This window comes from Tiliqua scincoides, chromosome 4 (assembly GCF_035046505.1).
Source record: "Tiliqua scincoides isolate rTilSci1 chromosome 4, rTilSci1.hap2, whole genome shotgun sequence".
Lineage (NCBI taxonomy): Eukaryota > Metazoa > Chordata > Lepidosauria > Squamata > Scincidae > Tiliqua > Tiliqua scincoides.
The window spans coordinates 124,638,909-124,755,488 of NC_089824.1; the positions used below are offsets into that span (position 1 = coordinate 124,638,909).

At 43.6% G+C, this 116,580-nt stretch overlaps 2 protein-coding genes and 2 pseudogenes across 2 annotated transcripts; all 4 read right to left on the reverse strand.

Annotated features, from left to right (window-relative positions):
• Positions 1 to 43,812: 43,812 nt before the first annotated feature.
• Positions 43,813 to 43,932, reverse strand: LOC136650120 (5S ribosomal RNA; annotated as a pseudogene).
• Positions 43,933 to 54,018: 10,086 nt separating this feature from the next.
• LOC136650696 (5S ribosomal RNA) lies at positions 54,019 to 54,138 on the reverse strand (annotated as a pseudogene).
• Positions 54,139 to 63,561: 9,423 nt separating this feature from the next.
• Positions 63,562 to 77,705, reverse strand: LOC136648439 (coagulation factor XIII B chain-like). Its single transcript, XM_066624550.1, has 11 exons — positions 77,639 to 77,705; positions 74,261 to 74,461; positions 72,995 to 73,186; positions 71,556 to 71,732; positions 71,290 to 71,466; positions 70,273 to 70,464; positions 69,252 to 69,476; positions 67,713 to 67,925; positions 65,956 to 66,138; positions 64,092 to 64,296; positions 63,562 to 63,565 (listed from the first exon to the last, which is right to left on the reverse strand). Exons 1-11 carry the CDS (start codon positions 77,703 to 77,705, stop codon positions 63,562 to 63,564), a joined length of 1,836 nt encoding a protein of 611 aa, XP_066480647.1.
• Positions 77,706 to 81,911: 4,206 nt separating this feature from the next.
• On the reverse strand, positions 81,912 to 105,890 carry ASPM (assembly factor for spindle microtubules). The gene is given in 22 exon segments (XM_066623377.1): positions 81,912 to 82,094; positions 82,180 to 82,349; positions 83,328 to 83,504; positions 85,329 to 85,483; positions 85,753 to 85,945; positions 86,638 to 86,808; positions 89,841 to 93,836; positions 94,049 to 94,237; positions 94,297 to 94,419; positions 94,507 to 94,646; positions 94,752 to 94,956; positions 95,497 to 95,691; positions 96,776 to 96,855; positions 96,949 to 97,100; positions 97,188 to 97,363; positions 98,184 to 98,314; positions 98,394 to 98,535; positions 100,815 to 100,882; positions 101,193 to 101,438; positions 102,562 to 102,708; positions 105,121 to 105,219; positions 105,844 to 105,890. Coding segments are annotated over 22 exon segments (7,062 nt in total). The 5' UTR covers positions 105,848 to 105,890; the 3' UTR covers positions 81,912 to 81,991.
• Positions 105,891 to 116,580: the final 10,690 nt, after the last annotated feature.

A 116,580-nucleotide genomic window follows, 5' to 3' on the forward strand; every position in this document is an offset into this window, starting at 1 on the left:
ATAGGATTGCTGAACACATTGGGCGTACTTCTGAGTAAAATAATTAAAACCGTTTGGTGTTTCCAAACACCTCAGGCCACAATCCTAACCAACTTTCCAGCACTGACATAGCCTTGCTGTTGTGATGTGCACTGCATCCTGCAGTGGGGATGCAGTCAAGGGGGCCACCTCAAGGTAAGGGCATGTTTGTTAGGTCAGTACTGGAAAGCTGGTTAGGATTGCGCCCTTAGTTGTTAACAGATCCTGATTGCACACACTTGTTCTGCAAATTTGAAACACCTCAATGGGCTTGTAATGTCCATGGCGGGCAGAGACCCCGCCCCTTGGTGTGCGACCAAGCACGGGGAGCTTACCCTGTCGAGGCAAGTCGGTCGTCAGCAGAAAGAAGGACGGGAGGCAGACACAGCTGTTTTGCACAGATGGTTTACTCGCGTCAAACTCTTGACATTCATGGGGCCTGTCACGTCACAGGCCCCGTTGCCTTACACAGACTCATGGCGTCGGCGCACGATATGCTCTTTCCCTGCTCCTTCCCGACCCCTTGAGGTTTCAGGCAGAGCTCTCTGGCTGGTGCCTGTCAGCCAAGGGTATGGATTCCCGAGGGCTGCAGTGCTGTTGTCTGAGGTCAGCTTAGCAGTCCTCAGGAGGGCCCCCGGTACCTCCAGGCTTGCCTCCCGATCAGCTGGCCTCCAATGGAGGTAGTTGGTACCAGGTTGTTGGTTCTGCAACCTCACCTCTCCTGCTATCACCCCCGGGGCCCGGGCAGGCCTAGGATCAGGGAGTTCCCAGTCCCCAGCCCCTCTTTCCAGGGCTGAGGTAAGCCAAGTCCCCTTTGGGTCCTGGGTTGTCAACATAAGGCTGGGGTGGCTACCCCCTCTGGCCTTCCCTTTGACCCCCCCTCCCAACTGGAGAGGAGTGACCTCTCACTAGGCTGTCCAGCCTCCTTATGAAGCCAGCCTTGGGCTGGACCAGCCCCACCCCTTCTGCCCACGTGTCTGCTGGCTGCTCCCAGGAGGCACTAGGTCCTACTCCCAGGAAGGTGTCTTGCCTGGGACCCCAGTCCTGACAGTGTTTAGGTCTTGCTCCCGAGGAGGCCCCTATCCTTGAGGAGATCCCTGCTCCTGAGGAATTCCAGGCCACCTGGGCTGGGCCTAGGTGACAGGGCTATGAAGATTCTAGGATTTTTTTTAAGTAGCCCATGCCACCCCAAGGGATTTTTTTTTTTTTTTTGCCACTCCCCAGAGCTCACCGCTCAATGCAAGCAACAACAGTTGCCTCATCCTTGGGTCACCCCTGCATTTACTTCCCCTACTCCTCTTCCTCCCATTTTCTAGTTTGAAAAGAGTGGAACAGAGACTCTCTTACCCTATTCTCCTTTCCTTCCTCTTCTGCTCTATCACCTTCAGCAGCCCCAGTGAGTGAGAGGAGTCAAGGCTAGTACATCACCAGGTAAGGGGGCAGTATTTGTGATGCCACCTCAGGTGCCAGAAGGTCTTGGGCTTGTCCCACCTCACTCCCAGGAATTGGATCCTACATCTCAGTAGTTGATACCAGTTTATCCTCCTCCAAGTTCAAGTCCTGGTCATTTGGGGCCAGGGACTTGGTATAATCAATGTTAAAAGTACATTTACCGTCAATACATGTAGGCAACTCCATTAACCATGTGACCATTAACACATTTTCTGACTGAAGGAGGTACGAGCAAAGAGCCTTCCCTGCATGTGAATGTCAATTCAGAGTTATTTTCAATCAACAGTGCAAGTCTTCGGCCACCAGGTAAAAGCAGCTTTTTGGCATCCAGCTGCTGCCTTGTGATAATACAGGGTGCTAAATTGAAGACAAAGGGGGAAAGCAAGGCAGTGATTATTACTGGAGTTCATTTCACCATGTCCAGTACTCAGTTGAGTTTGATTTGGTACGGGTTCTGGTTTCAATCAATCAATGGGACTTAAATGTGGCTAGACTGTGCCTTGTGCCCAACGTCTTGTTCACCCACAGAGTAGCCCTGTGAATTAGTTCATTATTCTTCATGGTTTCCACCTAAATTTAAAATTGTCTAAGTTGTACCCTCTGACTCCATCCCTGAAGTGAGATCTAGAAGCCACAAGCATGGGAAATAAAGAAAAAATGTTCAACTCTCAAAAAACAAGTGACTTCTAGCTTTCTGTAAATTCTTTTTTGTAATTCTGTAAATTTCATGCATTTTCACTTCTCAGACAATGTGCCTAAAAGCAAAAAGTATCATGGTGTATTTTGCAAGTGGTCCCATATCCACACTAAATTTACATTATTTAAACAAATAGCTCCTTAAGGGCCCAATCCTAACCACGTGTTGCCTGTGAAACGCATGTGTTCAGCACAGTGCACTCTGCAACTGGAGAGCACAGCTTGGCTGCTGCCAGATGTGGCGAGTGGCCGGGTCCATGCAGTGGCGGACCTCCCCTTGAGGCGCCCGGGGGCACAGGTCTGTGAAGCCGCCGCCCCCCCCATGTGAAGCTGCCCTTCCTCACTCACCTGGAGTGATACAGAGCCTCGCATGGCTCCAGGACCGACCAGAGACGCCATCTGAGGCTTCCCCACAGTCTTAAACTGTGCTTCTGTCAAACCAGAAGCACAGTTTTTGAACATGTTGGGAGCCTCATTAAGGCTTCCCACATAGTCCTAGAGCCATGTGAGTTTTGCACTTGGGGCATTTGCCCCGTTCAGTGAATGGGAAGTCTGCTACCAGGTCCATGCAGTAACAGACACGGGACATCTGTCGCCTTAGGTCAACCTGCTCAGGGGTTGGAAGGGGGTGGGGAGAAGGAGAATGGGGTTGAGGCAGGGGCAGAGAGAAGGGCAGATTGGGCCTGGGAAGAGGTGGGTTCAGCGTCAGCTGCACCCACCAGATCCTGACCCCCTTCCCAGGCCTGATCTACGTTCATGGATCAACGTGGACTTGTGCCAGTGATATAACTGTGCTGCATCCCTGCATAGAGAGAGTTGTGGTGGATTGGGCTGTTAGACAGCAATCCTAAGTGTATTTTCCTGGGAGTAACACCCACTGAACTCAGTGGGACATACTTCCAAGTAAACCTGTTGCCAAGTAAAAATTGCTGTTCTGCAGGTTAGGAAATCCCAGGACAAAACTGTCTGCATACCATATACAGATTTTATATTTATAAGCATATACAAAACATCTTTGGATGCCGAAAAATTATCAGAATTCATGCTGCATACTGCCCATTCTCAGTTTAAACTTGCAATAAGGAGAGAGAGCATGCCATCTTACCCAAACACTTTGGTGGAGGAGTCCACTCTTGTCCATTGCAGGTTATCCATTCAGGACCTTCCAAGGACTGGAACTTGTATTGTACTCTATCATTGTTCCGATACTCGACTTTAACATCACTTACAAGATTTCCAAAATCAATATCAGGTGGTTCTTCACAGACTGCAATTATATTAACACCAAAATCCATATTCTATCTAGGGCTGGAGAATCTGAGTATTTATACAGCAAGGGACTTGCGCTGACCCAAGAACATTCCTGGATTGCTCTCTGAGGCATGTAGATTCTCAAGACTGAGGTGTTCTGCCCTTATAAGCATAGATAGTAATAATCTCACATCTGGCAAGTGACCTGTGGAGTCCAGCTCTGATGGTAACCCTCAAGGATTCTGCTGCTACAGAATTGTCAGAAAGCTGCAACTTTATGAAGATTCCTTTCTCTAGTTCTGATTCTCAAATCCTATGGAAACTAGCCGTTCCTAGAACAGATATTGCCACAACCATATCGCATGCTAAAATATGGACTGCAAAAATCTACTTGCCATTTTGGGAAGCACAGCATGATGATAGAAGAAAGGCAGCAATACCGACCAGCCAGCTCTTCATTGCTCCGTCTACAGGCAGTCAATGTTAGTTCTGTGCCGCAGAAGCTTCACTTCAGACTCCAAAAACTCCAAAAAAGTTGCTCCAAAAACTCATGCCCTAAAAGTTATTCTCCTTTTTTTTGTATCACCGGTTATTCCCATTAACCTTATACCTCTGTTTATTTTTTTTGCCCTTTTTTAATGTGTTTGTTTGAAACAGCGGTCTGGACTAAGGAAGAATTACTGGAATTGATCATAATTCCACGAATCTAACCAGGACTGTTTGTAAAAGGTCTGAGAGACTCATGTTGCAATTCTGGCAGAGATCATGACAACAAAAGTACAAGCTATGAATCAGAGCAGGACAAAATCCTTGAATGGCCTGCCCATGTGCCTTTAAAAAAGTTTGATGTGCAGAAGAATAAGCAAGTGAAGCTTTGATCAGCACAAAGATAAGCATAGCAAGCTGCTAAAAGAAACAGCTGCAGTGCCTGACTACACAGGGGGAGGGGGGAAGCATGGCCAAACCCAAACAAAGCTGAAAATGTCTGAATACAGTTTAATTCATAGGTTCCTCCTTCCAGGTTCAATCTCCATTACTGTACATTGTTCAATATTACTGATGAGCAATATCTAATATGCCCCTTAGTTCCTATTTCTCAGCAAGCGCATTCAGCAATGTGTATTGGGGGGGGAGGGGGTAAGATCCTGATTCTTTTTATAATAGGAGCATTCCATTTCCACTAGCCAATGCAAGTTCCTACTTTCACCTTTGAATGGCTAGAAGGTGTGCTATATTGTCAGTGTGGGGAGTAAGCCTTTCAAAAGATATGCCCCACCCTTCCTCAAGTGTATTCTGCCCCCACTTGCAGATGTACCCCAGATGGGACACACAACCCATATACACCAGTTGTTACTAATTACTAACTGACCTATGAGAATCAGGCTTTAAACTGTGTCAGAGACCTCTGCTTCAGTGAATGACACGCAACACATTTTAACTTCTTTACTAAACATGCTGTGACTTTCAGGACATATTAATGATACACCAGTCACTTGGATATTACAAGTCGTGCCTCCTTATCCACTGGGGTTCCATTCCAGAACCCTCAGTGGATTTTTTAAAAAAATCAATGGATACCAAATCAGTGGAAAATAGCTTTAAAGACCCACATGGGTTTCTTGCTCCTCCTCTGTTGTTGCCCCAGAATAGATGCTACACCGTATTCAGAGCCCAATCCTGTGGTCCGCACTGCGCCTCCACAGCGCAGACCACAGTCGCAAACATGCCATAAGGCGCCCGCGTTCCGCAACTCAGTGGTGCCTGCCACCGCCAGGCTGTGGAATGGGGAATGAGGCGGGGACGGCGGCGTTCTGGGGGGTGGGGAGGCCAGCGTGACGCGGGGAGGGGGGGAGGCCGGCGTGATGTGGGGAGGGGGTGTGTGTCAGAGGCGTGCCCAGGGGCGGACTGGAGGAGGATCCCTCCTGCTGCCTGTGCAGCCAGGTTCTCACTGCAGGGAGAATGGGAGGGTATTGTGCTGGGGGCGGGGTTAGCTGGCATGTCTCTCCCCATGCATTCATTTGAATATCTGAAGCAGACTTGTGTGTTCCTTGAAACATCTGCCATGTGTGTGAATGTATATGCAAACCATACATGTGTATGCCATATGTATGTGTACATGCAAACCACTCACTACAATATGTGTCTGGGCTTTACATTTCCTCCTGGGGATCAAGCCTGAATATCTCTCTTCTTCTAAAGAGATTATTTTCTTCTTCTAAAGAGAATTCATGTAATTATATTCCTTTCACTTGTGTCAGTATCAGAATCTAGCAAAAGAGCTATTTTAAGTCAGCCTGCTATCTATTTTCTTATCAAAACCATTAAAAAATTAAGTAAAAGTTAAGCAAAACATTAAGCGCTCTATTTAAATTTGGAGGGATCTACCCTTAGTAGTCTATTCTTAAAATTTGTTTTAGAAAATAATGCTTTATTCACAAAAATAATAATTGTAATCAAAGGAAATTACACAGAGATACATGTGAGGGCTTGCAAATACAGTATGTACAAGGTTTGATCTTCAGGCACTGGTGAAGTTTACCTATTGAGCTGCATCTTTCTCGATGCAGCTCTAAGTGCATGGGGAAAAAATACAACATACGTTTTCTTTCTATATTGTAAGTGTGTACTATTTACAAAAAGGACTGGAATGACTTCATTAGAACCATGGTTTTGATCACAAACATTATCAGTTGTGATGGGAAGTCAGGTCATCTGTAGTTGAACTGTTTGTGAGCCTTGACATCACTTGCAACAAATTGTTGTCCCAAGAAACATACTCTTGGATATTTTCCAGGGTTTGCACATGAAAGAAGGGTAGTGGCAACATTCTTCACATGCCAGTGTCAAGCTTATTGTATCTGGAATAGATGGGACAGCAATGAAATAAATTTAACAGACACTCTAGGGAAAGTTTTGCTCACAGTATAAATCTTTAGAGAATGAATGACTGGCAGCACAATCTGATCCATGGCTACTAAGACATATGTCTCATTGTGTTCAATAGGGTTTACTCCCAGAAAATCCTATATAGGATTGCAGCCTAAATTAGCATATTTCTTCTCAGCTATTCAGGAAACCGCATCTAATTCCCCATCTTAGCTGTCATAGTGCAAGACCTACAGCTTTGGATCCTTTTGGAAGGCAGGAGGGTACAAAGGGCTGTGCCCTATTTTTATTTAACTGTCTTCAACTCCCTTATGACAATTATTTGCTAGTGCAGTGCTATGGTGGCAATAAGGGAATCGAGCCCCAGATACACCCCAAATAGATAATGTAAGCACTTACTTAAGAAGACAGAAAGAGGGAGACTGCAGGTGAGGAACTCAGACAGTAGGACATAAAGGAAGTTGACTTACAGAAGAACAATTTGGAGTGGGTGTCCAGCCCTTGTTTGTACAAGTGGCTTTGGGTGGCTCAAACTCAGGATGAAATCCTTCATCACAAGAAAATAAGATATCATCCCCCTCTATGAAGGTATTCCGAGGGCTCTCATTTACATGACCATGTAATAAATGCTTAGGAAGAAGGCATTGTTCTAAAGATAAAATGAGTAAACATGTATGAATGGAAAGAGAGGTTGAGATGGCAAAATAAACTGTTTGCAAAGTAGAAATTTATCAGAAATATTTTGCAAAGCACATTCTCAGCCTGGGGTCACAGGATGCCTGGGAAAATGTTTCCACATAGGAATTATTTTTACAGATCTGGATAGTACAGATTCAAAAAAGCGGTAGTGGCAGAGGCAATTCTGCATTTGGCACTAAGAGGTGCACTGCTAGATGCAGGGCTGATACTGTGAGCTTTGACCATACTGAAAACATATTTAGAGGGTTAAGGCACCCTCATCTCCTTGTACATGGTATCCAAAGAAGCAGCACCCATCATTTGTTTCACAAGAAGATGTTCATGGGCAATAGTAGGTGCAGAGCCAATTACTGCATCTGATGATCTCTAGACTCATGCCATCACTCAGAGCAGAAGCAGTAGTGATAGCAGCAGGAGCACCTGATGGACTAGGGAAACAATAGAAAACAGCTCTCTCTGCCCACCAGCTTCAGCAAGAGTGCTACAGGGAGGATTTCTTTATCATTATCCTTCCACTGCCTCCAGTAGAAGCATCACTAATGGCAGCAGAAACACCTGTTGGACTGGGGGTAGGACCAGTGGCATCACTCAAGTTGGTACCAACCAGTACAGGGCAGGGTGTACAGTACAGTACAACCAGTACAGGGTGGTACAGGATGAGGGTGGCAATGGGGTTTAGTGGAATGGGCCTGGGAAGCAGACGAAACAGGGCAGGGCAGTGATAGCTGGAAAATCTCCAGAGCCCAGATCGACTGGCCTTCCCAATTCAAAACCCAGATCTAGCTACCGGGTAGACCTGGCCACCCAGTCGGCCTAGGCAGGAAATTTCCAGTTCCCCTCCTTTGGCATCGCTCCCCATTGCGTCACCAGGTGTTGTCCACACCCTCTGCACTTCCTAGTGACAGCACTAGGTAGGACTCTGGGAAAACACCTGTCCCACAAAAAACTCCTTTGCTGTTGGCATCATTTAGGGAAACAACCAGGAATTGCATCATATCATCACTGACCCTAGTACTTGACACTTGACCCGACCTAGTACTCTGAATGTATCATTGCCTGCACAGTAATATCTGCTTAGCAATATTGTAATTTTAGCAATATTAAAATATTAGCAATGTTAATTGCCAATATTAATTGCTTAGCAATATTGTTGATTTTTTCATTGTGAACTGTCTGAAAATCCATTATGGTTGAAAAGAGGTAAACAGATAAATAGATCAATAGATACTTTTACAGTTGGAAACTGCAGCTACATTGGGAAATACTGTGGTACAATTGATGGCATGTTTTTTTTTAAAGACTTTTGCTCACACATGTGCCCAAAAACCACTGTTGTCGCCTCCTCCTTCTTACCTGCCTGGCTGCAGAAGCTGCAGATATGACATGGTGTGGAGAGCTCCCCCACTCCCCGCTTCCTCTTACCTTCAGGTTGGTTGCCACCTGTTGTTTCAAACAGAACCACGGAGGAAGCAGGAAATAGCAATGATGGACCTGCAGATAAGGAGGGAGTGTAGTGGTTTCCCTTCCTTGCCTGTCTGGCCTTCTTGATGGGTGAGCAAGAAGGAGGCAGCAGCGGAGCCAAGGGACCCTGTTCTGATTGCTCATTAAAGTGCAGAGATCAAAATAAGTTCATTGTGCTACTGCTTGCATTTGGGACACTGGAGGAAGAGGTGAGTTTCTACTGCCCAAATTCTTGTTCCTATCTCTCTTTCAGAAAGTAGGAAGAAAGTCAGAGAGCTAACTGAAATGTCTGAATGGGGCAGTGAGCAGACATGGGGTGAGGGGCACCCCTTGCCACAATTCACTACTCCCCCCCCCCCGACTTACCTCTTGAAGCAGCTGCTTCAGTCAGCCTAAGTGTAAGACAGCTTCATATGCTCAAAGGAGCATAAAGAATGCTCACAAATTTTGTCTACAAACCAGTTGAAACTCAAGACAAGGGAAACAGAGGAAGATGATAATATCAATTAGTGTGCCACTGCTGGAGCTTTCATAGCTTGATAAAAATGGAAGTTGTCAGACAACAGGGAAAACATCTACTTACTAAAACACTGTGGCTCTGGATCCCAACCAGATTTGCTGCATTCAACCCTGTGCCACACCTTTCGGTTTATTGCCAAAAAGCCAGGATTACATCTGAAGTCAATCCGTTTTCCCTCCTTTCTTGGAAAATATTTGTCACTGTAGTAGATATAGGACCAAGATAGTCTTCCGTTTTCTATATGGGGATAGTCACAGAGCTTTGCTTTGGAAGAAACAAGAGGGAAAGAGATTCCACCAAATGATCAGGACATTCCACTCATCCATTGTTTTTCTTAATTTTACTGGAGACTTTTCATTTCTGTGTTTTTGCCTTGCTAGCATAAGGGACAAATTAAATGTAACTTTGATTGCATGTGTTTAGCCTGTGCTTTTTTTGGGGGGGGGGGGAGAAGGTTAACAGTTGCATAGGGGACTGTGCAAGAAATCACAAAACCCTTGGTGCGCTTTTAAGAGTTTTCTTAAGGCTTCAATAGCACTATCATTAAAAAACAACAGCAAGAAAACATAAGCCAAATATTTGCATTTAAAGTCCTGTCTAGTTTGGTCGTAACATCCTAGTCATACGTTCTCCAGTTGTAAATACATTTCAATACATTTCAATGGGACTAAATGCCACATTACAAAGGCTGTCTTAAATGCATAGTTTATCTTTTTATCCCCCCCCCCCCGTGTGTGTGTGTGTGTGTGTGTGTGTGTGTGTGTGTGTGTGTTTTAATAGCAGCTTCAGGGGAGATCAGGATGAAAGCAATGTGGGAAGGACATTTCCTCCCATTCCACAGCCCCAATGAAAATCATTTGCTCACTTGTCCGAAAATGGAGGATCAATAGGGAGGCAATACTGGCATTTTCCATAGAACTATGTGACAGGTATATTCAGAATATCTGATTCTTGAGATTTACTGAACTCACACTGGGTCACAATTTGTACTTTATTTGTTTCTTTTGGTGTCCAACCTACTCACATATGAAACACTAACTGACTAATACGGGGGAAGTGTTGACCAAGCAGGTACAGGACTGACATCCCATTGACACAAGAACTGAAACTGTCATTCACAAAATAGCATCAACATGATAATTTTTGATGGCAGAGCCGCACTATATCTGCGTGAATGTGTTGAAGACTGTCACAGGATTTGTTTTTCATTTTTGTAAATATGTATCTTTATGTTCAGCAACATAAGTTTGGTGACACCCTATAGCATGTCGCCACATTTTGTCTGCTCCCCCAGCATATTCCAGGCAGAGGTGTGAAAATGGGCAAAGCCCATTGGTTGGGACTCTCATTGGGAGTGTGACAGCTTAGCACCTAGTAGGGAACACACTCCTGGTCACTCAGTCCATTGGAGTCATTGCGCTGGGCAGTCATGGAGCTCGTTACTCTGGAGAAGTGTTGGGCCTACCTTTTCGGGTCTCGTTGGCCCTCATGTTGGTGACTTCTGGGAGGATCGCTGGGGAGCGGCGTGAGCGGCTGCAACCTGCGGAGAACCGGCATGCAGCTGCTGTCGGCTTCTATACGGGCTTCAGCAGTTGGAGCGTGTCAGCAAGCAGATGGGGGATAATCATGGCATTTCCACGCCTCTACAGCGATGCAGAGGGACAGCGTGGAGCAACCTGGCCTGTGGGGAGAACTGCTCTCTCCCTAGACTGCCTGAGTTGGGCTGCATCCTTGTGGTTGAACAAAGAGCACTCATTTTGGGGAGGATTGGAGGGAACTTTACCTAGGGGCTTTTCATACTCTTTTAACCTACCTGCTGCTCGTAGTATTAATAGTGAGTTACTGTCCCTCAACCTTCAAGGCTTTGTGTTTATCTGGGTCTTTGTGTAAGTCCCTTTTTGTGCCCTGTGGTCCCAGGTTTTACTATGGCCAAGAGATGCCAAAAAAACAGGAGGGATGGCAGCCAAGTGCCTCTCACCACACCCTGCGCCAATCTCTTCTTTACTGGATGAGGAGGAGGAGGAACCTGACAAATATAAGGCTCTTCTAGCCCATATTGAGGCTTTGGAAAAAAAGAGAAGGCTATGTGGGAGGCCAGCTTGGGGGGGGGCGGTGGTGAGTCTTCCAGTGTACCCATGCCTGTGAGGTATTCATCATGCAAGGGCCACAGTGTAAGATGCTTTATTCCTCTAAGATGCTTCATTCCTATGGATACTGGCCATATTCTTCAAAGGGATATGGCCAGTACCCCATCATAGGCTGCAACATCTATTCCTCAGGATCTCCATCCTGATTTTGGGAGAGTGGGGATGGTGACTCCAGCACTGCCTGTTCCTGTGGTCAACCTAGACCAGGGGTCGGCAACCTGCGGCTCTAGAGCCGCATGTGGCTCTTTCAGCTGTCTGCTGTGGCTCCTCCAGGTAAAAGTGGCAAAGAGTGTGACAGGAGGCACCTGTGTTGGGAGGGAAGGCTGCTTCCCTCCGCCCCCTGAGCTCACTGCCCTCCTCTCCCTTCACCCCCACCTGCCCCACATTGGTTTCCCTTTTCAATTTTGCCCGCTCTGCAGGCTTAAGCTCCCTGTTTTACCCTTCCCCAACTTTCCAGCAGGCTCAGCCAATCAGCATCCAGCAGGCTCCTGGCTTTTTCTGTTGGAATGGCTCAGGGCCCTTCACTGGCTGACCATCAGCCAATCCTGAGCCGCCCTCCTCCTCAGCCATTGCAAGCCCTTGCAGCCCACCTTTCCCTGAGCAGGTCCCCACTCAGTGCAAGGAGAGGCTTTTCCTCCACAGCAGAGGAGACATCCTGTGTGTCTACTCAGTTGTAAGCCCCATTACAGCAGATGAAGCTTACTCCCAGGAAAGGGCGCCTGGGATGGCAGCCTTGGCACCTGCTCCTATGCGTGTCTACTCAGTTGTAAGCCCCATTACAGAGGATGAAACTTACTCCCAGGAAAGGGTGCCTGGGATGGCAGCCTTGAAGCCTGCTCAAGGCCAAGCACAAGGATGGGTGAGTGGGAGCCCGCGCAGGTCTGTTCCAGAGTAAGCCCCGATGTAGTCCCTGGGCTACTCCCAGGAAGGTGTGGAGGGCTGAAGCCTCAGCCCCCTCCTATGCAGGTCTACTCACAAGTAGTCAGGGAGGCTTCCTCCCAGGAAAGTGTGGAGAGGACTGCAGCCTGAGAGCTCCAACCAACTTGTCTGCTCAGAAGTCCTATTGTGGCCAATGGGGCTTCCTCCCAGGATAGTGTGGAGAGGGTTGCAGACTGAGTGAGGGAGGGTGGGCGAGCGGGCAGGGCAGGGCAGGGCAGAAGCTGGCCTGTGGTTGCCCCCCCACCTTCCCCCCAGCTCTGGCTTCTTCTCTTCCCCACCTCTGGAGTCTGTGTCCTTTTTTCCTTCCAACAGGGTGCTTCTGGAAGGTAGGGGGAGTTCTTTAGTATCCATGTAAGATAAGCAGATGTCATAACCGACATATGTATTGGAATCCTGGAAGATCTGGTGAGGAGGTAGATGTGGTGTCAGCATTGGCCCCTTTAAGGGTAAGGCCTGGGCATCCAGCAGAGTGTGCTGCACAGCTGCAGCCACTTGAAGGCAATAGGGCCCTCAGGCATATAAGGAGTACCTGAGGAAGGGGGTGTGGGTTATAGAAGGAGTGCAGGTTAGAGGGGAGAGAAGACTGGCTTGGCTGACTGACTTTGACTTGGATACTCTGACTGATTTGACTGACTTACTTTGGAATCTGATCTTGGACTGTGACTTGGCATTGACTTTGGACTCTGCCCTGGATGCTCTGACTGACTTTGTGACTAATGGACTGCTGGAGACACTAGAGTTTGGTGTGTGGCTGCTGTGCCCAAGACCTGCTGAGGACCCAGGGTCTGCTGTAGTGGTGGGAGGCTGCTGGTAGGAGAAAGGACCTCTGCAGGTTGAACAGGTGAGCTACCCTGGAGGTGGGGTCTAGCAGGACTGCAGGGCAGAACCAGGGTCATTTGTTGGGGGAAAGAAGGGGAGCTAATTTGCTTAAAGTGGGCCTAATTCTCCAGGCAGAGAATGGCCTTGGAATCAGGCAAAACACCATAGAGGACCAGGCGTCTGAAAACACAGGACAAGAATGTATGACAAAACTAACTAAAAGCTACAAGAGGGGGCTACATTATAAAAATGGGACCTATAAGAGCATAAAGGTGAAAAAAAACCTATATATGCAGTATTATCTTCATTTTAGATGTCAAAAGGGTTTTGTGGCTCCTGAGGTTTTTTTTCTCCAGAAAATGGGTCCAAATGGCTCTTTGAGTGTTTAAGGTTGCCGACCACTGACCTAGATGCTGACCACAGGGCCACGTAGTTGTGCTCTTCGGGGGGGATGTGTGCGTACTGTGCTTTATGTGGCTATGCCTACTGACAGCCACAGGCATAAAAACATATATGCCACCTAAAAGCCACACGGCTCCAAAACTCTCCAGGTAAGCTACTCCTCCCCCTAACTCTGAGAGCCTTCTGGGGGCGAAAGCAATGTGGAGGAAACACCTCCACATTGTTTCCCTCCTCAGAATTGCCCCAAGAGCAAGGGGGAGGGGCAGCTTGCACAGCTAGTTTCGGAGCTATGCAACACTTACAGCTCCGCCTTCCCGCCGGCTCTGCTTCTGCCTGCAGTGGAAACTGTGCGCACAGATCATGGTCACTTCTAGGGCTGTACTTAGTGATCAGGCTGACAGCAGGCATATTATTGTCCGTAACACACCCAGCCAGGGGTGTGTGAGCTCGGGTGAACAGTGGGTTCAGTCTTCCCGCATCTGTTATGAGTTCAATGCCTCCAGGAAATGCACTAGGCAAGGGTGTACCTATGCACATGCAGGCTCTGTGGAGCCCATCAGGTGATCTCAGTCTGCTCCCAGATGGTTGGCCCAAGAAGAGCAACAAAAGTCAATTCAGATCTGGAAAGGGGGGGGGAACCACTCATTCCTGCTCTGAAGGAAAGGGGCTCAACCCCACTTAAGTTAACCCCATTGTTGGAGCTCCTCTGGTGGTAACCAGATAAAGGGGATGCACGGTACATTGGTGAGGAATTTGTTCATGTGTTCAGGATCCCATCCTTGGTCCCTCTTCCACCCCTTATGGGTGAATAATTTACATTTGGTGGTGAGGCTTGAGGAAGTGGTGCAGTGCAAATTGGCAAAGGTACAGGCTAGCCAAGTCACCTGCCCTTTCCCTTCTCCACCCTTCGCATCTTGTCATTGGGTGTGGTGTCCAAAAGGAATTTCTTTTAATTCACCACTTGTCTTTTCCAGGGCTCCTTGATCAAAAACGAGATCCCAGCCCATCTATGCTTAATTAAGTACATGTCACTAGGTGAGGCTGTGGTAACAAAGCAGACCCACTTTGACCCTCCAGGGACGTGTGAACCTGGAAGTCTAATGAAAAATCCTGCCACTCAGCTGCCTTGGAACAAAAGGTCAAGGTATTCAGGAAGATAGAAATGGAACGAACCACCATACCCAAATCCCAAAGGTGGCATGTGAAGCACATCAGGTGCTCCAGGGGGGATGGGCTACACGTTGGGAAGTGGAAAGGCATGCCTGAATGACTAGAAAGTATGCACCTTGTGAAGATAGCTGGACCAGGTAGCTGGTGCTAATGCTGAGGCAGTTTGCTTTGCTGGCTCTGGCAATCAAAAATTGCCAAAGCTATTCTGGGATGGGATCAGGCTCTGGATGTGCCAAGAGTGTCAATTCCTGAAAACACTCCTCCTGAGAACAAGAGATAGCGTAAGAACATAAGACGAGCCTAGCTGGATCAGGCCAAGGGCCCATCTAGTCCACCTTCCTGTATCTCACAGTGGCCCACCAAATGCCCCAGGGAGCACACAAGACAACAGACTACACCATTCTGCAGGCCCGGAACATGCTTAGCTATAAGCAGAACATTGCTTTTCAAGCACTGTAGCACAAATGCGCTTGACCAATGCGCATGACAAATACGCATGACTCCCTTTGATCTGGATATTTACTGGTTGACAACAAAGACAATTGCTTGGTTGTCACACCAGAAACAAACCATGATGTTAGCAAACTTTGGCTCCCAAAGATGAACTGCTACCAGGACGGGGAACAAATCTAAAAATGTTACATCCTTCATCACTCTCGCAGAGACCCATTTCTCAGACCAGGGAGCTGTATACCAGCGTCCCTTAAAAAAATACACCAAATCTAAACCCACCCACCCCCAATGGCATCCAAATGAACTTCCAACTCAGCTTCCACAAGCTTAGCAGCACGCCAAAAGGAAACGCCATGTCCATCCATTTCTGATTGGGGCTGACATTTTTCTGGTTCTACTGCACTTTTTTGGCAGTACGTGGGGCAGTGAGAGTACATGGGGCAGTGGGCGCTAGTCTAACCCCACCGTGTGAAATGTAGCATGCAGGCCGAATAGGGAGGGTGTGATTAGAATACATACTGAGGTCAGCAAGGTCAAGGGGTGAGCCAGGACTGCTCAGACCATACCCGCCTGGGTCGGTGAGGCTGGTTGGCAAGCCTCTTGGCTGTGACAAGCAAAGATCACCATAAGGCTTGGCCTGTGAGAAACAGCTACCTTGACCCTTCGGGGTTGGTGGTGAAAAACTTGTTGAGTTCATGAACAAAGTTTGTTCAGTCCATGTTTGGTAGCTTGGAGACCACATGTGATACCCAGATATCCCCGGGGGAGATAGATGGCTAGCACTGTTTCCCCCAAATCAGAGGTCCACACACTGGGTGGGGGCATTAAATTAGGTTGTTTCCTGCTGCAAGTGTTTTGAAGTTATATTTAATAAAATGGCCCTTAACCCAAGCCTGTGTCTGGCAAGGTTATTTGAGGGATTCACGGGTAAGAACAATGTGTGCTTACATTTCCAAAAAGTAACATCTTGTATCAGAACCCTTTTCTCTTACCATTTTTTAGGTATACACTGTTCCTTCCTCTTTGTAATCACAGACTCCTTCCCTCAAACAATGCTCAAATTACAGAGAGGTGGCAGAGAGGCCCAGAGAAGTCCAATCTACCTTTTGAAACAGCCCCCCTTTAACCAGTGTTTCTAGGAAGCTATGAAGGGGGCTATGATCTGTCTAAAACTGGAGCGAATTGGGGGTGAAGATTATAAATTTCATATAGTACTTCCTATCTTTCCTCCATAAGAGCTAGATTATCAAACTAAGTGAGCTTTGTTGGACCATTATTTGTGCATATTCCAAATGCAAAATTGGAGTGTGTGCTGTATTTCTCCAGGGACAGCTCCTAGGTGGAAATGTCTTTATAAAGAGCTTACCCTTTAAACCACAGACCTGCTCAAAAATAGATGGATCTGCAGGAAGGAAACAACCTGAAAAAGAGCCTTAATCTACAGACTGTAACTTTCATCTGCAGCTACACAGCTAATGGGAGAATATTCTCCCCATGATGATTCTCCCCATGATAAAGTATTCTAAAAAACTTGGTGAAAAGAATGCCAAAAATACAAAACTGAGTACATTCATCAATTATCCAGGTTTGACACTATGGACACCCCTCCCCCCCCAAAAAAAACCTTCAGTATGAAAACTACTGGTACTTACACATACAAGTTGCATTTGGTGACCAGCCATATTTTGTGCATTTAGAAAAATTTGCATGATTTTTCAGCATATATCCTGTATTACAGATAATGTGGATCTTGTCATTAAGTTTGTACTGACTCCGTACAGGAGAGAAGGAGCCATTGCGGATATCTGGGGTACTGCATATGACTTGGAACAAGAAAGAGAAAAGGAAATTTGGTCACCAGCAGGAAGTGTCTTTCTTGATACTTATCAGTAGTTACAGTATTAACTATATTAAGGTCTCAACAATATAGAATGATTCTTAGGACACCCCCCACAAGTTTCATACTGCTTCTCATGCGTCTACAGGGGGCAAGTACAGGGGGCTGCCAATTTGTTTAAGCCAGCAGTACTGTGGAAGCATGTGCTTAATTTCTCTTTCCCCCCCCCCCACCGCCATCATGCTTCTATCCAAATCCTAACAAAGGATACTAAGACACAGTCATTCAGACTAAATCTTTGTTGTACAACATGCTACAAGGAAAATTGCAGTTGTGCAGACCCTTATTGTGCCTCAATTACTGCATGCCTGTTGGACCAGAGCTGACTATGAGACCAGAGAAATGTGTGGCTGCACGTGTGCACACAACAACTGCTTTTTTGCTTGTTATGACTTTCAGTTCTCAAAGACAGCTGCTTGTCTCCAGCCTAATATGCAGCACTGCCCATAGCATCATTCTGGTACCTGGTGTGGAGAGTTTCCATGATAGTACCAGCTGCCTCCCAGAAGTGGTAACAGAAACATCGAATTGGGAACTCTCTGAGCCAGGCACTGGAATGACACAATGGAAAGACACATATCAGCAGTAGAGGTAAGATAACTGGCAAAGGACCTTTTGTTTCCACATGATCTTGGCAAGGTGTACCAAATGTCTATGGTCTATAAAGCACCAACTTGCCCATGATCTTATCTAAAGGCTTACATTTTCTCTGGTACTTTCAAAAAGAAAGGATGTACAAGGAAGTTAAAACATCAGCTTCAGAACTCAGGTGAACCAACACTGTATACAGGATGCACAACCGACCTTCCATTGCAGTGGAGCATAATAGCAGATCTGGAGGGGTTTGATGGAAGCACATATTCTGATACACAACAAAGCATTTATGCTTTAAGGAGAGGTTTTGAAATGTTCTCATTTGCAGAGATACATGAACTGTTCTCTATGAGGACCGACCACTTTTATCATCCTCATCGCTATCACAGCCCACTAGATGTTTGAACAGGGATTTCTGGATGCTCACTAGTTCGAACTCTACCCAAGCGTTTATTATCATCATCATTGGTGTCACAGCCCACCAGATGTTTGGACTAGGATTTTTGGATGCTCACTAGTTTAAATTCTATCCAAGTATTTATTGTTATCTACCCAAGGGAGATGATGATGATGATGATGAATATTTATATACCACTTTTAAACGGGAGTAGTTCACAAAGTGGTTTGCATAGCAAAACAAATCAACAAAGTAAGCTATGTGAATAAATTAGAAAAGACCTTGGAAACATTGGCTTTAAAACTCGAAGGCAAAATAGTTCTATACTTTACACAGTGTTTTATTATAAAACTGCTTTTATTATTAAGCAGTGCCTTAAACGAAAAGTTCACTTTGCCTTGCGCCTGCCAAAAGTGAAGCCATAATTTGAAGGCAGCAGCTGGCCAGACCAGACACAGAAGAAAACAAACTACCTTCTTTTTCAGCTAAGTCAGTCAAGGGAAATGTATTGACATCACATTTACCAGAAGCGATACATGAAGGAAAATCCATGATCCCATTCACACACTTTATGACTGACGGCGATATGATGACGTATCCTTTCCTGCACATGAATTCTGCGATTTCACCATTTTTAACCAGTTCAGAACGTCTCTGTCCATTAGATAAGAGCAAGTTTCTGGCATCCAGCTGTTGTTTTGTTACTCTGCATGGCGCTGAAAAAGAAGGAAAAACACTCACACAAAGACTATGCAATTAATTTTTTTCTCCAGGATCCATACTCTGCTAGGTATGGTTTCAGGATGGTTGGTTTCTACCCTACAGTCTCTCCCAAGACATTTCTGCTCAACAGGTTGAACATTTTAACTTAGATTCACACATCGAGAACCTTTATTGGCATTGAAACAGAATTTTTAAACAGGACACATACAACAGGGTTCTAATCACAACATAAAATTCAAGTTGGTGGGACAGATGAAGACATTTTCCTTATAACAGCTAACAAATAGTCAGCAACCAAATCAGTGATAACCACAGAAGTATCTTCCAGAAGGGAATGCAGGGTGTCATCCGGTGAAGAGGGCGGGCAGAATTGGTTCTAAAAAGGTAACACGAAGTGTTCGGAGAGCCAGGCAATGGCACAGAATATGAGCCACCGTATCTTAGATTCACCCTGTAGCCCGGCTTGCAAGTTATCCTGCACACATCTCTGTAAATGCTTGTGGGGAGAGAAAGGAATGTGACAGCAAGCCCTCCCCAACTTGTGGCATGGTCACAAAGCCCTCCTTTTAAGGAGTTCCTTTCTTCTCCTAATTCTTATTGGCTTTGACACAGGATCCTTGCACACAATTGCTTCCTCCCTTGTGTGCACATGTTAAACGTATTTTTTAAAAAGCACTGCTGGTGCTAATTTCAGAGCAATCCTCTGAAGTAAGCTATAAATCAGATAATTAAACAAAGAATCCTTCCTGTTTTTCAGATGAGGAACTGAGGCCTCTCAAAAGCATATGACTGAGACAAATCTGGACACAGATCCAATCCAACTAAACCAGGATAATTCTGACCTTGATGTAATCCTGATTTTGCAGAATTAATTAACAAAATGTTGTAATTATCTAGTTCTCACTGTGTGTTCTACAGGTAGTTTTTCTCCATTTTTACATCGCCTTTACAGAAAAAGATCCACTTACCCAAGCATTTTGGTGTGGGTACCCACTCTTTTTCCGTGCATGCTATCCAATCTGACCCTTCCAACTGATATCCAGAATGGCACTTGAATTGTACTCTGTCCTGTTCCACATACTCCAGTTTTTGGCCACTTACAACTTCTCCAAATTCAATGACAGGTACTTTGCACACTGAAATTATATATTGTATCATTAGAAATCAGCAATTATATTTTATTTTTAATATGATACACTGTTTCACTTTTCATTCCAAGTCTTCTTAACAAATCTCACTGATATTCCATGATACCAAGGATGGGCAAGTCCTGCACAGTTTGACTTGAGCTAAGTCATGAGTCACAAGTTGAAAACGAGTCATAACAGGGGCACTTTCTGAGTTGCTGAGTCACCGTTTTGCGACTCTAAAAGATTTGAGTTGAGTAACCCCCTTTAAAAAGACTGCTGCAGCTCCACGTAAAAAAGTGCTGCTGCCAGGTTGTGTGTGTCAGAGTTCTCTTTAAACACTCCCCTGCTGCCCTGTCCCATCTGTAAAAAGGGCAGGTGGGGGTGGGACAGATTGTGTGAGAGTGGGGACAGAGGCAGTAAGAGGAAGGAGGGTCATATGCAGGGTCATAAGCCTCCTGGTAAGGAGGCTTACCAGGATGACCAAATCCTTGGCAGCTCTACTCAGAAGTAGTCCCACTGCAGCTGATCATTCAATGATGCTTGCTCCCCCCAAGTAACAACAAAAGTCATGAGGTTGGAAGGTGTGATTGCTATGAACTGCCTCCCTCCCACTTCCCCACTTCCTGTCTCCCCCTCCAGCCAATCGTAAAGTAAGAACCCCCTTGGGCTCCTCCTTTTGCCCTCTCCCAGCCAAAGAAAATATCAGAACACCCATCCTTTGTCCAATGATCATCGGTTCCTTCCTTCCTATCAGAAAAGGGTAAGAGAGTCCAGTCCCGCCTCCCCCCTCCTGCTCAGATGCAAAAGAAAACATTAACCCTTCCCTGTCTCCTGACTGGAACTTCCCTACTGCTCACCCAGTCTGAATGATGGCCCCTTACGATCTTTCACACCATGAAAACAGTAAGTAAGAACACCCAGATACAGACAGACTCGAGTCTGCATGCATGGGGACAAATGCTGCATGAGGGGGCCCTTGACTCAAGTGTTTTTCCTAGTCTTCTGCGCCCGCGACTTGAGAGTCAACGAATCAGCAAAAACTTGCATTTTCGTGACTCCAAGTCGAGTCACCTGACTCGAGTTTACATCCCTGCTTGATGAATTTATGAATGAATTTCAATTTTTTCAGCACAATCCTAAATGTGTTTCCTCAAAAAAAAGTACGTCTGATTTCGATGAGACTTACTATCTAGAAGTGGGTTTAGGATTGCAGCCTAAGATTAACAGAACTAACCTGCTTTGACTGGAGAGTAGAATGCAATTTACTTTTAGTGTAAAGTGTCAGAACTTCTCCCTTCAAACGGTATTGCAGTTAAGAGTACAGGAAGTGCCCACAGGCAATATGGCAAATACAACTGCATGTATCCAGTGAGTAACATTAAATTCTTAAGGTTAACTTAACTACCAGACACATTAATGTCTCTGTGCAGTCACAGTTAGATGCTGAGCATTCCTTAGTTATAAGAATGTAATTTGACACCTTTCCAACTGTATATTCCCATACCTGCTCTTGTTGTTTTTTTTATCAACATCCTGAGTTGCTTTGAGGAACCTGGTCAAAAAGTGGGATCCACAAATCAACAACTAAAGAATCCCTAAAGAATCCGCTACTGGATTAGAAGAAGCATCAGAACTCCACAACTATCACAGAGAAAAATGCACCAAGGTGGGCCTCAGGAGCTGTGGTGCCTCATGGAATAAGTTGTCTCAGGGTACCTCTGCTTACCCAGACAAGCAGCAGGTGAACCTGGGGCCAATGGTGCTTGCAATGAAGTGCATAACTCGGTGTCAGTGACATGATGATATAACTGCCACCTTCTTCCAGGGGATTTTTGCCAAACAGGGGTGGGCGGGCATGAACATCCAGCGGCCATTCTCTGCTCACTGCATTGGCCATGCAAGTGCCAGCTGACAAGTGTGGTAACAGCTGCAGCAGCAGGCGATCTGCTCACCACCCTAACACAGGGCCCTCATGCGCGGAGCCTGATGGACCAAAATCAAAGAAATCCCGGCCCTGAAATGCACACCTTAACACTTTCCTAACACTATTTTTAGTTCTGTTGAAACAAATTATCTCTATAACAAATGGTGCAATTTCAACTTAAGTTTCAACTAAATCATTTACCGGTTTGAGAAGTAGTATAATGAATCCAGAAGAGTAATGAAACTATACAGACCAGCTTGCTCTTCATAGTACATCCAGCAGCTTAAAAATCTTTTTGTACTATAAAGTCTTCACTTTGGGTTACTTTTTTCCAAGGCTTGACATTATAAAGGTCTGTTCGCTGTCTTTTCTTGCATCAGTTGTTTCTTCCAAGCTATGTTTCTTTTTTGCCACCACGTCCTGTGTTTGATGTAGCATCTAGGAAGAGAATGACCAACACTTTCTTTTGTTCTTGTTATGAGTCACATTGGGTTACCCTCTCATAAAAAATGTTTTGAAATAAATAAAGCCCAACTAGGTCTTTCTTTTTCAAGACTGCTGTGAGTTTTGAAATTCTGGCAGCAAAATTTCCAGTGAAATGAAGGGGAAATGGAATTTTTGGATCATCAAGTCTACATGAAACCATTTATCAAAGGAGCTGAAGAAAAACATGCACTTCTATTTTAGCAAGAGAACATAACAGACATGAAAAAGGATTGTTTACATGTGCCTGGAGGAGAGGTTGTCATGGCACATGATATAACTCTTGTCAAACTGGCACAATTGTAGGGTAACTTTATGTGTGACAAATCCAGCTAGGTTCACCAATTTAAACGTGACCAAGTCAAAGAGTTCATGTTGTGGGCAACTCAAAAATATAGCTAACTGCAGTTGGTTATAGAAAACTTAAAACTTTAGAACCAAAAGAGAACTAAGAATAAGAATCACTTTGTACTTTAACATTGTATTGGCTTTTCTAGATGCAAAATCCCAGCTGCTTTAGAAGTATTCAGAAGCTCGCAGGGATAGCTACTGCATCTGCATGGTAAAGGAGCAGTGTCGTACAACAGAGAAATAATGAAGATCCTGAACCAGAGCTGATTACAGAGATGCAATATATGTAGATACCCATGCATAAGTCTTTGCCTCCTCTCTGTTTCATTTTATTGTTTATTCCAGTCTGTTTGCCTTTCAATAAAAATATTCAAGGTAGTGAGCGTACAAATGTTAAGACAATGCAGCAAAAAACAAAAATCACTCTAATGGCACAAAAAATCAAGACACATCCAAAGCAGCTGCAATAATGCCAATCATGACCTGCCAAGGATCAGGGTTTGTCTAGCCAGCCTGGGAACACTAGAACCTTCCCATCCCCACTGCGGGGGATTGGTAGGGAGCCGGAGCAGAGCAGGGCCTGAGGGCTCTTAAGGGGACCCGAGCCGGGCACACTTCGTCTTTGCACATGGATGTGAAAAAATTACTGACCATCCAAACAGGGCCTCTGAGACGAATTTTATCAGGGGGTACAACGTTTCTTTTGGGCCCCTTTGCAAAGGAGGAGGAGTGAAACAGAGCAGGGGAGGGTGGTGATGGGTGAGCAGAATGGGGGCAGGGAAGGGGTGAAATAGGGTGGGGGAGGGTGGAGATAACTGGAAAAGTCTTCGGAGCCCAGATCTACCTACCCATGTGGCATCAGCAGCTAGATACAGTAATACCAAACCCACTCCTAAGTCGCTCTAAAATCTTTCAAATATAGAAAAACATGCAGAAAATTAGCATCATCATATTTAGGCTCACACTAGAATGGAAAGTGTCCTGTGTGCACCAAAACTTGCTTCTGCAGCTGCTGTAGTCTTGCAGCTGTGTCCCTGAGGTCCTATATACTCCTTCATGGTGAGCAGATCAAGGGAGGGCACCAGGATGAGGTCTCTTGTTATCTGGTGTGCTCCCTGGGGCATTTGGTGGGCCGCTGTGAGATACAGGAAGCTGGACTAGATGGGCCTATGGCCTGATCCAGTGGGGCTGTTCTTATGTTCTTATGTAGCAGTTCAATTTCCTCCCAGATTTTGACATTTTGTTAAGGAGTGTCATGTATGCATTTCTTAGCCCAGCACATATGGCTTGCCAGGAGCTGCAGCAGCTGCAGCCACATGCTCATGGTATTATCCCCAGCATCTTGTGACGGCAACAAGTCTGAGTAGATAGGAAAATGTCAGATCCCAGGAAATTTCTGTGCCCCCTCCTTTGGCTCCTGGGCCCCCTTTTTGACCCTGGGCCTGGGTACAAATTAACCCCCTCTCTCCTAGGCCCTGCATCCAAAGACCATCAAGAACCATCCAAAGCAGCAGCAATAAAAATCTGTTTTATAGAGCAAGACCACAAACTGGTAACAAATGAACTAGAAACTCTTGGGGATCAGGAGACTGGAAAAATCACTGGTGGTCCCAATGCATTTTAAGCTGCTGGCTCTTCATCAGAGGATAGGACAGAAGTAGGTTGAGAATGTCACTCTTGAAAGAGTTAAAAGCCTCCTGCAAGACTCTCTCTTACTGAGAAAAAATTTCTCAAATTCTACTGTTCTCTATGAGTCAGATGAGAGACATGGAGAGGGAGAACAGATCAGATCATTGTGAAACATTATATAATCCAAGAGTGGAAAAATGCTGTTGACAGCAGCTGTGACTCTCATTCAAATGAACCACCCTTTTGCTCAGAGATATGACCTCACTATTCTTGCCACTATAAAAAGGAGCTCCTCAGAGTCAGGAAACAACCTGAGCTCTCATTAAGGCATATGAAATAACAGCCCAATCCTCAGCTGCCTGGCCCCCGGAGGAGAAGCAGCACCAAAATGGCTGTTGCTGCATCACCGGGCAGCTGCTGGTGGCCCCTTGGGAGAAGGGGACGTTTGTCCCCTGGCCATGGCTAAGGGAGCAGGACCTGCAATGGGCCTTCTGAAGTCTGTGCCGGCTATCTAGGCAACGCAGAGTTGAAATGCCCCGTGTCGGACCAGGAGGCTCGACACAGGGTTCTGGGTCCGGCAGAGCAGAGCTCCACCAGTCCCGCCCCCTCACTCTCCACCCTGGTCCCTCTCCCTGCCTCAGAACACCTCCCCCCTCACCTCTCCACCTCCAGGAACAAGGGATGAGCACATGGCAATGGGCCTCCAGCTGGTGCTGGCTCAGTGCAGGCAACACATTTTACAGCACCAGCAGAGGGCCAGTGCTGGCTCTTCTGGATCAGGCCCTAAGACAACAGGAACTGTCAACTGCAAAACCAAGAGGCTTGAGAGCACCCACCAATGAAGAATGTCCATGATGCCATGAAAGTGAATCAGCTGAAATGCTTCAGCAAAACATGGAATAGCCCTTTGGTGACTAAAGGGATGGCAACATTCTGAAAGAAGACAGAGCACTCTTGGGTCACATCATTATGATGGCACCAGAACATTCCAATGTTGGGCGCTCCGGGGCCTGTTGTTTCATTGCAAAGGTATACTTGGGGCATGGTTCCTTACCTCGGGGGGATGTTACATACTATTTAAACTTCGTTTGAACTTTGGGGGTGTTTATATGCTATTAGTGAAAACCACGGGAGTTGGTATCATCAAGTTTCTGTCACAGAAACCTTTCAGTGTCCAAAGAGTAACCTAACCCATTCTCACACACCTGTTCCCTAGCTTGCAAATAGTGCATTCTGTTCTTTCTGTATTTTTTGACGCTTGCACTACTGGTTGGAATTCATTGGGGGAAAGGGAAATGTGAGGAATACATCAATATTCCATTGCCATTGGTAGTGCTTTTCCCTATTCAAGACATAGCTTTTTAGTACTGAGGTGATTCAGAAGTTACCATAGTGTGGAATATAGTACAGGTGCCATGGGCAAAGAGAGGTACCTATCAAAGTGGTGCCTTTTTATATTTAGCAGGGGAATAGCAACAGTCCCTTTTCACCCCAGCATGGCATCTTTTCCAGCAGACGGTGCTGGTGTCTCTTCTATATTTTAAGATTGTGAGCCTTTGAGGGCCAGGGAACTGTGTATTGATTTACTTTACTATAAATCAATACACAGTAGTTGTGAACTACTTTTGGTGAAAAGCAGTATACAAATATTACTAATATTCGTGTATTAATTAATTTATTAATAATAAACTATATTAATATTAATAATTCAGGATGCCAAGGTTGGTGATGGTAGATAGCTTCTGTTAGTGCTTGGAACTGCTGTACAAAACACTATGAGGGCGCAATCCTAACCAACTTTCCAGCACTGGCATAGCTGTTGCAGTGGGGCATGTGCTGCATCCTACAGTTGGGGGGCACTCCCGGAGGCCTCCTCAAGGTAAGGGAATGTTTGTTCACTTACCTTGGAGCTGCACAGCCCTTATGTTGGTGCTGTAAAGTGGGTTAGGATTGCACCCTGTGTTCTAGTTGCTGGACTCCTGGGAGTACCTGCTGTTTAATTGGTGCCTGTTTTTAAAACTTTTGTCACTTTTGCACATCTTAATAATTTCAAATATTAGTAATCTTGTAATTTTTCCCCACCACCACCCCCCAAAAAAACCTGGACCATGCTATCAGTAAATGGAGTTCAGGAATGAAACCAAGGAAAGAGAAAGGCTATTGGAAAGTCATTCACCTGACAGTCATTAGCAGATGAATACACAGCAGAGGACAATAGTAAACTGCATGATATGAGCAGTTCAGGATATATAGTTCTGTGGCTTTTATGGATATGATGCACTTCCCAGAATTGTAAGAAAAATTCTACTGGAGCCAAAATGACTGTCATACTATCTGTTACAGAACCACATAATTTAGGTCCCACTAAGGGCTTATTTGCACAATATTTTGTCTACTGCCCATTGTCCATTGGCCACTTTGTACGAGTGTGCAGCTTTACCCACTATTTGACTAGATAGGCCATTTTTGCTTAATTATATGGGCTTGCAATAATCTGAACCATAGCTGTGAATATAGGATTGGTTCAGGTGAGTTGCACCTAAGGTAATTATGCAAACAAATCACAGAATGTTGGTAAGTGGTGAAAAATGCACACTAATCCCACAAGTGTTCAAATAAGGGCAGTGAATGAACTGGTCCTTGGGCTTTGTGAGTAGAAGGGGGTTCTGCTTTGTCTCGTTCCATTAAGCACTTTTCATATCAACAGACTTTAATGGAAACCAACTCATATTCTTCACTACCAGTGATATTAATTATTTATTATTATTATTATTATTATTTACCCCTGCTAATTGGGTAAGAGGCACTTTTTCAAGTGGGTGCTCTTCTTTTTAGCAGGGGGAGAGTAACTGGCCCATCTCACTCCAGCACTGTCTTTTCTAGTGGCTGTCTGCTGATGTTCTTTCTGCATCTTTTTAAATTGTGAGCCCTTTTGGGACAGGGAGCCATTAGTTATTTGATTTTTCTCTGTAAACCGCTTTGTGAACTTTTAGTTGAAAAGCGGTATATAAATACTGTTAATAATAATAAATAATAATAACTTTATTTTTACCCCACCTTTCTCCCCGAAGGGACTCAAGGCAGCTTAAAACAGGTTAAAACGGATTAAAAACATAATTTAAAACTAATAAAAACATATTAACATCTACCCCACGGGTTCAGTCTCATCCCTTGGGAACTAACTCTTCAGGCTTGCTGTATGATTCTCACATGCTCATCATAGTGTGACTTAGCCAATTGGAGTCAGAGCTATCAGACTTATCTGCCTTCAAGAACTTCAGATTGGACTTGTGTGGGCTGGGGGGGAGGAGGCAGATATTAACTCCCTGCTGTGTGCCAAAGTGCAGTTTCATTGAATGTCTGAACCATGTTCTTGTCATCCAATCATCACATCCAGACACAATCTAGCAAAGTGGTTGCTATAATGTATGGTAACATTTTAAAAAAGAAATAAAACACTTTATTTTCTTAAGTTTTTTTTTTAATTATTTTTTAATTATTCTTTTTAGGCATTTGACATTTCTTCACAGAGAAAAGCATGGTGGACAACGGAATGAAAATAGGAACCAGAGAGAAGGATGGGTGGCAGATGCACTTGAGAGAGAATCAAAGAAAGAACAGATCATGAACTGCAGAAATTGGGTCTAATGAAAAAGGAGGCAGTGGTGTGTGGGTGAGAGGCTCATTTAGTATCTAGAGATAGGAAAGGCTATATATTTTGGGGTAATAAATCGGAATGCAGTGAGACTGATTCAAAGAAAGCTAAAAATTAGAGCTGCTGGTCAAAGTGGAAGCCATTATGCAGAGCAGAATCTGAAGGAACAACTGGTGCTGGAAGTTTGGAATCATGAAAATGGAGGGCCGAGGAGTGACTTAAGGACTGTTTGGGATTAGGGGCACAGTGTGCTGCAGGGAGCAGGGCAAGGAAGTTCCAGAGACCTGGGTAACAGTAGGGCACAAAAGCCAAGACTGCAGCAAGGTACTGGACAGAGGATGGGTTTCCCATGTAGGTTGGATCAAATCATCCAGATTCTTGCCTTCTGTCTCTAATAAGCAAAATTCAATGGCTTTGATCTTCAAGCACTGGTTATGTTTATCATTCAACCTTAATTTCATTCATTTGCTGGCTGGAAATTAAACAAAAAAAGTAGATGACTAAAAATTACAGCACAAACCAGTGTCAAATTTGTGGTTCTACAAATCACTATCATAAGCATCAGAAACTGTCTTATACCAGCTCAAACTATTGTTCTATCTAGCTCAACATTGGCTCAACAGTGATTGGCAGTTCACCTCCAAGGTCTCAGACAGTATTTTTTCTCTGCCCTGTCAGGAAACGCTGGGGATTGAAACTGGGACCTCAGGTACTTGTCCCCTGAGCTATGAAACCTGCCTAAAGTGGAAGAGAATGGGACTATTAATAAATAGTCCCATTCTACAGATAGTCTACAGATGTACTTGCACACACTCTTCTCTCATTAACTCAGAACAGTGAACAATCATATGTAAAAATTTGCAGAGCCATAAAAAATATTTTAAAATAATATAATATGAACCAACCAAATAAGCCAATTAAGAAACATCAGCATTAAGTCAGCCTGCCTATACAATTTTGTCAAAATTTGCAAATTTTGCAAGTTTTTTCTTTCAAAAGTCTTTATTTTGTATCAGAAACAGAAACCAAATGTTTCAAGGCAGGCAATCCTGTTGATACTTTTTGTTCTGTATGGGCCACAGATCAGTGGTAGAGCCCATACCTAACGTGCAGAAGGCCCGGCCTCAATCTTGGCCATCTCCACATAAGGCTGGGAAAGACCCCCATCTGAACTTAGTTATCTGCTGCTAGCATGTGTTCAGAATACTGAGGAATATGGTCAGTTTATCTCAATAGACCAGCTGAGTCCCTGCGGAAAAGTTGTATGTTTCACACTTTTAAGGGCAATAAAGCATTCCTTCCCACCCTGGTCCTAGTCATAACCTTGAATGAAAACAAAGATGTACCCTTTAACACAGAACTTGCAAAACACTTTGTAGCTGACATAGGTTGGCAACCTTCAGTCTCGAAAGACTATGGTATAAGCCTACAGCACCTGGTATTCCCAGGCAGTCTCCCATCCAAGTACTAACCAAGGCTGACCCTGCTTAGCTTCTGAGATCAGACAAGATCAGGCATGTGCAGGGTAACAGCTGCATTTCAATTGACATCTACCAGAATGTGCCCAGGATCTCATCGGGCTTATGCCAGCAAAGTGGCTGGCTCCGTTGTGGTCTCTGCTTTTTACATAAGACACCTCATGTGTCTTTTTAAAAAATAAAATGCAGCTACAGGGGGCTGCCAATTTGTTAGGGCCAACAGTGCTGTGGAAACATGTGCTTAATCCCCCCCCCCATCATGCTTCTACCCAAAGCCTATCAAGGATGCTAAGACACAGTCATTCAGACTAAATTTTTGTTGCACAATATTCCTCAGGGAAAATTGCAGTTGTGCAGACCCTTATTGTGCCTCAGTTACTGCATGCCTGTTGGACCAGAGCTGACTATGAGACCAGAGAAATGTGTGCCTGCACATGTGCGCACAATAACTACTTTATTGCTAGTTATGACTTTCAGTTCTCAAAAATGACTGCTTGTCTGCAGCCTAATATGCAGCACTGCCCATAGCATCATTCTGGTACCTGGTGTGGAGAGTTTCCATGATAGTACCAGCTGCCTCCCAGAAGTGGTAACCGAATCATCGAATTGGGAACTCTCTGAGCCAGGCACTGGAATGACACAATGGAATGACACATATCAGCAGCAGAGGTAAGATAACTGGCAAAGGCCCTTTCGTTTCCACATGATGTTGGCAACGTGTACCAAATGCCTATGGTCCATAAAACACCAACTTGCCCGTGATCTTATCTAAAGGCTTACATTCTCTCAAAAAGAGTGCTTTCAAAAAGAATGCAAAGGAAGTGTGAGGAAGTTAAAACATTGACTCCAGCCCTTAGGCTAACCAACATTGCTTTCAGGGCACACAATTGACCTTCCATTGCAGTGGAGCACATTTGGAGGAGTTTGATGGAAGCACAAATCCCGATATACGATGAAGTGCCAAATCCAACTTTCAAGTACCGATGCAGCTGCAGTACAGCCCCTTACCCTCAGGAGAACAAACATTCCCTTAGGCTGAGGAGGCCTCTGTGACTGTCCCTCCATTGCTGGATGCAGCACACACCCTGCTGACATGGCTGCATCATTGCTGGAAAGTGGGCTAGACTTGGGGCCAAGGTCTTTAAACGTTTTGAAATGTAACAGGTTTTGAAATGTTCTCATTTGAGGAACTATATGAACTGTTCTCTATGGGATCAACTGCTTTCATCATCATCATCATCATCATCAGTGCCACAGTCCACCAGATGTTTGAACTGGGATTTTTAGAGGCTCACTAGTTCAAACTCTATCTGAGAATTTCTTATTATCAACAGAAGAAAAATGATGATGATTAATGAGAATATTATGCCACTTTTCAACAGGAGTGGTTCACTGAGTGGTTTACATAAATAAATCAATACAGATTAAGACGGTTCAAGGCTATCTGAGTAAATAAGAAAAGATCTTGGAAAAGCTGACTTTAAAACTGGAAGGCAAAATAGTCATGAACCTCGTACAGAGCTTCATTATTAAGCAGTGGCTGACAGGTAAGGCTCATTTTGCCTTGCTCCTAACTAAAGTGGATCCATAATTTGAAGGCAGCAGCTGACCAGAGCAGACACAGAAGAAAGAAAACAAGCCACCTTCTCTTTCAGAGAAATAATTCAAGGGAAATGTATTATCACATTTACCAGAAGGGATACATGAAGGAAAATCCATGACCCCATTTGTGCACTTTACGACTGAAGCTGAGATGATGATATATCCTTTCCTGCACTTGAATCCTGCTAGTTCACCATTTTTAACCAGTTCCGAACGTCTCTTCCCATCAGATAACAGTAAGTTTCTGGCATCTAGCTGTTGTATTGTGACTCTGCATGGTGCTAAAAAAAAAGAAGGAAAAACACTCTCACAAAGATGACGGAATTACATTTCCCCCCAAGATTCATACTCTGCTAGGTCTGCTTTCAAGATGGTTGGTTTCTACCCTACAGACGACAGTCTTTCCCAAGACATTTCTGCTCAACAGAAATGCTGAAAAATTTTAACAGATTCACACAAGTTATCCTGCATGCATTTCTTCCCCTGCATGCATGTGGGGAAAGTGTGAGTGTGACAGCAAGTCTTGCCCTTCTTTTGCATGGTGACAAAGTCCTCCTTTTAAGGAGTTCCTCTCTCCCCCTCCTAATTGCTTTCTTTAGAGCTCCATTGAGTATGTATGTTAGCGGTAGAATTCTCCAACCCATATAGTTTCAGAAATGAGGGTGCTAGCAGAGTGAGTCCTAGTTCAAATCCCCCGTTTTAGTTCTTGAACATTTTTAGCAAATCTTGGTACATCTTAACTTTTGTCTCAGTCATCAGTCACCATCAAATTACATAGTCATGCTATTAGCTTTGGTGGGCCACTATGAGATACAGAAAGCTGGACTAGATGGGCTTTTGGCATGATTCAGCAGGGCTCCTTATTATGTTCTTAGGACGCATGATCCTTGCACACAATTGCTTCCCCCCCTTGTGTGCACATGTAAAACATTAAAAAAAAAAAAATAGCACTGCTGGTGTCATCAACAGTCCTGTGAAATAAGCCATAAACAAATAACTAGACAAAGAACCCTTCCCATTTTCCAGATGAAAAATTGAGGCCACCAAAAAGCATGTGGCAGAGATAAATCTGAACACAGATCAGGTCTAACTCAACCAGGGTGATTCTAACCTTTATGTAGTGCATAAAATCCTGATTTTGCAGAATTAGTAAACCAAATGTGGTTATCTAGCTCTCGCTGTGTGTTCAGTAGGAGCTCTTTTCCATGTATATATTGCCTCGACAGAAAAAGATCGACTTACCCAAACATTTTGGTGTGGGTACCCACTCTTTTTCCTTGCATACTACCCAGTCAGACCCTTCCAACTCATATCCACGATGGCACTTGAATTGTACTCTGTCTTGTTCCAGATACTCAATTTTTTGGCCACTTACAACTTCTCCGAAATCAATGGAAGGTACCCTGCACCCTGAAATTATATTTAGCATCATTAGAAATAAGTATTTTTTTTTCTTTCCTTTTCAGAGCAACACAATAAATAAGCAAAACTAAGTTCCTCAAGAAAATACTTAAGTCTAATGTTGTCCGGTATTTTTATTTATATGATACACAGCTTCACTTTCCATTCCAAGCCTTCTCAACTGAGACTCTTTGATACCTATTTATGAGTGGATTTCTTTTATTTACAGCAAAATTCTAAGGGAACAATCCTAAGCAAGTCTACTCAGAAGTAAGTCCTATTATGTTCAATGGGACTTACTTTCAGGAAAGTGAGGACAGGATTGCAGCCGAAGTGTGTTTACTCAACAGAATGTGTATCTTATTTCAATGATACCTACTATCTAGCAACTGCCACCTGTTTCCTGGGGGGGCCTATTTTGGGCCGAACAGTCACGGGGTGGGCGGGCAAGCAACATTCCACTCACTGCACCAGCCTCACAAGTGTCAGCCGTGACTGCACGTCAGCACAAGTGAGGTGCTGGCTGCATCAGCAAGTGATCTGATCACTGCTGATCTGATCAGGTGAAATCTGAGACATTACCCTATGGCTGGCCCCAGAATGCACACCTTAACACCTTCCTAACACTACCTTTAGTTCTACAGAAACAAATTACATCTATAACTAATAGTGCAATTTCAACTTAAATTTCACGTAAATAATTTACCACTTTTAGAAGTAGTACAATGAGTCCAGAAGAGTAGTGAAACTATAGTGAACAGCCAGCTCTTCATAGTACATCCAGCAGCTTAAAAGTCTTTTTGTACTATAAACACTTTGGGTTACTTTTTTCCAAGGCTTGACATTGTAAAGGTCTGTTCACTGTCTTTTCTTGCATCAGTTATTTCTTCCAAGCTATGTTTCTTTTTTGCCACCAAGTCCTGTGTTTGTTGTAGCATCTAGGAAGAGAATGACCAACACTTTCTTTTGTTATAAGACACTTTGGGTTACCTTCTCATAATAAATGTTTTGAAATAAATAAAGCCCAACTTGGTCTTTCTTTTTTCAAAATTGCTGTGAGTGTTGAAATTCTGGCAGCAAGATTTCCAGTAAAATCCTGCCTTGAAGGGAAAATGGAATCTTTGGATCCTACATGAAACCATTTGTCAAAGGAGCTGAAGAAAAATGAACACTCCTATTGCAGACATGAAAAAGGATTATTTACATGTGCTAGGACCAGAAGTTGTCCTGGCACAGGATATTTAGCTCATCCCAAACTGGCACAATTGTAGGGTGATGTTATGTGCACCAAAACCAACTAGGTTCAGCAGTTTAAAACTAACCCATTCAGAGGGTTTATGCCACTGATCACTTACAAAATATAGTTAACCAGTTAGGGCACAGTCCTAACCAGGTCTACTCAGAAGTAAGTCCTATTTTGTTCAATGGGGCTTACTCTCAGGAAAGTGTGGTTAGGATTGCAGCCTTAGTTATGGAATACTTGTAACTCTAGAACTAAAAGAGAAATAAGAGTTAGAATCACTTTGTACTTTAATATTGTATTGACTTTTCTAGATGCAAAATCTCAGCTCCTTTAGAAACATTCAGAAGTTCACAAGGATAGCTACTCCATTTGCATGGTAGAGGAGCAATGTTATATGGTAGAGAAATAATGAAGATCCTGAACCAGGGCTACTTAAAGGATATGAGCCATCATTATCATTTTTTTACTAAGTGTGACTCCTCATGATGCAACATAGGTGGATAGCCATGCATAACTCTTGCCTCCTCTCTCCTGTGGCCAAGTTTTCTTAAGACAGGAATGGGTCCTGATGGCTCACTAGTCAACACCATACGAGTCAACTGAGTCAACACCATATGAGTTATGGTCATCTGGATACCCAAGGACAAAAGTGTGTCCAACAGAACTCCCAAGCTGTGGATCCAATCCTTCAAGGACAGTGCAACTCCATCAGAGAACAGAACAATTTACAGCAGGTGCCCTAACCAGGAAAATCTCCATCTTGTTCACATTTAATGTCAGCTGGTTTGCCCTCGTCCTGTCCACTTCTAGACTTTGATTCAGAATATTCACATTAGTCTGGGAGTGGGGGTTCAGGGAGGACTTGCCCTTTGTCTTGCTGCAGCTGCTGAGATATCACTGCATAACAATATCAGAAGGCATTTGGCATGCCATAGTCAATGTCAGACATGAGACAAAAGAATCTTCCTTTGGTCTACTGTGGAAGATTTAAGTGTAAATGCCTGCCCCTGTTGAGAAACTAGAAAACTCTATTCAAACACATTTTTATGAGTCACCTGGAAGACCTAAATGATTGAAAAGGTGGATGCATAATATATTACAGCAAAACCAAGAGTTCCTTCTTGAGTCAGATGAGAGACATGGAGCAGGAAAATGATCAGATTTTCGGGAAACATCACATAAACCAAGAGTGGGGGAAAAAATAAGAATGCCATGTCTTCAAATCAGGGACCACCCTTTTGCTCAGGTTCAAGACCTCCTTATTCTCCCCCCTGTTAAAAGCAGCTCCTCCGAGTCAGGGAACAACCTGAGATCTCATGAAGGCATATGAAATAAGACAGCAGGGATTGTCAGCTTCAAAACCATAAGAGCAACCCACCAATGAAGAATGTCCATGATTTCATGAAAGTGAATCAGCTGAAACTCTTCTGCAAAACATGGAAGGGTGAACAAAGGGATGGCAACATTCTGGAAGAAGGCAGAGCACTCTTGGGTCACATCATTATGATGCCACAAGACCAGAACATTCCAATGTCAGGCACTCCAGGGCCTTTCGTTTCATTGCAAAAGTATGCTTGGGGTATGGTTCTTGGGGATATTGCATACTTTTTTTTTTTATATCCAAGTAAGGCTATTACATCAAACTTAAAGTTTGTTTGAACTTCAGGAATGTTTATATGCTCTTAGTGAGAAGAACTATAGGACTAAATACCTTCAGGTTTCTGTAATGGAAGTCTTTCGGTTTCCAAAGGTTAGCATTACCCATTCTCACACACCCTTCCCCTAGCTAGCAAATAGCATTCTGTTCTTTCTGCATTTTTTGACACTTGCACTACTAATTGGAATGCAGTGGAGGGAAGTGGTGGATGTTAATGCATATATACTGATATGTTGCCATTGGTAGATCAGTGGTTTTTCCCTATTCAAGACATAACTTTTTATTACTGAGGTGGTTCAGTACTGTGGAGTATGGCACAGATGCCACGGGCTGAATTAAGGACCCCAAGATGGGTGATGAGACTTGAGGGCCTTATATTTGACAATTCTAAAATTAGGTGTCTCATTCTATGAGTGTTGGGAATTGCTGCATGAAAAGAGCATAGGACTATGTTCCAGTTGCTAAATTCTTTTTTGGGTTGGGAGTACCTGCATTTTAATGCTGTTGTTACATTGGTGTCTTTTCAAAAAACATTTATCACTCTTAAATGTTTTAAATGTATTACAGCCCAATCCTGAGCAGCCCGGAGCTGTGGGACCCAGCAGCTCCACAAAGGGCTCCTGCAGGATCCAGAGCCTCCTGCGCTACTGCGGGAGGCTCCTCAGGAGAAGGGGATGTTCGTCCCCTTCCCCCGAATAAGGGAAGCAGTCCCGCAATGGAACTACTCACTTCAGCAGCGACTGTTTGGTCGCCGCTAAAGTGAGGGCGCTCGTGTAGGGCGAGCAGCCCTACCCGAGCACCCTGGATCCTGCAGAGCTTGGCTCCACAGACCCGCCTCTCCCCCGCCCCCAGGAACGCCCCCAACCATGCCTCCCCCCTCCCTGGAATGCCTCCCCCATGCCCCCAGGAACGCCCCATGTTTGCGACTGGTCCGTAGCGCGGAGCTTGGCATGGACCACAGGATTGGGCTCTTAGTTACCTTGTAACTTAGTAACTAACAGTTACTTAATAACTAAAGAAGGTAAGTTACCTTTAAAGGTAAGGTAAACTTAAGTTACCTTATAACTTTGGGGTTTTTCCATCCCAAAAAGACAACCTGGATCATTCTTTGCTATTGATAAATAGGAATCCAGGAGTGAAGCCAGGGAAAGAGAAAGACTATTGGAAAGCCATTCGTTCACCTGGCAGTCTTCAGCAGATGAATACACAGCAGAGGACAATGGGAAATTGCATGACATGAGCTGAAGGATATATAGTTTCTGTGGCTTTTATGGACGAGGCACTTCTGCGGAATGCAAAATGACTGTCATGCTATCTGTTATAGATCCAAGTAATTTCAGCCCTACTAAGGACTCATTTGCACAATATATTGTCCCCTGGCTGCTCTTTGTGCGTTTGTGAGTGTGCACACTTCACCCACTTTTTGACAAGATAGGCCATTTTTTGCTTAATTGCATTGGGCCACAGACATCTGAGCCACTCTTAGCAGTGAATATAGGATTGGTTCAGATGACTTGCCCCTCCGGCAAATATGCAAACAAGCCTCAGGGTGTTGGTAAGTGGTGAAACATGCATGTTGATCCCACAAGTGTTCAGATAAGGGCAGTGGATGAACTGGCCCTTGGGCTTCATGAGAGGAAGGGGGTCCAGGTTTGTCTCTTGGTTCCATTAAGCACTTTTCAAATCAACAGACTTTAATGGAAATCCTAATCCTTCATTACCAAGGAATTCAAATTGGGGTTCCGTAGGCTGTGGGTGGGAGCCGGTCTTAACCCCTTGCATTGTGCCCAAGTGCTGTTTCATTGAAGCTCTGAGCCATGTTCATGTCACCCAGTCATCACATCCACACATAACCTAGTATGGTGGATGTTATCATATAAGCTAGCAAGGTGGGTGTTATACTCTAGCAAGGTGGATGTTATCATATAAGCTAGCAAGGTGGATGGTAACAAGACAAACAAACAAAAACACTTAAGTTTCATAAGATTTTTTTTTTTTTAGGCATTTAGAATCATTTCACATTTCATCACAGAACAAAGTATGGTGGGCAATTGAATGAAAATACGTAGGAGCCAGAGAGAAGGACGGGTGGCAGATGCAAGCACTTGAGAGAGAATCAAAGAAAAAAAAGATCATGAACTGCAGAAATTGGGTCTAATTAAAAAAAGGAGGCAGTGGAGTGGGGAGAGGAAGCTTTATTTAGTCTAGAGATGGGAAAGTCTAGAGATGGGAAAGGCTGTATATGATGGGGAAGAAAAAGGAGTGCTGAGTGTATAGAGAAACTGATTCAAAGGAAGCAAAAAATTAGGGCTGCTGGTCAAAGTGGAAGCCATTATTCAGTGACCTAATAGGGCAGAACCTGCAGGAGCAACTAGTATTGGAAGACTGGAATTGTGAAAATGGAGGTTCAAGCAAAGGAGTGGCATAAGGACTGTGGCAGAGTTTGGGATCAGGGGGCAAAGTGTGCTGGGGGGGAGAGAGCAAGGAAGTTCCAGAGACCTGGATAACAGTAGGCACAAAACAAAGTCAGCAGTGAAGTCAGGAAGACATCAGATAGAGGACAGATGTCACATAGAACAAATCATTCAGATTCTTCCCTTCTGTCTCTAGTAAATACATTTAAATGGCTTTGGTCTTCAAGCACTGGTTACATTTGTCTGGTCAACCTTCATTTTATCCAAGTTCCACCTGCTGAAAATCAAACAAAACACTGTATATGACTAAAAATACAGCACATGTATGGTTCTAAGAATTGCTATAATAAGCAAGGAAACTGCCTTATACTGACTTAAACTTTTGGTCTATCTAGCTCAGTGTTGTCAGCCCTGACTGGCAGTGTCTCTCTAAAGTTTCAGACAGGAATTTTTCTCTGCCCTCTCTGGAAATGCTGAGGATTGAAACTGGAACCTTAGGTCAACTTGACTTGAGCTATAACCTCTCCCTAAAGAGGAAGAGAATTGAACTACTGTATTTAGCCCACAGATGCACTTGCACACACCCTCTTCCATTAACTCAGCACAGTGAACAATCATATGTAAAAATCTGCAAAGCCATAAAAAAATAAATATTTAAAAATAATATAATATGAAATGAATCAGCTATATAAGCCGATTAAGAAGCACTCGCATTAAGTCAACCTGCCTATACAATCTCATCCAAAGTTGGCCAATTTTTTCTTTCAAAAGTTTCATTTTGTATTAGAAACAGAAACCAAATGTTGCCAGATAGGCAATCCTGTTCATATTTGTGTTCCATATAGGCCAGAGATCAGTGGTAGAGCCTTGTAGAAGGCCCGGGTTCAATATTGGACATCTCCACATACGGTAGGGGGTGGGGGAGGGGTGGATCCTGGTGGCAGCAACTTGCACCAAGATCTTATCCTCAAAACACCTCCTGCCCCTCCTCAGACTTATGCCAGCAAAAAGGATGGTGTAGGTTCGAGGAGATCCATAGGGAATTGGTCAGCTTACCAGGAGTAATTAAAAGTTTGTTTCCTCCTGCTGGCTGTCCTATCCTCCCCCACCACCAAAGCATGCAGTGGACGCCTTGTTGGTGCTACTGCATGCTATAGCATGGCGGAGGATAGAATTGGGCTGTGATTTGTTATCTGAAAGTTCTACTGAGACACTGGAGCAGAGAAAGGCCTCCTTAACCCAGAACTTTCAAAGCAAGTTGACATATCTGGTTCTGGGAAAGGACTTTTCACAAGAATTCACGTCCCAGCCAGAGAGCCCTGGCCTCTGTCCCCTTGAAGGGCAAAAAGAGGATGAGGCAGCAACACGGTTGCCAGAATCATGACACTGTTGAGGGGCGCAGGGACTCACCACAGCCTGCAGGAGCTTCCTGGGGGTGCAGGGAACCCTGTGTCAGCTTCCACAGGGCTCCCCAACATGTCAAAGTGCAGGTAATGATCATGACCCGCTTCTGATTTGCAATCGAAAAACAGGAAGTGGGTCATGATTGTTATTCTGACTGTCCCCACATGTTGGGGAGCCCTGCGGTGGCTGATGTGGGGCTTCCTGCATCCCCAGGTGGTTGCTGCAGGCTGCGGTGAGTCCAGGCAAGCCCCTGCGCCCCTTGACAGCAACGCAATTCTGGCGATCATGTCAGAGCCTCCCCCCTCCTCCGCAAGAACTTACAGCAGGGCTCAAATTCTCTGCGAGTTTGAGAACTGCTGGCTTACATCATAAATTGCAACAGATGATAGAGAGATTCCTGTTGGGATTTGGTCTTTGGATCAAAATGCTAAGCAGACACAGACTTCTTTAAAAGCATATAGAAAAATTTATTTACATGCTATTTACAGATTAAGAATAGATTAGGATGGATACAGGTTCTAAGTTACCCCATGATGGATCTTTGATTCCTCTCTGAACCACACTTAAAACTCCTGTACTTGTACTCTATGAAAAACAAGTGACCCATGTGATATTCATGTCACTTCCCTCTCCTTATTTGGCATACTGGTGCATGGTTCTAGCCCTCACTGGGAAGTCCGTTATCCATATATGGAGAAGTTCTGGCTTGCACTTTGATTTCACAAGACCCTGGAATGTTCCTTTTGGGAAAGCTATGACACACATGTTTTTCTCTCTCTGCAGGTCATCTTGACATTTTCTACCTCGTTTTTAACAGAAAAACACTAGTCATGCTTTTCTTAATGTTCCTCCTCTGAGAGAAGTTAGGTTAACCCCTAAAATCTCTATCACAGATGAGACATAACTGTGGCGAACAAAAATATTAAACCAATAACAGGTATTGCAAGACTGCCTCAGACATAATGCTGAAAAAATTGAGATTGGAAAAAAGAATTTAAATACCAAAGCATATCCTTCAAATATGACATATACGGCAGGTAGAAAGAGAGGGCAATGGTTTTATGGTGCATCGGCACAGTGCCATCACTGGGGTTTGCATCACTCTGAGCAGGAGGCCAGCACATCACTCCCATAATGGACCTTTCCCCATGCAGTGGGCAGGGCAATGCCCCCAGGATCGGGTGTGATGATGCACCATCACCCCACCCTCTTGGCTTTTTGGCTATAACTTTTGATAGTATAGAGACATTTCAACGTGGTTTGTTTCATTGCATTTTGCATGAAATTATACATCGATTGATATATAACATGATGGTATTATTCAAAAATACCGAGATTTAAAAAATTTTGGCCAGCAGTGGTGTCAACACCCTGTGTGTCATGCGGTGAGGCCCACACCCCCCTAGAAATGCCACTGCATCAGTATCTCAACCACATTTCTTCATCCACTAGAAAGCGTACCTCTGAGCAGCTGTCTCTAAATTTCAGACATGTAAAAAAAATTGAGTTTCCTCTAGATGTCAGCTAAAGGACCTGTTCTACATGCCCAAAAGCAAAAGTCAAGTGAACATCCTTGTACCATAAAAATGAGGCAAAAAAGCTGTGGTTCTTCAGACTTGCCATATAAACAAGGAGATTTCTAAATGACTACAAACACTCCAACATACATGGGATGTGGTGCCCTGGGTCCTGGTGGGGAGAAAGGTGGGGTATAAATGAAGTAAATAAATAAAATTCTCTGCTATTGCAGTTGGAAATACTTACTCCTTTATATACATCTTGGATACAGCCATGGGCCTGTTACACATTGTTTTCTAAAAGGAGACGATGATGGATCCTTGCGAAATCCCCTTTTACACTCAAACTCCATCCAATAGTCAGATGATGTCATAGATGTTGACTTGGTTATCGACCTCAGCTGTATGTTGTTCTGCTCCATTTCCCATTCCTCTGCTCTACAGGTCTCTGAAGAAACACACAAACAATGCACCATTCAGCCTCTGGAGAGCAAAGGTTTAGGGCCCAATCCTAACCAGTGCCATAAGGCACGTTTGCAGGCATTAGCACTGGCAGAGCACTGGAGCTCCACCACTTGGCAGTTGAGTGGACTGTCACGCAGCAGAGAGGTAGGTGGGGGCCTGGGAGAGGCAGGTAGGAGGTGTTTCCAGGGCAGGGGGAGGCAGAGGGAAAGTGGGGAGAGGGTGGGGAGGATGCATGCCTGGGAGGGAGCAGAGCGGGAGGTAGGCAAGACTGGTGGAGTTCTGCTTCACTGGACCCTGAGCCTCTGTGTCAGGCTATCCGCCCGACACGGAGGCTCTGAATTCTACACTGACCCTCAGGTCATCGCAGAATTTAGTAACCCCATTGCACGGCTACTCAGTTTACCCAGGAGAAAAGGATGAAAGTCCCCTTCTCCTGAGCAGGTGGTGGCAGCTGTCTGGGGTGCGCTGGATGCAGTGGCAGCCATTTTCGTCACTACTGCAGCCCCACATGCCGGGCAGCTCAGGTTTGGGCTGTTAGTATGTTATTAACGCTAGCCTTGTGAATCCTTCACTTAGAAGCCACCAGCTTCTAACAGGTTTGGTTAATCACCGCAATATACTGTCATTGAGGTCCCTTTTGGCCACAATTGCTCTAGATCTGCTGGAATTTAAGACTATTAAAGAGAAATGCTTGATGCTCTGAGCAAAACCAGATGCAGCACTGGTTACATATTAGCTTTCCTGTCATATTCCTTTGTGTTTTGTTTTTTTTAACTGCATTGTTTGTTTGAATTTCCTTTCATCAGATGGGCATGTTGTGATCACATGGCATTCAGTACTGGGTTGTCTGTTGGCTCTCCAATGTCCAGTAGGCTATCATCTGTCAGTCAAATTAACACAAAACCAAGGAGCCTATCGAAACACATATCGAGTTTCGCAGAGATGCAAGGAGGCGAAGCAGTGAAGATAGAATTTGTTCTTTCAAATGGGAGGGGACAGAGTAAAAGAACCAGATGGTTATTCACTGAGGCAGGACCCAGTAAGTATATAAGCAATTAATGCCTGGTCTGTCTGGTCTCTGCTGAGTTGTCTTTACAGTCACAATGCAACGATAATTGCATCTTAGCTAAAAATCTGAATTGTCCCATTTAGGGATCAAATTGTGGTGTTTTGACTTAGGTGACCTCTTGAAAAGCTGGCATTGGCACTTTTGGATAAACACATTTACCATTTCACTGGTGATCCCATTGTGAAAGTGCTCTCGCTACCTCTCTGATCCATATACAGTGAGGAGAGATTGGAGGGCAGGGCACCTGTGTTTTTGTTTAGATCCAGTTTTGCTCAGTACTGACTGGCCAAGCCTTGTGTCAAGATGAAGGTAACTTACAAGAACCAATTTCAACATTTAAGCAAACTGTGGAGGAAAACAAGTTAAAAATAATAATAATGCTTTGGACAATAATGCGGCATGGAGGAGGGCCCTTGCTTTGGTCCATGGGCTGTGCACGTGTCTGTTGAGGAGCAAAGTGGGAGAAGCAGAGCTTGCCCCATATTGGGAAGATCTACTCCTGCTCCTCTCTGAAAAGACAACTGTCTTGATGTTAAAAAGGCTGTACAGGGATCACAAGACAATTGAGTTCAAAGCTTGTGATATTAAGCTGTCTGCCATTTTAAAGTTTTTAATTAAAGGGTATCAGAAGCTATGACTGGCAGATGGATTTTTCCCCCTTTTGTTCCTTTCATAGATAGCACCATACAAATTGAGATCTTCAAGGGGAAAAAAATCACAGTTAAGGGGAAAGGGAAATTGGTCTCAGAAACCATGTTTCTTTGGACCCTAGTTTTCTGTTACCCTGCACATGCCTGATCTTGTCTGATCTCAGAAGCTAAGCAGGCTCAGGCCTGGTTAGTACTTGGATGGGAGACCGCCTGGGAATACTGGGTGCTGTAGGCTTATACCATAGTCTTTCAAGACTGAAGGTTGCCAGAGTTTTCCCCTGCCCAATGGTCCTTCAGACTACAAAGAGGCATCTCCCCTTGTTGTTTAGAAGATCCTGGAAAGAGCACCTCAACCACATGCATCCAGCCAGTTCCTCCACCATCACTGCATGGTCCTTTAGGCTGTCAAAAGACATACCTCTCTTTTGGTCCCCCAGCCTAACCCTAACCCTAACCCTAACCCTAAGAACATACCTCTCTTTTGGTTCCCCAGCCTAAAGGGAAGCAAATGTATGCCCAAAAGTCCTTTGAACTGACCACCTGCTTACTTCGGCATACATGAATTTACTCTCACAGAGAAACGTCAAGGGCTTCATTGACAGATACCTGTAAACAGGGAGGGAAACCCTATACTGCATCCCTGACTTTGGGTGGCCTGGACTTCACTGACAGGAAAGTGTCAAGAAGGTGTGATGCACCTTTGTGCACAGAACATACAGAGATGCACCACACCTCCCAATACACAAGACTTCCTCCTCTCAACAAATGGTCAGAATGATGGCCATTTTCCTGGCATTTTTTTGCCTGTATGTCAAGATCTTAAAATAAGATTAAAACCTTCTCAAACTTGTGTGCATCTAATGAATAGGACCCAAGATAAGGCCATACAGCTTCCACAGGTCTGAGTCACAATTGCTGTGAGAACTGAAGACAGAGAATAAATTTAGCCTACAACCGGTGGTGTCAGCAAGTGTATTTATTAATTACTTTCTCTCACGGGCATGGCCTAAAGGGAAATGGTGCAAGAAGTGCCACTGAAGTTCTGCTTCCTCCCCCCCCCCCCACATTGTGGCAACCTCAGGTGCACTGTATGCTGCTCCCCCCACCTCCAATTTAGGGGATGGGGTGCTGTCTTTCTCCAGCCCCACGTACTCACCTAACTTATCTGTTTCTCCTCCTTGGTTGGCAACCTTCAGTCTCGAAAGACTATGGTATAAGCCTACAGCACCCGGTATTCCCAGGCAGTCTCCTATCCAAGTACTAACCAGGCCTGACCCTGCTTAGCTTCCGAGATCAGACGAGATCAGGCATGTGCAGGGTAACAGTTGCTCCTGCGGCAAAGCATGGCCCCAGCAAGGAAGCCAGGAGAAGCAGAAGTGGGACAGTGCTTCTACCATAGTTTTGACCCCACTCTGCTTCCAGAGTGACATGCAAAGAGAAAGATCTCTGGGAGCAAATGAGGACTAGGTGAAGTGACTGCAATGGTGGCTGAACATCGCAGGGTGCAGCCTGCATCACCCATCACATCACCCAAGGCAGCCTACCCTCACCTTGCTTCATTTCTGGGCCAATCCTGTTGTCTCTTATAAGTAAAGATTGTCATTTGCTTTTATGAGGAGAAGTATGAGGAGAACAGCACATGGCAATGCCGTTGCCCTGAATGCAAATTCTACCCTTGACTGGTGACCCTGAGTAACCCAGCTCTGCTGACAAGAATACCACACGACAGCGCAATGTTCATGTCTCACACATCACTGACATTCTGGTAATACAGGTATGCACCACTTAACAACAGATCACATAACAACAGACCACATATATGACGGTGATCTGAGCACAACAAAGAGGTTCTTAATGAGGCAATCGCATCTCCCATAGCCTGCAGCAGAGTGTCTGTTTACACAACGGAGAGGCTCTTAATGCAAAGAAGTCTTCCAGTAGCCTGTGCAGCCAGCAAGTCTGGCAGGGAGTGTCTGTTTATACATCTAAGGCACTAGATTGGGTGGGATGTTCACTTAACAACCTGATCGCATAACAACAGGAATTGGCGAACATATCCCCATCGTTAAGGGGTACATACCTGTATATAAATCTATTGCCCTACATGTTGCTATATCAGCAAGAAGAATGTAGGTAAGGTTGCTGATTTTATACATACCAAGGCATTGTGGCACACCTCTCCACTGACCATCTAAACACATCGCAAGTGGGGTGCCGTCCATTTCAAACAGTCTGTAGCACTGATAGATCACAGTTGAACCTGATGAGTATATTCGCCTTCGGGAGGCAATGAGCATGGCATTTGTCACAGCAGGTGGAGGACCACAGTTTCTTGGTATCCCTACAATGAAAATATATGAGGCTATTTATTTGATAGGCAAATGGACTTTGCAAACATCATGACACTGTATACCAAAAAACTACAGATTTTATAGAAAATTAATAGAATTTCCCACCAGGAGCTTGGGCTACATTTGGTGGAGGTTTGACACCCAGCCCCTGCTACAACCTACCTATGTCTTGCAAGTTTATGAACATATAAACACATAAACACAGAGGGATAGTATGACATCATCAAGCAAATGCAGAAAATAAAACAGTTGCCTGTGGCTCTGGTTAGTACATTTCCAGTACTGGGCTGGACATACATTCTCAGTAAATATTTATTCTGTAATGTAGCTCAAATATAAGGATTGGAAATACCACTGAAATTTGCACTCGATTCTGTGCTTCAAGCTGTGGCGGAATCAGTTACAGACCAGACCTGTCACTTACCATAATCTGTCTGTGGGTTCACCAGCTCGTGGTAAGTCGCTTGTTCCTGAAAGAATACTGGGGCTGAAAAGAAAAACAAAGAACTCAAGAATGTAGGAAACACCATGATTGCATTGTCTGTGCTTGTTCTTCCTGCGGAAATGGAGAAAGGTGCACCCTGAACACACATCTTACTCCTAAAGGGAGCAATATAGCTAGTTAGCCAGCTAGAGGGGTTTCCTATCTTGTTTTGTTTCTTTCCCCAGTACACTGAGCCTCTTTACTAAGCAGATTGTGATTCTCAGGCTGACTTACTTCTTACCTCTCTCTCCCTTCTGCTCAGCTAAGACAGGCTCCCCTCTGGAGGAGCTACTTTCTCTGCCCAGTTGACCAATGCTCTGCACCAATGCCACCAGATGTCAGTATAAAGCAGCTTTATATATCGCCAGTGATAAGGGGAAATACAAGCCACAGACACAGATGGGGCTTCCCCTACAGCAGGGGCTGGTGGACTCCTGCCCAATCCTCGGCTATCATTTCCCACCCCAGTCCTTGAAGGATGCATTTGACCAGAACCAGGAGCAGTGGCCAGAGTTCAAAATGTTTGTCCTGGTTGTCTCACTGCACTGGCCACAGTACCATTGCATTCGACTGGGGCAAAAATACAAAATGGGATCAACCACATTCCTAACATCAAGATGAGATGCTGTCCTGCTAGCTTGATAAGCCAGTCCATTGCCTTTAAATTCAAAACATCTGGGAACCTAAAATACACACCACAATAATAGAGAAGAAAGAGTTTTCAACGAGGAAAAAGTGACAGAAAGCAACAGATGAGTGCTGATAAACACATCTAACACTGAATGACATTTCTCGAGTTAGAAGCCATCATGAAGTCTCTCAAAATATTGTAGTTCCTTGACCTCCTGATGGTAGCTATTAATATAAAGCATCAAGTCTCTGACCCCATACGTATGTTGCTAGGGCTTCAGACAAATGGCCTCATTTTCCTGCAATAAGGTCTAGTTTTGTCCTCTTCCCCCTGCACAAATGCATTTCCCACAAGAAATAGTGCAATTCTATTTCAGTGTTATTACTTCCTGGTGTTTGAATAACTTACCCTTTTGGAAAGTGCAGCACGTCCATAGGTGAAGCAGAACAATATAACCCAACCAGCTCATGTTGGTATTTCAGACAGTTGACAGTTTTCCTGCACCAGGAGCTTTGGACTAATAAGATGGTCTGCATGAAAGGTCTTTCACCTTCTCTAGTTCCACTGCATTAATTATTTACTCTTACAACCTGAAGCCAGACCTCTTTCTTTTCTGCAAAACAAATAGTTTATCTTTTCCTTGAAAAAGATAAGGTAGACATGACAATGAGACAAAAACCCTTCATGAGTTGCCAATATGAATGAGGTGGGGGGGGGGAGAAAAAAGTGAACTTCTAAATAAAGCAATAATAGAATTAAATTACCTGCAAATTTCAGATGCTGATTGTACAGGATATGCGAGAGAAGCTCCACAACATGCTTCTTTACCATAAAGCAGCATGGAGAGAGACAATTTGGAACAGAAAAGGGATGGCAGGAGGTGCTGTTAACTCTTCCCCTACACACCACTTCTCTGCTTTAAAATGCCATCACCTGCAATATTTCAAGTATGGGTTTGAAAGGGTAAACACACTTTTGGGATCTCATGGGGGAGCAAGGGAGAGAAGGTACTTGTAGATCAGGGGTGTCAGACATAAGGGCCACGGGTTGATCACAGCCCCTGAAAGCTCTTTATTCAGCCCCCATGATACTTGGCCTCTCACAGCATTTGCCCTTTCAGCAGCAGCTCTTCTGCTGAGGCTCTGGGCAGGAGAGATGGAAGGAGGCCTCAGAAGGCAAGGACTGCTATGGAGAAAGGCACAGACCAAGAGAGGTGAGAAGGGGAGATGGAGACGAGGCGCTGGGAGAACTCAACACACAGGCTGCCTTTTCAACAGTGCTACCTCTGTTGAGGTAGCACCTCACAGAGTATCACACCTCTCAGTTGCTCAGTTGTGAATAATAATAATAAATAATAATAAAACTTTATTTTTATCCCGCCCTTCTCCCTAATGGGACCCAGGGCGGCTAACAACATATTAAAAAACAATAGATTTTAAAAACATTAATACAAGCAGATAAAAACATTTAAAAACACACTACAGGGCCATAAAAACAGTAGTCAGATTAAAAGAGTAAAAGAGCAGATCACCGAGGAATCAAGCCTGTAAAACTAAAAGATGTATAAAAAAGTTAAGAAGGCCAGAAATCAGAAGGCTTGTTTAAACAATAGTGTTTTCAGGCCTCGCCGAAAGCTCTCGAGAGAGGGAGCCATTCTCAAGTCAAGGGGAAGGGAGTTCCATAATGTTGGTGCCACTACCGAGAAGGCCCTATTTCTTGCAGCCGCCCCCCGGACCTCCTTGGGTGGCGGCACTTGCAAAAAGGCCTTCTCTGATGACCTGAGATGGCGAGCCGGATTGTACGGAAGTAGGTGGTCTCTAAGATATCCTGGCCCAGAGCAGTATAGGGCTTTAAAGGTCAAAACCAGCACCTTGAATTGGGCCCGGAAACGAATGGGCAGCCAATGTAGCCCCCGGAGAAGCAGGCTGACAGAGTCAAACTGCCTGGCTCCAGTGACCACACGGGCCGCCGCATTCTGTACTAATTGTAGTTTCCGAACCGTCTTCAGGGGCAGCCCCACATAGAGCGCGTTACAGTAATCTAACCTCGATGTCACCGTGGCATGGATCACCATGGCCAGGTCTGCACGATCCAAGTACGGTCGCAGCTGGCGCACCAGCCGAAGCTGAGCAAAGGCCCCCCTAGCCACAGCCGCCACCTGGGAATCCAGGAGCAGCTGCGAGTCCAGGAGGACCCCCAAGCTGCGAACCTGCTCCTTCAGAGGGAGTGCAACCCCATTCAGAGCAAGTCGATAATCCAGCACCTGCATCGAGGATTTCCGAACCAGGAGAGCCTCTGTCTTATCCAGATTTAATTTCAGCTTGTTAGCCCCCATCCAGATCCTCACTGCTTCCAGACAGCGCTCCAGGCCCTCAACCGCCACCCTGGAGTCTGGAGGAAAGGAGAGATAGAGCTGGGTGTCATCAGCATATTGATGACACCTCACTCCAAACCCCCGGATGACCTCTCCCAGCGGTTTCATGTAGATATTAAATAGCATGGGGGACAGAATTGAACCCTGCGGCACCCCGCACCTCAAGGGCCAGGGTGTCGAACAGGCATCCCCCAGCACCACCATCTGGGACCGACCCTCCAAGTAGGAGCGGAACCACCGCAAAACAGTGCCTCCAACTCCCAACTCGGCCAATCGGCCCAGAAGGATACCATGGTCGATGGTATCGAAAGCCGCCGAGAGGTCCAGCAGGACCAACAGGGACGCACTCCCCCTGTCCAGTCCCCGGCGTAGGTCATCCACCAAGGCGACCAAGGCAGTTTCCGTCCCAAAGCCCGGTCTGAAACCAGATTGAAAAGGATCCAGATAATCCGCTTCATCCAAGACCCTCTGGAGTTGGGCCGCCACCACCCGCTCAATTACCTTGCCCAGAAACGGGATGTTGGAGACTGGCCGATAGTTATTCAACACAGTGGAATCCAGGGAGGGCTTCTTCAGGAGGGGGCGAACCACCGCCCGCTTCAAGGCGAGCAGCAATGTCCCCTCCATCAAAGAAGAGTTGCCCACCCTCCCCGTCCACTCAGCCAGTCCCCCCCGGGCCGCTCTAATCAGCCAAGCTGGGCAAGGGTCAAACAGGCAGGCAGACGGCCTCACACTCCAAAGGAGTCTGTCCACATCCTCAGGCTGCACAAGCTGAAAAGAATCCCACAATACTGGACAAGCAGTGTGAAGTGACGCCTCGGCAGAAGCTGTTCAGTTGAAAGGATGGCTTGTATGATAATTGGGTTCTCCCATATCTTGAAAACGTGATCAAGCTTTGCATAATTTATCCTCTGTCATTTGAAGCTAATGAGTTCCTAAATGAGAACGAAGTGCTTATTTCTGGCCATCATCTCCTTAAAGCTGTCACTTCCAGTCCTCTGCAGGCACTGTGAATGCTATTTGTCCCCACTGTATGAAACAAATCGGACACCCCTGTAATGCAGACCATTTGGAATAGAGAAGCAAGGTGTGTGGAAAGGGAAGCCATTTCTGCCCAACATTGAATACATGCAACGGGGATCAAATGTGTACACCTGTGGGCTGGGCAGAAATTTAATCCAATCACTTGCCACTATTTTTCTGCTCTAAACTGTCCTCTTTCCAAAGTTTTCTGCAAGGTGAGTCATTGGGTCTATTATTTATTTGATTTATATCCCACTGTGGCCCATGGGCTCAGAGAGCAGCTAACACCATTAATAGTCTGATCCCTGAGGGATTCGCTATCTAAAAACTTGCTATATATTCAGATTGCAGAAACTTTGTATTCAGTTCAATAAGACCTTTATTGGCATAAAATACAGAGAAAAACAAAACAAACAAAAATATACAAAGACAACACAACATATACATCAGTCTTCTCCTCACACACTGCCCAGAGTCCCAGAGCTCTGCCTGGCTATTAACCCAGATAAAAAGGAAGTGACATTATCCAGAGTCTCAGAATCAGGTGTGGTAAGGAGAGATTGAAGCATGACTGAGTCCTCCCAGCCCTGCATCCTAGCTAACAATGGGCCTAGATATTTCTTGTGGGAAGCATCATGTAGCGGGCAGTAGAAAAAGGTATGTATTAAAGTCTCAATGCAATCCCTACCACACTTGTATTTACTCTCCGAGTAGGGAATACCACTGAACCTACCCGTTAACAAGACTGATGGAAGAGTGTTACATCTTGCAAGTGTGAATGCTCTCCGAGCCTGCGGGCACTCCAGATAGTAAAGAAGGAGGCCGGTTTCCCAAAACGAACCGGAATATGGAGATAGAGTGGAGAGCATGTGGTTCTGGCGGCACTAAACAGCTCTTGTTGTTCAATATCAAGAATTCTTACTTTGACGAGTCTGTAAGCTACATCACAGCCAATCATGCCTAATTCTGCAGTGTCCAGCCCTATTGACTTAAATTTAGTTAGAAGATCGGTGATCTCTAAAGGCAGGACTGAATCCAACAATAACTAGTGCATTAGACCAGAGGAGGTAGGGTTAAATAAAATCCTAAACCAAAATTTCAGTAGTCTTAACCATGCAGTAGTCTTTAACCGAATTAGCTCCACCTCGAGACACAGAACCGAGTAGGGAACGCACCTGGGTAAACCCAAAATATTCTGTAAAAAGGAGGCTTGAATGCGTTCTAGTGGTTAGTTGAAAGCCTTATACTAGACAGGAGAGCCATAAAGAACCTGGGAAAGAACCTTTCCCTTAAACACCTCCAGAGCGGCCGGAACATAACCATCGCCGCAGGTAAAAAAGAAACGGGAAATAGCTGAGGATGCTAGTTTGGATGAGTTCTGCACTGCCTTACGATGAAAAGCCCAAGTGAGCCTGTAATGGAAGTTGATTCCCAGGTACTTGAAATGCTTAACCTGTTCCATTTTATTGCCTTTACAAGACCATTTAAAAGCTTTCCATCTGTTGGCAAAAATCATTATCTTAGATTTAGCAAAATTGATCTGGAATTTGTTGGACAAAAAATACTCTGCAGCGTGATTGAGCAGGCGTTTAAGGCCAATCCTAGTACGAGATATCAGTACTGCATCATCCGCGTACAGAAGTAGCGGCACTTGGCTTGCGCCAAGCTTCGGACAATGGCTATCTACTTCCTTCAGGGATGGGGCAAGATCATTTAGAAACAAGTTGAAAAGCATGGGAGCCAAGACACAGCCCTGTTTGACCCCTTTGTTAGTGACAATGGAATGAGTTAGATTCCCACTCCAGGAGCATCTAACCCTGCATGAGGTATTTAGATGGAGGGTATTTAATGAGGTATTTAATCAGCAGCAGTAATCTTTTATCCACCCTCATGTCTTCCAACTTGGCCCAAAGAAGCTCCCTATCCACAGAATCTAAGGCACCTTTCAAATCAAGGAAGGCTACATAAAGGCGAGTCTTACATATCCTGACCTGCTTATAGGCCAAATGAGACAGGATCAGGCAATTATCCAAAGTTGATTTGCCCCGACAGAAGCCAGATTGCTCAGGGCCTAAGATGCCTTGCGAAGTAACCCAGAGAGTAAGTTTATTGCATAGATATTTAGCGTAGATCTTACCTATTACAGAAAGCAAACTAATGGGCCGAAAATTTCCTGGTATGGTAGGGTCACCCTTTTTATGGATAGGAATAACTGTCGCTGTAAGCCAGGCATTGGGCAATAGGCCAGATCTGTCGATCATTATAAAGACGTGGGCAAGTAACCATTCCAGATCACCTTTTAAAAGTTCGGGTGGTATTTCATCTGGACCTGCAGCCTTCCCTGACTTCAATTGCATAATTTGCTCTTTAATTTCCTTGGGGGTCACAGGAGGCCAGATAGGCAGATCCACAGAGGTGAAGTCAGGGTAGGTGTCCGGGGATTTACTCTTATCATAAAAAAGGTCTGTGAAGTGTTGAACCCTTGTATATGATGGAATAATAGCAGGGTTGTATATTTCTGATTTACACGAACCCACTACAACTGCCCAAAATTATTTATTTTTTTTGTTGAATCGCTTGATGCAGCTTGTTCCATTGCGTTAAAACAAACTTTTTCTTCTTCTTTGTCAATAAAACTCTGAGCTGCTTTTTGAGAATGGAGTATTTAACTAAATAATTGGGGTCATTGAACTTTCTAAAATCTAAGTAAGAAGCCCTGATACACACCTTAAGATCCCTACGTTCACTGTCAAACCAATCCTTTTTGTCAAATGCACCGCATGTTTTAACCAACATGGGCCTGGTACTTAGGACCTTAAAAATGTAACCAATAAAACCTTCAAAGGATTTGATTTGAACAAAGGGATCAGAATCCTGTAGAATGGCTGATAAAAAATCTCTGCTTGCTGGTTCCATACTTAAACGATGGAAGTTTGGGGAAAGGGCACTGTTAGCCACAATTTTATACCTACACTCTAGATTTGTATCTACCTCAGCTTGTGATGGAACACTCCCAGAATGGAGGTCAAGGACCAAGATTAAAGGTAAACGGTCACTAAGGGTTAGGTCCCCAATGGCAAAATCTTTCACATGATGCTTCATTTTAGTGGAAACTAAAATGTAATCCACAACGCTGGCGTCATGCGGGGATACAAAAATAAATCCATCAGCATTGGGGAACTCTTTTAGACCGTTAAGCCAAATCATGTTAGAGCTAATGGAAAACTTAGCAAGGGCCATACCATTAGCATTATAGTATGCATCTTTGGACCGCCTGCTTAGTGCACAAATGGGGGGGGGGGAGGGAGCTGTCATCACCCACATCCCAGGCTCTGCAGAAGATTTCCGCTGAATTCCCCACCCTGGCATTTAAATTGGCCAGTAAAACAATTTCAGCATGGGGGTGGGCCCTCTTAAGCTCATTCATACATGTTGATAGATCATTCCAGAGCTGAGTCTTTTGTAAACTGTTAAGCAAAGGAGGAATACAAGGGTTGACGCAGATTAAGTCGATGTCTGCAAAAGACACCCTCAGTGCTTGTATCTTACAACAACCTGGAATGATGTCTAAAGGGCATGACTTAAACCGCTTCAGTACAAGGCTGGCTAAACCCACCAAAAGATGACCATTAGAGGTGGGTTTAGTTGCAGGTACTACAAAAGCCTTGTTGCCAGGGATATACAGATGGTCCAAAACCCATGTCTCCTGCAACAGAATAATGTCAATGGTTCTAAGATAGCTTAAGAAGCTGCTGTCATTTTTCTTGTTCTTCCACCCTGCAATGTTCCAGGAAAGAATTCTTAGATGGGAAGAGGTAGTAGGGGCTGGAGAAGCATTAATTAGTCAATCCTTGCTTCCTGATGGACACTCAGCACCAGGAGGATCATGAGACACGCAGCTACTCGGGACTAAGTTGGCCACAGTAGATGGTGTAAAATCCCTGGAATGAGGGGCGGGAATTGCCTCCATGGCTACTTCTGGAACAGATTGAGGAGCAGATGCTTGCACTGGAAGGGTCAGAGGATAGATTTCATATGTCAAAGTTTCCGTGTTATAATTGAGAGGTTCTGCTTTAACCCTGTCCAGGGATCTGATAATATTTAGTTGTTCTGGTCTTATGAGTTCCTTAAAGGCACTGATGGCACCCTCCACAATGTCATCCCCCTCCAGCTGTAATTCCATTATCAGATCTTTAGCCACCAGTGCAGGAGATCTGCCCTAAAACCTTGTTCTGCTGACAAGGGGCCTTTGGGGGCTGGGAGCACCCTTGCAATGTGTGAATGGTCATCAGTAGGTAAATGCATTGGGAAGTCAGTAGTTATTGAGTTAATTGTTCCTGAATTTTGACCATTCATTTCTGCATCCACAAGGGATCTGCAGGGTAGGTGGAAGCCAGGAGTCTCTGGCAAAGCTTTACAAGACAAGAGCTGATTCCAACTCCTCATCACATGAAACAGCAGACACTGCCCCCGATGGCACCCCATCCAGGGCTTTAGACAAGGAATTCATATTAGGCTGTGATGGTTGGCAACCTTCAGTCTCGAAAGACTATGGTATAAGCCTACAGCACCCGGTATTCCCAGGTGGTCTCCCATCCAAGTACTAACCAGGCCTGACCCTGCTTAGCTTCCAAGATCAGACGAGATTGGGCATGTGCAGGGTAACAGTAGCTGTTCACATCACAGTAGGCTGTGATGGTCTTGGGGAAGACAACAAGACCTGGGCTGAGTCTCTAGGCAATTGTTGGATAGCCACAACATGATGCAAGGCCTCCTCTGAGTTAGTTGAATGGCACAGCAAACTCATCCCATTGAGATAGTCCACCTCACTGGCCGATTCATTCATCACCTCAGGCTTAAAGGCTTCAGAAGAAGAGCTATCCATAGACTCAACTGCTCCAGTTAGGGGGGGGGGGGTATACAGATGGAAGGTGACTGAGCTCCCATCATCTCAGATATCAATGAAGAATGTGCCTGGTCTGGTGCTTGAGGTTTGGTGCTAGTGCCAAAGGGCTTGCCATTCGCTATTAGAAGCTGCACTAGTTGAACAGCCAGTTGTTAAATTAACTGGCTGGGAGAAAGCAGAAGCTTGTGGCTTATGCAGTGAAGATTTTAACTGAAGCAAAGCATTTCCTGAAGAATCAGTGGCAGCCTTTAACTTATTAACATTAGGCAGCACCAAAGGACTTGAATCAGGAGAAAAGCAATTGGCAACTGGGGACAGTTATCTCTCCTCCAGTGACTGGGCACAGAGCCAGCCTGCACAGGCTTCAAGGCTGATGGAAGGAGGAGAGGAGGAGGCTGCATTCCACGCCTTGTGAGCAAAGGTTTAACAATCATGTCAGCAAAGACTCTCCGCAAGAAGATGCCAAAGGACTGAGAAAACCAACTCTTCCCGTGCAGCTGGCCCGGGATCCGAGAGGTGCCAAACTTCAAAAGAAGCCGGGTCCAATTTGGAGACTGGGAAATCCAAGGGAATTTTATGATTTCCTGCAGATCAACACAGTCAGCCTGGGATGGATCAAGGTATAATAATCTGCATAGAGAGTCTTTCATCCTCAGTTTGTTGGCCCAGCAGCCCTTATGGATGGGAGAGTCCTGGAATTCCAGCAGTATTTGATTTTTCAACAAGCAATAGGCAGTTTTATCACAATCCAGATTCTCACGCAGCCCCAAGCAGTTCAGCTTCCCCTGACTTGTTAGAGTTCAAACCCAGAGCTTGAGCAGAGAGGGAAGGTAAAGGCAGTTGAATGGCCTTGTGAAGTGAGTCCAGCTGGGCAACCCTGATCTGGTGCTGCCTAGGCCTGGCGGCTTTTCAGTTCTTCCCTGCAGGACAAGCAGGCCAGGCTCACACTATGCTGCATTCCATGGGGGTTTAGCAGGCAGAAAGTCTCTTCGGTGTAAGGAACCATTTGTCCCTTGGCCTGGCATAAGCCCCAGCTTGTGTAATGGGTCACTGGTGCAAGTTCTCATTGATCTATGTTGGCAGATCAGGCCTAGGAAGGACGATGGGATATGGTGCATGCCAGCACCACCAATCCTGCGCCCTCCTGGGCCCGATCCGCCCATCCCCATCCCTGTTGCTGCCCTCCGCCCTCCCTCCCCTGAACAATGCAGAACTTATCTGCTCCAGGGGGCTTCCTCTGCCATGCCGGCAAGTGCAGGAACGCTCTGGCCTTCCCACTGTTGTACCTAACTGTTACACCATCGCAAAGTGCTTTATGGCGCTTTGGCAATGGCTAGCACAAGCAGAGCACATACTCCACCAGTGCAGGTCAAGGATAGGATTGTGCCATAAATTCAGCATCTCTGGCTTCTGACACAAGATGAAACCCATGAGATCTGACCCTAGGCTATAAGAAAGAAGGTTGGCTTTTACCTTTCTTTATCCATAATGGAAACTTTCTATGACATTACTCAACTGCTAATAAATTCTAGTAGTTGTTTTCAACCAATCAAACAACTACTCAGTCAGTTAGGGTGCAATCCTAACCCCTTATGTCAGTGCTTTCCAGCACTGGCCTAGCGGTGCCAATGGGACATGTGCTGCATCCTGCAGTTGGGTGTCACTCACGGAGGCCTCCTCAAAGTAAGGGAATGTTTGTTGCCTTAACTGAGAGCTGCATTGCCCTTATTTCAGTGCCTGACATAAGGGGTTAGGATTGCGCCCTTACTTGCATAATAATATGTCCAGTGATTCAGCATTACATTGGGCCTATCTAACACATATTCTCTTCTATTTAGTTCTTGATTTCTTTGGTTACCCAAGTTAAAAATTAATATGCTTTGCCATTTTCTTAGAATCTTCTCTGGTTTCGTTGGTATATTACATAACAGGAAGGCTAAACTTGGGTGGCCAGAGCAGCCCATCCATGAGAATCAGGTCAGCCCAGGCAGCCCAACTTAAAGCAGCTGGGAGAGGTGGAAACAATGGTAGCTCTAAGCACTAACCACTTGCACAGTGGTTGCTATAAGCTCCAAGAGGAGGTTTCAGCTGGTGTCAGTGAAAATTCCCATCCCAGGGACTCATAATTGCTTCAGGGGGACTGAATATTCATTGGGACGGTGGTATGAGTAAACAGTGAAACACCTCTCCTTTCATTCATGGATCCAGTTCTGATCCCTCTGTGGTGATTATATTGGTTAAAAACAAGAAAGATGGTTGCAAATACAGTGTCTTCATGATATATCTGTTTTGATTATTTTTTAAAAAATTTAATTTATATACAAATCAATCAATTAACAAATTCTTCTTGATATATAAGTACCATAAGCGACCGCCCCACTCTCACTTTCCCTGACCGGAGGAGCCCTGCAGGTGCTCGCACCCAGCTCCCCACAGCCAGGGACGGCTGCTGCAGGGGCTGGAGGGTGCACCCCAGTCCCTGCAGCCCGGTCAAAAGGGGAAGTGGGGCGATTGCACACCGCTTCCGGTTTAGCGGAACGGGGCGCGATCGCTCCGCTGTCACCTTCCCTGACCCAGGGAGCCCTGCTGAAGGTCACGCAGGGCTCCCCTCAGCCCCCAGGGGGCTGCAGGGGGCTTGGGCAAGTGCACCAAGCCTCTGCAGCCCCCCTGAGCGGCGCAATCCTGGGGATCGTGCCACTGCCTCCTCCCTGTCTCCTGGCTGCCTCCACCCCTTAAGGGGAAAGGGACCAGGACCCTCAGGCTGGGGTGTCATGATGCCCCAGTTTGAATACCACTGGCTTATATACTAAGGGCCCAATTCTAAAATAATCAAGCACATGAGCTGAGCCCTAGCACTGGTGCAGGGTGCTGTAAACATGCCATATAAAGCACATATATGGCACCCTCAGAGTAGGGAGTGCCAGCGCTGGGCCCATGCCAGTCAGGTGCCAGGCTCAGTACTGGCAGTAGGAGGACACACCGTGCCGGGGGTAAGTGTGACCAAGCAGCTGTGCAGTCTCTGGGGGTGAGGGGAGGGTGGAATGAAGATGCAGGGAGGGCGAGGTGGGGAGGAACCAGGGTGGGAGGGGGGCAGGATTGGGGGAGTTTTGATCTGTCATATCCTGAATTCTGTATTGGGCCAGAAAGCCTGACAAAGAGTCTCTCAAGTCTGCATTGACAAAATAGCCAGCAGACTTGAGAAACCCTATTGCAAGGCTTGGGGTTTTCTTTAGGGGGTGAAAGTCCCCTTCCCCCAAGGAGACCCAGCACCCACTGGTTACAGCAGTAGCCACTTTGGCAGTGCTGCTCCAGTAGGCTCTGGGAAGCTCAGGACAGGGTTGTAAGTCCCCTATGTACATGCAGGTTAGGTTTCAGGGATCTGTACATAATTTGAGAGGTACGTAGCTCAAAATATCCAGCTCTCGCTGGCCCAGCATTATTGTGGCTGCTCGGAAGCACCATCAAAGATTACTGAACCTGCACAAAAGTGCCATTGCAGCAGTCTGTATATACCTATGTGTGTCTGGCTTGAATTACCATGCTGATTAGATATAATTTACTGCGTGGGAGAACTGGAGGCCAGAAGTGAGACCAAACCAGGAAGATCCATTCTGAAATGTTGCTGGTTCTTGAAAGAGAGAACCTCTATGTTTGTAAAAATCCCCTTGAGGGATTTAGAAACGCCTGCCTATGTAAACCACCTTGACTAAAGTCAGAGGAGTAATCCGATGACCAGAAAGGTGGTATATAAATACCTAGTTATTATTATTAGTTATTAATTTACAACAGAGTAGATACTTGTAAGGTGATGTAAAATCTGCGGTGACCCTATGGCTGAGTTTCTCAAACTGGGGTGACATAACGCCCCAGCCTGCGGACTACAGCCTCTAGTCCCTTAAGGAGCAGGGGAAGGGGGAAGGCAGTGATGCAATCCCCAGAATCGCGCCACTGCCAGGGACACAGTGGCTTTTTTGAACCTTACCTGTGTCCCTGCTGCCCTCCCTGGGGTGCGGGGAGCCCCACAAAGCCCTCTGCAGGGCTCCCTTTGGCTTGTAATAAGTTAAAAATAGGCAATCACAACCCATATCTGGGTTGCAATTGTGAAACCAAAAGTGGGTCGTGATTGCTTTTTTCACTTTTTACAAGCTGCTGCGAGGCCTGCAAAGGGCTTCGTGGGGCTCTCTGCACCCTAGGGAGTCCGGCGGAGACAGAGGAGAGGTTAAAAAAAGACGCTGTGTCCTCCACAGTGGCATGATTCTGGGGATTGTGTCACCTTCATTCCCCACCCCCACAAACACTTAGAGTGGTTCTCAAACTCCATGAGAGTTTATGAACTGCTGCCCAACAGGTATGTATAGATGAAAATAGTTCCAGTACTCGTTGCTGTTTGTCACGAAACCAGAATGTGAGAAGGCAAGGTTTGTCATCACAAAAAGAACTGTCAAGTGGTGGTGGTCTTCTCCTACTGTTACTTTTGGGCTGTTCCACTCATAGTGCTCCTTCTTGCCTGTAGCCTGGCGTTTGTACAAACGAGGATTTGCCTGATTCTTGGGTCATCGCTTGCAACTGCAGAAATCAGGCACACACGTATCTGAAAACACTGCAAACCTACTGCCCTCATGTGTCTTTTATGCCTTCTTCTAAGCTTGCATGGTGATGATTCTGCAAACACCACACCAAGCACGTTGTTATTTGACAACAAATACAAACTGCACAAAGTCCAAATGTTTGAAGAGAAAATTGAGGCAGCCACCCCAGTCAAAAGTGGGAGCCTAGACTTTTAGCCTAGAATGCCAGCTTGCACTTTTTAAATAAAACCCATAACATGGAATCAACAACAGCACAAAAAGTAGAATAGCAAATATTTATTGAGCAGTGCGCATATAACAGAGTCATGCCTTTGAACATTGATTTGAGTACCAACTTTATTTAGAGGCTAACAGCATGATCTGTGAGCCAGGAAATCTCTTGTACAAACAAATTTTGTTTGGATGACCTTGGGCAAGCCATTCTCCCTCATGATCAACCCTCATCCCTGCCCCAATTTGAAATATGAGCATAATACTGACCATAGAGTTGCTGTAAGGATCACTGAAGATCCACACACTCTGCAAACTCAAAAAGAAATACAATGATACTAACAGCCCAATCCTAACCTGTGCTGGAATAGGCAGGTCAACTGGCCTGTGCCATTTCCAGCACAGGCTGGGAGGTGGTTGTGGTGCAACTCGGGGTAAGGAGATATTTTTACCTTAAGCAATGCCACAGCAATGGGGCTACTCAGATCTGCTAAATAGCTGGCGCAGATCCAAGCAGCCCAGTGTGATGTTGGGTTGCTCAGGTGGGGGGGTTAGCAACCAGTCTAAGTACTGCAGGCTGAGCCCACCCCCCTCCCTGGCCTGGCCCGCCCAACAGCCTGCTCACCCCCAAAACAGCCTCCCCTGTCCTCCCAAGGCCAGCATGAACTTACCTTATTCTGTCAGTGCAGAGGCTGGATTTGTCCTCCACAGACCGGTGCAAATCCTCACACCAGCTCAGCTGACTCTCCCAGACATGTTTGCAACACTCTTTGGCCAGTGGAAGGGACTTGTCTCAGCTGATTGAGCGCCCAGGATGGAACTCTAAGAGCCCAGTTCTATTCTGGTACAGCCATGTTGGACCAAAGAAGCCTGGATGCACTTGCTAAACATCTACCCCGATTCTAAATTTAAAAGGCAGAAATCCCCCAAAATTCTGCTCCAGCCAGGGCCCAGGAGTGTGTGTGTGTGGGGGGGGGGGGGTAAAGGGGGTAATTTTACCTGGGCCCAGGGTCTAAAAGGGGACTCAGGAGCCAAAGGAGGGAGCCCAGAAATTTCCTGAGATCTCACATTTTCAAATCTTGCCCAAACTCGCTGCCCATGCAGGATGCGGGAAGCATTACTGTTATGTATACAAGTTATGCAGGATCAAAATCCTGCATAACTGATTGGCTCAGACGTATTGCTGGCCAATCAGGTGAGGGATCAAAATCTTACCATCCGATTGGCCCTCTAGTTAAGGTTTCAACTGCACCAATCATGGGAAGTCTGGGGGGAGCTAAAGGGTTTAAAAGCCTGGGGTGTTTGCCTTGTGTCAGATTCATTCAGATTCTTTGCCAGGTCCTGTTCTGAAGATAGAATAAACGTATTGAGCTGTTATCTCTATGCCTTCCTTTATTCGCATGGACCCACTATATAACAATTACCATGGGCACATTGCAGCGACTACTGCCACAAGCCATACACACCAGGCCCAGGAATGCATGCATTCTTTAACAGTGTCACATTTGGGAGGAACTGGACCTGTTAGAGTAGCTCTTTGGCTTGTGGATCCACTTACCATGAAGGAGTGTCGAGGAGCTCAGCTGCAGAAGTCTGTTTTGGCCTACACAAGTCCGTTTTGGTACACAAGGCCCATTCTAGTGTGAGCCTAAATACAATACTAATCTCCTGCAATGATTTTCTAGATTTGAAAGATTTTAGATACTTAGGAGTAGATACTTGGTTTTCTGCATTACTTTATCTAGCTGCCAACGCCAGGCAGGCAGGCAGGCCTGAACTCTGCATTGGGAAGCCCAGTAGACCTGGACTCCAAAGACTATTCTGGCTGTTGCCAGTCTCTTCCTGCCCTGTTTTGCCCCATTCTGCCCACCCCCATTGCCACCCTCCCCCACTCTGTTTCACCCCTCCCTCTTTGGATAGGGGCCCATAAGAAACTTTGTACCCTCTGATAAAATTCCTCTCAGAGGCCCTGGCTCCAGGGTTTCTATCTGTAGCAGAATCCTTAATGTCCAAGGGCATTTCTAGCAGAGGGGGAAACATGAATTCAAGGAAGTGAAGCAATTCCTCCTTCTTGGGAAGAGCCAATCCTCTTGATCAAGGGTAGCAGAACCAGAGCTGCCGCCACCACTGCTACCACCACCCAGAATCAAGAAAGGAAACATCTGAAACTACTTAAGTTGCTCTTGACAAAACAGGAAGTGTGGATGATGCTGGGAACTCACAGTATGTCCTGCATTTTCTGTGTTATTTAAAGTAGTGGTTCCTGAGCTTTAGGAGCCCACAGACCACAGAGGCAAAAATTGGAATTGTTGTGGACCACATGCAACCCCCACCGCCTGGAACTAAAATATGCAATTAAATTTGATAGTCCATGGGGGAGTGTTTGGCCAGACACGGAAGTGCCAACTGCAGTTGTGAGTGATCCATTCTTCACCCTCTCTGGTGGTGAGTGGGGAATGTCTCCTGAGCAAGCGTTCTCCCACAGGCTACCAGACAGGGCATAGAATGGACCAACCACAACCACAGCTGACACTTCAGTTGTAGCTACAGCTGTGACTATAGCTGTGGGCAGCCTGTTCTCTGCCCTCTACGGTGGTCCCTTGGGGGGTGCTTGGCAAGACACGAGAAGTGATCAAAGGTAATAAGACCTCGCAGATCACTTCTCAGGGTCTCATGGACCACCTGTGGTCCACAGACCATGAGTTAGCAATCACTGATTTAAAGGAGCTGTGTGAGAAAGGAGCAAGTTTACAGAGTAGAGAAGTAGATTGATGCATATCTATCTGTGGCAGGCTAGAGGGAGACAGTGGTAGACTTGGAAGAGCACCCTGAATCTGCCATTCTGCCTGTAGATGTGAGCTGCATTATTCACTTCATAGCCAGCCCTGTTTTGGATCCCTGTTTCTTTTCTCTGCAAGATGCTAGTTATATCATTCATTCATAGCCAAACTAGATATTCAGCCCAGACCTGCCGCACCTCACTATAGCCCTCTCAGAATCCCATGTGTGGATTGATCTAACATGGGAGGGAATATGGCACAATTAGATAGCCTTCTTGTCTGTATTCGGAATGCTATTTTACTGTTGTGTACCCGTGTGTAATGCTACATATGTAGAGTTCAGTATGAGTTAATAATTGCTTTTGACTACTCAAGAATTGGTCCCAATAATATATTATTAGGAAAAGATTATAAAGATTGAAACAGTAATCAACTTAATTTTCTATGTCTAAATTTTTCTCATCTATTTTTTAAACTGAACCTAATATTCCTGACTGCACAAAATGTGTCTGCTGCACATTACAATAAACCCTGCTACATTGTCCCAGAGGTTACGTGATCTGATATGAAAAGACAATAAGGATTCCTACAATGAAGAGTGATAAGTACTCTGAGTTAACACATTTTTTTTCCTTTAGCGGCACAAAAAGAACATATTAAGCGCACAATTTGAAATGGAGAATGTGAACAATAATGGTAGATAAATGTTTGTTTGCAAGGCTCCCTTGACCCTTGTGGCTGTTGGCCATGACTCCCCATGTCTACTCAGAAGTAAGTCCCATTTCAGTCAATGGGGCTTACTCCCAGGAATAGGATTGGGCTGGCAATCACTTCATCAATGGCTGATAAGTATTCCCTTCAAGTAGCAAGATTCATCACTTTAAAAATACAGCCTCACCTCTTCAGTCAAACAACAAGATTTATAAATCATTTTAAAAACTGTTCCCTTTTTCTGCTCTTGGTCAAGTAAAGTGTGTGCTTGTCTCTCCCCTCCCCCTTTGCCAGCTGCATGGAAACACTTTAAGACCCCTGGTGACTGGTAAAATAGGAAGCGTTTTATTTGGGGACGGAGGGGCTCGCATTCTGCCCAGGAAAGCTGGTGTGACTGTATCGCTGCGAGAGGACATCCCGCGCCTCCCCTGTGCATTCGTGGTGCCTCCCCAGGGAGCCGCGCCTCACAGTTTGAATAACACTGGCATAAGCATATGCTTCTGAGGGGATCAGGAGAGGTAGAGGCTCAGTGTTGTGTTCTTTCAGAGGCAAACCCAGATTTGCCATTGGGTAATTGGTGGGAAAAAGCCCTTACTGATTGCTGATAAGAAACGCAAGCAGAGAATGAGGGGCAGCTTCAGAAGGGTGCCATTTGAGGAAACTGGATGTAACAGAAATGCAAAAGTCTGTCTTAGGAACCTGTTCAAAAACTTTATTACAGTATCAGACAGATTGTGGAAGTTTTGCCTTTCAGGATATCATCCAAGCCATGTTCTAAGCCAACAGCAAAGGTTACTAAAGGATCTTGTAGTGCAAACATCTGCGTCAAAAGGTCACACTGACGACTATCTTGCAACACAGGAAAAGGTCCAGAAGTCATCCAAGCAGCATTTTTTCACAACTACTTTACCTACAAAGAAAACACACATGCAAACTGGATGTCAATCTGACACTGAGAAAGCAAGCCAACCATACCTTCAAAATTTCATGTGGGGCTCACAGAAGAACATAGATCGGCACCGGTTTATCCATATCTCTGCTGTCTGAAAGGAAAGGAGCTACATGCAAGACAGGATCCACATTCACTTTCTACAGTTACCATCTCTGATAGGCACATGGAGGAATGATATGCTTTCAATGCATGTACAACCTCTGTATGCATGTACAGCCTCTGTAGTTAAGCAAGAGGCTTTTGTGCCTGATGGAGCTAAACCTGACACATCTTTGCATCTGTCCCTATTCCAAAATCTCCCTGTGCACACAGTGCTTGCACCTGTCTTTCTCAGTATCTGGATTATTTAATTCTTGTCACCATATCACACATAGGGTGTACCTGAATAACATCAGAGCAAGGGGTCTCTTACTGCACCAGTGGGACCTCAGCATAATATACAAACCAAGTCCATCCTGTTCTGACAACATAGTGGCTTACTTACCTTCCCCGTATACATTCTGGATAGAGCAGTCGCCCATTCTGACACTGCACTCTGAAAGCAGATGGTGAAATTGACACTCTAAAATGGTAAGGTTTACATCGGAACTCCACAAATTCACCATGGAGAAAATAAGGTCTATTGTCAAAACTCCATCTCAGATCCAGGTGATTATCGTTCATTTCTTCCTCTGATAAGGTACATGGCTCTTTAGAAAACAAATGGAACATTCATTACTTTTTTCTGATAATTTGGGAGGAAACTAACATTTGTTTGACGTTTTAAAAGTCAAAAGTTTGACTTTTCTGCTGCAGCAGAAAATTCAGCAAAAAATGGTATCAATGAAATATTTCAAATGTACTACAACATGCAAGAGTCAACATGCAAGAGTCAGCACTATAGCATTTTTACTCAGACGGTTAAATAATAATATAATTGATTAACTGCTAAAATTATTATAATATACAACAAAGCTATTCCAGAAATTAGAGAGACGTACAACAATTATGCTTTGGAAAAAAACGAATGGATAAAAACAACACTTTTTGGTGACTAAATGGAAGGATAAACCATTTACTATGATGAGGAATTTCAGTCACATTCTCTAAATTTAAAGCCATACACCAATAATAATTCAATTACTTAATTACTTAAATGCTTAATTACTTAATTAAGTAAATTACAATTACTTAAATGCATGTGCACATTGCTATCATGGGCAATATGAGAGATTTCCAGATTTCTGTACAGAGAAACGGCTGGACATACAGAAGGGTGAGGCCATGTGGAATAACGGACAGCTAAGTTGTATGGTGGTGGTACTCACACATTTAGCACCAGGACCCACTTTTTAGAATTAGAATGATAATGTCATCCACCAGAAGTGACATTATCAAGCAGGAAAAGTTTTCTCAATTCTAGGCTACAATCCTAACCATTGACTATCATTGTTAAAAGCATGTGCATAGTAGCCTGTTCAGCTCTGTAATCTTTCCCCAAATGCAGTCACATATCATGGTAGCATCAAGTCTAATGGATTAAAAATAAAATATGGAAATGAATGGGGACCTGAAATTGGCTTGCGACCCACCGTTTGGGAATCACTGTTGTATGAGAAAACAGGAGACAGAGACTTCCATAGTTTGGTCACCACCACAGAAAAGTGTCTCTCTCCAGCAGCTACCATGCAACAGCTGAAGGTGGGATGCCAAGTGAAGGATTATCTCAGTTGGCAGGCAGGTTCATTTGGTAGAAGGCAGTACTTTAAATACCCAGTTCTCATGTCATTTAATGTTAGATGCCATGGAGTAATGAAATTTACTTACATGTATTTTTGTGTGTGTGTGCATTGTTAATATTGAAAGTTTGCACCAGATACATGACGCTTTACAAAGTAAGAGAGACAGATCTATGCACCAAGGAGTTTACAATGCATGCAAATGAGACAACCCAGGAAGAAGAGGATTAATGGAGGCAGGGATAACCAAGAGAAGAATGTGCAATTATTTTTCAGTATTTGGGCTCAATTGGGTAGTTACTTGTAATTAATGTGACGTATGCTTTCAGTGCTATAAACATAAATATCCATTTGCACACATGATGTTGTTACCAGACGGTATCTAGTATTTGCGGTGCAAGTTGGGTTGCTGCAGTCCTGTACATGCTGGCCTCTCTACAGTGAGGCCTGCTAACCGCTTCCTAGAATGAAAACACTAACCGCTTCCTAGAATGAAGTGAAAATGGCTTCTATACTGGAAAACCAGCGATCATTGTCTGCTCATCTCAGGACCAAGATGACTACCAATGAATCAAACTCACCTGAAAAATGTTGTTGTTATGCTTAATTATGAGATACATTGTACAATACCTATACAAACAGGTGGGGTAGTCCACTGGCCCCTTGAACAGGACACTATCCTAGACCCTTGCAACAGATGGTATTCTTGACAACTGTACTCTACTGATGAACCATGAACATAGGCTGTTGTTGTGGAGCCCAGCACAACTCCATTTTCTATGGTGGGTGGAGAACCACAGTTTTCTCTAGCATCTACAAAATGAAAATATTGCATTAGAGTAGTGAAAAAAATCAATGAGGAGGTCTACTTCCAAATAAGTACTATATGCATTTGCAGCCTTAAGACTCCAACATCTAAGCATAATCCCTAGTTCTAGTCTGAGAACACCATCATTTCCTCTGACAAAAAAAAACAAAAACTTTTATCCTACATATATCAACATTTGAGAAACTGAAATCCATTTCTAGAGCAGAGGTGCCAGCTTCACAAAATATAACAACAAAATGGGGCCACAGAGCTGTGATAGGAATTTCTGTGGGCAACAATGAAGCTTCAAATCATTTAGAAGTCCTTATCCATTCAGTATATCCAGGCAAGAGCAGCTATGTTATCTAGCACGTTTCAAAATACATAATTATAGTGGGAGGTCCTCATTTGAAATCTTGGGATAAGCAGTAACACTCCAACACAGTAATGGAACAGTTAATGTACAGGTAGAGCCTGTTCATGCTTGTGAGTTCCGTTCCATGACCTGCCGTGATTAAGAAAAAACATGTGCTAAATTGCATAGTGTTACGCAAAAACACTGCAGCCTGACACTTGGGGATGGAAGGAAATTAAGGTAGCTGTTATCAATCACCTCCCCTCCTTCTCCTCTCCCACTCCATACTCAGCCCTCCGTTGCCAGCTGTCTCCGCTTCTGCTGAGTTTTAAAGAGTCCAGTCCTATGCATTTCTACTCAGAAGTAAACCCCATTGTAGTCAATGGGGCTTACTCCCAGGAAAGTGTGGAGAGGATTGTAGCCTGAGAGCCCAGTCCTATGCCTGCCTACTCAGAAGTAAGTCCCATTCTAGTCAATGGGGCTTACTCCCAGGAAAGTGTGGATCAGATTGTAGCCTAAATCTCATGCTTTGGCTTGCTGGGAAGACTGGTTTGTGGGCTGTTCTGTATGTGTAGGCTGGAGCACGGAGAGCCTGCACCATCTCAGTCTGAAGGGGGGGAATTCAGCAAACACTCTCTGGGTTTTTTAAAGCAATCCCCTCTGTTACTACCGCACCTGCCCCTGTGTGTGTGTGAGAGAGAAAGAGAGAGAGCGCTCCACCTCGCTGCACGTGTTCTGGCTACAGAGGTATTTTGGGGGGGCCTCCCCTCTTCAGCCTATTTGCTGGCTCAGGGACTCCAGGAGTCTTACTGTTCCTTAGCAAGGGGAACCTCTTCCGTGACTCCAGGGCTATTCCCTGTCTGAGCAAGGTTAAGCCTTTTTGCAGTTTTGGGCTGCCTTGATGCCAGCACAGGGCAAAGGAGTGTGCGACTTTCATTTTCCCCCACCCCTTTGGCATTGAGGCAAATCTGCAGATAAAAAATCCGTGGATAAATAGGTTGCACCTGTACTTATAGGTCATTCTTTCTAAGAGGTTTGGTTTGGTGTTCATGTGTCTCCATCCAGGTATTTAACAGAATCAGAGCTGCTTAACTTCAGCAGGAGAACCACATCATGTGCCTTCTAACCAGCCTTAGGACCACAATGCAAATGGGCAGTTTTCCTGAAGTGGTAGAGCTCTAACAGAGCTTCTTCAAATATGTTTTAATTAAAATAGTGTTTTACCTATTGAAACACACTTTGGATATTTCAGTTTTCCATTATTGCACTGCGCCAGGAGCTGAGATTCTCCAACAGACGGTGGCAAAAAATATCCTGGCTTACACACAAATTCAATCATGTCACCATGTAATAAATAAAATTCTTCTTCCATTTCCAGCTTCCATTTCTTCTCTATGTTATAACTGCTTACATTTTTTTCATCAACTGCACATGGTTCTGCAGGGCAAAAATCAATAATTGTGATGGATGTGAAGCACAGAGACCGGAAAATGTGGCACCGTGATACTTCTCATTTTTGAGATCTGACAGGCCAACCCTGAGCTGCCCAATGCGTGGGGCTGCCAAAGAACCAAAATGGTTGCCGCGGGATACTAATGGCACTGGGCAGCTGCTGGCTGCTCCTCAGGGGAAGGGGACTTTTGTCCTCTTCCCCCACATAAGGAAAGTAGTCCTGCAATGGGGCTACTCAACACTGCACGCGCTATCGAGCGGGCGCAGAGTAACGGACTTTTGTGTCGAGCAGAGCTCCGGATCTGGCGGAGCTGAGCTCCACCAGTCCCACCACCTCCCTCCCCACTCCCTCCCCCCACCATGACTCCTCCCTACCCTCCCCCACCTCCCTCCACCCCAGAACGCCTCCTCCGTGCCTCCCCCTCACCCCCACTCACCTTTCCGCTGCCTAGCAGTCCAGGCTACGGCCAAGCTGCAGATTGCCGGCCTGCAGTTTGGTGCTATCTCAGTGTGGGCTTGTGCTGGGCCAGCTGCGGCGCTCGGCCAGTGCTAACCCTCGCAAACGTGCTTTATGGCATGTTTGCGATGGTGCGTGCCAGTGCTAAGCTGGCGCACCGAGCTCAGGATTGAGCTCTGAAAAAGTACACTTGAGAAAGGGATGGCAGGGAACATTCTGAGGTTACTAACTAGTCAATCTATTTGCTTTTCCTCCCACCCACCCACCCTGATAATTAGACACTCAGGCCCAAAGGTGATCAACACCAAACGGCAGGCATTAGGGATGAGAATAATTGGGCACCTGCTAAGGTCAACGCCTCATCAGAAGGCCAATTACTGAACACCAGATCCACCTGGAACAGTTGCTGCACCACTTGCTGTTGCTACTAGCTCACCTGATCTCACCTCTTGGCCCAGATACAGAGACAGCACATGACCAAGTGATGGGAATGAGTAGTAGCAGCAGCTACCTGCTCACTTGCCTCTCCTTCCCCCCGGGTACAAACAGGGTCTGGACTCAGAGGCTGACAGCAGGGAGGAGGAGGCCTGCTGAGGACACCTTGCCCAAGAGCCCCCAGACTTGAAGTCTGCACTAAGCAACGGCATAACCCATAGAATTCTGACCCTGGTTTGGCTCATCTCTAATTAAATCCAGGATTTCACAAAAACAATAAAGCAAAGGAACATCTTGCATAACTTGGAGGTTTGCCACTAGTATTCTGGTTGTATCATGATCAGAGCCATCTCTCCTTTGGACGCTCTGTTTTCCATATGAGGTTTTATACAATTCCTTCATTCTCTTCTAAGACTCACCTAAACAAACTGGAGGCTCTGTCCAGTGTCCCTGAACACAATGAACTGTGCTAGGACCCCTGAGCAGGTGGAAGAGGCGACAGCCGTACTCCACTGCAGAACTGGTTTTGTAATGTGTCAGCAACTGACCAAGAATGAAACCATTTTTAACTACAGGAGGAGAACTGCAGATATCCACATTTCTTAGGCTGTGATTACTATTTCTGCTTGGCAGTCTCTCCGCATCTGGGGCATGGGGAAGAAATTCTGGAAACAGAAAACAAAACAGAAACGGCTCCAATGATGTTAATGTACTTCATCAAATCAAACAATGACACTTGTCTCAACTTCAGCTGCTGAACCTCCTTTTTATCTTTATGCATCCCCCTTTTGTATCCATGATTGAATTAGGCTTGTGTGAGGTCCCAAGAGATGACTGGGAACAGCAGTGAGAACCACCCAGCCCCACGCCCCAGGGCAAAGCCCCATGCCCTGTGGGCTGTTGCCGCCCCATGCAGAAATTCATCCCCCCCCCACCTGAGCCTCACAGAGCCTTGCACAACCTCAACCCACGTCAGGGAAGCCTCTCTGAGGTTCCCCAATGCTATAAACTGCTTCCAAGAAACCAGAAGCACAGCTTCCGACCCGTTGGGAGCCTCAGACAGGCTTCTGTGGGGTCCTAGAGGCTTGCGCCAAGGGCATTTGTCCCATCAACTTCAATGGTAGGTCTGCAACTGACTGGGAAGTTCCAGTTCAAAAATGCAGAATCCCCAAATTGTGCCCCAAAGACACACACTCTACAAGTCAACTTTTCCTGCCTTCCTGTTCTTAAAAAGGATAATTCCCATGTGTGGGGGCTGTTTATTGCTGCAGGAGGGAAAAGTTAGGATTGCACTGCACAGTGTAGGAGCTGGATCGGGGGGCTAAGGGGTTTTTTGTTTTGTTTTTTAAGCACAGATACATATTCTAATTCTAATTTAACAAACTCTAGCCGATGCTCCAAAAATGTAACCACCTTTTAATTCCCAGCGTTCAGTGCTGCGAGGCAATTCATCCATGCATTTGGGAGGTGAAGTCCACTTGCCGTTCTCACATCTGATCTCTTCAGCTCCTCTGAGTTGAAAAGGATGCTTGCATTCAAAACGCACCATATCTCCATGACGGTGTATGGCTGAATTTCTTAGTAGTATAGCATTGGGGGGTTGAGGTGGATGAGGACACTTGTTTCTTCTGTCTAATGAAAAGAAAAAGTGCACCTCACTTGATTGGGTTAGACCAGGGGTGTCAAACACATTTCATACAGAGGGCTGAAGTTAGCATTCATGGTGCCTGCTGAGGGCCAGAAGTGACATCATTAAGCAGAGGCTGGCCAGAAATAAAGCACTTTGTTCTCACACAGGAACTTAGAAGAGAAAATGTGCAGTTCTTGCTCATATTTTCAAGATACGAGAGAGTCCAATTATAATATGGAGCAGATAAATTGCTTCCGGGGCCTGTGGGCCTTACGTTTGACACCCCTGGATTAGACAATATAATTGTACGCAAAAGGATATAAATCCAGTGCTACAGTAAGGCACTACATAGGTTCTGGAGAATAGCTTTGCGACTAAGCAGATCTAGGTCTTGTACCTGGATGAGTGACTGCCTAGAACCCTATGTATGCCCCCTGGATGACATGGTGGAAGAAAAGTAACAAACTCTACTTTATGTCAGGATACAACCACCTATAAAGCAGCCTATTTTAAAGTGATAATTCCTTTTTCTTCAAACACATCCTCACCCTCCCTTCCGTGATGAATGCCCTGTTTAATTGCCATGGCTTCCCCTATGGCATATCCCTGAAAATGCTAGATTTCTAACCTCTCAGTGTTCCTTAGAGAGAGGGAATGAATATTCAAGCAGTTTAAGTTTTTTGTGATGCAGATATATCCCCAGAGTTCATAGCATAAGCAGGACTTGCTGCCAGGTGAAAGACCCAATTCTTTGGACTACATGACATCTTTACTGCTATCTGTATATTACAGACGAATAGCAGGCACGAAAAGCACAAGGATTTTACCTTCACATATTGGAGGTGCTGGGTACCAGCCAAAGTAGTAGCACTGAATTAATTCTGGCCCTTCTAAAGAATATCCTTCCAAGCAGAAAAACTGAACGACATCTCCTTCTTCATAGCTTCCCTTCCTGGGATGGAAACCCCCGTGTTCTACAGAGCTTAGTGCTGAACATTCCAGTTCTAGAAAGAGAATGCACTGTAAACATGAAAATAAGCAAGTGTTCCAAGTGGAGGCAGTATGAAATAAAGAAAGTTGTCAATTAACATACTAGTACACTTTGGAAGATGGGACCATCCATGTGGTTGACAAAGTGCCTCCTCTGTTGAGTTGCCTCCTGCTGTAAGATATCCGTCATTGCATTCATATTTGACTTTTTCATTCAGACCAAACGTTCTCTGGGCTGTATGGTAGCGGCCATGGATCAGGTCTGGGGCTAAACACGTCTCTTAAAAACAAGAAGTGGTGGAATGTCTTCTGTATGAAAGGACAAAACAACCAAACGAACGTTGGGAATGGGGAAGGGAGGGAAACAGACTTGCAAACAGTGGCAGAAAATATGACCACCTAATATGCCAATAAAGGTTTCTGTCTGTCTGTCCACCTAACAACAGTACATTTCACCATTTTTTTGTTTCTTTTGTTTTAAGTGTTGAGTGACAGTGAAGCAAAGCGTGCTTGGAAAAGGCAGGACAAACATAACTCAGACAGAGACACTTGGTCTTGACTCAAGCTACATTGTTCCAATTGAGGAGCCAGACCCAAAGTTGTGGATTTATAGAACTGGATTGAAACCTATTGACCACTTTGCCTCACCTGACCACTTTCTAGTTAGGAGCCCTAGTTCCATTTTCTAGTCTGCAGTATTGGTGCCACTGATGTACAAACAAGGTGAGCAGCTCCCTCTTCTGGAAACTCTTGTGGACACTAAGGCAACCTTCCTGAAGCTGGTCAAATTTGAGACTCCGGAATCTTACAAACAAACCAGACTCAATTTTGTAAGCATACTATATGGCAAAATGTTAAGATAAAAATCTACATTTTAATTGTATGCTAAGTTCAACTTGGCATTCTTTTTAAAGGAACTTTCTACAATTTCTTTCCGTGTGAAACCTACTTCAGTCTCTTTTTCTGAGACGACATTGAAGAGTGCTCTGTCAAAGTAATGTCTGTAGAAAGCCTCTTCCAAATGACTTTTGTATCAGAAGAACCGAACCAAGCAAAACTGTTTCAAGCATAATGTTGACCCTGACGTTTCAAGTTATAACAATTTATTTTTAAGGAACACACATAAAGCTAATTCTTAAGTCTTGTTGGTAAGCTCACCGGCAGTTATGGCAATGCCCAATTCTGTAGCTTACACATTTTTTTCTAAAACTCATAATTGTCAATAGTGTAGATAAAAGAAGTGATCAAAGAGATAAATTTTTGCAAGAGAATTTGAGTTACAGAGTTTGTTTAATTATGTTCAGTTTTACTTTCAGGCTTTTCGTCCCACACAAATGCCCTCAAATGTCCTGGAAATTAGCCATACAGAAACCAAAGAAAAGAAAAAGCCAACTTTTTGTTGATGGCAACATTCCTATGGAAACGATCTTTGCTAGGGACTCAATTATAAGTAAATTCAAAGTGCCCTAAACCTAGCAAGAATATCACCTGGAAAACTTTAAGAACTCCTTTTAGGAAACTAATAATCATTGAAAACTGTACCATTTGCAGTTGCTTCCATACACCTTGGCTGAGCTGACCATCCATTTGAAAGACACTGTATAGTTTCTTCTCTGTTGCCTCCAGGAGTCCGATAGTCTGAATTGCAACTGTATGTCAGGATCTCCCATATTTTGTAGGAAAGCTTTGTATTGGAGAAAACGCCATTATCCAAGGGAGGCGTGGAGCATTTCTCTAAACAAGAATTAGGTATATAGAATAAAACTGTGGAAAAGAGTTCCATTAGCCCTTTGTGCACATGTGGAGAGAATCATAGCACTGGATGACCTGGTAGTCTAATTCCTTTGCTCAGAGAAGCAGCTTTGTACATTATCATGATAAGCCTGCAGTATCTGGGATTATTTGGTATCATAAGCAGAGAGCATGGATTAACTAACCAGATGCAGCATGGCGAATATATTTGCAGGCAAAGGATAATTTAGAGCAGGGGTGTCCAAACTTTTTGGCAGGAGGGCCACATCATCTCTCTGACACTGTGTTGGGGGCCGGGGAGAAAAGGAATTAATTCACATTTCAAATTTTTACATAAATGAATATTATTATTATTATTATTATTATTATTATTAACAGTATTTATATACCGCTTTTCAGATATATATTAGAGATGGAACTTATGTGAATGAATGAAGGTCTCTCAATAGCTTGAGGCCTATAAAAGACCTTGCACAAAGCAAGACTGGTCTTTCCTTTGCTATCACTGCTGTTTCACAGATGTGAAACAGCAAGCAATGGAGGGAGCCCTCATCCCACAGCTCACATGTGAGGTCAAACAGTCGCCCAACTGCTGAGAACAATTGTGTCAGGCCAGTGTGGGCTCCAGCAAGTCTCCAGAGGGCCAGAGGCTCATTGGAGACTGAGGGCTCCCCGCAGGCCACACTGGGAGTCCCCATGGGCCACAAGTGACCCCCAGGTGGGGGTTTGGGCACCACTGATTTAGAAGGACATATGAATGTTCTTGCAGCTGTATAGAAAGAATACGGAATTACCACCTCTATGTTTGGATCTCTCCACATACCTCACCTAGTGAGTTCATGGGAGAGATGACTTTAGAAGTCCCAGTTTGCAGCTGAGTCTCTAGCTAGCCACTACACAAGAAGAGAGCTAGGATAATGAACTTAGTGTTTTAAAAGTCATCTTTTTCCCTCTGTCAAATGTGGAGAGTACATATCAACAATTTGATGTACTAAATATTTTTGCATCCTGAAAATCAAAACAGGGATAACAGGAGAGAAAGCGAAGTTGACTTACTGTAACATTTGGGGGCTGGTGCCCAGCCTCTCATTGTGCAGTTTATCTTTTCATCTTGACTCCCACTTTCCGTTGTATAACCAGCCAAACAGGAATACTTAAGTTTTTCATTTTTCTTCATTGGAAAGTAATAATTTTTGAAACTATAATAATACAGGGCAATTCTTCCATTTTCTATGACGGGTAAGTCGCAAAGCTTATCTAGAAGAAGTGTGTCAATGTTCAGTTGGACGTATTTTCTGGCATACAAGCGAGCTTTCAGAATCAGTGCACAAACTGGAACCACCTTGAATCCAGCTCCCAATTCATCTGAAATGGGCCTGGACTGAAGAATGGGCAGCAAAACAGCTTAAAAGGCCTTTTTAGTTACAAAGCACAATCTTTTAGGAACAGTTTCTCATATGCTAGAAGCATGCATACTTTCCAGTAACAGAAAACTCTTTGTCTAGAAGAGTTAGGTTACTAGGCTAAGGTCTATTTAGTCCAGCTTTCTGTATCTCACCGTGGCCCTCCTGATGTCTCACAGCACACTCAAGACAACAGTATATCCTGTTACCTCTCTACCATCTAACATTCAGAGATAGGCTACCTCTAAAACCCAGAGGTGGCATAGTCATCATGGCTTGTAACCTGTGAGAGACTTTTCCTCCATAAATCAGTCTAATACCCTTTTAAAGACACCTAGGCCAAGTGCCATCATAATATCGTGTAGCAAGGAGTTCCACAGATTAAGGAGTCACTGGGGAAATTAATGTTTCCTTCTGTCTGTTCTAACTGTCCCACTGATAGAAGGTATAGAATTGCAGCACCACCACTTAATTTTAATGGCTGTCCCCTGGTTTAGGTTTTCCAGAGAGGGAAAAGAACTTTCCTCTAGCCCCTGAATTTTATATATCTCAATCATCTCCCCTTCCCCCAGGCACCTTCTTTCTAGACGAGCCCCAAATGCTGGAATCTTTCCTCATAAAAGAGGTGCCCCAGCCCAGAAATCATTTTTGTCACTCTCATTTTCTAGCACTACTGTATCCTTTTGGAGATGTGCCCAGGTCTGGTCGCCACAGTACTGCAGATGTGGCCATATCTAGTTTTAAACACATTTCAGTATGAACATTATTTTTTGCCTACCACAGGGGTTCATAAGCTCTGGGGCCTGCAACCCTAGGTGTGTGTGAAGGAGGTCGAGAGTGTAGGTGAGGCACTCCCATAATTAAGAAAAAGAAATTGCCTTGATACACTTTCTTGACTAGACAAGGACAATTTTTTAAAATGTTTGCATTTGGCCCTGATTACTGATGGGCTAATGAAAGCCAAAAATGTATTTTTCTTACAGGCCACAATGTTTGTTGTTTTTGGCTTTCTCATTTATTTTACTTGTGAGTTTTTTTTTATGCCCAAATTCTATGAAGCAAACCATTTTTTCTATGAAATTTAATTTTTTTTTGAAACTTCATTTTTGCCATATATATTCAGAATTTCAGAATAGCATATAATAATTTTTATTTATATAAAAATAAAATAAAAATATATTTGGCAGAGTGTAGGAGCAGTTTGAAAGGTTAAGAACTGATGGCCTACAGAGATTTTACAGCAGCAGTTTTCAACCTTTTAAATCTCATGGCGCACTGACAAGGCACTAAAATGGTCAAGGCACACCATCAGGTTTTTGACAAGGCACACCATCCTGCCAGTGGGGGACTCACATCCCCATTGGCCCTACTATTAAATGACCTTCCTCCAAATTCCTGTGGCACTCCTGTGGACCACTCACGGCACACTGGTTGAAAATGGCTGTTTTACAGCATAGTATGTTATCCGGTCTACCAAGATCCAGGTCTACAGAGCTTGCGTCCTGAGTACACTTCTGTATTGCAGCGAGTCATGGACTCTCCGCTCACAACAGGAGAGGAAACTGAACGTTTTCCACATGCTCTGCCTCCGGCGCATTCTCGGCATCACCTGGCAGGACAAAGTTCCTAACAACACAGTCCTGGAACGTGCTGGAATCCCTAGCATGTATGCACTGCTGAAACAGAGACGCCTGCGTTGGCTCGGTCATGTGGTGAGAATGGATGATGGCCGGATCCCAAAGGATCTCCTCTATGGAGAACTCGTGCAAGGAAAGCGCCTTACAGGTAGACCACAGCTGCGATACAAGGACATCTGCAAGCGGGATCTGAAGGCCTTAGGGATGGACCTCAACAAGTGGGAAACCCTGGTCTCTGAGCGGCCCGCTTGGAGGCAGGCTGTGCAGCATGGCCTTTCCCAGTTTGAAGAGACACTTTACCAACAGTCTGAGGCAAAGAGGCAAAGAAGGAAGGCCCATAGCCAGGGAGACAGACCAGGGACAGACTGCACTTGCTCCCGGTGTGGAAGGGATTGTCACTCCCGAATTGGCCTTTTCAGCCACACTAGACGCTGTGCCAGAACCACCTTTCAGAGCGTGATACCATAGTCTTTCGAGACTGAAGGTTGCCAATACCAATACCATGTTATCAGGTCATCCTTGCAATTCCCAGCAGCTCTGTATATTGTCAACTCACCCTTTGCCTACTTCCATGTTCAATTTCTAAACTATGTGCTTTGGTTGAACTGTATTTTTACTTTGGTTGAAACACAAATGACAATGTGAATGTTTAAAAAAATACCATAAGAGTTTTCATAAATGATTTCTGCTAAAGTAAGCAATAAAAAACAAAAAGTGTTTTTTCTTTTAATTTTTTGGCCCATTAAAAATTGCAGCTTCTAGACAAGTTATCTGCATAAGGTTTTGCAGCCTCAAAATATGCAACTGCTTTCAACAGAAAAACAAAAAACAGTAGCATTGCAAGAGGCATAGAAGCTTGCTTGTAACAGCAACTTCCATCTGACCTTGATAGATAAGTGTTAAATCAGGGTTGCAAAATCAGCACACAAAAAGTACTAGCTTATAAATATATATATATATATATATATATATATATATATATATATATATATATATATATATTCCTGACCTGCTTGGACCCATATTAATGATGCATAGCATATCAATGCCCTCTGTATGTGTTCTTTTTAAAAAGCTGTTTTTAATTTACAGAAGTATCCTTGTCTGCTCAATCTTGAGGCAATTTGTATAAATTATCATAGGTGATGGAATATTTAGAAATCAATTACCATCTTGACTGTGAAAATCAGTACAGTGTATACTAATTTCTGTGCGAATGCTGAATATGTAGTGTTAAAGAAGCAACAACTGCAAAAGAGATACTTAAAATAAACAACCCCTTTGCAAGTGAAGTGAAAATGCACTTCATAGAATACATACAAGCTTTATCAAATAGATTTCCTTTCACACACACCATTTCAACACCCAGAATAAAAAGGATTCATTGCTTTTACCTTCTGCAAAACATTCCCCCGATATAATCAATATAAATGGACAAATCCACCCTATATATTCCATCATGAGCGCTGTCTGGTATGTTTCCATTCCTTCCAAATACTGCCGGTTTACTCGGTTTCTGATGGCTATTCAGCTAGTAAATCATTTATAGGGAAAGAAACCCATACTTGTTTCCCTGACATTACAAAGTTTATTCCTTTAATAAAATTGCGTGTACCCAACACACAAGCCATGACAAAGATATTTTCCAAATGTATAAATACACCGTGCCTAAATCCATTACACAGTCACCATAGATTTTAACCTTTGTCCATATACAAGCATGTACTAACTAAAAACACAGAAAAATCCAGCTTTACAGCTGTTCTGTCCCAAGAGGGCAATTGGCTGGCAGTTTAAGTGTGGAATGAATAGGCCTGCAACATTTTGTTGATCAAATGATTAAACACATTTTGATTGTGGTTGGCTTTTTAAAAAAATACATGTACTATTTAACTACTTACAAAACCCATGGGTTATAAGAACTATGGCAACACTACTAAGATGACTTTTTTGTACTGTTTCATTACAGCACACTTCATTCAGGGTTGCTTGGCAGCTATTTCAGCCAATCAGTATATTCTCGTAAATCGGCACCAGTTTCCTGCCTTATAGTCAATGCCATTTCCTGCAGCACTGTTTCAAGGCAGTGCTTGGCTTTTCAGGAATTAATTCCCACATTACTGGTGATATTACTGTATACCAAACTGCAAGCAGTCACTTCTTAGGGGACCATGGAAAATCGTGGAATCATGAAAAACCCACCACCCTATACAATGTTTAGGATTGTGGTCCTATTGGGGAGCCACAGCCAATGCCCCAGTAGGTCAAGGGAGCTGCCAGTCAAAAAAAACTTTGGGAACCACTTCTCTATTCTGCTGCATGCAACCAACCACTCAGAAACCTTTAGTGACAAACACCAATATAACTTTGTTGAACAACTGCACAGACCTCTGTCCAGCTTTCATCTGCTCCTTTTAAGCCCTTGCTGCTTGCCTGAAAGCTTCTTCTTAGACCAGAGGCTTCTGCTTTTACGACATATAATCTTTCAGGAGGAAATGGCACGTCTAACGTGGCAGCTGCTGCAATATTTGCATAACACATCTAAGAAAATATAGTATGCATTTCAGACTGACGGTTGGCAACCTTCAGTCTCGAAAGACTATGGTATAAGCCTACAGCACCCAGTATTCCCAGGCGGTCTCCCATCCAAGTACTAACCAGGCCTGACCCTGCTTAGCTTCTGAGATCAGACGAGATCGGGCATGTGCAGTGTAACAGTTTCAGACTGATTGCTTTAAGAACCTGAGAACCACAGATCAGACAAGCCTGTCTTCCTGCATCTCACAGTTGCCCATAAGATGCTTCTGGGAATACCCAGGACAAGATAGCTGTATCCTGTTGCCACTTCCTGGCATTTGAGGATAGGCTATCTCTGAAACCTACACACAGCCAGACTGCGGTTGCACAGTTATTTCTTGTAACCTGTGATGGACTTCTAAATGTCTGTCCCACTTACCTTTTAACAGGCATCTAAGCCAGGTGCCATCACAAAAACTGTGGCAAGGAGTTACACAGATAAAAGATGCTCTGAGTAAAGCTGTATTTTCTTCCGACTCTCCTACCAATCAATTTTAGCGCATGTCCACTGGCTCTGAAGTTGTGCTAGAGGGAAAAGAATTTCCTTCTACCCACCCCACGCCTAATGTTGTCTCAAATCATGACTACCCCCAGCCTTATCCAAAAGCAATAACTGTCATACGATAAATGTATGTCTAGGTGATTGTATGTATGTCACCAGGTAATTACTAGGTGAAAGTCCTACTAAAATCAAACACGTTTTAAAAAGCACCCCTCAGAATGTGAATTTGCAACCACCAGAAGAGACTCTGGTTCTTACCTACAACCGTTGGCTGTCAGGTGCACATCCATTTAGGGAGCAATCCTAACCCCTTACGTCAGTACTTTCCAGCACTGGCATAGCGGTGCCAATGGGACATGTGCTGCATCCTGCAGTTGGGCATCACTCACACTCACGGAGGCCTCCTCAAAGTAAGGGAATGTTTGTTCCCTTACCTCAGAGCTGCATTGCCCTTATGTCAGTGCTGGAAAGGATTGCACCCTTAGTCATTCAAGTAAATCTGCATATAGATTACCCAAATGGTCTTCCATAACACAAGGTAAACGCAGCACTTCCCTATCCTTAATGGGTGGTCAGGACATGGTAGAAGAGCTACTTACTTTTCATTTGCAGATTTCATATCACTTAAACTTGCAAATAATTGCTATTTGAGTGCTGAGACAGTTGTAGAGACACACATGAAAAGAATTTTGTTTTGGAATTGAAGCGTTTGTGTTGTGCATGACATTTCTAATTACTATCATAAGCCAACACTGCATGATGTACATAATTTGGAACTTATGCTGTGCTTTATACTCCTGGTAACAAGTTCAATTTTGTCATTAATGAGCATGTTACAAGGTTATATCAAACAAGTATCTTAGTTTGCCTAGAGTAGAAATGAGAATACAGAAAGTACTAATGGAAGCCCTAACTTCCACCAAAAATGTACATTTTTTCCCTTAACTCAGTGGTATTCGAACTGGGGTGTCACAATGCCCCAGCCTGAGGGCTCTGGCCTCTGCCCCCTTAATGGGCAGGGAGATCCCCAGGATCGCATACCCCAGCAGCCAGAAGGGATTGGAATGTACTCACCAGTCCCTGCAGTAGCCTTCCTGGGGTGTGGGGAGCCCTGCATGAGCATTTGCAGGGCTCCCCAGCCTTCCAAAAGTGAAAGTAGAACGATTGCACTCCACCTCCGCAAAACCGGAATCACTCCGCAATCACTCCACCTGGAGCGCAATCACTCCACTTTCAATTTTGGAAGCCTTGGGAGCCCTGCAGATGTTCGCGCAGGGCTCCCTGCACCCCAGGACAGCTGCTGCAGGGACTGGTGAGTACAGCCCAGTCCCTGCAGCCACCTGGGCGACCCGATCCTGGGGATTGTGTCTCTGCCTTCCCCCGCCCCTGCTGCCTCCCTCCCCTGCAAGGACTTACTGTGGTTTCCAAACTCCTGGAGAGTTTGAAAACTGCAGCCTTAACTCATTTGGATGCCGGAAAGATCATACTACACTTTGTTGATAGAAATGAGACTTTGAAGCTGCTGCCTTTGTTCTTGGAACCAGAAGTAGTTTCATAGGTGACTTGGACTAATAGCAAACATACCTTTTGATTTCTGAGCCAGATTTGAGCTTCCTAACAAGGAATTTAATTTAATTAATTTAATTAACTTAATAATGACTGGATGCTGATTCCTCAAAGAGGTAGGAAACATGAAACATCCTAGGAATTGTGTTGCACCATTTTTGCAGGCACTTTTAGAACCCCAGGAATCTCAATTGTCAGTTTAGAAGTTTCTAGTTTTAGGCTGCAATCCTATACTCTCTTTCATGGGAGTAAGCCCCTCTGAACACAATTAGACTTACTTCTAAGTAGACATGTCTAGTACTACACTCTTAGTTTTTACTGTAGCTAAAAATGGCACAGGTCTGTTGACCCTTCCTGAAGGATCAGAGATAAAGCAGGATTTACTAGGATCTTAGCAAATGAGGCATTTATAGTTTCCAAGAGGTCCAATGTACTGTAAAATTATATGGCATGATAATGTAGAGAAGCCAAGTGTTTCATTTAACTTGGAGACATCACAGATTGAACCTTCTGCACCCAAAGCATGTGGTCTTCCACTGAAGAGCACCCCAACTTCAAGTTGAACTTTCCAATCTTCCCTCAGTGCTAATGTAGCAACTCACATACTGCAAACTTAAGAGGCAATATAGTACACACTTGGATAAAAATCCAAGCTTCCTTTTTTATGTAAAGGAAAGCCCAGTTTCACCTTCTGTAAGAAAAGCTTATACAGGTAGGTAAGTCTCCCCTGTGAAGTGTAAGAGTGTAGGTCCCAGGCTCGCAAGAAAAGACACACATACCATTAGAAAGCAATGTATCCAAAGCCTTAAAAAGTAGTATGCCATTTCATTGTATAAAATGGTTTATTAACACCTGTACAGAGTACAATATATAGAAACAAACTGAGTCTTAATACAAAAGATACCAATCATTAGCTGAGAGAATGCACTTTGCAGTACAACCAAACCAAAAAACACTGATAAACAAATATATGAATATATACATACACACACAGAGACATACATGCACCATTAATGTGCAAAGTGACAACAGGTACTGACAATTCCATTTTTTTTAAAATTGACCCTTAAAGAAATGAATCAGACATATTGTTTGGCCTTTACTAGTATGAAATCCCAAGTGTGTCCATTACCATTTGAATTGCTTGCAGTGGGTCAACAATCTCTTGCATATTATCTTTCCTTAAAACCCAGTCTGGTCTCTGTCTGTAGGGTGAAAAAAGTTTTTTAAAAATGTTAAACAAGACTTTGAGAACAAATTTAAATCAGAAGTTAAGAGTGCAAGACTTACTTTGAAACTGTTTTTGTTCGTATAGGAGTTGGGACAGAGCAATGTCCGTTTATGTACGCAGTTGTCTTCTGTTTGACAAGCATCCTTTGGGTGTCCATTTGATGTTTACGAGCGGTGAGTTTAAACAGGCTCTGAAGGCGAGCAACCACTCGGCAGCTGCTTCGGATCACCTAAAAAAACAAACCACCATTTGACAATTCAAGGAAATGTGGAAACATTGGGCACAAGGAAGGCTGAAAGCAGTTAATTTTAGGCATTATTCTGGAAACTTGTCTTGCCATCCTACATTAAACATATTACACTCACATACACCTCGCCTCTGCTACTGTGAGTTCTCTTCCTACCGGACAGAATCAGAAGAGGGATCTTGTACTAGGGTCAAGGGCAAAGTTATGGAAGGACAAACTACCCATTCAGCACTTGTTCACAAGCCACATGCATTGTTTAAAAATTTACAGTCTGAGAGAGTAAGAGAACCAGTGGTTAGTTTCTAAACAATTTCCACATCATTTCAAATCTTAAAGAGCCACTCTTCAAAGACTTTGCCTACCAGAAGTTATTCACCAACAGTAATACAGGCTCTGTACCAATACAGAGCTGCAGGTTGAATGGCAGCTTGATGGTGTTGCTGAATGCATGGAGATAACATACATCACCACCACCAGACTTCCAGGAACGCCGGGCTCCAAGCTTCGCAGAACTCAGCAGGTTTTTGAGTGGCATAGCTGCACAGCTTAAAGAGAAAAATTCTCTGCACCAACTCCCCAACCACTCCCAACTTCACATGCTTGGGACTACAGATACTTCCCAGTGGAAATTCTCCTGCCTAAAAAGCAAATCTCTCTAATTTAAATCAACAGGTTATATTTTGAATAGTAAGTTGCATAAATTGAGGCAGGAACAAGAACATTCAAATTTGTAAATTCCAGTTTCTTTTCTAGCTGTGAAAGTTTTTCCAGTTGATCAATAATCTCCACGTACTTATTATCTATCTATAAAGATAAAATGCAATTGATACAGATCAGCTGCAAAGTATAGCAGCTGCAACATACTAGCAGACAAATCTGAATAGTAGAAACAGCAATTCTTCACCACCCAAAAAAACAAATTTAAAAGAGGAAGATGTAAGAAAAAATATCAAAGCTTACAGAAGCTCTTCTTGAATCCTTTGAAAGAAGAGCCAACAGACAGCATGTCTTGGTAAAAATGCTTCCACCTTTCTCTGAAATTTTGTCACCTGCTCTCTCTCTGTATGTCTGAAGTAGATTCAGAAAAGTATCTACAGAATTTTCCACAGCATAAACAGCTTCAGTAGTTTTTTCATACTGAAAGGGGGAAAAGCATGTTAAGTACATCCCAAGAATCCTAGCTTTAGGCCAAGACTTTTCCACTGTACTTAGAATAATTTAAATAATCTTCTTACACATAAAATATTGATTTAATGATTGACACAACATAAATACATGAGTACAAAAAGCAGTCTAGCTATTGTGTATTGCAAAGGTTACCGCATTTTGGAAATAGTAAGCATGGAGTGTATTAAGTGCTGAATATTTCAGCTTGCAAATGGAGCTACTAGCCTTGCTCCAATAGTGGAGACAAAATGATCTAGAGAAGTGGAAAGCCAATCTTTGATTCCAGTCTTCTGCATTTCCATCCTCCAGTTATTCCTCAATTGTAAGGTCAATTGCCTTGTGGAGTTTCATACCCAATCCTCCTTGTAATTTTTGGTAAACTGCAGTGGGTAAATTTTTACCCCAATTGCATTAATATGGAAAATTAAACTATCACGTGCCTGTTTCTTTTTAATGTACAACAAATATAGCTATTATGATCCCATAACACTTAACGAAGGATTATTTTTTTTCCTCTTTACAGTTAGTGTCATGCACAAGGTGCACACATCTCTTCCCCTGGTTTGTTAAGTACAAGTTACTTTGGGTACCTGATCTCCACTCAGGTTGGTACAGTACACTTTTTATTTAGGGTGATTCACTCATCTGCAAACTGCTTTGTGAACTACTTTTTGTTGAAAATAGGTACGTGAATATTCAATAATAATGGTCAGGGTTAAATTTCCAAATACAACATTGATCGCATGTACTCATTTTTAAATTATCAACCAATGTCTGGCAGTCCAATCCTAACCAACTTTCCAGCACAAATGCAGCTATGCCAACAGGGTATGTGCTGCATTCTGCAGTGGGAGGGCAGTCTTGGAGGCCTCCTCAAGGCAAGAGAATGTTTGCACCCTTCTCTTATGGCTGCATCGGCACTGGAAATTTGGTTAGGATTGGGCTGTGGGGCAGGCAAAAAGTTAACACACGGTAAACTAAAAGGTTTTTGGATGATTTTGCACACTTCAGGTACCGTTAGTGAATTTAGCTGAGAATTGAAAAGCATCCACCATATGAAGTTAATTTTAAAGTGATCTACCAAACCTGCCAATTTGGCCCCTCACCTAGTTTCTACTGGTAACCTTGTGCATCCAGGTAGCTGCTATGGCATGTTTTTAAGAACATTCTTCACCTTGCCTCTGCAGGTAACAGTAGCTTCAGCAATGCTTAAAGCACTGCTAGGGCCCCCAGCATTTTTTCTTTTAGCTATGCTGGGAAATGACTTGAGCAATGTAGAGTCACTTCCTGACACATTTAATTTAAAAAAGAAAAAAAAACTGATAGCAACTGCACTGATAAAACTGTTGCTGCCTGCAGAAATTATGCCCCTCCCCCCCACAAAAAGCCACACCGCTAACAGCTGTACCACTAATAGCAATAAAGATAAATATTCTCCCTCCACAAGGAGGTGACCAAGAGCTTTTGCAGATTGGGGGAGTAACAGGCCTGGTTTAAAATCTTGTTGACATAAAACTCATTAGTTATTTGCACTCTTCCTACAACAGAGGAGTGACCTGATGCTTTCACATCAGCACTGAAATTAAAAGTTGCCTAAGGAACAGTGAAGTATGTACTATGGAATGGGTTTCAACCAAATACTAAAAATAAAGATTATTTATTTATAATCTTATCATGTGTCATTTGCCTGAACGTTTTAGAACCAACAGACTACTAAAAGAATTGAACTGTTTTAAGTACAAATCTATTGTAAAAATCATGTTTTATAACAACCCTGATAGGTGCAGAAAATACCTTTGACAAGTTCAGCAGGACTTGGACAGAGTATCGTATAACATCCATACAAGGGACACTGCGATTACAACTCCGTATCAAAGTAACAATTGTGATGACCGCTTCACTCCGGGCCATACTTTCACAACAAACAGGAGAGAGTCTGGTAACCACCTCTGAGGGACAAAATAAAAGAATAAGTGACAACCATCATTCAGAGCATCAAGCATAATCGGCCAGTTTTTGCTGATGCGCAGCCACAGAAAAAGAGAAATGTATTCCAGAGCTAGATTTTGTGTCTCCAAGGTAGAAAGACTAAGCTGGTAATACTGATAACTAATTTCTCAAAAGCTTTAGTCTTGACCCCCTACACGCAATAGAAACCCATATACTGGTGGACTGCATGCTGCTGCATCATAAGTTATTAAAGGAAGGAATTACTAACCAAGATCTTTTAAAGCTGCTAAAATGTAAGAAAAGTGTTTATATTTGAGAAGGCGGTCAATGGCAAGTGCAGTCCTGTTACAGAGCTTCTTCTCTTCTGTGCTTTCTTGGTTAGCAATCAACAAGCTGTCGCGCAGAGCTCTAGTTTCTGGAGTATCAGTCTTCTTCCTCCATAAATATCCTCTCCACAGTGCCTTATTGGGGGGGGGGGGGAGAGGAGAAAATTTCACATATTAAAGTCAAGGAGCAAGAGTAGAAAGGAGCCTATACTTAGAATGCAATGGAGTGCAAGTTCAAGGTCAGCTTCATACAAGTGCAACTCATTCCAATGTCTTTTTTTTGTATTTGCAGAGTGTCTTCTGGAAGCAATTCAATGAGCATGGGCAAGTGAAAAAGCCTTATGTAGTGGGTTATTCACATAATATTTTCAGTGAAAATTCTCAAGCAATCTCAGATGTAATTCACAAGATCTTCTCTGGAAAGTTCACTTAAATCACATACTTAGGAAACCACAGTGGGCAGAAAGGGAAGGAAATGAAAATTGGAAACATCATAGTATCTTTACTCCCCCTTTCCACGCAGTCACCTGAAGATCTGAACAAAACCATATGTTTATACATATCATTGAATACCTGCCTTCTGCCAGTTCCAAATTACATGGGGTGAACATGTGGGAGTGGAAGTTGGGAATAAAGGGAACCAATCCCAATTCCAGTTCATCTACAGAACATAACGAAAGGCATTAGGTTACACCAATTTTGGACATGTGGAGTTCTGTTCCTTTAGAATTAATAGCATGTTCTTTCTGCTGCAGTGCCTCCCTTTGTGTGCTAGAACCCTATTTTTACCACTCGCATGCATGGGGAGCAAATATTAAAAGATTTACCTGAAATTTAGTTATTCCATCACTCAGTTCTTTTTGGCTTATGTGTTTCTGGACTGCATTTGCAGCTACATTTCTGCAATTCATCCATCTCCTCGCTATTCTCTGTAGTTTAATAATTTTTTCGCGATACTGGAGGTATCTCTTCCTCTGAAGTTTTGCTCGATACCACCTCTGTTTAGACACAGAACAAAAAAGCCTTTTATTTTGTTCCAGGTGCCCAAGACTCAAATGAATTGAGCTGAAGGTTTAAATGCAACCTGAGCTATTGCAAAGCGCTGGTATTTTCATGAACAAGACGAAATGGATTTAAGTAGAAGGTAGTGCCTAAGATTATGTTCCTCAAAGATAAACTGAATATACAGAACAGAGAAGAATCACATCTGTATTTATTCTAGGTAACAAATTCTGGAATAATTATGTTCCCTTCATCTAATAGCCCCCATCTTTGTTAATTTATAAAGGAATCCACATTTACAATGTTTCATACATCTGAGGAAGAGAGGGAAGGAATAGCAGTAACACTGGTAACAGAAATGCATCTCAAAAGGATACCTAAGAAGATGGGTAAAAAAAAATGCTGGTGATCAACCCATATTTGCTATGGCTACCAAAAACAAACTCCATTCAAAAAAAAAACCCTCTACCACTTTGGGCACTAGTTTTCATTCCTGTTTCTAAATCCATACAGGCACCTCTCAATTTAAGTCAGGATTACATTCTCAGAAATCAGCATGTATGTTAAGACAATTTTTTCCCCATAGGAACCAATATAAATGGCATAGTTTAGGGCAGAAATTTTTGAACTGGGGCATCGTGATGCCCCAGCCTGAGGTCTTCTGCTTTTACTCCTTTAAGGGGCAGGGGAATGGTCTCCAGGATCACGCTGCTTTCAGGGGGCAGTGGCTTTTTTTTTTTTACTTACTTGAGGCAGCAGCAGGCTCCCAGGAGCACGGGGAAGCCTCCACAGGGCTTCCCAATTCACAGAGAAAGTGAAAATAACTATTGCAACCAACTTCCAGTTTTGCAATCACAAACTGGAAGTGGGTGGCGATAGTTATTTTCACATTCTTCATGACTTGGTTTCTATGGGGCTCCCCGCAGCCCTGTGAGCCTGCTGCTGAATCATGTAAGTAGAAAGCCCCTCGTCCACCCCAACAGCAGCTCAGTCCTGGGGATCGTGTCACTCCTGCTCCTCCCCTGCAAGGACTTACCTCAGGAGAAAGTACTCCTGAGAAAGAGTAACTTTTACTCCTGAGAAGTTTAAGAACCCCTGGGTCCGGGTAAGTTATTGAGCACTCACGACTGGCAACTTCTGCTTGCACAAAATTGTGGAGGCCACGTAACATGCAGCAGGGAGGCAACACAACACAGAGCAAGGAGCACAGTGCAAGCTCACCACCTAATGTCCCTCCACTAAGTTCACAAGCAATGTACAGGGACATGGGCAAAACAACCAGAAAGCACAGGAGAAAATGTCATGAGGCAAAACTAGAGGAAGAAAGCATGGGAGGGCATTCAGAGGGACCAGACAGGATGGCAAGGGAGAGGAAGACAACTTTTGCAGCTTGTTTGTTGAATAAGAATTTCCAGGATAGGTTGACAAAGGAAGTTACTGGGAGTGGAAGTGGCTACTTTTGCTGAAGGCTGAGAAAACAACTATGAAAACATAGGTGCTAGTAAGGTAAGAAGGTTTGTGAATGCATTTTTTTTACCTTCTGGCTTTGAAGAAGACTCCCCTTCACACAGAAAGCTGCCAGTATTTAACAGGGTTGCTCATTAGCAACTAATTAACCATGTTATTTGAAAAATTGACAATGTAAATTAGACTTCTGGCATTAATTTGCAACTCATGCTATTTTGAAAATATGTAAACCAAAAACACGTTAATCAAGAGGTGACTGTACAGCTATTTGTAGTTGAACCTTTCAAAACGTTTTTAAAATCAATCTGATTTCAATGGGAGATTTTTAAGCCCTTTAATTTCTGTGTCTACAGGTGGAGCCTATTTATACGCGTGAGTTCCGTTCTGACTCGGCGCAATTAAGAAAAACGTGTTACGCTAAATTCCATAGAGTTAAGCAAATATGCTGCAGCCTGACACTTGGGGCTGGAAGGAAACTAAGGTAGCTGTTATCAATCCCCTCCCATCCTTCGCCTCCTGCTCCATACTCAGCACTCAGCCCCTGTACTCAGCCCTTGCCAGCTGACCCCGCTTCTTTCACAGGTGGGATGCTGAAGCTTTTAAGAGTCCAGTCCTACATTTCTACTCAGAAGTAGAATGTCTACTCAGAAGTAAGTCCCATTCCAGTCAATGGGGCCTACTCCCAGGAAAGTGTGGATCGGATTGTAGCCTAAAGTTCATGCTTTGCTTGCTGGGAAGACTTGCTTGCTGGGCTATTTTGTTTCCATAGGCTGGAGCACAGAAAGCCTGCACCATCTCAGTGTGTGTGTGGGGGGAAATTCGGCAAACACTCCCTGGGTTTTTTAAAGCAATCTCCTCTGTTGCTACGGCACCTGCGTGCGTGCGTGCGTGTGTGAGAGAGAGAGAGCGCATTCTACCTTGCTGCTGCACATGTTCTGGCTACAGAGGTTTTTTGGGGGCCCCCTTCCCCTCTTCGCTGGCTCAGGGGCTCCAAGAGTGTTACTGTTCCTTTGGAAGGAGAACCTCTTCCATGGCTCCAGGGCTATTTCCCTGCCTGGGCAAGGCAGAACCTTTTGGCAGTGTTTTGCCCTGCCTAGAAATGGAGCAGAGGCCAGGGCAGGGCAAAGGAGGCAAAGGTGTGCGTGACTTTCAGTTTCCCCCACCCCATTTGTGTTGAGACAAATCCTCAGATAAAAAAATCCGTGGATAAATAGGTTGCACCTGTACATTAGTCTAGCACCCAAATCTGTTGTTACATCTATAAAGAGAAAAACAGAAATAAGCCATCTGGTAAGCCATAGAACAATGTGAAGAGAGGATTTAGAAGGAAAGCACTACATCTTCATTATAGTTTGCATCTAGTATCCTATTCCAAAACATTCGGTTTTTATTTAAGAATATTAGGAGCAATTGGATCATATCCAAAGAAATTAGTCATTTTTAAGTCCCATTGAAATTAGTGAAATTTAAGTCACAACTAACTTGCCTCACTAATGTCAGTGGTGCTTAGTCACGACTAATTGGTTACAACCCATTAGCAGTAGTTGGTGTGGGAATATACCTGAATTTTTATTGCACTTCTTTTCATTCTGCAAAATTTTCGATGCTCAATGAAACCTCTGATTGCAGCTTGTGTAATGATGATGCTTTTCCGAGTCCGTAAATAAGCTGTTCTTTGATGTTTCATAGCCAAGAAAGCTCGATAATGCTGTTGTATTAAAAGTGCAGCTTTCCAGCATTGAAGTCTGGTTTTACGGGCCTCACACTGAGTCAGTAATGTATTATCTGCACTTCTGAGTTGGATCAACTTTCTCCCATCTACGGCCTCAGGAGAGGAAGATTGAAGCTTTCTTATGTCTCGCTCCTCTCTTGCCCTTTTACGAGCTACCATTCCACGGTAGGCAGACTGAATAGCTACCACAGCCCAGGATATTCGCTTGTAATTTCTGTGCTGCACATGCATACGATAAAGAGACTGGATGACAATTGCTGAGGCACACATGGCTTTCAATTCTTGCTGTGCTTTCATATCCCTAGAAGTCATCTGAATCATTATAGCAGATTTCCGAATTGCCAGGTAAGTGCTTTGCTGATGTTTCACTTTTTGGTAAGATCGGTAATGCTTTTGTATAGTGACAGCAGCAGATCTCAGCCTTCTGAAAGAGCGCCTAGCCCTAAGCATTCTAAATGCTGCCTGAACTACGCTTGCTGCTGAGTTCATGAGTCGAACCTCCTTTCTGATCTTAAAACCTCTGTAGAAGGACTGCATGCAAATAACCGCTGCACGAACGCGAAGGTATTCTTGAGTCTGCCTTCTTGTCAAAATCAATGCTCTGTAGCGTCTCTGAAGAACCACAGTAGCTGCCTTAAGAGCCAGGTACTTCTTATGATCCCTCTGCATTTTGAAACTGCACTGAAGCAAGATAGCAGCTTGCTGTCTTTTTTGGCGCTGTCTTGCCTTCATCTCACGAAAGCCCTTTTGAATGCAACTGGTGGCTCTCTTAATGGAGGAGTACTGCTGCACTGAAAGTTTGCTCAGTCTGTTGGCTTTGAATCTTGTCTGTATGACTTTGGCTGCCCACTGCATTTTTCTGTAGGAACACTGCTGCATGTGCATTCGATAGTGACTTTGTATGACTCTTGCAGAGTCATGTTGTTTCTTTAAAACACACCGTGCTTTCATTCCTCTGTAGGCAGCCTGAAGAACCAAAGCCGAGCGGCGCTGTTTTAGAAACATGTCTCTCGCGTGTCTAGCCTCTCTGTGTGCTCTGTAATACTGCTGTATTGTGATAGAAGCAAGCTTGACAGTCTGGTAACGTGAATATGCTGTATGCATTCTAAAGGCTGATTGGATCATTGTAGCGGCGACCTGCATTCGCTTCACACGTTTCCTTGCCAACTGGCCTCTGAAGGTAGACTGTGTTATGATGGCAGCTTGACAAAGATGAAGATACTTCTCACGCTGCTGTTTTGAGAGTACTGCAGCTCGGTACCTTCTCTGAAGAGCCACAGCAGCTGCCTTAAGTGAAAGGAACTGTCGCTTCTGGAGATAAGTTCTAAATTGCCTTTGAATGGTGGAGGCAGCTGCGTGCATCTTTTTCAAACGGTGCCTTGCTTTCATGCCCCGGAACGCAGACTGGATCTGGACAGCAGCAGCTTTCATCTGCCTGTATCTGTACACCTGAGCATTTCGAGCTTTGCAGCCACGATACCACTGCTGAATCAGTTTTGCTGCTGCCGTTAACTTTTGGAAATGTTTCCGTTGCCTGTACATTCGATAATCCGACTGAATGGAAATCACAGACTGGTGCAAAATTTTTAGCTTCTGTCTTATTTTCATACCTCTGTAGGCAGCCTGAAGAATGAGAACAGACTCTCTCAGCTCCAGATACTTCTGCTGTTCCTTTTTCCCTTTGCAATAAGCTCTGTATCTTCTCTGAATTATGATAGCTGCTGTTTTCATTGCCTGGTATTTAACATGACTTCGATGCATCTTAAACATAGCTTGGATGCAAACAGCTGCTTGGCGCATGTGCTCCATTTTTCGCCTCTCTCTCAAGCCTCTGTAAATTGCCTGCATTCTAATAGTTGCTTTCTTTAAGGCCAAGTACTCCTGCCTTTGGCAACTGGCTTTGACAACAGCACGATACCATCTTTGAATTCGGATAGCAGCTCCCTTGAAATGTTTAAACATTATTTGAGTGGTATGCATCCTATAGTAGGCCTGTATGACCACTGCAGCTTGGAGTTGCCTTTGCATTTGCTTTCTCACAACAGCCCCTCTCCATGCTGCCTGGAGTTTTACAACACACTGACAAAGCACAAGATATTCCTGTCTTTGTTTTCTACCCAAAATATTGGCTCTGTAACGTTGTTGAAGAGTAACAGAAGCATTCCTCATCACCCAGAACCTTTTCAGAGCTTTGTGTCTCCTAAATGCAGATTGTAGCACAGTTGCGGCAGCATGCTGCTCCCGAATCTGTTTCCTTACTAGCCATCCACGAGAAGCTGCCTGCAAGGAAGTCACAGCGTTTTTTGTCTTCAAGAACGTTGTTCTGATTTTGGAAGCCCTGTACCACCTCTGAATCACAAGGGAAGCTTGAATCATGGCTTGGTACTTCCTTCTTGCAGAATGAGCCCTAAATGCAGCCTGGATCTTAACAGCAGCTGTATTTTGGCATTTCAGCATGTTGCGTAATCTGTAACTTCTGTAAGTTGCTTGCAAACAGACAGTTGCCTTTTTTACTTGCAAAAACTTCTGCCTCTGAATGGTTTGCTCTTTGTATGCACGATAGTGTGCCTGAATAACAGTAGCTGCTCCAGACATCTTCAGGAAGCACTGTCTCTCTCTCACCATTCTATACCAAGTCTGAAGTACTACTGCAGCTTTCTGCCACCTCTTGACTCTTTTTCTGACAAGGTGTCCCCGTACAACAGCTTGGACTCTTATACAAGTGCTTCTCAATTTTCTATAGTCCGCTTGCAACTGAAAAGCGTACTTTTGGGAGCGGTATCTTCTCTGGATGTATATGGTTGCCTCCCTTAATGCACAGTAACGTTTACGTGCTTGCCTCATCTTTATGAAAGACTGAATTTTCACAACAGCATGTTTTAAGTTCAGAAATCTTTTCTGGACAACATAAGCACGAAAGTATGACTGGATTTTTACAACAGATTTCAGCAGTTTGAACTCCTTCCTAGCTTGTCTTGCTCTGAATGCAGATTGTAGAATCACAGCAGAATGGCGCAATTTCTGATAAGAAAAGACCGCTTTTTTGCAAGCTATATATGCTCTGTATCGTGCCTGAATGAAAGACACAGCATTTTTAATCTTTCGGTAACTTTTTAGCTGCTGGTGCTTTCTCACATGTGACTGCACTACAATAACACAGTGTTTCATGTGTAGAAACTTCAGTCTGTCTTGTCTCATCCTCCAGAATGACTGCAAGACACAGACAGCTCTTACTTGTTGATATAACAAACGAGCTTTCATTCGCCTAAAAGCAGACTGAAGGCAGACAATTGCAGCACGTTTTTGCAAATAGGCTTCCCTTTCCATTTTTCCCAGTCGGTAAGCTCTGTAATACTTCTGAAGAGTGATGACACATGCTCTTTTCTGCTCATAAATGAACTTAGCTTGAATACATCTGCACCAAGCTTGTATCTTGATGACATTTTGTCTGATACATAAATAATTCTTTTGGTCTCTGGTCATCCTATACCATGACTGAATTACAACAGCAGCTCTCTCCTTCTTTGCTAGGTCAGTTGCTTGCAACAACTTCTCAACTTCAATTTTCTTTGTCCACTTGTGGTCATGCCATCTTCTAAATGCAGACTGAATCACAAGTGCTGACCGCTTTAAGTTTTGATAATTTTTCTGATCATCTTTGGCCTTCAATGAAGCCCTGAAGTGCCTCTGAATAGTGAGAACTGCCCAGCAAACTCGTTTATAAGCAGCAGCAGCAAGCAACATTCTTATCCTTGCTTGCATGAGGATTGTATAGTGCTGCAGTTGCAGATATTTTCTTCTTGCACAGTATCTTCTCCAGTAGGTCTGAAAACAAATATGCACAGAATAAGTTATTTGATTTAATGCTTACACTTTAAAAACAGTATAGGAAGGATCACAACAATCTGGAAGACACAAACATTACATGTAAAAATTTCTAGATTCAACTGTGAGATGCAAAAATTATTCTAATAATGAACTTGACAGTTGCTTGGTCTTGAAATATTAATATTCGGGGGGGGGGGGAGCAACCATACCTGAATGATGACAGAGGACTTTCTTTCAGCTTCCTCTTGCTTTGTCTTTTTCAGTTTCTGAAGTTCCATCTGAGCCAAACATCTTCTCCAGTGCGTCTGAATTACAACTGCTGCATGAAACTTTTGTTTGATAGTCTGGCAAGAAAGAAAATGTTCACAGGTGAGTAAATATGATCAGCTGTCTTCTTCCTGCAGAATCAATTTTGTTGACCCCCTGCATTTTGCTTTAAATTAGCTGATAAATATACCTGAGCAAGCTTTGTTTTCAACCTGTGCTCCCTCCACACGGACTGGATAAGCCTAGCTGCTCGAATCTCTTTACAAAGAGTGAGAAGACGTGAACACAGAAATGACACATAGGCAATAACTACCTAGAACAGAGCAGAGAACATACAAGGACTTAGTATTCTTTGGGATCCTGGAATACGATATGAATTATTTAAACTTGGTTGATTTACCTTCTCATCAGGTATTGTATTAGACACGTCCGAATGGTGAATCATAGATGGAACACCACCAAGATCAGAAACTGCAGTATTAATCAGATGAAAGTTTCTCTTCTCATTGTCAAGGAGTTCTTTATAGAGTGTTGAAGTAGCTATTGCTTTATAAAAAAGAGGGGGAAAAGACTGAATTTATCGGCTCAGATAGGATGGGAACAAGCATCTTCCATCTGTCCTGAACTGCCATTTAATGAACTCACTTTGGTCAAAAGTTCCATTCAGCAGATTTAGAGATCCATCAGATTCAGAAGAAGAGTTCAGTGCCAGGGAACCACTTTTGGTGCATTCTACTGTTTGCGTCGTACGTTGGCATATAGCTTCCAAAGGCACATAGCATGGATGATAATGATGAATCAAGTAACACAGTGCTCTGCCATCTGAGAAGGAGACGGTGAAATTTTCCACCTAGTTTATGATAAAAATAAAATTATGCAAATATAAGATGCTGGTAACATTTCTATTAAAACTGCTTGCATCATGAGTTGGAATGGTGTCGATCACGATGCAGACTCTCCAGAACAACAATATCCAAGAGAGACGGTATGAACATACTGTATACTTCTCTGGACTCATTCCCACTGAAGTACATTTGGCCTTGGGCCTGTGCCTCAGTTCTTTCTCTTACCAGTAGCTATTTTTTTTAAAGAAAAAACAAAACACACACACCGATATACTGAAAAAGCCTCGATACAATAATGAAACCTGAAAGTTGCTTTAAACATACTGTGTCATGATTTTTACAGCCAGATTTAAAGTTGTGATCTTTCCTTTTCTGCATTCCCTTAAGAATATGGAAGCATTTAATAACAAAAGTTTCAAGAACTTGAGATATTAAAAATGATATAATAAATGAAAGAATTTAGATCTAGCCAGACCTAGGTCTAGCTTCCAGACCTAGCCAAAGTATTAATACAAATAGAATAGTATCAAAGAGGAAGTATTTACCTTCATATTATAAAATCCACAAACAGCATTGACCCACTCCATTAACAGATTTACATTTTCACTGTGGCGGACAGACGAGTAAAAACTGTTTTTTCTCTCTTTGGTGGCAATAGCCATGTCTGCTTTTCTGACATGCATGCTCTTTAAGAAATTAATTTCGTCTTTTAACTGATCCACGTCAAAGGCAACATCCACCTAATGAGAATAAGACACAGGTGTTTTTTTCCCATTCCCTTTAATGCAGAAGTTCTAGACCTGAATCTTAAGTACAGTCACTTGGAATAATTCCCACTGAAGTTACTGGAACTTGAGTAAACATACAAAGGATTATGCTGTTAAATTCTTTAACAAAAAAAATCAATCAATTGGGAAGCTTATAGTTAGAAGTTACAGAACTGATGGTTCCTAATATTTAGAAATATTAAAACAAAACCCTCTCATCATCTATTGGACAAGTGACCAGTATTGAGACTGTCAGAGGACAATAAAGGAATCATGAGATATTCTCAGTTATTTGGTTAAGTTACTGGGCCATGTGAGAGACAATGGGCTCAATCCAGCATGTTTGCGCCTCCACGGGAGGAATCTGGGTCAGCGCTCGGAGAAGCACCAGCCTGTAGAGGCTGACAGAAGCCTCCACGCCAGCTTCCTCCAAGTACTTTGTGTCGGCATGGCTGTGCTGATGCAAGGAACACAGGTAGGCGGGGAGCTGGGAGGGAGGCGTTCCTGGGCAGGGGAGGGCGGGAGATGGGCGGCCGCGGGGGCAGGTGGGCGGGGAGCTGCAGGTGGGGCTGGGATCTGGCAGTTATGCTGGATCCCAACCCCCGTTCTCAGGGAGAACAGAGTGGCTCCAAGTCGCCCTGCTCTCCTCAGACTTGTGCCACCTCAAGAGGCATGATGGTAAGGCATGATGGAGCCGCTTATAGCCCCTATCCTGCTCTGGATAATGTGCAAGCCTTGTACCCATAGTCAAGTACAATATTGAATTAGTTTTATTTTTAACAGTGCTATTACATATAGCCACACTATAGCCACACTTTTCAGCCACACTAGACGCTGTTCCAAAACCACCATTCAGAGTGCGATACAATAGGCTTTCGAGACTGAAGGTTGCCTACAACAGGTATTACATATAAAATACCTGGTGAGTAGGGGGTGGATTTCTGCCCTGGGGGCGGTGCCATCACAGAGCTTTGCCCTGGGCACGGGGCTGCAGAGGTCTGTGGCTGTTACTGTATACTACAGGAATTGAACTACCCACATTTTTGCTATTCAGTACCTGAAAAGCAAACACTATTCTCCACAGCAGTGCAAGAGTTTTTTCTCTGTGCCGGTCCACAATATCTTTAGGGTCAATTGCTGCATCTATAAATTAATCAAATTGGTTAATGATTAGGCATAGCCACACATTTGGGTTTTACAAGATGCTGTGGGTTTTACAGACTTTCCAACTCTTACCATGTTCATCTTTCAACTGAATCCCACGGTCTTTCAGTACCTGAAGGGCAACCTTCACATTGTGCATCTTCTGCAGTCTGCTAATTGCAGGAACTCTTAATTGCTGCGAAAGATTCCAATTTCTGGTTAAAAGCTCCAACGTTCTCCTGAAAATACAAAACCTTAATAAAGCAAATCATTTCTTCAGGTATAATTCTGTAGTAATTTCTAGTAACAAACTATTAAAAACTTACACAAGACGAATGCCACATTGCAAATCTGTAGCTAGATTAGTTACTGCAAAGTCAAACTCATCAAGTGGAGTCTGCACATGATTAACTGGAAAGCCCAGGAAGCCAAGGTGGCGAGAAAGATCACCTTCTCCACTCAGAAAGTCTCGGGAAAATGCTAGCAAGATCTCTTTACTAGACTAAAGAAAAATGAAAGATGTTATTAAAGCAAGCAGAAATCTATTTTGCCTCTCCTGTTTGAGTTTTTTGTACATGTTCATGAGCACTACCCACATGCATTAATTGGCTACCAATGAACTATCATGTAAATAATAAATGTTATAGCCCAGTGGTTCTCAAAATGGTGAGCTGCGACCCATTCGTGTAACGATTCCCCTGTCCCTTTAAGGGGCGGGGGAAGGGGAGGGATCCTGGGGATCACGTCACTAAGTGGTGAGGGGGGGTGCTTTGCACTTACTTCAAGAAGGCAGGGCTGCAGCAGGCTGCAGGAGGTGTGGGTAGCCCTGTGCAGCATCCCCGAGGCTTGGAACTTTTGCTAAAAGCAGGCGCAAAGCCCTTCCGTTTTGCAGGAGGTGCTTTCGCCTGCTTTTAGTGAACGTTCCAAGCCTCAGGGAGCGCTGTGCAGGGCTCTCCGCCCCTCCTGTAGCCTGCTACAGCCCTACCTTCTGAAAGTAAGTGCAAAGCACCCCCTTCGCCCCCCTTAGCAACATGAACCTGGGGATCGCGTCGCTGCCCTAGCCCCTCCCCTGCAATAACTTACTGAGGGAGTTAAGCTCACTCAAAATTTGAGAACCGCTGTTATAGCCAGTAAAAACTAATGATTGTGGACTGCCAGCACTTCAACCACTACCTGTCTTAACTTAAAATTTATTTCCTCATCCACAGAGGAAAATTATCACCAAAGGAAAAAAGTGTAAGTTTTAAAACGAATGTACGAACAATTCTTGTGATTTGAAAATTCACCAATTATGAAGTAAAACAACTGAAGAATTACATTACCTTGAATTCTGCATCCTTGCAGAAAAGGCAAGGGTCATGATCAATGATTCTAGAGAATTTGGCACGATCAAGAAAGCAAACCAGAAGCAGAAGTTTTTTCAGTGTAAATCTGGACAATGCTTCTTCATGACCTACAAGTAAATTAATTTTATATGGAGATGCATTTTGCCCTTATAATCAGATTACAAAAGAGCAAATAAAAATAGTTACCTTCTCGGTACAGGTGAGGCACAGTTGGATGACTGTATTCAGCTGCAATATCTGGGTTCCACAACAAACGATTGAGAATAAACATTGCCAAACCCATCACATCGCTGTTACTATCCAAGGCAATCAATTCACCATAAACAGTCTGTTAGGGAATGGACAGAAATATATATACATATGTATATTTTAAATAAGCCCCTTAACATTTTCAGATCTGGGAGTTTAGAACAGCCCTAAACGTTTAGAACATTTGTGTAACTGCTTCTTAGGCGAAGTTGAATCATCTATACACATTATGCTGCACTGTTCTAAATATCAAGCGCTAAGACATCAATTTCTCTCTCCCTTGCTCAGTGCTAAAACAGGGTATTCAGAGAATGTTATAATTCAATATCTTCTGGGGGTTACGATGAGCATATAACCCTTTCAATTGCACAGTTTCTAAACCTGAGTAACTTGAACCAAGCCAAGCTATTGGTCCCAAGTAACCATTGAGTAGATCACATCCTGGCAAAGTCTGTAATTGGCTGTTTTTTAAATATATGCACATATGTATAATGTTATGTTTGTATGTATTTGTGTGTACATTTATGTGTGTACACACACACACACACACATTATATATATATATATATATACAGTATATTGTACAAGAAACACGTGGGTACTGAGGGAATATATATATATATATATATATATTCCCTCAGTACCCACGTGTTTCTTGTACAATGCTTTTAGTTCTTAAAGAGACAATATGTATTCGTTGGCTTTAAGAGAGTTTCGACTATATACAATTTTGGCTTCTTGTTCCAATCCCAGAATGTAACCCTTACTAATGCAGGACAATATTAACAGTATTCTCCTTGCAGAATCAATCTATACGGCCAAAGCCTAAGCTTCCAAATAGGCCTTGTCATTTTGCAAACATTCTTAGTGCACAGCATCACCTAGTGGGACAACCTGGTATAGCCTTTTGCTCCTAGGCTACAAACCCATAAAAACCTCCATTATAATCTTATAGGATCACTATTGTATATGCAGTCCGTTGTTGGCTGAAACATTAAGAGACGCATACCTATATAGCACCAATCTTTACGAACCTAGCAACAATTCATTCTCTAAGCACAGCAAAGAAACATTTTTGCCATCACTGTAAATTCATGCAAGACCCTTGAGAAGAGTACTACTATTTTGTTTTCTTCTTCCAACCTGTTTTCCCTTTTTCTGTTTTGCCATCTTGGCTACTAATGAGAATTCACTTTGCTACAACCATTCAGAAAGTCAACATGTAATATGGCAGAGATGAGCCCCCCAACATCCCAATTCTTATTTGCTGTGGTTCAGTTTCCTGCTAGTTACAATGCGCTTCTAATCCATACTCTAGCCAGCTTCCCTGAAGAAGGTAGTAGATCAGCAACAACTTTATCCAGGAAATAATAGTTGAAACTCTTGTACAAGCTTAAACAAACAAGACTAATGTAAGAAGGGATGGAAGTGTGTGACATTATAGATAATAAAAATCCTACAGATTTCTTTTAAGGAAATTTCAAGTGCACAATATTATATGCATTAAGCCATTACCTCAAGTCTTAACTTGGGTTTTTACAGGTATATTTACTTGTCAGTTGGTATCTTGAAGGCAACAACCAATAACATAGTGTGGGAGAAGCTAAAGAACTATACCAACAGATGGCATGAGAAAATTCAGCTAATGTTGTGAGGAATGTAGAATCTGTTCTGAAGCACTTCTGTACTCTGGTTCATTCTCTGCCATGAAGTTGAAAGAACCTTCAGAGCCATAAAATGAAGAAAGTCATTTGGCCAATAGTACCTATTGTCACTGAGCTTCATGATTTCACCCAACCAAGCTTAGACTCAGAAAGAGGGACTGCCTCCTTCCATATAATCCTACCCATCCTCTCAGGTCAGAGGGGACCTTCTGACTATGCTGCTACCAGCAGAGGCGAGAAGGATGGCAGCTAGAAATAGGGCCTTTTGGGTGGTGGCACGTCATTTGTGTAATTCCCTCCCCTTGGAATTAAGGAATTAATTCCCCTTGGAATTAAGGACGGCTCCCTCTTTGGAGACTTTTCATTTGAACCTCAAGACCTTTTTATTCAAGAAGACTGTTGACATGATGGGCTGTTGACATGAAGGGCTGGCACTTTAATGAATTCAGTTATCCCCACATCATTTTGTGTTTTAGTATTGTTTTAATCTTCCATTTTGTATTGCGTTTTTCATGCTGTAAATTGCCTTGGGTTCCCTAACGTGTGGGAGAAAGGTGGGATATAAATAAAATATACTCTGGTTCTGAACAATTAGTTTTAGTGTCATTCTAAGCAAGCTTCTCCAAAAAGAGTTCTGTTCATACAGTTACATAACTTGCATTAAACTTTAAACATTAGAAAAGTACAAACTTACTTCCAGGCCTATGCGCAGCCATAGTGGATTATAGCATAAGAGCCAATTGAGAATTTTCTGTCTCTCTCCTGCAACAAACAAAACATTATTGGAAAGGATGTTGTTACATAACAGTACATTATGAAAATAATTAGAAGCTGTGCATTGCTGATGATGGAACTAGTTTCTAGACCCACATTTCCCAAACTGTGCACCACAGTGGTTGCCATGGGATATTTTAAATCCCAAAGGGAAACACAGTGATGGACCTGTAGGAGCACTGTGAACAGAGAAAATATGGGAACGTTTGACCTAGACACATCCATTGTAGTGTATACAACATCCCTATCCAACTTTTCTTCACACAATTAACAAAATCTAAAACCATTACATTCTCACCGATATCCTTCCACAGATGCCTGTCCTTCCGAACTAGCAAGCGCCTAGTTTCAATTTCAATCTCTAGCCTTTTTATTGCTTTAATCATCACATCATCAGTAAATAGCCGGCAAGCTGAGCGACGAAGTTTGTTCAGTTTGACCCGAGCTGTATATGCTCTTAAAGACACTTCCTCTTTTGTTGGTGCTTTAGGAACACTGGGTTTATGATGAGACTCCGTGCTGAAGACAAGGGATGCTGCATTGACTGATAAGACAAAAGAAACCATAACTTTTTTTTATATTTACTGCATGAATGATAATACAACAATAAAGCCTTCTTTTAATCTTTCCCTAGAAAGAATTGTTTGGCTTACTGGCTTGAAATTTGGGGCACCAGTTTGCTAGTACCTTTCAAACACCACAGAAAGCTTCTGATTTGCTGGGGGAAACTACAGAACTGGATTATGCTTTGTGACAGATTGGACTAAACATTCTCATGACTCTTTCAGGTCTATGGTATTATTTAAATGATTGCCTAAGTTATTTCACAACATTTTAAAGGTGCACTACATATGCTAAAAGGCTGAATTATAAAAGTTCAACACCAGAAAAAACATACAGCAGAAACACTGCCCTAGTCTAGTTATAGAACTTTATAGTTCTGTAACTATCGTTAACTATAACTATAGTTATAGAACTTTAACTAGACAAGGACTTTGTTTTTAAATGAATTAGAACTTACTAAGAAGTTACTATTACCTTATGAGAAAATATGCAGTGGTCTCCAGAACAGAAGGTTCATATAACATTCAAGCAAATTGTTTTTAAGAAAGTAATACTCTGAAAAAGAGAACACCACCCTCAAAGGAGTTTTTCTTTTTATTGGTTTCATAGTAGCTCTCAAGTCTGTATGTACAGACGCAAACCTTGGTTCAAATAAATAGTATATCAACAGTAGAATAGGACAGTGTTTCTCAGTGGTTTGTTTCTACCATACCACTTCACATGGTCCACCTATTCAAAGTACCACTAGAAGTAATTGGTGATGATATCATCGCCAGCTACTTCTGATTTGGGAGGCCAGATGTGACGTGATAAATGTCAGTAAGAGGCTCAGGGTGGACAAGAGGGCTTTTTTGGGCCCAGAGCATGCTTTGGAACTCTGTCTGCTGAGCCAAGCCTCCTACCACTGATTGTTACATTCCTAGTCTCACTGCCAGACAGCAGGTGTCCAGGGGTCCTGTGAGTACCACCAGGCACCACCACGAGTACCATTGGTGGTTCCTGTACCATTGGTTGAAAAACATTGGGATAGGGCCAGTGTTACAGAAGGTTAACAGAAGGTTTATATTTGGATAGTGAAATGCTGAAAACGTTTACTGATTTACCTTGTGAGATGCGTGTTTTCACAGTAAAGTCATCAGGAGTAAGCACAAAATTCAACCACCAAGTAAAACCTCGCTGCTGTTTTTCCATCCAGCGCTCATCATAAAACATATTCTTGGCCGCAAAAGGCATTGGATGCCTAGGAATACCTTTTTCAAAGAATTAAAAGTAACATTAATTTTATATCAGGGCAGGTGGTCTGGTCTAGAGCAGGGGTGCCCAAACCCCGGCCCTGGGGCCACTTGTGGCCCTCAAGGCCTCTCAATGCGGCCCTCAGGGAGCCCCCAGTCTCCAATGAGCCTCTGGCCCTCCAGAGATATGTTGGAGCCCGCACTGGCCCGACGCAACTGCTCTCAGCATGAAGGAGACTATTTGACCTCTCGCATGAACTGTGGGATGAGGGCTCCCTCCACTGCTTGTTGTTTCACTTCTGTGATGCAGTAGCAGCAGCAAAGGAAAGGCCAGCCTTGCTTTGTGCAAGGCCTTTTATAGGCCTTGAGCTATTGCAAGACATTCATTTATATAAGTTCATCTTTAATATATTCATTTCTGTAAACTTATGTAAATTTATTCAAATTTTAAATGTAAATTCATTCTTCCCCCCCCCCGCCCTGTCAGAGAGACCATGTGGCCCTCCTGCCAAAAACTTTGGACACCCCTGGTCAAGAGGGTAGAGCCTCCGTTTGCCTGAAGATAACATCCGCAGGTCGCCAGTTCGAGGCCACCGGCACCGTGCGATCTTGAAGCAGCTGACAAGCTGAGCCCAGTTATTCCATCTGCTCTGAGCGTGGGAGGATGGAGGCCAGAACCCCTGCTAATTGGGTAAGAGGCACTTTTTCAAGTGGGTGCTCCTCTTTTTAGCAGGGGGAGAGTAACTGGCCCACCTCACCCCAGCACTGTCTGTTCTAGTGGCTGTCTGCTGGTATTCATTTGCATCTTTTTAGATTGTGAGCCCTTTTGGGACAGGGAGCCATTTAGTTATTTGATTTTTCTCTGTAAACCGCTTTGTGAACTTTTTGTTGAAAAGCGGTATATAAATACTGTTGATTGATTGATTGATTGAATGTTGCGACCAGATCAGAAAGAAACGTCTGAATGTTGTGATTTCTTGAAAGATAGAACCTTCTTTCAAATTGTAAAAATCCCTATGGGGATTTAATTAGCCTGCCTATGTAAACCGTCTTGAATATAGTCCGAGGAGAAATCTGAGGACCAAGAAAGGCGGTATAGAAATACCTGTATTATTATTATTATTATTATTATTATTAGGAGATAAATCATTGCTCAGTCTAACCACAACACATTATATACATGGAGTTACATGAGCTGCTACTGTACTTCAAGCTGCATGTGATGGTATATGATCATTCATTCTCATGCATTTTCTGCCACAGATTACAGAGCTTAACTTTGTCAGTGAAAAAAACATATCCAAAACAGGCCAACCATTAGCTACTCATTTAACACAATCCTTTCCTGAACAAGTATGCAGCCACAGCATCAGTGAGGCTACAAAATGGGCAGTACTGCTTCAAGCACGGCCAATGCAGAACAGTGTACAACGTCATAATACCATACAGAAAGCTATGTGCTATGACTGAACAAGGTCAGTCAGTAAACCCTTAAGTTCAGAACCACAAATCTAGTTGGGGAACCAGGGTAAACTGTTAATTGAAAGTGGACAATGGTATTGACATGCAGCTCATCCTGAGTATTTGATTAAGATTAAATATTATGTTGTCATGAAGTGTTGCAATAACATGCCTAACAGATGATCATTTTTTTCCTAGCATTTCACAAGCCTCACAAGATACCATGTACAAGAAATTGACTGTACTGCATATTATCAGTGTTTGAAGGAGCCCAATCCCATGCATATCTACTCAGAAGTTACTCCCATTAAGTTCAATGGCATCTACTCCTAGGCAAGCATGTATAGGATTGCAACCTAAAAGAAATATTGATCTGCAGACTCTCATTACAGTCACACACCACTTAACGACAGGAATCGGGATCTTGATCCCTATTTTCAAGCAGCACTTGATGCAATGTGGACATTCTGCATGAGGGATGCTTTGCTCCCCTCTGGAGAGTTACCTGAGCGTCACAGAGGCAGCGCATGTCCTAACGTTGCCTCTGCAAGGCTCAGACTGAGGAAAATCACACCTCTTGCGGGATTTCTGGCTTCCTCCGTGAAACCGGAAGTCGAGGGAGAGGCACAATTTCCCTCAGTCTGAGTCTTGCAGAAGCAGCGCATGGACATGCACTGCTTCTGGGAGGCTCAGACAACCCTCCAGAGGCGAGGGGAGCAGAGCTCCCCCCACATTCGGAGGGTGGGGGTGCGCACCTAACAACCACGTGAGCACACGTGGTCATCGCATATGCAATCCCGGCATAAGTTGGCAGGTCGCTAAGGGGCGCATACCTGTATATGATATAGTATCATTTCAGAGACTATCTGAATTTTAATTCAGTTAAATCATCCATATCTTTGTTAGAGCTTAAGTAATAAAAAGACTTTTGTCTTAGGTTAATACTAAGGATCAAGAGTTTACTTTCACCTGTTTTTAAAGGTTTCACAAATGTCAGCTGCGACTGTGCAACAGGAACTACATTTTTAGTTGTTTTTCTAACAGTCTTTGATTTCTGAAGTAGGAAACCTGAAAATAAAATAAAAAAATCAACAGGACAAGTTATCCACAACAAACTAGAAAGTAGCAAAAGGCACTGAAGTATTGTCCAAATCAACCATCATTCTGTTATGGTCATCCCCCAAACAAAAGGCTCATCTATTCCGCTGACACAAAATCTACAAATCTGCTTAAGCAATCCTATATTCCACACCTATCAGATGTGAAGTCACATTTCGTAACCCTCAGCTGTATAACTTTACGTATGCCTGGAAATGCCCTCCACCACATCCAACCCAATAACAACTCCAGACAACAATTTGTGACATTCACAGCCCTCCTTTTACCTGACAGCCATGAGATATAGAGCTGAGTGTCTTTCACATGTTGGTAACAGCCAACCCCATAGTTCCCTAAAATTGAACTCAATCTTGTCAGATGAAGAGCAATATCAAATGAAAACCATGTACTTGGGTCTACTAAATGAATGGGTCATTTGTTTTAATTAATCAATTAAACATATTTTAATAAAATCACTCCATACACCCTGAAGTGTTTTATCAACTGCTATATGTTTTAGGCCCTACATACCAATTCCATTCTATTACCAGATAGTTTCTTTAACTAGCATTCCAAAGAACAACAAATAATTACCCATTTTCTTTTTCTGACTTTGCTTCTCTTTGTTTGCAGATTTAAGAACTGATGTTTTCAAGGGACTTTGTTTTTTATTTTCTACACAGGACATCAGGATCACCTTTGTTCCCAAATTCTCCACGTATTCTCTACATTCACCATTCATTTCTTCTAAACTTTCACCACTTTTTCTTTTACGAGTATCTGAACTGGACCCTGAACAAACCAATGCTGTTTTAGTTTGGAGCCTTCTAGCTCTAGCTGAGCAGGGTTCTATAACGGGAAGGTTTGGCAACATATCCCCTTTTGCGCTTTCAGGAACATCCATTGCACATTGCCATACTGCATTAGAAAGACATTTTCTAGATTTGGGTTTCAGTCTCTCTATTCCCTTTTCTTCAGGATGATTGGGCTTGCTTTTGACAACAGTACTGGAGAGCACAGGTCGTTTTTTGTGCTGTTCTTTCTGAAAGTAGTGGGTCTGTTCTTTGACATCAGATGGAAGCAAATTGATATTTTGTTCTGATTCCCCATACTGAAATACTGCAAATTCTTTATCATGCCCAGCATTAAAGCCTTTGTTTGGATACTGGGATTGCCCAGAAAAAGTTACAACTTGCAACGCTTTCTTCTGTTTTGGAAAAGTCATTGTTGACAAACCACACTCTGCGCTTGAAGGAGATGCAGTTTTGCACATTTCTGAAGCTGGCTGAATAGCTATTTGGCACTCTTTTAAAAACTGATCAGGTGAAAGAAATTGAATTGTTTGGGCTGTAACAGGTTCCTCAGTAAGTTCATAACTGTTATTTATAAAAGAATCAGGGCTCAAAATTTTCCTAGGATTCGAAGGAATCTGTAGTATTTTCAATTGTTCTGGTGTGCAAACTGAATCTGCATTTGAATTATGTGCTTCCTGCGAGCCAGTTATTTTATGCATAATTTCCAGTGTTGGTTCCACAAGATAATCACTCAAGGATACATCTGTACAGGTCTCTTTTATATCCTTTGATAACTGATCACACAAAGTTGTTTCAAGCGTTGAATGTATAGTCGATCTCCTCATTGATAAGGGGGTATAAGTGACATGCTGATTTTCTTGAAGAAGAGGGATAATAGGAGACAGAGAGAGCTTCTTTGCCAATATGATTGGGGAAGTCTCCTTAGATGAAATGCAACTTTCACTCACATCTAAGTTCTCACAGGCCTGAAGAGGACTTCTAGTTTTTTCAGAAATCTGAAAAGTTTTATTAATATTCTTAATGTTGGGTAGCCTTTTCTTACAGTGTGCAGGAGTTCTCCTTTTAATAGTATCCCAAAGACTCTTCTGAAAACATGAAATCAAAACAGCTATTAATGTGCATACATTAACAACCCTAAACAGGTGTGTGATGCCTCTTTTACTTCTTCTTGTATAAATAATATAGCCTGTAGCATATAGCCTTCTAAAGTTGAGCAATACTTTTGCTATTAAATTCATACATCATTAGTATTGATACAATGTTAAAAATACACTATCACATTATGCTGCAATATACCCACAAAAAACAATGCTCAGAATTCATACAGATAACACCACTGATTTTTATTCACATTGCATATTTTTTAGTTCCAGACAAGTTAGAGCAGTGGTTCTCAAACATTTTAGCACTGGGACCCACTTTTTAGAATGACAATCGGGACCCACCGGAAATGATGTCATTAGCCTGGAAGTGATGCCATAGCCAGAAGTGACATCATCAAGCAGGAAAATTTTAACACCCCCATATGACAAAATCAAATCAAATCAATTAATCAAATAATTAAATTAAATGTTTACAATAAGTATAAGTTTAAACATTTAAAATTAAAGAATCATCCTCCTAAGCAGTTGCTGATCTGTTTTTAAAAAATTCTCCAAACATCCCAAACACTGGAATTCTATCCACATTTACCCAGAAGTAAGCCCCATTGACTATTGCTAAGAGCATATACATAGTAGCCCCATGGTAAGGGAATAAATGTAATCTTTAGTAGGCCTCTGTGACCCGACCCCCCCCCCCCCCCGCAGGTTGCAGTGCATGCCCCATTGGCACTGCTGCATCAGAGTTGGAGAATTGGATAGGACTGGGTCCTCAGAGGCTTTTGCATCCTGAAGAGATCCAAGTCATTTGGCTGCAGTAGTCATGTTTACTAGTAGTTATGTTTCTGCTATATTTGTTTTCATTCCCTAACTGACTGGTAAATCAAGAACTTGGCTTTGAACCAGTTCATCTGACAATGAAGCCCTCCTGATTCCCAAGAGTAGGAAAGTCAAGTGCTCATAAGAAACACACATATATCAAACCTCTCAGGTCACACTGTTTAACATAAGTTAAAAAGTGGGCACATGGTTCTATCCCCCCAGGTGCATTTGGTCCAGCCCATCATCAGGAATATCTACTTATTTGAAGAATTTATGCTCTGACTTTTTCACTAAGGGCAATCAAGGGTGCTTACAAAATTTAAACTTTAATAAAACATAAAAAGCAACAAACAATACAAAAACCCCAATGGATCAGATAAAAACAATTAAAAATTACATTTAACTAAAATTACAGTCTGCCCCAACACCTACTGAATGCCTTACTGAATAAAAAGGTTTTAAGATTCCATCAAAATGTCTCAAAGGAGGGACCTATTCTTAATTCCAAGGTGATGAAATCCCACAATAGGGGATTTGTTGGAATAGAAGGCCCTGTTCTTCACTGCCACCCCTGTAACCTCCATCAGTGGTGGCATGGATAAAGGGCTGCCTCCGATTACCTCAGAGGGCTGGTCAGATTTTATGGAAGGAGAAGGTACCTCAAATACTCTGGTCCTGAGCCATAAAGGGGCTTAAAAGTCACAACTAGAACCTTGAATTCTGCCCAGAAACAAACTGGCAGCTAGGTTAGCCACTGAAAGCCCAATCCTATGCCTGCCTACCCAGAAGTAAGTCCCATTATAGTCACTGGGGTTTACTCCCAGAAAGTGTGGATAGGATTGTAGCCTGCAGCAGTAGCCTGGTTAAACTGCTTTCACACAAGCACAGTAGTCCTTTGGTGGTGCTTTTGTGCGGCAAGAGCTAGATGTTTAAACAAGTACATTCCAGCTTAAGCACATACCAGGGACTATACTTTATACTTACATAGGGGACTTAGCATTCAAGCATTGTGTACAACCAGATGAACACTTTACTAGACTAAACAGTGCCTTCATTTGTGAATCAGCACAACATAAACAGAAGCAAGTTCACATATTTAAGACAGTTGCTTACCTTTTTCTTCATAGGTTTCTCAGCAGTGCCCAGCAAAACTGCCTGATGTTTAACAACATCATTTAAAATAAAAGTTATGAGTTCCCGAACGTTGCCACTTTCTACTGGAGTCCATGTTATTGAAATGAATACCGTCTCTCCAGGCTATAAAAGAAGAGCATGAAAATAAATAGATTGCATGCATGCCTGACAAACGTTTGCACAAGCATACAGTACACCCACTTGCAAATTACAACGTAAGCCAATTGTTCTGCATTCTTTTGAATTGAAAACTTCAGTACTATCTCATTTAATAGCCACTAGCAATCGCTATCAAAGAACATGCAAAAAGGACAAGAGCATGTCCATGCTGCACTTGCACAACTATGACATAAGGCTTGCAAATGAATAGATAAGGAGTGGCATGGAAGGGATATTGAAGTTCTAAGGGTTGGGAGGTGTTAATACCAATTTCCCAGCACAGCTGCAGAAACACCTGACAAATTGGGCAGAACACTCAGAACACCATCTCCTCCTTCAGGGACTGCACCCTGCTAACACTGCCTTTGAGAGGAACTAAAGTTAACAGACAGAGCAACTGAACATCACTTCACATTCAGCTAAAACAAAAATACTTAGTTTAAGGGAAGAATAAGATTTTATTCTTAAGAACCATTATGATCAAAAAGTAATATACAAATACCAAAAAATTTGTGCCAATATTAGTCACAAACCCATCAACAAGACCAGAATCAAGACTGCAGCCTGCACCACTGCAAAGCTGAACTCCAAAAATAAGTTATTGATGAATTACATCTATATCTACAAAGCTCAGGACTATACTGTAGATGGTTCTCAGGCTGCCTTTATCTTTGCAAAAATTATGTGAAGTTAGGCTGAGACACGATGTCCAGAGGTTACCCACAGTGCAGTATATACTTTTGGGGCTTACTGGGACTGTCTGTAAAATGACACTTACTGTTAGGTTAAGTGTGTATATTGGATGGCAGTCCCAGTAAACTTCATGACTAAAGTGGGAATTTGAACCTGGCTTGCCCTGCTCCTAATCTAACAGTCAAACCACTACACCATAGTACCTCTCTCAAATACATCACACTATGGGCGAAATCCCAACCCCTTATGTCAGTGCTTTCCAGCCAATGGGACGTGTGCTGCATCCTGCAGTTGGGTGTCACTCACTGAGGCTTTTTCAAAGTCCTCCTCAAAGTCAGGGAATGTTTGTTCCCTTACCTCAGAGCTGCATTGCTGGAAAGGGGCTAGGATTGCACCCTACCTCTCCCAAACATCACTATGTTAATGTAATAGTAACCATCAGGACAATGACATACACCTGAAACAGAAATCTGACAGTGTGAGCTTCCAATGTACCCACACGCCTCCTCACAGCAGCAGCACACACATCTGTGCGCATTTCAGAGGATGCAGAAACTAGCAGAAGGCACCACCTCAATGAAGGACACGATCCTAACCAGGTCTACTCTGAAGTAAGTCCTATTTTGTTCAATGGGGCTTACTCTCAGGAAAGTGTGGCTAAGATTGCAGCCGAAGTTGTGTTTTCCTCTCCTGTTGAAGAAGCGATGACTATTTCCAAGCTCAGCCACCTGACTGCAAAGGCCTGGCCTGCACACCCTCTTCAGACCTCTGTTTCTGGCCACCACACCTGTGGGACTCTGCTGGAGACACACACACGGTGGTCCTCCTGAGCCCACATAAGCTGCACCCCTGAGCACCACTGGGTGCCTCGCTGCGCACAGGCAGGGCCTTGAGCAGCCCCGCAGGCACGCTTCCCGAGAGCAAGCCCCACTGCGAGCAGCCCCCTCCCGCGCCCAGTCTCCCCACCTGCAGGAGGAGCGGGCCCTGCTCCACTGCGAAGCCCCTGGCTGCGGACGGTGGGCGGCACACGGCCACCAGTACGGGCTCCCGGTTGGGGTTCTCCAGGGCCAGGCGGCGGACGCACGAGGCGCCCACGCGGACGCTGCCGAAGCTAAGGAAGGGCGGCCGGGAGAAGTGGCTGAGGGTCAGCACGGCGGCGCAGTCTCCCCCCGCGGCCTCCCCGACCGCCCAGCGCCGCCGCCTGCTGGGGCTCGGCTCTGCGAGCGCCGCCTCCTCTGCCTCCTCCACGCGCGGGCGTCTCGCGGCCATCTCCCTCGCGGGGCTGCAGACCTCCAGACGCGGCCGACCAGCGAGCTGTCAGCCGCTCTTCTCCTCACACCGACAGAACCCCCAAACCGTCCACCATTCAAACCTGGCGCCACAGCCAATCAGGACTAGGGGGCCGGCCTCCGCAGAGCCAATCCGCGTGCAGCTCTCTTCTTCCTGTCAGAATCGACAGCAGGATAGCCAATCGCCTGAGTCCTTTCTTAGCCCGGCCTTCTTCTGACTCCTTTCATTGATACTCACCAATCACAAGAGAGCGTTTTATTTAAACGTGGGGGTGAATGGCTGGCAAGGAGACTCCTGTGCTTGGGAGTGCAGAGCTCTTCAACACTGGTGGAGCCAGCCACTGCTGGGACAAGTCCAGCTGCAGGGTTTAAGGCTACAATCCTATGCACACTTTCCTGGGAGCAAGCCCCACTCACTATAATGAGACTTACTTCTGAGTAGACATGCACAGGATTGGGCTCTAAGGAGCCCTACCCTATGCCCTTTTTCAGATGACAGTCAGGACCGAGACACTGCTGGTTATGGGTATGGTGATGCCATAGGATCATCTTCCTGTTGACATCTGATTGGCTCCTTCAGGCACATGCGATGGTGTTCTCAGCATCCCACTCCAGGAAGGTGCATGCTGGAAGTACTGTATCACCATAGGTACTGAGGAGTATGATAGGGTTGCCCCATTCTAAACATTTAAAACCTTTTTTACTCTTGCGCCTATGTCTTAGTCTAGTACACTGACAGCCCAATCCTAAGACCCCCCAGTGCCCAGAGCAGCAGTGCCAAAATGGCAACCACTGCATCCTGAGCACGCTGGGCAACTGCCACCAGCTCCTTGGGGGAAAGGGACATTCCCACTAAATAACCGGCACAGAGGTGAGAGGGCTGATGTAGGTTTTTGGATCTGGTGCATGTGCAAAAGCATTATAATGTACTGTGGCCTGTGTGAAAGCACTAACTCAGCCATCCATCCCAGAGAATGTCTCTAACACTGTAAATTATTTTGACTAAAATTAAGTTTGGTTTCGCTAGGCTGGTGTAACATACTGCCTTTCCCAAAGCAGAGAGAAGATGCCTCTCACTTGCTCATATTCATCTCAGTTTGAGGGCCAGACGGTATAGTGGTTTTTGGAAACTTATTGAGCTAAGAAAGAAACAAAGCAGGAACTAAGGGAGCAAGAGGTGAAAGCAGCAATCAGGTCATGAGAAAAGCAGTACACATGGAACCTGTTTCTGCCTTTTTTAGAAGTCCAGATACCAATCACCAGTGGTTCCTTAGGTGCCTGGTTTCTTCTATTTCAGTGTTTGCTATATAATATTTAGAAGATGGAAAATGCTTCAGTCTCAATTGTCTACAAAGGCTCCATTAAATTATATACTTTGTTACAGACAGACATTCACAAGGCTGGTTTTTCTCAAATGTAATTTACAAAGTACTTAAAAATATAAGAAATAAGGAGTCATACAAGGTTGCAGTAAATTTGAAACACTGAGATATGGAAAAAACATCTGTTCAAAGTCTTCTATAACAGAAAGGATTAAATCAAAACATCTTCACATTTTCCAACAAAGCCACACAAAAGACAACTCAAAGAACTACATTTATAGCACGTGTACTAGTTTGTATAAACATGCAACCCAATCCAATGCACTTATTCTCAACAGTACATAGCGTACACAGGTATGCATAGAATTGCAGCTGTATAGGGGCAAAAGCAAATATATTAACACAGTCCTATGCATGTCAACTCAGAAGTAGATCCCAATGAGTTCAATGAGATCTGCTCCCAGGATATACATGACTGAAGTCTTAAAGACCATTGAAAACAACCATAAGCAGACATCATCAAGACACTATTTTACATGCCAGAGATAAAGCAACACACATTCATCATATCTTACTCATAAAAAAATTAGTTATAAAACAAAACCTGGACATTAGAGAAATGTCTAACAATCTGACAATATATTAAATTGAAGTTGCCAATATAAAACCTCTTGCACAAACACAACACTCATGTGCTTATTGCAAATGCTGAATGAAATGTCATTGTTTGCAGTCTATGTAGAAACACCCAAGGCCTCCCAAGCTCATAAAAATTGAGAATGGATGCAAGAAACCTACCTTACTACATCCACTTTGCTTTTCCAAGGTGAATGAGGAAGCTGACCTCGGTTTTGTGGGCTGTTACAGTCAGCAATGCCACATGGCCCACCTATACGCAAGACACCATTGAAATGTGAATTGCTGTGGGAGTGAAAACTTTGTTTAGTGACAACTGCAAATTCAGTAAGAAAGATGAGGGAGAGGAGAAGAAACAGATGACTGCAAAAAAGGAAGAATTGAATGGGCAAGTGGAGAAAGCAAAAGACATAGATGAGGTGCACAGGAAAAAAGGGGGGCAATGAATGCCATGTTAAGAACTGGTAGCCGAAATATGGGTGCAATATGTAGAGTGCAGAAACAGGAAAGTGGGTAATGAATAGCAGTGAATATCTGGTAGTGCAGAGGAGAACAAGAGGGGTTACATGAAAGACCCATTTCTTGGGAAATGTTAAACAGTGCAGAGTAACCGGTGATGATACAAGGACATAAGATGAATAGGATTGTAGAGAGGTAGAAAAAGAAGTCATAACAAAGAGGTTAAATACTGTGGTGGAGGGAATATGTGGTGGTGGAGGGAAGATTGAGGTTCAGAGAGATCTATAGCGATGAACATGTATGACAGAAAAAGAATCGTGCTTTGGCTACAGAGAAAATGCTAATTAAAATATTAACAAAATGCTTTTCCGTAGTTATCACAGAAATGCAGTTTTCTTGCATTAGTCAAGATACAGAAGTGACTCTCAGGCTGCAAACCTATCCATACAAGTGACCTGGGAGTGAGCCCCATTGACTATAATGGGACTTACTTCTAAGTAGATATGGATAGGATGGGGCCCTCAGAATTATTTGCAATTACATCTCTGCTACAAATAAAGGACACTTCTTTGACTGTGGTGCAAATACCAGGAAAAAACTTACTTTGTAATGAGTATGTGTATATTTCAGCATCAGAGACAGGATTCTTACCTCTTATTAACTCTCTGTCAGTATTTCAGCATTTATCAACATAGGCCTGCAATATGATCAGCCAATCTAAATCCAATAGTTTTCCCACATTAGCCCCATGTCAGAGCCTGTCAAAACAGTACAGCACATAACTGGGGCAAGGGATTATGCTAAATTACTTTTATTGCTATTCTGAATGTTCTTTTCAAGGAAGGAAAAAGAATCTCAGACATGAACAACTCAGAAGTAGAGGGAAGTGATCATTTGAAACAGAAACATTAGAAGCTTTCCGTCTCCAACATCTCTACTGCTCAGTCAAGTGAGATTTCTGTTTCACATCTGCAATAGCTTTATACTTGGATTGCATTTTGTGATGTTTCTCTCATGTTCCAATTTTTAAGTCACTTTGGCCTAGCCCTTGCAATTTTCATCATATTACTGCAACACTCTTTTTGGCACATAGGTTTTTGGTGCTTCATGACAAGCTACTTCATATGAATGGGGTTACACAAAGTAGTCTCTATATCCTTGTTTCAAATAGCCACCACACCTCTGTTTGCATGTTTAAATGGCTGCATGCAACTGTTTTCCTTAACAAAGAATAGCCAAGAGGATTCATGTTAGGCAAACAGAAAAGAAGAGAAATGGGCAATATGGCCTGTAAATTCACTTCATTAATGTTTCACTCCCTTCCATAATACATACAGTGTGCAAATGTGAAGGTAAGAAGTCTATAGGTTCAGAAAAATCAAAATTGTTATTTTTAATTTCATGATTTCTAAGTTTATATAAAGATTTTTTTTAAGACCAGCTCATGTTTTTCACAACTAAAATGATTTTTGAATAAATATACTGCAGAGTAAGTGTGACAAGTATAGTCAGTGGTAGTTCAGGATCAAATTTGTCACTCTCACACACACACATACACAATTATAAGCAATTAAAAATACTGCAAGTTATTTCAAATTCATGTTGTTCAGCCTTGGAACTGATGGAGCAGTGTAGTTATTTTCTACAGTGTCAAAATGAAGCCACGGACAGAAAGAGTTTTGCATTTGCTCAATACCTAATCATCTTACTATCCAATACATTTGCATGTCAGCAGGACTATTGTGAGAGTATTTGTCCCTAGTCTTGCTTCATGAATACAGACAACATATACCTGCTACCTCTCATACAGACTAAACCTGATAACAGTCCAGTCTAAGTCCAGGAATTATTTGCGTCTCTTTGGAGTTCTGCAATAGGTATCTACAATTTGATTTATTATAGTACTGCTCAAAAGTGAACAGGCATCTTTGGTGTATTTAGAGGACAATTAAAATGAAAAGCCTCTCAGCTCTTTTGAATTAATTTTTTTTGTCCAATAACTCACTAAGGAAACATGTTAACAATTATCTGTTTAAGGAGCACCTGAATTTAAACACAAACAGATATAAGGACTATCTCAAGGTAAATTTCAATTTCATGATTGTTTAGGATATGATTGTTTAGGAGTTCACAGTTGATGAGAACAAAGGGTTTTTGATAACAAATACTGTAAGGAGATATCCAGTACTATATTGATTTTTACTATCACCACCTTAAACTTTAGTTATCCAAGATAACTTTGCAAGTCTCAGGAAATCTAAAGTGTATTTTTTATAACTGGCTACAGAAAGTAAGTGGAGATTGTATGTGTCATCTGACAGCTCTTGACATTCACAGGCAGCTCTCAAGAGGATTACATGTGGTGACTAAGCCCAAAAATGCTGATCAGTTATAAGACTGTAAGACTGCAATCCTATACATAGATGGAATAAGGTCTACTAAATTCAGTGAAAGTTACTTCCGAATAAACATACATAAGAGTGCACAGTAAAGTATGAGTAACACAGACCATTTTCAGCCTACCTGATACCAACTATGTTGACTCAGAAGTCAGTCACATCTATTTCAGAGGAATTTACTTCAAGTAACTTTAGTTAGGATTGCTCAGACCCTTCCCCTGAATTCTAATTAAATGGGTTAAATTACAGAAAACACCTATAGTGTCAAATAATGTTGTTGTCTAAGGGCCCAATCCTATCCAACTTTCCAGTGCTGATGCAGCCACAATGCAACATCGAAGTAAGGGAACAAACATTCCCTTATCTTGAGGAGGCCTCCATGACTATCCCCCCATCACAGGATGCAAGGTACACTCCATTGGCACAGCTGCATCAGCACTGGAAAGTTGGATAGGATTGGGGCCTGAGGCATCTGGATAATGAATGTTGTATTACTAGTGAAA

Coding starts and splice junctions, on each gene's coding strand:
- LOC136648439 (XM_066624550.1), bottom strand. CDS start 77,705: ATGATGGAATATATAGGGTGGATTTGTCCATTTATATTGATTATATCG. Junction 71,467..71,555: donor CCATCTTCCAAAGTGTACTA/GTATGTTAATTG, acceptor TTCTCTTTCTAG/AACTGGAATGTTCAGCACTA. Junction 67,926..69,251: donor AGAGCCTCCAGTTTGTTTAG/GTGAGTCTTAGA, acceptor TTTGCCCTGCAG/AACCATGTGCAGTTGATGAA.